Consider the following 144,179-nt stretch of genomic DNA (forward strand, 5'->3'; position numbering starts at 1 on the left):
TGCAGGACCCTGCCCCGGGGGCCTTGGCGTAGAAGACCTCGCCACACACACTCACACGCACATTCACACTCACACACACACACTCACAGGATTTAACTCCTTTTTTCCTCCTCCTACCCCGTTTCTCAGCCCTGGCCCGAGGCTTTGCTGGGGGGAAGGGGCTGGGGAGGCCTAAAAACCCAGCTCTACCCGTGTGCAGTTTTTAAACGTAATGCAGTGTGTTAAGTATCAATTGTGAACTTGATGTGTGATGAGAAGTGACGCTGACACTTCTTTAAACAGTGGAACCATTGAACAGGGACACAGCAGAGGATGTAAGCTTGGCCTTTGGGAAGTGTGTCCTGTCCAGATCCCTGAGCCAATCCCACAAATCTCTCAAATTGTCAGGAAGACATTGAAAATGATGATAAACACAACAGGAACAGTGCAAACGTATATAAATATATTTGGGGAGTGAGGGGTGGTGAGGATGTTCTGAATTTCAGCGTCCCATTGTCACTGCAAATCCCTGACGAGGGAAGACCACAGGGCTCAGGGCTCCAGGCTCAGGGCAGGAAGCTTGGCCGCCAGCTTGCTCCTCACAGACCGCTTCCCAGGCCCCTGAGGTCTGTTCTCTGCGGAGAGGGGGCCAGCTCGGCGCGCGGAGGGCTGCTTCATCTTTTCTCCTGGAAAGGACAGTCAAACTGTTTGGGTGCTATTTTAAAATATTTAACTAAATGTCCTCTAATTCCCAGCCTAGGAAGCAGGGTCGGGGCGGAAGGGGAGGGGGTCTTCTATGCCACCATCCCCCCAGGCCTCCCTGCCTTGCCTCGCACTGGAGACACAGTGGCGAGGACAGGGGCCTGAAGATGCTGGGCACCAAGGGATGTGCAGGTACCACCATCAGCTGCAACCAGGGAGGTGTCTGCCCTTTGCCCTGCTGTTCTGTGTTTATGGACAGCTTTCCATCAAGTCCTTGTCCGTCTGCAGACACGCAGGCCACACAGATTTCCGTCCAGGTGTCAGATGGGAAGTGGCAGCCACGAGAAGAGGGACTCTCTCCCCGTGCTCTTCAGGGACCAGGCTTGTCCCCCAAATGCTGCAGGTGCCTCCAGCCATGGGGGCTGCTGGGAGGCCTTGCCCCTTGAGTCCCAGCCCACAGCCAGCCAGGTAAGCAGGACCCAGCTGAGGCACAGAACAGGAGTCCATGGCTCTCCACTGTCCTGCAATTCGGGCCACCAGGCCAACCAGGTGACCGGACCGAGGGGGTTTCCAGAATGCAGGACTTTCAGGGCTGAATTCAAGAAAGTCCTGGGAAACTGGGACACGTAGGTCACCCTAGGGCCAACCTAGCCTCCAGCCACCCCAAATGTAACTCTCCAGAGATTTTGTTTCTCTTGGTCTCTCTTTGTGTGACTCTTTCTGGATCCCGGCGAACTCTACTGGGGCAAGAATATGCTTTTGATTCTTATAAGCCCAGAGCTGCTTATAAATTCCTAATTTGGGGCCAGCAGTTGCTCCAATTTAGCTCCTGGCACCAGGCCCGTTCAGCTCCTTGAAGTTCAAGGTTACTGCAGACAGAAGGACGAAGGAAGCCCTGTGCCTTCTGCCTGGGTTTTTGGCAAGTTCTCAGCGCTTCTTCTGAGAGCACCACACCTGGTCAGCTTCCACGAGAATGGTCGCCGCCTTTGTTTTCAGCCCCTTGGCTGATGCTCTCGGTGAAGTTGACATGCTTGGTTCAGGAGCACACGGTCCCCATTCAAGTTCAAGTTCAAGTTCAAGTTCAGCTGTTGACCGTCCCTCTCTCTGCTCTTCCTAGGAGGTCTGCTCCTTGCCTTATCTGGAAGGGAAATTCCTGTTGATGAAAGAACATGTTGTTGTGTAAATTTCTGAATCTTTTGTTTATTCCCAGTCAAAGGCTCTTGAAGTTAAAAGCCAGGATTTTGCCACCTGCACACTTTCCTTTGTGACCTGCCCCCGGGCAATGTGGGCCTCCTGACCAGCAGCCCAGTTCAAGCGTTTGGGGGTTAGAAGGAGCCCATCTGTTCATGTATCACAGGTCATCCTGCTGGCATGACACAGGGGGGTTCTGATCTGTCTGCCCCCGCGGCTAACTGGATGATTTCTGTGTCTTCTCCTCCCTGAAACAGATGAAATGCATTGATGTCCCCATTCCTCACCTTTCCTGTACCCCACCCTTTGCCATGACACTTTCAGGACCCCCCACTGTGGGCCTGGCATCCTGCCCCAGAGATTTCAGTCTCTGCCCCGTGACTTGCTTTTACCAATGGGATTTTAGCAAACGTGACAAAAGCAGAAGCTTGAAGAAACACTTGCATCTCTCCCTCACTCTCTTGCTCCTCAGCCTTTTCCACAAGAACATGCCCAGGACAGCCTGCCGGAGGGTGGGCCATGTGGACTAAAGCCAAGGTCACCAGTTGTCCCAGCTGTGTCCACCCTGGGTCTACCAACCTGCAGCCAACTGGCAGACATGTGGGTGAGCCCAGCCACAACCAGAAGAACCGTCTGGCAGAGCCCAGCCTACGTCACTGACCCCCAGACTCATAACCTGCTAAATCAATGCTAACAGTGTGACACTGAGGTTTGGTGAGGTTTTTGTTACGCAGCATCATCGCGGCAAGTGATGACAGATTCACTCCAACTCCAGCTGCCAGAGGAAGCTTTCAGTTTCTCTGAAGTCTCAGGACCCAACATGGTGCCGGGTATGGTTTGAGGCTGAAGGTAGAGATGGAAAGAGCCTGGGGCCGGGCAGACCAGAGTGTGGACCTCAGGCATGACTGTAGCAGGTTGGTTAACCCCTCTCTAGACTGGGGTCACTACTGATACTACTGCTCCTAAAATTCTAATAGCTACAATGTATCGTGCGGTTATGCCTCTGGAATAACGGTAAGAGCTTTACCGTTGGATTTTCACCACAACCCTGTCACGATATGTCTGTTTTTCAGAGGAAGAAACTGGGGCTCTATGTGGTGAATTGGATGGGCCAGGGGCACACAGCACATGCTATACTAAGTTTTCTTTTATGTGTGTTTTGCTTTGAGCAGCATATAGAATTGTCTATATAATATGACTCTACTAATCAAAAGTGTAGAAAAATAAGATTGAAAAAAAATATGACGATAGTTGCCACAGAGTGCAAGGGCTTTTTTTTTTTTTTTTTTAGTTTATTCATTCATTTATTAAACAAATGTTTTTTTTTGTTTTGGTTTGGTTTTTTTGTGGTACGCGGGCCTCTCACTGTTGTGGCCTCTCCCGCTGCAGAGCACAGGCTCCGGACGTGCAGGCTCCGGACGCGCAGGCTCAGAGGCCATGGCTCACGGGCCCAGCCGCTCCATGGCATGTGGGATCTTCCCGGACCGGGGCACGAACCTGTGTCCCCTGCATCGGCAGGCGGACTCTCAACCACTGCGTCACCAGGGAAGCCCAAACAAATGTTTTTTTAAACACCTGTTTCTTCTAGGCATTCTTTCAGGCGTTGGGTATGTGGCAATGAACAAATATATATATATATGTGTGTGTGTGTGTATATGCATACATGTGTTTATAATGTATGTATAGTGTTATATGTATAGTGCTGGGTGTAAATGCCCTCTAGAAACTCCCATGGGCAAATACTTAAAGGGATTTTTTAGATAAATAGCATAACTCCTTGACTCGATGAATGCAAAAGGCTGAGCTTTGTGTTCTATGCCAGGGTCCAGAGTTTCCAACATGAGCAAGCTTCATTGGCTGAGTACAAAGTCTTGATATATTTTTCTTTATTTTTGTATTAACTTAAAATGTTTAATAAATGTGTATTGTCTTTTTAATAAGACGTATCATTTTTCAACATTTCTCTTCACACGTACTTAACTGTGTATTCTATACCACGTGACCAATGACAGTACGTCCTTCATATTTTCTAATTGTAATCAATATAAGGCCATTTGGCTCAATCAACTGGAAGACTAGTTATTATGGATGACTTCCTCCTAAAAATATATAGAAATGCTGGTAAAATATGTATTAGTTAGGATAGGAAAGTTTGGGGTAACATATAGACCCCAAAATATAAAGTGGTTGAAACATAATACAAAGGGACTTCTGTTTCTTGGAGATCTTGCAGAGGACCAATACTGAGGACAACAAGAAGGCTGACGACACACCAAAAAAACATTTGTTTGAAGGCCCTGGAGAGGCAATCAAGCCTAAAAGGCCAAGGTCCTGCACTGGAACCTTGAACAAGCTTCATTTGCTGAGTATTAGGTCTTGAAATATTTTTCTTTATTTTTGTATTAAACTTAAAATGTTTAATAAATGTGTACTTTTCTACTCAGGGCACTTGGGAATCCTGGACAGAACAAGAGGCAAGGGGTCCAGGTTAGAGCTACCAGGGGATCAAGGAAACTAACAAAGACGCTGATAGGTTTATGGATCTGGAAAGACAAAAATGAGATTCTTGGGGCTGGCAGTGGGGCAAAGAACTAAGCCCAGCTCTCAGTCAATTTCCCCCTCAAAATATCTGAAGATTTCTGAAGCTGAACAAGATGAAAACTAGAAAGGTAAACACAGAGCCTGAAAAGTAAGTGAAGTTTTTTAATTTTCTCACTGTGCTGAGGACACAAGGACTAGAGTTCAGGACCTATCATGGGGCAAGAGCCCTGATGAACACACCTTAAAACCATGCTGTAGGAGCAGACATGAGCAGAGGTGTTCCAATCCTGCCACCCAGCCCTGAGTAGCAGTACTTGAATAGCATCCACTCAGTTCCTGATTGGATTAAGATGACTAACCCCCACCCCTACACACACAGTTTATCCACCCATCAGAGAAAAGGATGAACGATGCCCAGAATTCAATGAAAAATTACTAGGCATGCCAAGAAACAGGACCAAATGGCCAAATACCAGGGGGAAAGGGACGGGGAGCAGACAACATAAAACAGGTACAACAAATAGAAAGCAAATAGTAAAAGTGTAGCTATAAATCCAAATATATTAATCATTAGATTAAATGTAAATGGACTAAATACTCCAAATAAAACTAAAACTTCACATCAGATTTTTAAAACTTGATTATATTTTGGTTACAAGAGATCTACCTCAAAAACAAGCAAAAAATGGTGAAAGTAAAGGTTGGGGGAAAAAACTATGCCAGATAAGCACTAAACCAAAAGGAGAAAGAGACAAATCTATAATAATGTTAGAAGACATTAGCACATGGCTCTCAATAAAAATAGGAAAGCAATAAGGATATAAGTGTGAACAGCACAGTTAGTTTGAACTATACTACATCCAACAATGACAGAATACGCACTCTTTAAATGCACAAATATTTAATAAAATGAACCATATGCTGGGTCATAAAGCCAACCTCACAACTTTTAAGATTTACATCATTCAGAGGTGTCTTCTGACCACTGCAAAATTAATCTAGGAATTAATCACAAAAGTTGACTAGAAAATTCCCCTCTCTGCCCTGCTAGCCATCTCTGCACCCCCAAAACATGTCAGTTTCTTTCTAATTCATAGTCAAGTTTGAAAGAAGGAAAGAGGGCACTTCTTGAGCCAGAGATAAAGTAGGAACCACAAGCCAGAAGGATCATTCATGAGCCAACACCACAGAAGCCCAGGGAGGGGTCAAATGTAAATATGTGTCCTAAGGTCTAGGGGCTGGGTTTTAACGCTCATGGAAGAGAGGAAACACATCCCTGACATAGAAGAGGCAGAGGTGAACTGGGTACTCTGAATAAAGTCAGGTCCCTGGAAGACTGGCCCCTCCTTATAAGAAAGACTCAGAAAATACAAGTGCAATCTCAGGAGCAAAGTTTGACTCTGCTCAGAAAAGATGAGGGTGCATAAAAGATCCCATTAAAAATGGAAGCTCCAAAATATTGGCTCTCATCTGAAAGTAGATATGAGGACCAATGCTGCTTTAGTTAATGCTAGACCACCACACTGTAGGACACAAGTAAGTATCAGATAATAACCATGCTCTCTCACTGTGCTTTTCAGTGATTTTACACATTATGGACAAATGGAAAATGGGATAAATTGTGCCAGATTTTTTCCAGAATAAAACTTTTTTTGGAGAATAAAACAAAAACAAAACAAAACAAAACGGAAGCTCCAAACCCACCCCACCCAACCAGATGGACAGTTTTAATTTATACTTCCCATAAAGCAAGGACATCCCAAACCAAAAAGTTATTGCAAAATTTGTTTTTAGAGAAATGATCCCTTGGATCCAGACCAAAGCAAAGATAAAATCCTTCCCTGGAGGGCTTCCCTGGTGGCGGAGTGGTTGAGAGTCCGCCTGCCGATGCAGGGGACACGGGTTCGTGCCCCGATCCGGGAAGATCCCACATGCCGCAGAGCGGCTGGGCCCGTGAGCCATGGCCGCTGAGCCTGCGCGTCCGGAGCCTGTGCTCCGCAATGGGAGAGGCCACAACAGTGAGAGGCCCACGTACCGCAAAAAAAAAAAAAAAAAGAGAGGGGGACCCACTGCCACGTGGAGGTCCCAGACCTCAGCTCATCTACACTAAGGCAGGACGGGGGTCAGCACAGGACACCTGGGAGAGGGGGTCCCCTAGGACCCCTGAGCTCCTCCCCCGCATCTGGCAAGGACAAGGGTAACAGAGGAACCTGCCTGGGTAGGGCTAAGAGGCCACAGAGCACGGCTTATGGAGGTGGGGCCTGGAGCCGGGAGCCAGGAGGGCCATCTTGCAGGGAGGAGAGAGGAGAGCCCAGGAAGGAGGTGATGCTGGGAGGAGTGGAGAAGGCGGAACAGGGACGGGCGAGGGTGGAGCTCTGCAGGTCTGCAGGCAGAAGCGTCAAGCCCGGCCCCTTCCCGTCACCAATACTCCCGCGTCTGAGGTCCCCCTGGGGCGGGTGAGGGCTCCCCCAGGGCCCTCTTGGGCCATGCACAGTCCTAGGAGGGTGCCCGAGACCCAGGTTCAGGTCAGCTCAGGACAGGGTATTAGGAAGGGCGGTGTGGAGGACAAGGGCTGAGAAGGGGAGACCTACGTGTGGGAAGGATCAAGATGGGGAGGGGCTGGGGAGGTGCCTGACCACTGCCAGTCCCAAAGGGGCAGGAGGGTCTCAGCTCAGCCCACTAGGAGCTGTGTTCTGGCCGCGCCAGATAGAGCGGTGGGAGCACCTGACGGAGAGCCAGGCTGGCCCTCTCCCAGCCTTCCTTTCCCTGCAGGCACTGTGGGCGTGATCCTACATGGCCTGCAGGCCACCCGGCAGAGGTCGGGGCGGGGGGAGAGCCCGGAGACCAAGAAGCACATGTGAACACCTCTGGGGGCTCCTACGACCATCCTCGCCACATAACGGCACCTCCAGAACAAGGCTCCTGGTTGGCTGATCTGAGACCGCAGTCCTCCCATCCTTGGACGTCCTCTTATTAGGGTTATTGCTAGTCCCCAGGAGCTCCCTGGCCCAGGTGAGCGTTGAGCAAGAAGACAGTGGAGGGTCAAGCGGGCCATCCAGATTGGTGATGTGCATCTGCCAGGGTAGCCCTTGGAAAGGCTGGCTGAGACAGGTCCCCTGGGTGCAGTGCCTAGAGAGGCCACACGGGGGCAGCACAGGGCTGTGTTTCGGTGCCTTCTGCTCCCAGGGCAGCCAGCCTGGAATCCCAGAAGAGTGGGGAGGGGCTTGCCGCTCCCGGCCCAACCCCTTCGGCAGACACTTCCTCTGCGAAACACCTTGGGCTCGTAAGCAGCTTGCGGAAAGTGTCAAGTCTTCAAAAGGCGACAAAGAGAAGGGCAGATCTGAAAGGGCCCCTTGAAAGCCTCCAGGCCCCCACACTGCTCAGTAGCTGGGGAAACAGGCTCAGAGAAGTCAAGTCGCTGGCTCCGTTGTCATCCAGATCCCTAGCTCCCAGGTCAGTTCTCTCTCTAGGCACTCACGGCCTCCCTCTTGGGGACATCACTCCACGGCTGGGTATCTGAGGGTGGGGGAAGGAACAGCCTGTGTGCCCCCAGGATTCGCTGTCTGGGTGCAAGATGAAAACACACAAATGACTGCAGAGTCACGTAGAAAGTAATCAACACCACACGAGATGGGAGAGAGACTGAGGAGGGGAAGAGGCCTCAAGCAGGTCAGGAGGTGGGAGGCAGGAGGCAGGGTGGAATCCAGGAGGCCAGCATGGAGGAGGAGGTAACACTTGCCCTTGGCCCTGGGGTGGGATAAGAAGCTGGCTCAGTTGAACAGTGGGGAGGGTGGGCCCTCCTGGTGGTGCGTTGGCTTGAGCAAAGGCACGGAGGCAGAAAACGTGGAGCAGAAGCAAAGCGTGTGCTCTCTTAGGGGAAGTAGATTAGAGGCCAGAGAAGTTCGCCTGCATCCTGAGGTCTTGTGCAGGCTGCCTGGGTTGCTGCCTTTAGAACTGGAGGCTGGCCTGGCTGTGGAATTTTCCTGAATTCCGCTATGTTGAAAGTGTAGAAAACGGCAGTTCTGCAGATTATCTCACGTGGAGGCGGGAGTAAACAAAAGATCTCCATGGTGACCGTGGCCCCTCATTTGGGATGTCCAGCTGCCCCTCGGAGATGTGGAGGCCAGCCCTGAGGAGGGCAGCTGCCACTCCCCATTCCTCAACCACGGCTCCAATCCACAGCAGCAGCAGCAGCGGCTGGCCACGGGGGGCCACAGGGGGCCCCTGACTAACCTCAGAACTGGCAGGATGGGACCAGCCCGGGATTCCCGGGCTCTGAGAAAGCCTCAGACCGTGAGACGGAAGGGCCTCTGGAGCAGCCGGTCCCACCTGTTCAACCTCCCAAAAAGTCAGGGGCTCCTCCTGAGGGTCAGCACACACGCAGCTCAGCTTCCTCCCATCCAGGTGGACGCAGGACACAGAAGGGATGCAGTAAGAGGGCGGCAGAGGCCAGGATCAAGTCTCTGCCCAAGGGCCCCTGCAAAGCTGGGCACCGATGGGGTGCCGGGAGGTGGGGTGGGGTGCTGTCCGGGTCAGTTCTGCTGCTTCCACAAGAAAATGACCTTGAAGAGGCCACCTGGCCCTGACCTCGTCCCAGGTGCGTGTGTCGGCCTCCCAGCCCAGACTGTCCCGAAGGTACCGGCAGCCCCCGATTTCACCTGAGGTTCTGCCTCCTTAGAAACTCAGAGACTTCAGGGACTCAGAGGTGAGAAGTGCAGGTGAAGACTCGGGCCCTGGAGATCCACAGACCTGAGATCAAGGACTAACTGCTCCTTAGGGGCTGGGGGCCTGGGGCTTGTTGTTCGGCCCCTCTGAGCCTCAGTTCCCCCACCTGTACAATGACAGAACCAGAAGAAAGGTAGGACCTCTCCCCTAGGGTGGTGGTGAGGATCCAAGGCCACACTTGGAGCTGCACGGAGCCCGGGGCCTGGCACTCAGCACGTGCTCAGTAAACAGCACCCGTATCACTGCTCTCACCGCTTGTACCGTAGATGCCTCTCAGCCGGCCTCCCCACTGACAGATGCCTGCCTCCTCGTCCCCTAGGCACCCTTGCTGATGTTCAGGGCATGCTCAGTGCTCTCGGCCGTTCTGCAAAACGCCCTCCAGTCAATTCTGAGTTTATTACAGGTCAGTTTTGTTTGTTCCCAAGTCTTTCTTTTTTTTTTTTTTGCGGTACACAGGCCTCTCACCGCTGCGGCCTCTCCCGTTGTGGAGCACAGGCTCCGGCCGCGCAGGCCCAGCAGCCATGGCTCACGGGCCCAGCCGCTCCGCGGCATGTGGGATCCTCCCGGACCGGGGCACGAACCCGCGTCCCCTGCATTGGCAGGCGGACTCTCAACCACTGCGCCACCAGGGAAGCCCCCCAAGTCTTTCTTATGCCAGTTGTGCTTGATATTAGAAATGTGTGATTTAATAAATATAGAAACCAGCAGTTCTCAAACTGTTAAGAATGAAGGCTCCTTTACACTCTCAAAACTTATCGAAGATTTCCAAAGAGCTTTTGTTTATGTGGTTCACATCTATCAGTATTTACTATATTAGAAATTAAAGCGGAAAGATTTTCAAAGCCCATGAATGCACAAGCACATAGTCCATCAGGCACCAGAGTGGGCCTCAGCCGCTGGAAATGATCACGTGCACATCATGAGTAAATGAGGGGATAAAGGGCGAATGATGTCTCGGTATGATCATGCAGAGTCTTAGTTCTGGCTGGTGGATCTCCCCAAAGGGCCTCGAGGGTCGCCCGCATCCTTGGACCACACTTTGAGAACCACTGATGTAAACAAATGCAAAATATGAGTCAATTTCTAAAAACCAGGTCAGAAGTTTTGGAAAGTCGCAGCACACATGAGGGGAACAACCACATATACAATGAAAGACTGTTTTCAGAGGCTTCGCAAGGGCCTTCCAGTTCTCATGCCCCTTTAGAGGACCGAAACCGGAAACCAGTGCTGATTCATCGTGATGCGGTTTCAGCCAGAAAGATGACCCAAACCTCCAGTCTGCAGACTTATGTTTGGGTAAAAGGCTTTGGCCCTTTTATCAAAAGACAAATTAGTGTACTTTAAATATTTTAAGTAAAAATAAAAGGTTTAAGAAATGTATGTGTGGTTAAGTAGGATTTACAGATGCTCTGAGAATTCTGACCCAACCCAGCCCATCCTCCCCAGCGTGGACACCAGCTCCACGCCTCATCCTGGCTTCTGACCATTTGGCCTTTGGCCTCCCCGCCTCCTGCGTCACGCAGACTGGGCTCCACGAATACGTGGTGAAAGAACCAGTGAAAGAATCACTGAATGAGCAGACGACCAGCCCCCACCCACCCTAATGCCTGGCCCAGCGCCTTGTGCAAAGGAGATGTTCAGAAAACCCTTGCTAAAAAATTAAATTTTGACTCTTTGCAGACTTTCTAGCTGAGTGTGTCCCCTGGTGCCTTTGAGGCCCTCAGGAGGGGCTGAGCCCAGGGTCAGACCATCCACTTCTGATGTGACTCTGAAGCCCCCCGCTACAGCCAGCCCAAGGTCCTGTGAGGTCAGCCTGGTCCTGTGAGTGGGAGGCTTAGCCGGCCAGGGCAGGGAGGACGCCTCTGGCAGCAGGACTCTCAGCTGCGAGACCTTCTCGGCAAAACAAAGCCATGTTTATTTCCTGTTTTCCCTAGAAGCCCCAGTCACCACCTAGACCCCTGGATGGGCAGGTCTGCAGAAACCTCTGCCCCAGAAGACTCAGGAACTGCTGCCCCAACCTTAAGGGCATCTGAGATGGGAGCTGACAGGTGAAATGCAGACAGGCTGCTGGGGATGGGAGCCTGATGGGGGAGTGGGGAGATGTATGCTGTAGCACCGTGGTTAAAAGCATTGACTATGAAGTTAAAAGTGAAAAATCTGAGTTGACATTCTGCTCTTTCTGGGGATCGGAGCTGTGTGACCTCAGGCAGGTGTGTAGCCTCTCTGATCCTCACTTTATACTTTCGTGTACCATTGCCTCGTTAACTCCCAACACCCACTCATGAAGCCCATAGACCTGCAGATGTGGAAGGGACCCGCAGTGTCCCCAAGGTTATGGGGTGGACACAACCCAGGCCTTGAACCCAGCTCATCTGGCTCAAGGCCCAAGGCTCACCCTTTCCCCACACTGTCCTCCTGGGGGAGCCGAGTTTGATGGGTGCAAGTCAGACTGTCCCTTTTAGGGGAAGAATGGTGGAGAAAGATGGCTCATGACTCCAGGAGAAGATGCTGGAAGCCTCCCCATCTTGATTCCCTGGACCCAGCCTTTCTCTGCTCTGCGAGAAGGGAACTGTTCAGGGAGCTGAGGTGCTGGGTCCCCACTACCACCTCAACGTGAGGCCTTGGGAAAGTCGTGAGACTCAGAGAGGCCCAGGCTTCGGACTCACCTACTTCTAGACCTGACCGGGGCCTGATCTCAAAGGGGCTGCTCAGAGCATACAGAGCCGGGGGTGCACCAGAAAGCCCCAGGAGCCCCAGCGGCCTCCGTGCCCCCTGTGCCGCTGCACCCATGGGGTTCTCCACCGTGGGAGGGGAAGCCCCCTTCCTACTCTCCTCTGTGCCCCAGACTTGGAGCTGGGCACCCACAGAGCGGGGCGGTCACACGGGATGGACCATCCTACTCTTTGCTTCGCCCCAAGCGTGCGGGTAATGAGCACAGGTGCAGCTTGAGCGGGTCCTGGGCCCCCGGCAGGAAGACTCAGACACTCCCAGGTGGCGGCCGAGGGGGAACTGTTCTTCCTTGGGGGCCTGCTGCAGTCACTGAGATGCCACCACTTCCGCCCCTGTGGCGTCCTCGTCACCTGCAGGCTCTCAGGACAGCAACCTGCAGGCCTAAGAGACCCAGGACCGCCCAGCCTCCACCCTGCCACTCGGAACCTGAGCAGGGGCAGTTCTGCAAAGGATGGGAACCCAGAGGGGGAGGGGCGGGAGGGCTGGGGACAAGGGCCAGGCTGAAGGCGCGGGGCTTCGGGAGCAGGGACAGAGTCGAGGTCGTGGAGTCAAGGCCAGGTCGGGGGCCATCAGGCACGAGCACTGAAAGTGAGGCTGGCGGTTGCCTTCCAAAGGCATCCCTGGAGCATGGGACCATGAGGCCACTGGCCCCCGAGACTCTCTCAGGGGCCAGAAGCCATTCTAACCATATTTGTAGTTTTCACAAGCTGCTCCCTTGGGAGCATAACTCACTCAGAAACAGCTGAACTGGAGAAATTCGAAACTGCCCATGTGGCTTCTGTGGGTCTCCTGAGGGAGAAAGAACCCTATCCGGGCCTGGGGCCACCATGTGGCTCACTCCGGAGAAGCATACAAAAGGACAACGTGCCGTTCACCCAGTCCCCCTCACTCCAGTCACAGGGTCCTGCCTGGACAGGAAGATGCGCCATCTCAGAACAGACGTGTCGGGAAGCTCAGCCCTCTGCTAGGCACTCAGACCTGCATGGGCCCCTCAGGGCACAGCCACAAGGGACCGACCCGTGGGCACCCACTCCATCCTCTGACTGCCGACCAGCCTACTGGACCCACCCCGCTATTGCTGGCTGAATAACGGCTCCCAAAGATGTCTGCATTCTAATTCCTGGAACCTATAAATGTTACGTTATCTGGCAAAAGGGGCTTTGCAGATGTGACCTTGAGATGGGGAGATGATCCTGCATTAGCATCCTGTGGACCAGAGTCATGGCAAGGGTCCTTGCAAGAGGCCAGCGGGGGAGAAGCAGAGAAGGTGACAAGATGAAGGAAACAGTGTCAGAGAGAGTCTCAAGGTGGAGGAAAGGGCCACGAGCCAAGAAATGCAGGCGGCCTCTAGCAGCTGGAAAAGGCAAGGAAACGGATTCTCCCCAGAGCCTCCAGAAGGCGCCAGTCCTGCCCACCGACATCTTGACTTCAGCCCCGTGAGACTGAGCTTGGATCTCTGACCCCAGACCTGTGAGGTAATGACCTTGTGGTGTTAGTTTAAGCCACGCGGTCCGGTGTAACCTGCTGCAGCTTACATAGCTCCCCAGGCTGCTCTGCAGGCAGCCCTGCCAGGTGAAGCTCTGGGAAAGTGAGGTCTTCCTAGAGTCTCAACAGGATCTGCCCACAGGGTGAGGATTCTGCAGCAACAGAAAAATACCCGCCCACACACAAGGCGTCTCACTGCTGGACGAGGTCCAGGTTCCTCCAGCAGCACGTGGCCTTTGCTTCAATTCCCAAACAGAGTCATCTGGGGAGAGGTCATTCCAAGGGGAGGTTTCCACGAAGACAGAGATGATCCTCGTCAGAATGTTTCCCTGAGAGCTGGTTCCCGAGTCAGGGTGGGAGGTGGTCCCACAGCAGAGGGGGTTTTGGGCAGGCCCCGGGGGGGGGGGTTGTGCCATCAGCCCTCCAGACTCACCCGTCTGTCCCGACCCCCGTCTCCCACCGGCCGCTTCTCCTCCCAGGCACAGCATCTTCCTTGCTGAGTGAAGCCGCCCCGGCTTTGCCATCAAGAGCTGGGGTCCTCCTCATTTCCAGGCCTGGACTCGCCAGCCCCTCTTCCCCCAGCACACAACCATGGTGGGGGGGCAGTGCTGGGGAGACGCTCGCCCAGGGTGAGTCTTTACAGAATTCGGGGACCAACCCAGGCTCCCTGCTACCCCCAGGATGGCCCCGGCTTCCAGAGCCCCGAACTTGAGAGGACCTCATCTCTCAGGCTTGCCCTGGCTGCACGTGGGGGCCTTGAGTGTCCAGGGACAATGCCGTGCCCCCAGTGACACCAGGGGTCTCAAACTCGCAGCCCCCAGGGGCCAGGCAGGCCCCCGGAATGAGGGCAGCAGCCTGCTGGGAGCAGCAGGTCCTGCGGTCACCCAGCCATCAAATCTAAACGTCTGAGGACGACGTTAGGCCCGTCTGTGGGCAGGGCTGCACCTCGCCGCTCTGACTCACACCCCTGGCTGGCCTCACGTGGGAGGCCCTGGTAACGTCTGGCCTCTCCTGCCTGCTCTTCTCTCTCGCGCCGTCACCACGTGCGGCAGGTCCCCTGCGTACCGGGTGCACATCACACGCAGGTGAGACACAGAACTGCTCCCGTGGTTCATTCACGCACAGCGGACACGGCGGAAAACCTCCCACAAGTGCTCTGACGACCTATGAGGAGGGGCATGCACCCCCGGGTCCCGGTCACAGGGGTCCACATTTAATTATGTTCAACATTAATAAACGTACAGCATAACAGTGGTTCATTAACATACCTTACGCGACTAAGGGAGTACAATTTAATACAACCCGATGCACAGCTTTGGGGACACAAAGGAACTTCCAGACCGGGTCGTGAGAAATCCTCCATTTCGCTTTGGTTTGGGATGACAGGCTCGAGGACCACGGCTCGAAAGGGCAGCCGTGCTGTCACCAAGAGTGGGGCCTCGAGTGAGAGAGAGCAGAGGAAAGCAAAGGAACAGACAGACAGCCCTTTGGAGAAAGGCCCCTGGAGAAACCGGGTCTGCACGGCGCTGATCGCCACCAAGGGATCATCTATAAAAAGATTTGTATCATAAACCAAATAATATTGGAAATAAGACTTTCAGTAATACTTCTGTAAGAAGCAGAATTACGTTACATGTTGTTCACATGCACAGGGGTGTGTAAGAAAAGTCCTTGTAATTACAGTTGGAGCCGAAGAGCAAAAATCTGGGCTGAAAGTGACAAGCGAACTGAAAGAGAAATAAATGCATGAAGGGGTGTGTCCAGAGCGGGGAAAGCTGACCAGCAACAGAACTGAAGGGAACCCACTCAGAAACGCACACCCACACACCCACACACCCACGCACACCGCACCTGCGCTGCAGATAAATACACACACACATGCAAGTGACGTCCCCTACGGCACCTTGTGCTCAGGCCAGGTTTGCCTGCTGGCTGCTGCTCCGAGGGCCACCAGGAGAGAAATGGGGGCCTGTCCCTGAAAGCGGGTGTTCAGGTCCATGGCTCCTTCACAGCAGAAACAGCCCGGCCGTGCCATTCAGAGCCCTCCATACGCCTTCAAATGGGCCGAGCATCCCATCTCCAACGGCACTAGGGCTGGACAGCTCAGCAAATCCTCACTCCCACGACTGGCGGCTGGGCGTGTAGGCATTTGCACTCTCTGACTGATGTGCATCCGGGACCTCGACTTGGAGAGCTCTGATTCGCAGAAGCTTCCCTTGACAACCACGTGCAAAGCTTGGTTGGGGTCCCGCCTGGGGCTGCGTGCAAGGACTGTGTTCAATCTTTCCCATCACCTCCAAGTAACAGCAAGACCTTCAGCCCATCCAACAGTAAACCAGGCTGCCAAGTGGCCCAAAAGTTCTGTCAAGGACACAGCTCCCGGCATTCTCGTTCCAAATCAACGCACAGCATGTCTGGCCCAGGCATACCTCATGTGCTGTGCTTCCGAATCAGAAGAAAGCGTCCTGCAGTCCGTTGAGTGAGGAAGGACCTCTGGCCACACACGGCGGAGAACGTGATAACAAGTTCACTTGGGAGGAAAGGCAGAGCAACGGAGCCTGTCGCACCCAGAACTAAAACCTCAAACGGCTGCGGTTCTCTGAGGACCTCAGATGCACGGCGAGCGCCAAGATGCCCAGATTTTCCATCAGTTCCTTCGAGGTGCTCGGTCTGGCATTAACAGCAAAAATTTCCCTTCCGATTTTAAACTGAAGTTATATTCCAATTAGAAACTGAAAAAACCCTTGAGAAAACATCTAAAGGGGCAGCAAAGAAAGCTCCAGCCAGTGACATGTAGAAAGTGGTTTGTTTTAAATGCGTTCGTTTTCTGTTAGACATAAGTGAAGTCCACAGGCCAGTAGGGGAGGAGGTCCGAGACACGAATGTGCTACCAAACAGCGACTTGTGTCTTTTTTCTCGTCAACAGTGAAGTTAACAGGGCTTAAATCTGAAGAGATGGAAGGGCTGACTCTGGGGTAAAAGGGGAAAAAAAATGGGAGCCTCCATTCTCCGCCAAAATGAGGTTAGTGATCTAAACAGAGGGTTTCGAAGCTGAATGTATAGTGTACGTCTGGCCAGCCCCGGGGCGGGACCTCCACCCAGAACTGTCAAAGCCCAGACTCCACGCTTCCCTCCCGGCACCCAGCCCAGCGTCCGCTGGCCTCACCCCGGACCCCAGCCACGCTCGGGGCAGAGGGGACCCTTTCCCAAGTGGAATTTCCAACAGCCTCCATCCGAGGCTCGGTGAAGGGTCCATCGCCGGGCTGTTTAACATCACAAAGGAAATTCTGAACTGGTTTCCATAAACGTGGGCCTGGGGAGAGGTTTTCTCCAGGCTCTGAGCGAAAGGGTTCCCCACCAAGAGAGATTTTCAAAGCATGGAAATCATGGCAGCAGCAGGAACCCGGCCTCACGTCTTCTTCCACAGGAAGGCCTCGTCGGCGAGGACCTGCGCCAGCCGGGAGTTGAAAGGCCCGTAGAAGTCCCGCAGGAGCCTCTGTGTGACCGGCCACATGGGCCCCAGGTTCCGGTCCTCGGGACGCCGCGCGTTGGATGCGGGGCTCTTGGTCATCAAGGCCTCTTGTTTCTCACTTAAGGGCCCTGGAACACAAAGGAAAGAGCCAATGAGGCAGGAGGCAAAAGAAACTTTGAGAAAATCCCAGCCGTGCTTCCTGTTGAGACAGGAGTTTCCCGTAAGAATGTGTTTGGAGGTTCAAATTCTTTGGGTGGATCCATTTCTGAGTTGCTGAGGGTGGAAGGTGGAAATTCCAGGGTGAAAGAGCAGAGATTCTGGGGTCTGGTGTGTTACCCCACCCTTGGAAGCAAGGCTGGGGCTCTGGGGCGCAGTTTCATTTCCAACTGCCCGTAAACGGGAGCCAGCCTGTCCTTGGGTAACTGGGCGACCTGCCACACACAGTCCCTGCACGTAGCCTCTCCTGCTCACCAGCCACTGGAAGTCTGCCCCCACTGCTTCTACTTCAGGCTGATGCAAAGGGCCTCGTGATGGGGCCATATTTCACCCTGTGTGTCGTGCTGTGAAGTGGCCGTGGGGGGAGGGGAGAGGCCACCTGCCCAGAGACCCCCACTGGCTGAACCTCCACCTGCGGCAGGCACATCCATGGGGAGAGGCCGGGAACCAGCCAGCTGGTGCTGCCCCCTGAGGCTGCCACTTCCACCCTCAGCCCTCGGGACTGCAAACCTCTCACTGGCTTAACCCCCAGGACCACTGCTCAGGCCTCTGTGCCCCGGCCTCTCGCCATCAGTCTGAAGTCCTGAGCCCATGCACAGAAAAACTACGTCCCAGTGTCCTCGGGTTACGTGACAGGGAAGGAACAGAACTGGCCTTACTGTCCATCTTAGGGATTAAAGACAAGCTCATGCATGTGACAGAGTCTACAGGTGGCCAAATCAAAGACAAATGGTTCTAGGCCTTAAAAGGAAGAAGTAATCACACGTCATCACATTACAAGCTCTCCAAGACAAGGAAAAAGAAAATCAAATGACAAAAGGGTCCCGAGTCCCAGTGGCGGGCAAAGAGATTTCAGGAAAAGTTCAATTAACAAAATTCCCAGGCAAGCTCATGAGACAGGGCCACGGGGGGCATCTGGGGAGGAGCGTGCAGGACGCTCCAGCCTCTGCAGCGGTCCTGGGTGCCATCCACGGGGAAGCACTCTGCACCCGTGTACACGCCTCTACCAGCCGTCTCCGTGGCCGGCGACTTGACCTGATGCCACAAAGTGCCACTCGGGACTCTGGGGGATGGTCTCCTCTGGCTGGGGGCAGGTTCCCCTCCCCAGAGGCCCAGGAGCCCAAACCCAGCCACATGGCTCTGCCTCCGGAGGTTCCCAGCAAAGCTGAGACAAACATGGACCTGTCCATCCCCTCCCCCAGGCCCTGAGGCCTCTGCAAGACGGTCCCAGGCGCCCAGACACCCTGTCCATCCTCAAGGCGCAGCTCACACCCTCCCTTCCAGGATCGCTTCAGCGGCTGGGCCTCCAAGTCACGTGTACGGACCCACCGGGAGATCGCTAACCTCCCCCATGTCACTCTACCAGTTACTTGGTTATTCGAGTCTTGGCTTCCTCCTCTCCCTCCAGTGAGGGAGCTCCCAGATGAGAGGCCATCTCTTCCTCCCCAGAGACGGCTCCCCACACCATGCGCAAGGCCCCGTGTGCACGTGGTGCTCGACACACAGGTACTAACGGGTCTCCCGGCTCAGCCCACCCTGCTCGGCTCGGGTCTGCGTGGGACGCGGGGAGCGCCTCACAGAGCCGGTGTCCTCGGAGCTCGCGCCCTGCTCTGTGGGCCTCCAGTGCGACATTCATACCGAGGCTGAGAAACTGGAAGACCCTGTGCATGGTGTACTTGACGTTAGAGGCGTGGTCTTCCAGGCGGAGAACGAGGAGCTGTTCTTTCTTAAAGACCGCGAGCCAGTCCAGGAGGTACACGGCGTACAGCCCGACGTGCAGCCTCACCTAGGACCGAAGAAGGCAGGCGTTAGTTCAGGGGTAATTCCTCCGACACCGACGGCGCTTTTCCAGACGTATCACACACGTCATTATAAACCAACAGTGAAGAGCTGTCCCCGCGAACAACCGCCTTCAGAAGCTGGATTTTAAACGCCACGTGTTCTTGCTTCTCCACGCTGGGTTTGCTGCCCCCCGCACAAAGGATTCCCACCCTCAGGGTCCCATGTCATCCTCAGGTTAACCTTATAGGTAGCTCCACACCACTTCATAGTGAGGAGCGGGGAGAAGGGAGAAGCCAAGGTCACACCCACCGATGGTGCGAATGTTCTTTGCACATATCCCGGCTGCCTCAGCTCCTATGCCCAGCGCACCACAGCCGTGAGAAAAGACAAGCTCATGAATGTGACAGAGTCTACAGGTGGCCAAATCAAAGAAAAAGGGTTCTAGGCCTTAAAAGGAAAAAGTAATCACACTCCATCACATTACAAGCTCTCCAAGAAAAGGAAAAAGAAAATCAAATGACAAAGGGTCCCGAGGCAAATGCTCCAGCAACAAGCCCCGAGAGGGAACAGCCAAATGCCTGGCGCCACACGGACGTCCATGACCTTGGGTGTGTGAGCACACCCCAATATAAGCAGAGTTGTACGAAGCCATCCCTTTCCACCTATGCGTCGGGGTTCTCGTCCTCCTCCTGTGCCTTGTCTCATGCCAAACTGCAAGCATGTGTGGTGAAGCACGAACCTGACCACAGAGAGGTCTGGCCCTCGTCCTCAGCTCCCGGAAGGTGATCTCTAGGCCACCTGGAATGTCCTGCCTGGTAAGAGTATCTTGCTTGCCTGGGGGGGTCTGGCCACTGGACAGTCTAACAGTGTGAGTTACGATGGGGGCTTTAGGCCACGCAGTACCGGCCTGACCTCCAGGAGGGACTGGACAGTAAAGGTCGGCCAGGCAGTTAGTACGTGAGGAGCCTCAAGAAGTGCTTGGGGCACCGAAGGCTTGGGTGGGCTTCCCTGGATGGCAACGCTCTGCGTGTATCATCACATGCGCTTCTGCCCTTGGCTGAGCTTAGTCTGTGTCCCTCCCCTGCTGTAAACCGTAACCTCGAGTGTAACAGACATCAGCGTGCCCTGTGATTCCTTCGAGTGAATTACTGAACCCGACAGTGGTTTGGGGGACTGCACCCAACTGGCACATGGTGTCAGGAGGAAGAGCGGTCCTGGGGACCGCCCCCTCTAACTTCAAAGTGGGCTCTAAACTCTTGGCAAGGCTCCGAAAAAGAACAGGCCCTTCCCCTTCTGCTCTGAGGCCCCCCTTCTCCGGCACTCCCACCCCTGGCCCTGCCCACCACGTCCTCTGGGACCCCGTTCCATGTCCTGCCTCTGGCTCTCCCTCGCTGTGGTCTTCCCAGTTGCTTCTCATCTGCCCCCCTTCTCGTCTCTGTTCAGGCCACATCAGCGCCTGCCTGGCACTGTCACGGCCCCCTGACTGGCGCTCCCACCTCTAGTCTCTGAGCGTGAGCTTCCCACGCCAATGCCTGGCCTCGCCTGGCTCTCCGCATGGGGCAGGTCCTTGGTCTGACTGGACTCCCGGCCCAGCCCCTCCCAGTGCCCAGCCTCAGTTCCTGCAGCCGACACGTTCACATCCTACTTCCTCTCCTTCCCAGCTCGACCTTGAGCTCCTCCAGGGCGGGGACCAGCCTCTTCCATCATCCCAGCCGCGAGTGGCCTGCGCCCAGCCACTCACACTGAACGCGGTGGCAACAATAAGACGGTGAAACGCCTGACAAAATAGGTACAGACGCTAGTTTCATCTCTTCGCTAGTCTCTCTCCATTTCATTGTTTTTCTAATTGTGTGGGAGGTGGTGGAGGAAGAAAAACAGTTAGAGGGGAGAAACTGGCTCCAAAATCCATTAGCTGCCTACAGCCCTCAGGTTGTCACTACCTTAGACACCAGCTCAGGAAAAGATGTCAAGCTGGGCCAGAGCTAAAGAGAAAATGAGCACGTGCCAGCCTCGGAAATAAATACACGAGTCGCCTCCAACACAGACAAACCGCTATGAGAACGTCTCCTTGTTCAGTCATCAAGAGATTTTCGGTTCCTTGTCAGGCTCCCAGGCCGGCCCCTCCCAGGGAGGACCAGCCTGATGAGCTTCATATCTTCCAGGGAACCCGCCTTTGCTACTCAGAACCTTCTAGAAGGAAAGGAGCTGGGAGTTTGCGGCAGGATGAGGGTGTTTTAAAGTAGCTGCAGAGGTCCCTGCACCTGTCCACGGGTGACAGTATTTCCCTGAAAGCGTGTCTGTGTCTTCGTGGGGAGAGCCCCCTCCACTGGCCCAGGCCTCCAGCAACTGAGCCTTCCTGCCCAGGAGGGCTGGTCCGGCAGCGGAGGGGCCATTGGGGGCAGGCAGGGAACAAACCTGGGGGCTCTGCAGGGGAAGAGAGGTGGGGAAGCCTCCCCTGGCCCCCTGAGCACTCCATCCTCTGGCTCACTCCAACCCCCAGCCCCCTTACCAGTTAAGGGAAGCGCCGCTCACCTCGGGTGACGGTTTCCGGTGTGCGCAGCATCACTACTAACAAATCTAAGACAGGCCCACGCAACACTTTTTCCACACCCTTCCCCAGTATCGGCCAGACAATCAAAATGGAATGAACATAAAAAGGTTATTTAGGGGAAGCGCCCGATACATTTAAAATTTTAAAACACCAGAGCGGAGAGAAGCCTCTGAGGTTACCTGCTTCAGCCGGCTCTTGATGGAAAAACCAACCAAGGCCCAGGGAGTGCGGGGTCCTGCCTGCCCAGGGTCAGCGGAGAAGACCCTCCAGAGCCTGGTCCTGAAGCCAGGTACTTGCGCTTGGGGCCCGTCCCCCGCATGCTGGGAAAACAGCTGAGGAGCCAGTGCAGGGTCTCCCCTGACAGGCACACGCCAAACCTCTCTGGTCCCCATTAGGGATTTGGTTGGAACTCTCTACGCAGCCTCTCCACTAGTTTCACAAGCTCCCCATTCATTCATTCATTCATTCATTCATTCATTCTGCTAATAATCTAGTGCATCCTGCACGTCAGGTACCCTGCTAAGCAATGGAGAGATGTTGCTATGTAACAGACGTGGCCCCTGGCCACGTGGCGCTTGTAATCTAGTGGAAACAGAGCTAAAATGGTGAAGAAACAATGATCTATAATCGCCAGTTGTGACACATGCTGTGGGGAAACGAACAGTGTGGAGAGAGAGAGAACAGAAGGCCAGATGAAAGCAAGACCTGAAGCATGAGAGTCCTGCGAAAACCAGGAGAAGCGCATGCCGGGGAGGGGAGTGTGGAAGGCTCTGGAACCAGGCTTCTCCAAGCCAAGCGCACAACACACCCACCTGGAGGGCTGTTCAACAGACTGGACTGATGGGCCCACCCCCAAAGTTCCTGATTCTGGGGTCTGAGGCTCGACCTGAGAGTTTGCATTTCTGACAGGTTCCCGGGGTGGGGGCTGATTTTCTTGGTCCAGGGAGCGCACCTTGCAAAGCCCTGCTCTGAGGCACGAGGACCTAGCAGGAGAGAGCGTGGCCGGAGAGCAGCAGTGGACAGGGAGGCAGGGGAGGTGGCCTGGGGGAGGTGGACAGGTGGGCGGGGCGGGCTCGTGCGCTCAGGGGCCACAGGAAGGCAGGGAAGGTCTTAAGCGGGGTGGCGCCACGCTCCACGTACGTTTGAAAAAGATGGGCCTCCCTGCACTGTGGTTGAGCTGGGGTTCACAGCTGGAGGGAAATTCGCTTCTCTCATCCCAGAAATGAAGATTCAGCCCGAAGAGGAGGGTTTCCGACTGCTCTTGCCTGCCTGGCCCTTCCCACCGTGCAGGAGCTCTCCAGGGACCGAAGGGTCATGGCGATCCGCATTACATCACGGCCCCGCCATCCTGTCACTGATCTTGCCCTGGGGTCTCATTCTGACCAGAGATGCCTCCTCATCCTCAGCAAAACATGGAATTGAATGAAAAAGCACATGCCTCCCGCCGGTTCAAACCCTCCTTTTTAGGAGCCAGCTAGGGAAGGTGGAAGTGCCATGAGTCTCATCAAAGGCCATGGGACCTGGGATTAAACCCTGAGCCTGCCCATCACAAGCTACATGACTCTGGCTGGGAGAGTTAACCTCTGTGAGCCTCTGTGTTCTCATCTGTAAAAATGGGCTTGGATTTCAGGGAAACGGAGAGGACTGAACACGATGATGCCCTGCAAGGTACCCCTCGTCCTCTCTCTAGCAGGAAGGACAGAAGTTAATCACTGGGGACAACTCTAGACCCCGATCAGCCTGTAGACAGCACCAAAGGAGTCCACATGACAGACCTTGCTAAAACTAGCCCTTATTGACCACTGGCTCCCACAGACATCTGCCTTCCCACAATTTGCCACCCTAGGAAGTCAAAGTCCTTTTCCTTTGTCTTGTCACTTCTCTACATATTTATGGTTCTCTCGTTAAGACGCTATATAAGCCCGAGTTCTAACCACCCATCCGAGTTACTCATCACCGGGGCTCCCGTGTATATGTGCACGTGTGCATACGCACGTGTGCATACGTACGTGTTAATAAACTTCTGTTTACTTTTCTCTTGTTTATCTTCCGTCAGTCTAATTTACAGGGCCCCGGTCAACGAACCTGAGATGGGTAGAGGAAAAGGATTATCTTCTCGCCCCCTACATGCGAATGAACGACCACTCTCTAGAACAGCCTAGTAAGGCAGTGCTCTTACCCCATTGTATGATGAAGCAACTGAGTCTCAGAGAAGCTAAGACAACTGCCCAGAGTCAGCTGCCCGAGTGGACACTGAACCCACACCCCTCTCTGGCTCCAAAGGCCACTCCTACCCCACACCCCCAGCCAGATTCTGTGTTGATCCTTTGTGTGCTTCCTCCCTGCCAAGCTATAAATTCCAGCGGGACAGCCTGGAATCCTACCTACTGCGTCTGCGCATCCTGCCAGATAAGATGGCCTAGATAATGAGGAAGAGGAGGTGAACCCTCTTGACTTTGAACCCCACCGCACCTGGGGGTTCCCAAGCCTCCACCTCAAGCAGATCTCACCACATGGCACGCTCAGCGGAGCAAGGCTGTGAACCACGCTCCGGGGCGGGTGACATATTAGCTTCGCTGAAGAAGGCTTACCCACTGCGCCAAACCTGCTGAAAAGGCACTTAGGACAACCCCGGGTGCTGTGCAGCAGAAAACCATCCCTTAGCTAAACCGTGCTGAATTCACCATTAACAGCTTCTTTCGCTTTAAAAAAAAAAAAAAGGGCAAGAAACGTACAGCTATATTCCTGGAGGCGAACAAGAACAAAGAAAAAAGGGATCGATGGAAAATATGTTGCCATTAAGACCCTGTCGGAGAAGCACTGAAAGTCACCGGTGGGTAATTTTTTAAACCAACAAAACAATCCAGCATTGGAGAGAACGCTCTTAAGACAATCAGAGAGTTGGTCTGCCAACCCTAATTGCAGGGTGTGCTTTCGGAGCCTCACTAAATAGTAATCTTCCTAAATGCGCCCTCATTCTCTTGCAGAGGGAGGAGAGAGCATTGTAACTGGGAGATCGGCACGGGAGAAAGCAGGGAGCCAGCTGAGAGGGTCCATCAGCTTTTACAGTTTTTGCATCCACGAATATTTGTTTTGCATTAGCCACCGCTCAAAGGCACGGGGAGAGGCATTTGCACATTAAAATGCTTCTCTGGGGCTTCCCTGGTGGCGCAGTGGTTGAGAGTCTGCCTGCCGATGCAGGGGACACGGGTTCGTGCCCCGGTCCGGGAAGATCCCACATGCCGCGGAGCGGCTGGGCCCGTGAGCCATGGCCGCTGAGCCTGCGCGTCCGGAGCCTGTGCTCCGCAGCGGGAGAGGCCACAACAGTGAGAGGCCCACGTACTGCAAAAAAAAAAAAAAAAAAAAAAAAGCCTCTCTGTTGATATGCTAAAATCCCGATGCACAACGCCCTGGCATAATAACCGCCGAGCCCCCCCTCCGCGTACGCACAGGCATGGCGTTGTTAAGCGTGTTGTTGTAGACACAGGCGCGCAGTGAATAACCCAGCACGCAAGTTTCAAACAGCTGCAGGGCTTCTGTCACTTTTTCGTGGAAGTCATCTGCAGATTTATTCGAACTTGCAAAGTAGAGATAGTCTGAGTACAACCTGTGAATAAAACAAATGGGTATCTTTTACCACCGGGAATGTGAAATCTCGCCATTTGAGTGACAATGGAAATCTACAAGCGATTATATGACCTCATTTGGTTCATTAAAACACAACCATTCCTCTCGCCACACCCCCACCCTGGCAGAGAGCCACTTCCTACCACCCTGGACACCCTCACCCTTCCCAGGGCTACCCGCTCTCCTGGCCCCAGACAAGCCACCCGTAGTTTCTGTGGTTTCTTTCTTTTTTTTTTTTTTTTTTCCGGTTCTTTCTAGGCACCTCAGGCAGAGAGAGGTCGTGAAAATTTTACGTCCCCTCCGGTTCCTCTCTCCTCTGCCAGCAGCAGTAATAACGGAACAGCTGTGGCTCTCCCCGTATTACAATTCCGCGTGAAATTCCCAGCCCTTACCACAGGCTCTGAACGTTAAAACAAAAATTATGAAACGTATCTTTCTAGGTTGACAGGGACCTATTTTTTAACACAGTGTAAAAATACTCCCATGTACGCATGCAGAGGCCTGTAGGCCTACATGTGTGTCCACACACATGGATCTGTTCACACAAACCCCACCGCACGAATGTAAGTGTTTTCACGCAGGAGCAGACAGAGTCTCTCTTTGACCAAGCCGTTCTCAGGTTCCTCTGAACCTTCTTCCCAACTTGGCCTTGAGTTTTAGACTTCCTTGTGGGTCTCTGTATCCCCCAATTTCAACAAGAATCTTGCTAGGTCGGTTTAGCCAAAACCCCCCCTTACCCCTGCTGTTTCTTCTTAGCAACTTCCCATCCACCGACCCACATCCTCCTTGGCTATAAATTCCCACTCTTCCTTGTATTTGGAGTTGACCACAATCTCCTTCCCCTGCTGCAAGACCCGACCACAGTGGTCCCTACACCTATTGCTACAGCCCTGAATAAACTCTGCCTTACCATTCTTCAACACGAGTCAGAATAATTCTTTCTTTCTTTTCCACAAATCTTCTGGAAATATATTTTACTGGACTTTCAACATTACAGATAGATGCTTTCTTTTACCATGGGATAATTCTTTTCTTATATCAAATAAACAAAAAGTAAAACAAAACAAGTTACAACACTGTAATGAGCACAGCTTTGTTTCAACGTTTTTGGCCCCAATTTCCCCTGTGGTCTCAACTTTTGATCCCCAGGCCCGCTCTCTCTCCCGTACTCTAAGTCATAGCGGGGAGGCGGTGTCTAGCATTAAATTCGTCTGTAAAACAGGACTAGTAATTGTGCTTTCCTCCTGACGTATAAACAAGATAATCCATATAAATCCCAGGGGCGGGGCTTCCCTGGTGGCGCAGTGGTTGCGAGTCCGCCTGCCGATGCGGGGGACGCGGGTTCGTGCCCCCGTCTGGGAGGATCCCACATGCTGCGGAGCGGCTGGGCCCATGAGCCATGGCTGCTGAGCCTGCGCGTCTGGAGCCTGTGCTCCGCAACGGGAGAGGCCACAGTAGTGAGAGGCCGTGTACCGCAAAAAAAAAAAAAAAAATCCCAGGGGTGACCCTCGTTATCAGTTTCTTATATATCCTTCCAGAAATTTTCAGTGCACACTCAAATATGTATCTGCGTATTTTGTATTTTTTAAAAACATAGATGTATCAGGTCATATTGGATGGGATCAGTTAATAAATATATCTATTATTACGGCACTCCCCTAATTATTTGATTTGGGGGAATTTTGAACATCCGTAAAAGTAGATAAGGTAGTACATACACAGCAGCCCAATATAAACCTTATTCCATTGTCACCCAGTAATTTTTTTTCTTTTTTGGGGGGGGCCACACTATGTGGCCTGTGGGATGTCAGTTCCCTGACCAGAGATTGAACCCGGGCCACAGCAGTGAAAGCACCGAATCCTAACCACTAGACCACCAGGGAACTCCCCAGTCATTTTTTTTTTTTTTTTTTTTTTTTTTTTTTTGCGGTACGCGGGCCTCTCACTGTTGTGGCCTCTCCCGTTGCAAAGTACAGGCTCCAGACGCGCAGGCTCAGCGGCCATGGCTCACGGGCCCAGCTGCTCTGCGGCATGTGGGATCTTCCCGGACCAGGACACGAACCCGCATCCCCTGCATCGGCAGGCGGACTCTCAACCACTGCGCCACCAGGGAAGCCCCCCAGTCATTTTTTACATTAACAGAACTTCTGAGTTCTGTTGTGAGTTTCCTATGCCTTTTTCTCCTCTGTTTCTGCAGGCAGAAAGGGTAAGTCTTTTATCTTTTTTTGCTTTTCAAAAATCACCCCTTTGTTTCTGCCTTATGCCTTTTTCAGTGCACACCCTCTAGGGCCCCCCACTGCTCTACCCGACACCCTGTACTCACACTCAACCCCCAGCTGCCCAGAAACCAGGCTGATCCAGACTGGCTCCCTGCTCTGTGGTGTCATGTTTCTCTCTTTCTCAGCTCTATACTTTCTATTCTGCCAGCTTCTCCAACCTATCTTCTCTCTTTCCAGTGAAGGAAATGCAGCAAATTGTATTAGGTACCCACAGGCCTGGGGATTGTAGATGTGCACCGCTGACTGCACCCAGGGCTTCCATCGTGGCACTCCGCCAACCTCACGCCCGCAGAGACGGCAGTGCCTTTGGAGCACAGGTCAGCCGCAAGCACTCCTTCTCCAGCACCCCTCACCTCTCGCTACAGCTGCAGGCGTTTCCAAAGATTTCCTAACAAGAGCAGTGCTTCTCAGGGACCAGATTGTCCCCTCTGGCGTTGGGCACAGTGCCTTCTACACGGCCCCTTAGAGATCATCCACCGCCAGCGTCCACAGAGGACACCTCTGAGAAGTCTTGAGATGTTTGGGACCTGCCCACACATTGCCTAGAATCCGAACACACACTGGAGAGTGTTCGTACATCTCAGCCTGGTCAGCCAAACCTCCAAAATGACTTGCTTCAAGACTAGTCGTTAGAGATGCTCAGGTGAGTAGATCCTCCCCCAGATCCATGTTCACCCAAATACAGGACCCAGATGACACTAATTTGTCCCCCCATTACAAGTGTCCCCCCACATTGGCTGTGCTGTTTTCCCCCTTCAAAAACAGGACCTCCATCAAGACTGAAACACGGCACCTGTCACTGCAGGATCGGTCATAGTATAATCTAAAAGCTGATGGATAAACGCCAAAACCAGATTTGCATGGACCTCAAAGTGCAGTTGAGCTGTACGCAACTGGGCACCTTGTGGCAATGGGTCTGATGGAGGTTTCTTCTGGCTCACACATTTCCTATGAGTGCTGTCGATATGACAACTTTGTCCAAGAAAGACGCCTCTGAAACTGTCATCAAAATCTGTACCTAACTGGAAGTCCAAGTCCAGAGTTCTTACCAAGGACTCCCACACAGCTATCCAAATTCGTTGGCAGAATTGGAATTCTATCACGTAAACTGCCACTTAAAAACCCAACCCTCGGCTCAAGTTTTCCATGCTGAGTTTATTTTGTGGTAATAACATTTCTTGTAGGCGTGTGGCTCATAAATAAAACAAGAGCCTCTAAACCTGGCTGAATTTTAAACACATAGTAACTTCATGAAGAATAGTAACTTCATGAAGGATCTTTCCAATTCTTTAGAGATCAAGAAGTAATTCTAGGGTACAAACTGGGACGTGTTCAGTGGTCCAACCAGGCCAGCCCAGGCCCACCGGGGTGAGAATACTGATTGTCATCTGTTTGGGGTACAGTGAAACGAACTCAGGACCCCACCTTCTGTGAATCAGGTTCATGGCCAGGCCCACCTCCTCGGGAGGGTGAGGGGAGATTTCTCCTGCCCCTCAGTCCCCCAGGGACCCTGGATCTGCCCACAGGGTGGGTGGTGGGCTTCCTAGAGCCCACACACATGCTGAGATGCATGTCTGTAACAAGTCCTTCATGCCCTATTTGAGCAGGGACCTCTCCCCTCCCCCTCTCCCATTTGGATTCTATAGATTTCCCAAAAGATATGCCCAAGTCCTAACCTCCAGTACCTGCCAATGGGATCTTTTGGAAATAGGGTCTCTGCAGACCTAATTATGTTGAAGATCTCCAGATGAGATCATCCTGGATTTATGGTGGGCCCTAAATCCAAGCACTGGTGTCGCTATAAGAAGAGGCTTGGACAGGGACACATGGGGCGAAGGCATGTGAAGGCAGAGGCAGAGACTGAAGTGTTACCTACAAGCCAAGGGACGCCAGGATTGCGGAAGCCACAGGAAGCTGGGGACCCATGCAATGGATTCTCCCTCAGAGCTTCAGGAGGGACTAACCTTGCCAGTACCTTGATTTTGACCTCTGCCCTCCAGAACCATGAGAGAATACGTTTCTGTTGTTTTAAGCCACTAAATGTGTGATAATTTGTTACAAGAGCCCCTAAGAAACTAGTCCAGATTCTAAACCCAGACTCCTGAGGAGTCATTTTTGCCAGCCCTCTCTCCCACCCTAAGACCCTAGAAGAGTGACCTGTGTGTACAGGAGGACGATGGCCATGTGGCCAGCTCTTCCGCAGAGAAATACGAAGGAGGAAAAGCAAAACAGGACCCTTGTTTTCCCGGAGGGCACTACTGGGTCCTCCCGAAAAATCAGGCTGGTGCGTCATAAGAATGTCTTCAATAAACAATACTATGATTTCCCCACAACTACTCTCTAGAGAAAAAGAGTCAGATAATGACCTTGGATTAGTGCGAGCCACTTGGATGGGCTAAAACCATTCAGAAAACGTTGAGAAGGACAGCAAATGTATCATGAATAAGTATCCAAAGGGACCTCGAAACGCCAGAGTAGGCATGAAACGGAGGAGCACCCTATGGTCCTCGCCCCCCGTGTCCTCGCCCCCCGTGTCCTCCGCCTGCCTTTTGTCTGTGGAAAAACTGTAGCCGAAGAATAAGTTTAATCAGAGAAGTGAGAAAATGCAGAAACAAAGGAAAACAGTCCAACAGACTAAATAATACCAGTTTAGTCATAAAGCAAAGTCAAGGACCTTTAGTTCCTCCTCAAGGGCTACAGATCATATTCTGAGCCACATCCTGCGAGCTGTCTTATAGATACTGAAACCCTCACCAGGTGGAGGAAGTTAACTACATGGTGACCAGACTGTAGCCACGACAGAAGCTGCCACAATTCCAAGAACCGGCCTCAGGAAAATGGGAACAAACCGGCCCTGGAACTGAAGATTAACTGTACCTAAAACAATCGAGATGACGCTGGTCAGACCACCGATGACCAATTTCAAGATGACGGTCAGAGCTGACTGTGCTGTTTCTGCATGCAGCCCCCTCCCTCTGTCTATAGAAGCTCTTGTCCTCTGATTGTCGGGGGAGGGGGGAGTCGGCCTTTGGACAGGCGTCCGCCATCCTCCACCCCGCTGGTTGCCGGCATCCAAAATAAAGCAAACTTTCCCTTCCACCAACCTGGCCTCTTTATTATTGGCTTTCGAGCAGCGAGCAGCCAGACCCCCACTTTCGGTTACAGGCATACTCATGTAACAAGTGGAAATGTAAAGAAATAAGCCTAAGTGTCCACATTTGAGTCTTTAAAACCAACTGTACAATGAGGAAGTAGGGAAAAGAGGCCAACCTGGAAAATACACAAGGGGTTTAGTTGACATAGTATATAACGAATCCTCACAGAACTGCAGGGACACTGATGCAACTTCGGGATACATTAATAAAGGTATGGCATTGAGAATGCGGGAGGGTGTTGCTTCCTCCACCCTGGCAGGTCCCAGCCCCAAAGGACACTTGCCTTCAGTGCTGGCTGACAAACAGTAAGGGGGAAGGGGCTGTTCCATCTGGAGAAGCAGGACTCAGCCAGAAGGGTGCCAGCTTCAACAGCTAAAAGGGTATTCGGAGCTGGAAAAAGACAGGTCCCAGACTCCTGAAGGACTGACCCTAGGTAGAAGGGTCAGGAAGAAAGGCTGGTTTGATCCCGTCCAGCATGACGGGAGCAGCCCCAGCGGCAAAAGTCAAGGCTGGAGGGGCTGAGAGCTCCCTGGCTGGGTGAGGGCTAGCTGACCCTGATCCCTGCCCCCGGCCCTGAGTTTTAGTGCTGCCAACCCCCCTCCTTCGGGACCACCTCATCTTCTGACTCTCAAACCCTCCCAAACAGATGGGTGTTATATGTGGCCAGAACTGTTTCCAACAGCAATTCCAAGTATAAGTCCAAAGACATTCCAGGCCTCTGTGCTACGGTTATTCTGAAGGCCGCTGGGGTGGCCCTGGGACAGAAGGCCTGCTCACATGGTGAGGCACCTTTTCTGTGCAGGGCAGAGGTCCCAGGACCCCAGCACTGCTGGGAAGGGGAGTGCATGTGGCAGGGGCTCCCTCCACCTGGTGCCTCTGGAAGGGATCGCGTCTCTTCCCAAGGGAACAGAAGAGTGGCCATCAGTGAGCTTGCAGGTCTCAACACGTAAAATCTTGGTGGTTACCCAAGGTCACAGCTGAATGCACCCAACAGCGACAGGGCACTGCTCTGAGCCCAGGTGAGCAGAGATATGGGTGTATTGATCATCCGGAAAACAGGGGCAACCACTACTCCGTGGGCCCCTCCTCCAGCCAGGCTCACTCGAGTGCTGTACAGGTTCAGCTCCCAGAATCCTCTTGGTGTCCACCCGCCGCGTGCCTGCTCGTGGCTACTGAGGGCTGCCCTCCCCCGGCCCTGTGCTCGGCACTGCACGTGTATTCTCCTGCCCTGTTCATAGCCAGCCTTTGAGATGTGCCCTGTCGTTACCCGTCTTACAGAGCTTCCTAAGGTCATGCGGCCCAGGAAGCCTCAGGGCTGGCCCCAAACCAACCCAGGCCTGCCTGACCCCAACGCCCACTGACCCAACAGGACCTGGCCCAGCCTCATAGTTTAGGGATGTAGCCAAATCAGCAGCTGACTTGAGTGGGGCACTAGCCAGCTGATGCTCTGGGGGTTTTGTTTGTTTTTAAGATTTTATTGTTTTAGGTGCAGAGTGATCTGGGAGCAAGAGTCGGTTCTGTCACGGAACTACTCAGTAAGTTACAGGAGACTGAGGAGCAGTTGCACGTGTAATAGAGCAGCAAACCTTCAGGACGAACAGGAGCGGCACTGGCGTGACCAGGAAAAGCAGATGCGTTTACGGAGCACCGCACGGGCATCTAGAAACCACAGCAACAACAGACAGAGGTTCAGGTCCCTGTCACAGCTTCCGTCCTCACCTCCTGACCTTTCAGCACTTGGATAAGCTACCATTCCCTGGTCACTGCAAACAGCACATTCGATTTTACCCGTGTGGCTCTGAGAGGACAAGGTACACGCTGCTCGGCCTTCCCTCAAGGCAGGGCCCCTGCAGGTTCCGGCTCGCGCGTTACTTGCTCAGCGAGACCACCCCCTGCGGCGGGTTTCTCCTCCTTTTGTGATACTTTTGTTCATACCATGTTTAAATGGAGAGATAACCCACACACTGTAAAATTCACCCTTTTCAAGTGAACGACGGAGTGGTTTTTAGTAACTGCACAAACTTGTGCCATCACCAGTATCATCTAATTCCAGAACATTCCCGTCACCCCAAAGGGACTGATGGCTTTCACCTGCCGGTCCCCAGAGGGCCTGGCTCAGAAGTCGCTCGGATCCCCCAGCCCAAGAGGCCCCCAGAAGCTCGAGCCTCGGGGTAGGGTCCGCCCAGCCAAGTGCAGGCTGTCAGAGGCCTGGAGCTTCGCCGTCTCTCCTGGCCTCCGCTCACCCCTCGGCCGTCTCGGGAGCCGTGCTTGGAGGAAAGACCCGGGGCAGATGCTGAAGCTGTGGACGGCTGGGGGCGGCCACGGCTGCTGGATGGGCTCACCCCAGACCGTGCCCGCCGCAGCCTCCCTGTGCTCCCGGAGCACCTGCCGGCCAGCCGCATACGTGTGAAAGGTCACATTTCATCACCAGCAGCCCCGCGGCGTGGGCTCACTCACATCTTCTAATCCACCCCGCCATGAGAGCACAGTGTTGCATCACATACACGTGGTTACCAAAGTGACAGCCAGAACAGCCCGACATTACTCTCCATTTGCTGGCATCCATATCCAAATCACTGATTGATCACTTCCCGACCTCCGATACGGTGTCATCAATAATGATTATATTTATTTTTCCTACAGGAAAAAGCACCCTTTAATGTAGCTGGGAAGGAGGCCCTTTCGTCCACTGAATCACACACCGCGACCATCTCATCACGAGAAACACTGAAGCAGGACTGGCCAGAGCAGCTTATTTGGAGGAAATGTCTCGAGTCACCCAGGCTGTGCCTGTGGGTGACACTGATGAAGCTCATTTTCTGCCAGAGAAGAACATACAGGCTTGGGCCTAAAAAGGTCCAAAGGGATGCAAAGCTTCCGGTTCATGGGGGCTGCCTGGGCTAGGCCTTCTGCTCCCCTTGAGCACGAGAGGGGTTATGGGTCCCCGCCCCCGTTTCTCCCTGAGCATCCAATCACGGGGCCCTGGTGAACATCCACAGGTGGAGGCAACGCCAACATCCTCTCTACCTACGAGCCCGGTATGGCTCACAAAGCACTTTCACTTGATGCGCCCGTGATCCCGATACCAGGTGTCTCTACAGGTGAGGAAAGGCAGGCACACAGAGGATGGGTGGGGTACCCCTGGGTAAGGCAGCAGCGAAGCCAGACCTAGATCCCCAGGTGGCGGACCTCACTGCAGAGCGACGGCCACCACTCCCCAGGCTGGCCGGGCCGTGACCCGGGCCGCGTTCACTCATCAGCCCCATACTCTGGGTAGCAGAGGTGCCTGAACTTCATCTGGTGGCCCAGAGTCAGTGCTCCATGCCCACATCCCCTTCCAGTCTCTGCAGACTGTGGACAGCGCTCCTCAGCACACAGAAACCCCCTCTGCAGACCATCCATGTGGGAACACTCAGGTTTGCCAATGACTTTGTAAACACTTCCCCCAAACTAAACAGCGCTCCACACACAGGAGTTTTCAGCACGATGGTTTTTCTCCCACCAACAAGATGTGGTCCCTCCCCAGGCGGTCACGCCTGAACGGCTTTCAGAGAACAGGGCGCGTGGCCCCAGCCCGGGCCCGGCCCGTTCCCCCTGCCTGCCCTGGGCAGCTCACAGCGCAGCTCTATCAAAGTGACCTCACACCACTTCTAGGGCCCATACAAAGGTGTGTCAGTGACACCCAGACAGGCAGCTTCTGAGAAGCCAAATGCCTGAAATCACCAGGAAATTAACAAGCAGCTTAGGACGCTCTGCAACAGTCTTCCTCAAGGCCGCTGCCTTAGGATCCCTAACCCTCCAAGGTCTTAAAGCGGGAAGAGGGAAGAGAGCAGGACCTGGGTGGGGGGGGGGGACTGGAAATTGATCTGTGGCTGTTGTCACAACCTTTATACTCCAACGCCCCTACACCCCACAACTCCATCTCTTGCCCACAGGGGAGCTCTCCTAATCTCCCTTTGAGATAGTTTACATTAAAAATCAATCTGTCGGTGCTAAGGAACAGCCTGCTTTTTAATCCTCGTGCAAATCTGTTATCGAGAAAACATCTCACGGCCTTGGAGTGCCAGAACTCCTCTTCTGCCTGAGAACATGTCTCTGGCACTAAATCGGTGCTTCCAGAGACCTGGAGAAGTTGGGCTGTTTGGAGAAGGTTTTTGGTACCTATTGAGTCACAAGAGAAATTCTCGTCCGGAGTCAGAGGTCCACAGCAATTCAATCCCGCTTCAGTCCGGCTCAGCTCCCTCCTACGAGACCTGGTTATTGCCCTGGGTCAGCATCCTGATGTCACTGATATGGAGATACGTGAATGAGCGGAGTCCAGGCTTAGGTACCTACACAGACTGGCATCCTTACTGCTCAAGAATTGCGCAGAAGTGGGGAGCCATCCTGCTCGTGGCTGCAGTTCAGTCCCTTCACTGAAAAGACCTGCCCCACCCGAGGTTAAACCTCCCCAGGTCAGACACAGCCAGTGGCTGGTGGGTGGGAGATGCCTCGCGGAAGGGCCATCTCAGCTGCACAGCTCCCCGTGGGGTTGGCTGAGACCTCTGTTGTGACCCCTCCCTCTGTCAGTCCTGCCCTGTCGCCCCTCACAGCGGTTGTCCCGAAAGCACTCATAAACCTCCTGCACACAAAATGCTGTCTCAGAGTCTGCATCCCACTGATTGACCTACAATAGAGGTGGAAAGCTTGGATCCTCGGTCATACGGACATGGGATTGAATCCCAGTCTGGCCACTTATTAACCAGGTGACGGTGGATAGGTGACTTAACCCCAGTGAGCCCACACACCTCACCTGTGACGCATCATGACAGCCCTCTCACCTGCTTGCAAAGTTCAAAGGAGGCGATGCCTGAAAAGGGCTTAGCACAGAGCCAGGGTGGAGTAAGTGCTCAATTAATGCTAGGTTCCCACCCCTCCACTGGATGAAGATTCCAGGAGGGCAGACAGGAAGGACTTTGCTCTCCAATCTATGCAGTGCATCTAGCATATCAAGGGTGCTGAGTACATGAGTGCTCAGTTTGGTTATTGTTATTATTTGCCACTAATGTGGCCTAACAATAATAGCTAATAATTATATAATATTTACCATGTGCCCAGCACTGTTTGAACATGCTACACACATTAAGTCATTTAATTCTCACAACTCTAGAGGTAGGACTATTTTCCCCCATTTCACCGATGTGGACATGAGGCACAGAGAGGTTGAGTAACTTGCCCAAGGTCACACAGCCAGTGAGCGGCAGAGCTGGGGTTCAAATACAGACCATCTGGTCCCTGAGGCTGTCTCTCTACCACAGTGACCCTGGGTCCTTGTTCACCACCCACACATCCCACCAGCCACTCTGGAGATGGAGTGAAATTCATGAAAGGTTCAAGGTTCTAGTCCAAAGGTTCATGCCCACTCATTACTCTCTGAATGACCAACGGTACATAAATGGATGCATTTCATTTAGGGCTTCATTCCTTCCATTCCTAGTTTATCACCATAAGTAGAATAAGTATTTAACCAGCCCAGTGAGTTGTTAAAAGAAATCAGTTTATAAAAGCAGAGGAAGAAAACAACTCCTTAGGTTCCAAGGCTCAAAACATTTGGGTCAAAATCAAGTTCTACTCTTAATGGAGCTGAGCTCTCCTTCCCTTCTGACTTACCTTCATTAACCGTGAAAACCAAAGGCTCCTGAGGTGGTCATTTCCGTGCACTGTGGTAAGACTACACCCAGGATTAAGACCAAGATACAGAGACGGTAAAGTCCGTGACCCCATGGCGCAGGACCACTCTCCGAACGCCTTCTGAATGAACTACATTGGAGATAACCACCTCTGCATTAAGAGTCAGCCTCTATCAACCGTCTCACAAATGAAGAGATAGGAGGCCAGTGTGAGCACTGTTGAAAAGAAGTCTTTCCACTTAAGCACTGAACTAAATGAAGGAAAATCCTGCTTGTAATTGGTGGCTTCTTTTTAATTAACCGGGCCGATTTAACCTAGTTAATTCAAATTAATTAACTTGAATTTTAAAGTATCGTTATCTCTAACATAGAGAAACTTGCAACAGGAATTCCTGGCTGGCCCTTTTGGCCCTTAAGAACCATCCCATCCGCTTTCCACTATTCTCTCTTCCCCTCCAGAAAAATAAATGGACTTGCTGTTTACAACCTCCTCTGGAAACTTTAAAGTGATTGATTTGATTTTGCTTACAATTCCAACATTTTCAAACCCTCTGCCATGGATCAATTATAGAAATAAAGGCTAAATGTCAATCTAAAACTAGAAATAAAGGTTTCTCCCCACTCCTCTCCGAGCCTATCTGTAGGAGGAAAGAAAAATTTGGTCCAGTCCCACTGGCAGCAAGCAACTCAGGGAATCTCCCACTTGCAGAAGTGCAAGGTCATGGAATGGCTGAAGTGGCTAACGGCACAGGACCCAGTTAGACTAATAGGAACCTGGGTCCAAAGTGTTTGTTTCTTCAAGAGTGACCTAACCACCCAGGATTTCTGGTTGGGATGGGAAATACGCCAGTCATTTCAGACAGGCCATGAGTCACGGGGTTCAAAAAAGAAGGAATTCCTATTGCTACATACTTTTATAAATGTTTAAAAAGCAGTAAAACAGCTGCTACTGTCGGTAACCCACACAGAAAATACACACATGCACACACACTCCCCTACGCGTGTGCGGGCCCTGCCACCACACACGGTGCTACACTGGTACTTGCTCTTCTTCTGGCTCTAAGGGTGTGCTTTCCTGGAGGAACAGAGAGCAGCACGGGCAAAGGAGGTGTGCAAGGTAACTTCCTTTTTAAAAAATATATTTATTTACTTATTTCTTTGGCTGCGCCGGGTCTCAGTTGCGGCATGCGGGATCTTTTAGTTGCGGCACGTGGGATCTAGTTCCCTGACCAGCGATCGAACCCAGGCCCCCTGCACTGGGATCGTGGAGTCTTAGCCACTGGACCGCCAGGGAAGTCCCGGGAGGTAACTTCTAAGATGGTCCCCAAGAGCCTCACTTCTTGGTATTCACTCCCTGTAATCTCCTCCCCTTGACTATGGCCTGGACTTCGTGACTTGCTTCTCATCAAGAGAACGTGGCAAGGGTGATGGGCTGTCACTCTGGTGCTCAGATTACCAAAGGTGAAGGCTTCCAACTTGGCAGCAGCTCTCTCCTTTGCTGGCTCTGATGGAGCGAGCAACCTCCGATGTTGTTGAGGCCCAGTGGCAAGGTACTGAGGGCAGCCTCTAGCTGACAGCCAGTAAAGAACGGTGGCCCTCCTTCCAACAGCGCTTGAGGAACTGAATTCTGCTAACAACCACACGAGCTTGAAAGCAGATCCTTACCCAGCCAAGCCTTCGGGTGAGGCCCTGCCCTGGTGACACATTGACTGCAACCTTGGGAGAGACCCTGAAGTAGAGGACCCAGGAAAGCTGTGCCAGGTTCCGACCCACAGAAGATAGTGTGAGATAGTAAGTGTGGTGTTTTAAGCAGCCAAGTTCCTGGGTGATTTGTTACGCAGCAGTAGATGACAGATACAGTAGGCAACCCCACGACTGGGTCAGCTTCCTGATGAGGCTGTCACCATGGCAACCTGCCCTTCTCCTTGGTACCATCACATGCATCATGAGAGTCAATGTCTCGCTTTCCTGACCAAGTGCAGCTCCTGGAGGACAGGCACCTACACATGTCTGCTCAGCACCAAGCACGGTGCCCAGCATGTGACTGGGAATCGATGAACATTTTAACTGATGAACTCTTTCTGTTAAGTGAGCACCAGGAAGTTAAGAACCTTCAGTTCCTAGTATAAATAGAGTATTTGTTCCTTAAAAAAAAAAAAAAAAAAAGAGGAAACAAGAGGATGCCATCTTGGGCCCGAGAGCCTTCTAAAAGGGGGATTTGGGGCTGGGGTCTGAGAGGAGAGTCAGGCAGGTCCAGCTCCCCACTCAGTGTCTGAACCCAGGCAGCATGACGACCCCACCTATTAAAAGCTCTCCTTTATGGTGCGTGTGTCCTCAGGACTGCGGGGAGAAAGGGACACACTCAGGGAAGCTGGCCCCCCGCTCTCCAGGAGAACACGCGGTCCTTCCCTTTGTGCTCTCCATTCTCCCTACTCAGAATGCTCCTTCCCCTTGACCACCTTTCTACTCTGTTTGCTTGGCAAACTCTTACTCAGCCCTCAAAACCCCGCCTGGCCTCAGCTCCTCCAGAACAGCCTTTCTGGACCCTCGACTAGGAGCGCCTTCCCTCTTTGGTGCCACACTTCGCCCTCCCTCCCCACCCAGGCTGAACCACAGACGGTAACGACCACGGCCACGCCTGTGAGCGCCCCATCCCCAAGGCTCCCACCTCTGTGCCCAGGGAGTGACAGAGGCTGAAGTTTCAGCCTCTTGGCCCTCTGGAGTCAAGGCAGCGTGACCTTCCTCAGAAGGAGGAACAGGGAGATGTGACAGGAAGACACTGGGCGATCAGTGAGCACCCCCGAGAGAGAATGTTCCGGCCTCGTGAACTGCAGCAGGGGCGGCCAGGGGGCGGGGGGGTGGGGTATGGTGGCAGAGCAGCTGTGAAAACACCTCAGTGGGCAGCGTGGGGTCACTTAATCACCAGGCCTTTCAAGGCTGACGGTTATGTAATTGTGTCCACACAAGAATATGGCTGGTTTGTATCAAGTGTTCTCAAGCCGTGGGGGACCAGCCCACGCTCTGAGCAGAAGGGCCAAATTCCTGCCTCCCGAGGTATGGGAACTAGCAGGCAGGACGTGGCGAGCTGCTCCGAGGTCAGGGCTGCCTCATTAGCAGAGCAGATGGATTCCTGAGGCTGGAGGAGGTGCAGCATGGAGAGAGGCCCCATGGTGTGACACAAGAGGGCTGCAGGGGTGGAGACGGAGCAAGGGCCATCCAGCTCTCTGACCGGATGACTGTGGTGCCCGGGGGCCGTTCGGAGACGCCATGAGGGGGACAAGGAGGTAAATCAACAATTCGAAACGAAAGAAGCAAGATGTAAGACTGGATATTCACACAGCTGCACACCACACGTGCGCACGCACACACACACTACACTTATCTACAAAGATACGTACTTTGGAAGAAACTAAGCAAAATAAAAATGATGACTATCTCGGTGGGAGATTATAGGTGTTTTTTAAATTGTCATCATCGGCAAGGCTACGGGGCCAGGAATGTATGCCATCCAAGGAAGGAACTGGGGGGTATTGGTGTCCTAGGGCTGCTGTAACACTACCTCAAACTTGTGGCTTATTACAGCAGGAATTTATTCTCTCGCAGTTCTGAAAGCCAGAAGTCTGAAATCCAGGTGTCAGCAGGGCCGGTTCGCTCTGGGGCTTCCGAGGAGAATCTGTTCTGGGCCTGTGTCCCACTGCTGGGGCTGCCAGCCTCCCCGGGCAGCCTCGGCTTCTGGCAGAATCACTCCAACCTCTGCCTGCATCCTCATATGTGTCCTCCCTGTGTCTGCAGGTCTCGGTCCCTGTGTCTGCAGGTCTCGGTGTCCAAATGTTCTCTTCTCAAAAGGACACCAGCTCTTGGATTAGGGCCCACCCTCATCCAGTGTGACCTCATCTTAACGTGAGTCCGTCAGCAAAGACCCTATTTCCAAACAAGGTCACATTCAAATACATCTTTGTGGGCGAAGGTGTAATTTAAACCCATAACAAGAGGCATTTAGCTCAAAGGAAAATAAGACACAGGGCTGTGGCCGCCGTCTTCAATATCTGGCAGGCTCTCCCATTTAGAAGGATTAGACGTGGTCTGCGTAGGGAAGAAATGGGTCCGAAGTGTCGATGCTCCCAAGAGACAGACTTGGGCTCAAAACAGGAAGGATGCTCTTTCAGAGCTGTCTGAGCGGGACTGGCCATCCTGGGTGGGGAACTCCTGGACCATACTGGAACCTCTTATCTCTAGTGTAGGGGTACTGGCCGGGGTGGGAGCGGGGGCGGGTGGGGGGGGTAGGGGTGGACTAAATGATTTTAAAGTCCGGGCAGCCCTAAGACTCTGCCATCCACACAGGCGTCATCAGTGACCTCAGCATCACCCAGTGCCGGCCTGGCCACCCTCAGACAGCCCTCGGCTCAATACCATGCTAGCCTGGCCTCATCTGCACCGGGCACCTCCTGCCCTCTACAACAAAGCAGCTCTGTCTGTCGTTTTCTGCCTTTTGGTGTCTCAAGGAAAGGTGGAGCTTGCACATTCAGAGCCAACAGGATAAAGGCATCAATCAAGTCGGGAGACAAGGAATTCTAGGAGTTAAACCCTGCGGAGAACCTCAATATCCTCGATTCTAAGGGCATTTTTCATGGTCGGACATCACCCAAGGGGCATGTACCGAGGTCAGACCGGCCGAGGCTGAAGGCCCACAGGCCAGGGTCAAAATGGCTAACAAAAAAATCCTCGGTTTGTTTAGATGCAGTGAAGATTGCCCCAAGAATAATGTTTACATAAGAAATAGCAGTAACATTGCAAGTTAAGCTTGTTTATTTAAAAACAAAAAAAGCAGCAGCAGCAAAATCTTGTTTCTGATGAGAAGGAAGACTGCTCTTCAGAACTGCCTTTTCTTTTCCCAAAACGAAAAATCTACACTGCTCACCTCTCCACGGGGTCCCTGAGCATGACGATCAGTTTTGCGTCTGGCTGAAAGGCGTGGATGAAGTCCTGGGTCAGAAAGGGGGGCTCACCATCCGTGCTGTTGTCGTAGAAGAATGTCCAGGCATTGTTATCCCACATGGTGGAGGCGCTGGCCTCCCCTGCAAACGGAAAACGAGTGAGCAGTGCTGAGTTATGGGCTCCCACAGAGCAGTCCAAATTAGGGGCCAAACCCGGATGTGACACCTTCTTAAATAGGTGTTAGCGGGTGAGCTGGTCTGCCATGCTGGCAGACGGGACTCCGGGAGAAGGAGGCTGATGACCACCCTCTGCCGCTGTGTCACCCCCTCCCCTCCACGACCTCCATCTGTAGATCGAGGTGATCCACGCAACACGGAGCATCCCTCTTCCTCCCAGCTCCTTTCTCCAGGATGTGCCAAAAAACCTCTGCTAGCATCTGGCCTCCCAATTTCATGATGTTTAACTTGCTAACGGTGCATAGCTCCATGGCATTTTAAGGGCCCGCTGAGACTGTACTAGATGGTTCCCTTCAGAAAGTGTCAGGGATGAAGGAGAAGTTCGGGGATCCGAACTTCTGGATTAATAATTTTGCTCCTTGAAATTGCTGTGGCGGCCTTTTTCGCTGATCATTTACCTTTCTCCCTCTCAATGACAGTTATTGCTTCTGGCATTGTTTTTATCCTCATTTCTCATGAGGAAACTGCATGCAATCTGCATTAATCTTCCCTTGAAATCACAAGGGTCAGTCCCAGTGCACACTCTAAGACCAAACGAGAGGAAGGCTTTGCGGGAAGGCTCATGCGACCTCGGTCCTGCGTGTCCACCCACCCCGTCACCCTGCACACAGGTGGCATTCACTCAGTGCTGACTGCATGAACAGGAAGCTGGCTCTAGCCCCTGTTTGATCACAGTCTGTGTGAATGAAGCATGATAACGTTAAACACACATTCTAGGACAGGGGAGAGGCCAAGACACAGACATTTCAACATTTCTATCTCAGATAACTGAACCAATTCCCTGACTTTTTTTTTTTTCAGGACAGTCTTCATAGATTTAGAAAGAAAAACAAATCAATCAATTAATTATACATTCGATTTCCCAACATTGTACATGGGACTATATGATACATCTCCAAGTCACTTATTCAGTGAAAATCTGAGCCAAAAGACTGTCTCTTTGATCAGGGATGAGCACATCACAGTCATGCAGAGTGTTAGCAGGGCCTTATTTATTCTGTTGGATGTGCAATCATGTCCAGGTGAGCATTACTATTCTGATCTTTGTTTCTATTTTTTTAAGTGATAATACCATAGAATACAGAAAAAACAAGTCAATCAGAAGTCCTTTGAAAATTCTACTCACAATGAATAAGGAAACATTAGGACAAGGGAAGTATCTAAAACTAAGTTAGCACAAATTTTGTCAGTCCCATAAATGTACTGCTTCTATGCTTGTCCATCCACCCGTCCAGCTATCCATCCTTCCTTCATTCATCCTTCATCCATCCAGGCAGAAAGCTCTGATTTGGTGTCTAATATGTGCCCGGCACTATGCCTGGCATTGGGGATAGATGCCGGAAACAAGACAGACAATCCCCTTCCCTCTCAAACCTTACAATCTAGGGGAAGATCAATAATTCGATAAACAATCAGAGCCCCACATGAGCACTTTGACAGGGCAGAGCCGGGTGGCCATAAGAGCAGAGGCAGGGGCCTTTCTCTGCACTGGGGAAAGGTTCTCTGGTCTTTCCCCAGCCCAAAGAACCCAGCCACTTGAGTCCTTCATGACTCCAGCCATTAGCCCAGACCATTGCGAAAAGGTCCTCTCTGACCCATCGGCCAAGATGAAAAAAGACCAGTATGCTTCTACCAAGGATCTAACAAAAGAAGCTGAAGCAGAGTTAAATCACATTTCAGGGCTGGGAAGAGCCCAGAACTGATCTGGTTCAACAAGCCCATTTTACAGATGAGCAGACTGAGTTCACGAACACAAAGATCAACTTGTCACATGGCACAGAGCTGGCTGGTGGCACGATCAGAGCTGGATGCCAGCTTTCCATCTACCATAAAACTCAATAAACTCTGCTTCAGGTAAACATCAGAGCCGTAGATATAATCCTTAGTTTTCATTTCTAAATCCAGAAGTAAATAAAACTAGGAAACCAAACTAAAGCCTTCCTTTTTCAATCATTATCTTAGGCTCTATTTCCTGACCCTAGGATGCATATTTTTAGCTCTTTCCTAAGAACATGAGATTTTCCCAGAGGCATATGGTATGGGAGTCACAGTCAAATATTAATTAAGATTTGTAATTTGGGATGTTAGAACTCAAGGCTGCAAGAAAATAGCTAGTAGCCAGTTCACACTGGGTGAGAGAGTGTGATCTCATCTGGCTCCTAGGACTTGATTTCTTTGAGTTAAAAATAAATAAATAAATTGGGGCTTAGGCATGTAAGCCTGTCCCCCTGGATATGGGAGTCAAGTAAAGATCCATCTTTCAAATGGTTGATTACAATTCCTTTTAGTCACTAACAGAGTCACCGAATTTGGAGAATCAAAATATAACAGATTTAGGAGCATAAAAAAATAGATCACTGCCTCAGGTAATCAATTTAAGCAAAATATGTGATTCGATTTCTCCCTTTCAGAGGTGTAAGTGGATAAATGTCTTCTCCTAAGCTGAATCCAATAGAGAGAGTGAATAGATATGTTTTTTATAAAACACTCTTGTGAATTTTAAAAAAATGACTATTAATCAAACCACCTCACTTTGAATGTCTACAGGCATCAGCTCGACAAGGCCTAAGCTTTTTCAACAGCAATTAGTCACCCACGATGCAATAGGGTGGCGTCTATTTCAGGAGAGGCCACCTCCGTCTTTGCAGGGTCCCAGTGGCCAGGGAGTACAAAAGCCACAAGAATTAAACTGATGACTAACTGGTTCATTTTACATTCATGATCCCCCAACCAAACTTACTCAGGTGGGTGTATCATGAAAAGAAATCAAGCATGCAAGCTTAATTCAAGTAAAAGCAAAGAAATAGCAACTTTTCCAAAAAGCCAGTTCAGGTGTGCTTGAGTCTCCACAGAACTAGAGAGGCTACTAAACATTTCTGCTTTATTGAAGTTGCACGAGCACTATGAACATTTTACACGGCGGGGAGAGTGATGGTTAGCGGGGAAGTGTGTGCTCAGCAGCCACCGGCAGGCATCATGCGAATGCTCGCAGGTGCAGTGAAGCCCGGCCTGGCCCAAGCAGAAGCAGGGGGGCCCTCGTGGGAGTTACACGGAGGCCATACCGATAATGATTCTATTCATCTTGCTCTGTGCCTTTGCAGAGCTGGCCTGCAGTCCCTGATGAATCTGGTGTGCAGCCAGGTCAAAGAGGTCCAGATAATCTTCCACGGGATAGCGGTCCCGCAGACCATCTCTCAGGCGGACGATTCCTACAAGAACCAGGAAGCAGGAGTTAGGACAAAGCTGCCACGGCTGGGCTGATGGCTTCCGGGGAGTGACCACGGGGGGATGGAAAGGTCCAAGGGCCCAGCTGCAGCAGCCAAGGCTCAGCCCAAGGAGCTGCAAGAGAGGGTGGGGCGTCTGTGAATGGGCCATGATCTTTTAACCCACGTGCACTTCGAGGGGTGGAAGGCACCACCATCAAGCTGCACGGTAGCCACTGAAAGGCTGGCATGCCTGTTCAAGAACTATAATCGAGTCTACTTGGAGGAACAGAGAGTTTGGGGCTGGTTAACATGTGCACCAGGTGAGGCCCCCCCCCAGGGGCAGGGCAGCAGTGGTGTCAGGATACACACACTGGATCAAAAGAAAAGGCAGCCCATCGGAGCGGCAGCATCCTTTGAAGCTCAGATGAGTCTTCTTCACCAGGGCTGACCAGCACCTTCCTGAGGTTCTATACCATCAAGCAGTCTGTCCATCTGTCCGAACAATAAGGGGAATCGATGGTCCCCGGACGGACACCTGGCATTATTATTCTGGCATCAGCCACATGCAGCCTAAATTTTGCCCTTGCCTCAGAAGTGGGTACATTTCACTTGAAAATGTACTGACAACACACTGCCCTAAACCACAGCCACCAAGGTTAATGGAAAGTGGAGAGAGAGCATCCAGGGGCAAGACAGCAAGAGGTTCAAGGTGACACTGGAGCCCAGACTCCAGAGGCCCACATGCCCCCGTGCCTCTCTCTCCTCTGCCAGTGGGCACCTGGTTTTCACGGGGGAAAATGGTGAGCTGCGTAGGAGAGGCTGCTCTTCAGACGAGTAGAGAAACCCTGGCTCCCACAGCTGCCGCTGCCAAGCACAAAAGACACATTTACGCTTCTGTTCACTCCAGGAGGAACATCAAAGGGACTAAGTCAAACGTTTGTCGGGAAACACATTAAGAGTTGGTCTCAACTTAGGCTGTACTAAGGAGAACTTTCAAAATTCCCTTCCAAGCAGCCTAGGTCCTCTGCACGGAAACCACCCTCGAGGGCTTCCCGAACTTTGGCATTTGTCATCCCTTAGCTCCAGTGACCAAACGTCTCCTGGCAGAAGGGAAAAGGTTGAGGAGAGGAAACAGTGACCCAAGGGCGGACGGGTGGCTCGAGCAGAAAGCAGCCTGCATGCCAACCCCGTGGGAAAGGGGTGGGGTGCTGTGAGCAGGGTCTCCCAGAATTATCTCCCTGGGGCTTTCATTCTGACCCTGCGAAGCCGAAGGGTCAGGTCAGAGAAAAGAAGCCCGAAGCAGCTCAATGACAGGCTCAGGGCCCTGGGATGAACCAGCAGGAAGCGGAAACCCCGCTCATGCAGCCGTCTTTCTTTCTCCTGCCACCTCCGGGGGTGGGCGTGTGGGTGCCGGGCTCTAGCAGGAACAGCACGGAGCTGGGAGCTGGATGGACAGCGCCCGACAGACGTCCACCCGGCCAGCACTCACCGCTCCCAGGTGCTGCGTGTGCCCTTCCGAACAAGAAGAGCTGCTGATCCTGCCCCCTTTCCCTCGCCCTACACACCACTGGGGCTCCATGCATGCTCACCGGGTGGTCGGGAGCTGGGTGCTCGGTCCTGCTGGAGGTCTGCCTGGGGATCCCTAAACCAGAGAATTGTCTGATCTCTGCATCTCGGCATGTTTTCTCATCTCCCCGCCCTGCATCCCTCCTGGGAACTCGCACAGCCCTGCTCGGGTCAGTCTCAGGGCTCCCACGCCAACCCTGACCGTGACCCCAAACCTGACGGTGACCCCTGATCCCGACCCCGACGTGCACGTAAGGAGCGACTGGATGAAGGAGGCAGATGCACCGGGCTGGGTGAGAGACCCCCATGTGCACCCGCGCCACGGGGGCCGGGGACCGGGGACCGCGGACCGCACTGGCACGAACCGAAGCGCTTCCGGGTCCACCAGTGCGGCTCCTTGATGGCGGAGAATTTCACTTCCGGGTGCAGCCGGAGGCGGTCGTAGAGGTCGGTGGTGCCGCACTTGGGCTGCCCGATGATGTAGAAGTGCGGCAGGCAGCGGAGGCGGAAGTGCTTGCCGTGCACGTGGGACAGGTGGCCCCAGAAGGCCTTGCGCAGGGCGTCGAAGGTGGAGCGGAAGCGCTTGGAGTACAGCACGTAGGAGTTGGTCAGGTAGGGGTCGGTGGTGTTCCTCCCCGTGAACTCCTCGTACCAACAGGGGCTCTTACTGTTGGGGAGGAATTTGTGCGGAATGACTGAAAACATCTGCAAAATCAAAAGACAAAAAGGGGGAGAGACGCACCGAGGGGAAAGCATTAGCACAAGCACATTCCGTCCACAGGATGATCCTGTCCTGAGACTTGTTACAGCGTTCACATTGGAAGTATTATTGGATGATGACTAAATACTAAAACAAAGCAAAACTTGGTAAACAGCCAATGACCAGGCTTTTCCTTAACCCCAAATAAAAATAAAATTTGGAGAGAATGAAAATAAAAGTTCAATCAGAATCCATTCTACCATGATTTATCTTGCGCACACACACGCACACGCACACACACACACGCACACACACACAGCAATCTAACTAAATTAAAGAGTTGGAACTTTTGACTATGTAGCTGGATATTTAAGTGGCCGTTAGAGGCAAACCCTGTGATTAGGACAGACTAGAAACAAGATGACGGTAATTTACAAAAGCAACTTTAACTGCCAGGGCCACATTTCAAGCAAAAAGTCCCGGAAAGGAATTACTACGAGGCGCGTCCTTCAACATTGCTTGCTGAGCCACTCAGTACAGAATTCCCTTCTCTGGGCTAACAGCGTGGACACAGACCCCCCAGTGAACTCTCATCCATAAGCCTGTCAAATTACCATTGCTACACTTGAGAAATTTGGGGTCATTTTCTTCCCAGAGGTGGTGACAGGAAAGGAAGCAGATATTTAAAAAAAAATCAGTCCAAAGAGATGAGCACCAGGCTACTCACGTGCAATTCCTGCTTCTTGAGATCTTCCACGTCTGGGAGCTGTCTGGTTGTGAACTCAATCCTGGCCGTGATGCTGTTGATAATTAATTTAATGCTTGGATAGTCCTTCACGTACGAAATATTATTTACAGAGGGTTGGTGATGATGCTCTTTTGTGTCACTCGGATTTTCACCATCCATCAAGCTGGGATTGCTGGGGAGGGCTCCGTAGTGGAAAGGCGATGAGATCAGAAGCTCTTGGTGGACCCCAGAAAGGATGTAAGAAGCCATCACCAACGTCATTATTATCAATCCAAAAACGAGGCTGCATCGCTTCCCCTTCTTGAAGCGCAAAAACCCACTCCAGCTCTCGTTCCCTTCAGCCCTCACTTCGAGAACGGCAAGTAAGTTCATCTGCTTACCGTCCACTCGAAACACAATTTTGTTTTCTCCTTTGCACGTGGGGCACTCCTGGCGACTGTGACGGGGGCCTCCTCGGCAGCTGACCTGCTGTGTGCGTGCTTCGTCGGGCAACAGCTGGATGCAGCAATTAATGCAGTGCCTCATCGTAATGCCCTTGGGCTGCTGGCCCGCCGAGCCATGGGCGAGCCTCCAGGGAGTCCAGATGCCTGCAAGTCGTGCTGGAAAACTTTAAGGACGTCTCGTGATCACATACGATGGTTGAAAGGCACAAGCAACAGAAACAAATATAAAAATGATCAGGCGCTAAAACACCAGAGAATGAGGAAGCATGTTCTTTGGTTCGACTCTGAAAGACAACACGAATGATCTCCGACTGTCATGGTCTGTAAGAGCCACTGCAATCCTGGAAAAAGCCACAAGGTCGGGAGCAATTCTTCCTGTCCTTCAGGTTTTTCCCATGGCACCAAATGAAGTGGAGGAGTTCTCACTGGAGAACATGGGAACACCCAAGGGATTAGAAGATCTCATGGCCTCAATGAAGGATGGATTGGCGCACCATCCACACAGAGTCCATGAAGATTTCTTCTTTTACAGCCTGTGTTCCTTTGGAATGTTTCCTCTTCAAAATCTTTAAGATGTCACATTACCTAAACAACAAAGAAAAGAGGTTTTATTACATTATGTGATGATAGCAGTAACCCTGGGACCATCTTCCGAGGAGAGATGTTCATGCTTCTTTTCCACTTCTCAATTTTAGCCAAGCCGACTGGGCCACAAGCAAGTTACAGAGAATTATACAGGATAAAGGGAGAGGTTTCGGGTCTTTGGTGCTTGGCTTTGGAGTTCAGTCTCTGCCTCCAAATGTGGCCCCAACACCAGCACCATATTAAACACCTCCTACTTGGCACAACCCACATACTCTGTTATGCCTTTGCCTTGACACACCTAAGTGACTGGATCCCCCTATCCCAGGACTTGCAGTCATTCTCAGGTTCATGCACAGTCAGTGACTATGAATTTGAGGGATGATTTCAAATATCAGTGCTGTTAAGTCAACAAAAAATCCAAGAAGGAGAATGTTTAGGGTGGGAGCAGGCAGAGAAAATGGTTTTTACTCTCCCAGTAGCACCGACAGTCTCTTAACCTAGAGCTAACATTTATTACTAGTTTAGGATGCAAAAGTTAATGAAAATTTAGAAACACCGAAATGATTCTCTCCTTCAGTAGAATGTATCATATTAAAAATTTTTTTCTGACTTTAAGTAATTAAGCAATTAAATCCAACGTGCAGTATTCCCCTGAGCAACAGAACACTTTAGACCCTGAAACAATTTTTCACTCTCGTCATCCTGGGGGAAACATGATTCTTCAAAATCCATTAATAGAATCCTGCGGTTATAAACTGTATTGTTGCCCAAATGACACTTCTTTGTGGATGTTGTAAAAAGAGCAAAAAAGGAGACCTACTTAGTTTCCAGCAGTGGTATAGCAATGCTCTAACTAGCTAGCTATGTGACCTTGAGCCAGCCACATAACCTCTCTGAGCTCTGGTTTCCTCACCAGTCAAATTAGGATAAAAAGTACCTCCCTTTCAAGCGTGTAACAAGTACTATATCAGCTAATGCTTGTGAAGACTTTGCATAATGCCTACACGTATTTAGCATCCGATAAAAGGTAGATGACATGAATAATGATAGCATCATCCCTTCCCTTGGACCGAAAGGCCCATGTTTTGTCAAAACACAATGACCAAGAAATAGCCAAGCAGTTTCCTAAAATATCTTCCACAAAATGTCCTGAGTGTTGTCGATAGGTCTTCAGTGCTTAAATTACCTGGAGAAAAGGTGAGATGGACCAAACTACACAGACTTCTTTAGAGTAGGACTTTTCACCGGAGAAGAATATAATACACAACGTTTCCAAAACATAATGGGCCAAAGAACTCTCACTGCCGTCTCAAGGAAGCAGTTTGAGGAATGCTAGTGAGCAAAGGCTGAGATACGGGTCACAGCAGTTCTGAGAAGTGGGTCAGAGCAGTTCTGAGAAGCGCAGAGGAGCAGGGCCTGTGGGAGGGTTCAGCCCGGAACCAGGCCAGTGCCTCGGGCCGCCACCCGCTCATCCCACAGAGCAGTGGGAGGACGTGCCAGGAGCCTCAAGGCTCAAACCTCTGCCCCCAACTTGTTCAACCACCCCTGACCCATCACTGGGTACAAACAATTCTCCCCAACGGGAGAAACAACAGGGCAAGCTCCCCTACTTGGAAACCCCCTCACTAGGCCAAGAAAACATTTTTCACACGCCCAAAACAAGGCCAAGTGGGGTTAAAATGAGGCTCCCACCAGCATCGCAGAGGGGAGCCAGTCACACCCTTCTGTCTCTCTGGCTACAGGAGGCCTAATGCAATTTTTTTCCAAACATGGTCTTTGAAGCTCCAAGACAAGAATGTACAAAATCTGGACCCAACAGGATGGGCAAAACATTCCTCGACAAGAACAAAGGTTTCCTTTGACAAGCAAAATAAACAAATGGACCTGAGTAGGCAGAGACGCGGACAGTCTCAACCGAGAGGCCTGGGACGTGGTGAGCCAGAGGATTTGTCCCCTGGGCAGGCTGCACCCTCCAGCCAGACCTCCCACTCCACGTCTCACTTTTTTTTTTTTTTGCGGTACGCGGGCCTCTCACTGCTGTGGCCTCTCCCGTTGCGGAGCACAGGCTCCGGACGCGCAGGCTCAGCGGCCATGGCCCACGGGCCCAGCCGCTCCGCGGCATGCGGGATCTTCCCGGACCGGGGCACGAACCCATGTCCCCTGCATCGCCAGGCGGACTCTCAACCACTGTGCCACCAGGGAAGCCCCGACGTCTCACTTTTAAAATGTAAAACGGGGAGCAGAGAACTGGGGAGACAATTCCAGATGCCTTAAGGGCCTCAAAGAAACATTCTCCTATAATTCATTCATTCCTCCCTTCTGTGATTCACCAGATCCCCTCTGAAGGCAGACTGTGCACTGGGCACTGCCCGAGATGCAAGTCCAGGTGTGCAGGCCTGAAACCAGGATGTGATGGGGGGTGTGATGTCGTAAAAAATACGTATTTGGTCTTTGTCCCCTGTTCCTGGCGCAGAGCTTCTAAAACCCTTGGAACTTCCTGAGTGACAGGGGTGACAGGGACAACACCTTTTGTTATTCATAACAAGCCCCTTTCAACCACACCTCAGTTTATGCTTGTGAGGTGACTATTGCTGGGGCCCCCATTCAGGATGGGGCTGGTAGCCAGAAAGACCAAACCTTGATTAGAAGCTTGGAACTTTCAGCCTTGCCTCTCCAACCTCCAGGAAAAGGAGAAGCACTGGAGATTGAGTTAATCACCAATGGCCAAAGATTTAATCACTTGTGCCTACACAATGGAACCTCCATAAAACCCACTAAGTGACAGGATTCCGAGAGCTTTCTAGTTGGTGAGCTCATGGCAGTGCTGGGCGGGTGGTGCAGCCAGAGAGGGCATGGAAGGTCCAAGACCCTCCCCGCAGACTGCCCCGTGCATCTCCTCCATCTGGCTGTTCTTGTATTATCTCCTTTGTAATAGTCAGTAAGGCACTTTCCTGAGTTCTGTGCATCATTTTGGCAAATTATGGAACCTGAGGAGGGGGCTGTGGGAACCTCTGAATTTGCAGCCAATTAGGACAGAAGCGTAGGTAGCCTGGGGACCCAAGACTTGTGACTGGGGCCTGAAGTGGGGGCAGTCTCAGAGGACTGAGCCCTTGACCCGTGAAGTCTGTGCTAATTACAGGGAGTTACTGTAAGAATTCAACTGAATTGTAGGACACCCAGCTGGTGTCTGAAGAGTTGGAGATTTTGTTGGTGTGGGAAAAAACCCCGGGGGGGTGCTCTCTTGGAGGAAAAAAATGTAAAACTATCTTACACTTACAAATTCCATCAAAACATATGGCCAGCGTATAGTGTGTCAAATACTTGATTGAAAACAACAGCCAGGGCTTCCCTGGTGGCGCGGCGGTTGAGAATCCGCCTGCCAATGCAGAAGACACGGGTTCGAGCCCTGGTCTGGGAAGATCCCACATGCCACAGAGCAACTAAGCCCGTGCACCACAACTACTGAGCCTGCGCTCTAGAGCCCACGAGCCACAACTACCGAAGCCCGCGCACCTAGAGACCGTGCTCCGCAACAAGAGAAGCCACTGAAATGAGAAGCCCGCGCTCTTCAGCAAGGACCCGACACAGCCAAGAAAAAAAATAAATATTAAATAAATAAATAAATATAAAAACAACAGCCATATAACCAGGTGAATACGTTGCTGTGAGCCTTTGTAAGTGCAGGACCTGGAGCTTGGAGGCTTCCAGGCCACCCTTGTCAGCCTCGACAGCAATGGTGCAGGAGTGACCATGACACAGGGAGGGCTTTTCTCCACCTGGAGTTTATATTCCACCAGGAGTTAGGGGCTGCAGGGCAACAGACAATAAAAAGTCACAAATGAATAACACCATCTCAGATGCTAGTAAAGGGTAGGAAGAAAATATAAAGGGAGAAAACAAGGAAACCCTTGAACAGGAGCTCTGAATGCCACACCAGGGCTGGATAATTCTTTGTTGTCAGGGGCTGTTCTGTACACTGTAGGATGTTTAGCAGCATCCCTGGGCTCCATCCCCTGAGAGAGCTGATGCCTTAGAGGAAGGGGAGATAGAGTAGAGAGGATGGCCAGGGAAGACCTAACTCGGGAGGGGACTTCTGAATGATGAGAAGGAAGCCAGCCACGTGGAGATCAGGGAAGTAAAGACCCCATGAAGAAGAGAAGCAGGAGATCAAAGCCCATGGGGACCACCAGGAGAGCAGACCGCTGGGCTATGCGGCAGGTGTGGGCGGGGGAAACAGATGGGAGAAAAGGCAGGGACAAGACTCTGGAAGGCCTGGAAGGCTGGGTCAGGGCTAGGATTTGTCCAAACACAAAGGGTATTTGTATTTGCCCAAATACATAGATGCACACTATGTATGGTTTCAAAAAGATCTTTTAAAATAAATATAACTATGAACTAACATAACTCGGTGAAGAAAAATCAAATTCATGTGACTGGATTGAAAGGAAAATGGATTGCTGCTTTGTTCCTGGATTGGCCTTTTCCATATGCCACAAATTATCCCAAGAACAGTCATTCCGAAACCTAACACTCAGGTTATTCTTTCTTAAGAAATAAGCAATGGGTATCACTGCACTTTACCTGTCTGGAATGTCCACATTTTGGTGCCAGTGGATTCAGATGAGACAGGACCCTTGGCGCTCCCATTCAGGTATTAAACCAGAGTTCTCAGGTATACATTTCAGTGAGATTGCTCCCCAGCCTGGGCTCAGCACTGTGCCCTGTGGACGCAGGCTGTAATTGTGGGAACCTAGTACCACTGTAAGAGATCACATAACTGGTCCCAAAATAGAAAGCGTTCAATTACCCAGCCCTGGCTAGAATGGCCCCTATTAACCTATGCACCCCGAGCATCATTAGCAAGCCGTTTATAACAAAATTGTAATCGAGAGACCCAGATATACCACTTCAGATTAAGTAATTGAATGCCCCCTCAGTGTAAGATCGATAAAGGGCATCCAATTTCACCCTAGGAAAAACTTGTTAAATTATTGTAGCTCTAAGCTGATATGGCAGAAGAAAGACGTACAAAACTTCCAAAGAAATCTGGATGAATTTAAATAAATAGCTTCATTTAGGGAGAACATTTACATCTGCCCTCTGGGAGTAAAGAGGAAAAAAATAGCTAATTACGTTATTTTACTTTAATGTTTTAAAGGAAAAAAATTGATGGGTCTTAATTAACCTTTACTAAAACACAAAGCCTTTTTCTCATTAGTATGTCTAACTGCTGACACTTCTCTTTGGGCTATGCGTATGGAAATAAGTTTTTTTCAAGGAATATTAATCAACAAGTGGCAAAAGGAACACCTTTCACATTTAGAGTTTGTCACTGGGACTGAGACGAAAGCTAACAAGACTGGAGGGTTCTGGACAAACAACAGATGATCAGCTTCAATCTCATACCTGGATTTTATGCCTTTGACCACATCACAGTCAGTGAACAGCATAAAGCTACATTCCTCAATTAACACTCATTGGCCGACAGCCCAGTGGGAAGAACACAGTCAGCAGTCACGTGGGCCAGGATGCTAAAGTTGTGTCCACCTAGTGACTGCAGACAAGTCCCTGAAGTGATCTGGGCCTCTGTATTCTCAAAAGTAACAGATCACGTACAGCGTTGGAGCCTGGTGCTCATGCAGGGTTACCCGGCTTTGACCTTGAGCAAGTCACTAAACCTCTCTCCTCCCGTTTCCTTGGATGGAAACTGGGAATAACCTTAGGGTCTATATCGTAGCACTGCTGTGAGCATTACATGAAACAATTCATGTCAAGTGCGTAGAAGTGTCTGGCTCACAGCAAGTGCTAAATTAATGTTAGTTATTATTATATATACATAGTCCTGGTCCACAATAAGTATTGGATAAGTAGCAGTTCATTACTGTTTATGGCAGATTGCATTTTGGTTCCAGTTTCTTATCCCTCCCTATATTCACCACCTTCGCCACATAACTGACATTGCAGTTCTTCCAATCAAAGGAGTGGAATGCATTTCTCCAGCCTTTGGCTTGGGTTTGGAAGCTGCTTTGGCCAACAGAATGAGGCACCAGTGATAGCAGGCCAGTCCCAAGCCCAGGCCTTACGAGGGGTCGAGTGTGTCCGCCTACCCTCTGCACCTTGACCATCGCTGTGGGAAGAACATGGCGGCTTGGCCAGGAGGATGAGAGACACATGGACCAGAGCCGCCTGGCTGAGCCCAACCTGGAACAGCCAATACCCTACTGACCCCCAGCCAATCTCCACAGACATATGAGAAATAATAAACGGTTTCTGTTTTAAGTCACCGAGTCTTGTTTTGTTATGTGATAAATGTTAACTGAAGTCAGATCCCACGGAGAGGACTGGGGTTGGCTGCATGAACACAGCCGGAAGGGGGCTAGTGCACCACAGCTAGCCAGGAGGGAGTCCGGGAAAACTTCTGGAGCTGCCAAAGAGGCACGAGACCATTGTTTCAGGGTGTGTGAGGAGAGGGGATCCAGAGCACCGCCTAAACGAGCTCCAGAGACGGGCGCGAGCCGCGGCTATCAGCGCGGACCCCAGAGACAGGCATGAGATGCTAAGGCTGCTGCTGCCGCCGCCAAGAAACCTGTGTGCGAGCGCAGGTCACTATCCCCACCTCTCCTTCCGGGAGCCTGTGCAGCCCGCCACTGCCAGGGTCCCGGGATCCAGGGACAACTTCCCCGGGAGAACGCACGGTGCGCCTCAGGCTGGTGCAACGTCACGCCGACCTCTGCCGCCGCAGGCTCGCCCCGCATCCATACCCCTCCCTCCCCCCGGCCTGAGTGAGCCAGAGCCCCCGAATCAGCTGCTCCTTTAACCCTGTCCTGTCTGAGTGGGGAACAGACGCCCTCAGGCGACCTACATGCAGAGGCGAAGCCAAATCCAAAGCTGACCCCGGGAGCTGTGCGAGCAAACAACAGAAAGGGAAATCTCTCCCAGCAGCCTCAGGAGCAGCGATTAAATCTCCACAATCAACTTGATGTACCCTGCATCTGTGGAATGCCTGAATAGACAACGAATCATTCCAAAATTGAGGTGGTGGACTTTGGGAGCAACTGTAGACTTGGGGTTTACTTTCTGCACCTAATTTGTTTCTGGTTTTATGTTGATCTTAGTTTAGTATTTAGAGTTTATTATCATTGGTAGATTTGTTTACTGATTTGGTTGCTCTCTTCCTTTTTTTTATATATAGATATATATTTTTTCTTCCTTTTCTCTTTTTGTGAGTGTGTATGTGTATGCTTCTCTTCTTTGTGTGATTTTGTCTGTATAGCTTTGCTATAACCATTTGTCCGAGGGTTCTGTCTGTCCTTTTTTTTTTTTTTTTTTTTTGAATATAATTTTTAGCACTTGTTATCATTGGTGGATTTGTTTTTTGGTTTGGTTGCTGTCATCTTTCTTTCTTTTTTTATTTCTAATTTTTTTATTTTTAATTATTTTTTATTTTAATAACTTTATTTTCTCTTCCTTCCTTCCTTCCCTTATTTCTTTTTTTTTCTGCCTTTTCTTCTGAGCCGTGTGGCTGACAGGGTCTTGGTGCCCCAGCCAGGTGTCAGGCCTCTGCCTCTGACGTGGGAGAGCCGAGTTCAGGATATTGGTCGACCAGAGACCTCCCGGCTCCACATAATATCAAACGGCAAAACCTCTCCCAGAGATCTCCATCTCAACGATAAGACCCAGCTCCACTCAATGACCAGCAAGCTACAGTGCTGGACACCCCATGTCAAACAACTAGCAAGACAGGAACACAACCCCACCCATTAGCAGAGAGACTGCCTAAAATCATAATGAGGTCACAGACACCCCAGATCACACCACTGGATGCAGTCCTGCCCACCGAAAAGACAATATCCAGCCTCATCCACCAGAACACAGGCACCAGTCCCCTCCACCAGGAAGCCTACACAACCCACTGAACCAACCTTAGCCACTGGGGGCAGACACTGACAACAATGGGAACTACAAACCTGCAGCCTGAGAAAAGGAGACCCGAAACTTAGTAAGTTAAGCAAAATGAGAAGACAGAGAAACACACAGCAGATGAAGGAGCAAGGTAAAAACCCACCAGACCAAACAAATGAAGAGGAAATAGGCAGTCTACCTGAAAAAGAATTCATAGTAATGATAGTAAAGAAGATCCAAAATCTTGGAAATAGAATGGAGAAAATACCAGAAACGTTTAACAAGGACCTAGAAGAACTAAAGAGCAAACAAACAATGACGAACAACACAATAAATGAAATTAAAAATTCTCTAGGAGGAATCAAGAGCAGAATAACTGAGGCAGAAGAACGGATAAGTGACCTGGAAGATAAAATAGTGGAAATAACTACTGCAGAGCAGAATAAAGAAAAAAGAATGAAAAGAATTGAGGACAGTCTCAGAGACGTCTGGGACAACACTAAACACACCAACATTCAAATTATAGGGGGTCCCAGGAGAAGAAGGGAAAAAAAAAAAGGGACTGAGAAAATATTTGAAGAGCTTATAGTTGAAAACTTCCCTAATCCCTAATATGGGAAAGGAAATAGTCAATAAAGTCCAGGAAGTGCAGAGTCCCAGACAGGATAAATCCAAGGAGAAACATGCCAAGACACATATTAATCAAACTATCAAAAATTAAATACAAAGAAAAAATATTAAAAGCAGCAAGGGAACAACAACAAATAACATACAAGGGAATCCCCATAAGGTTAACAGCTGATCTTTCAACAGAAACTCTACAAGCCAGAAGGGAGTGTCAGGACACATTTAAAGTGATGAAAGGGAAAAATCTATAACCAAGATTACTCTACCCAGCAAGGATCTCATGCAGATTTGATGGAGAAATTAAAACCTTTACAGACAAGAAAAAGCTAAGAGAATTCAGCACCACCAAACCAGGTTTACAACAAATGCTAAAGGAACTTCTCTAGACAGGAAACACAAAAGAAGGAAAAGACCTACAATAACAAACACAAAACAATTCAGAAAATGGTAATAGGAAATAAATATCGATAACTACCTTAAATATAAATGGATTAAATGCTCCAACCAAAAGCCATAGACTGGCTGAATGGATACAAAAACAAGACCCATATATATATGCTATCTACTAGAGACCCACTTCAGACCTAGGGACACATACAGACTGAAAGCAAGGGGATGGAAAAAGATATTCCATGCAAATGGAAATCAAAAGAAAGCTGGAGTAGCAATTCTCACATCAGACAAAATAGACTTCAAAATAAAGACCATTACAAGAGACAAAAGAAGGACACCACATAATCATTAAGGGATCAATCTAAGAAGAAGATATAACAGTTGTAAATATTTATGCACCCAACATAGGAGCACCTCAATACATAAGGCAAATGCTAACAACCATAAAAGGGGAAATCGACAGTAACACAATCATAGTAGGGGACTTTAACACTCCACTTTCACCAATAGACAGATCATCCAAAATGAAAATAAATAAGGAAACACAAGTTTTAAATGATACATTAAACAAGATGGACTTAACTGATATTTATAGGACATTCCATCCAAAAACAACAGAATACACTTTCTTCTCAAGTGCTCATGGAACATTCTCGAGGATAGACCTTGGATAGATAGATAGATCTTGGGTCACAAATCAAGCCTTGGTAAATTTAAGAAAACTGAAATTGTATCAAGTATCTTTTCCAACCACAACACTATGAGACTAGATATCAATTACAGGAAAAATGTAGAAAATACAAACACATGGAGGCTAAACAATATGCTACTAAATAACCGAGAGACCACTGAAGAAATCAAAGAGTAAATAAAAAAATACCTAAAAACAAATGACAATGAAAACATGATGACCCAAAACCTATGGGATGCAGCAAAAGCAGTTCTAAGAGGGAAGTTTATAGCAGTACAATCCTACCTCAAGAAACAAGAAAGGTCACTAAAAAACAACCTAAACTTACACCTAAAGCAATTAGAGAAAGAAGAACAAAAAACCCCAAAGTAAGCAGAAGGAAAAAATCATAAAGATCAGATCAGAAATAAATGAAAAAGAAATGAAGGAAACAATAGCAAAGATCAATAAAACTAAAAGCCAGTTCTTTGAGAACATAAACAAAATTGATAAACCATTAGCCAGACTCATCAAAAAAAAAAAAGGGAGAAGACTCAAATCAACAGAATTAGAAAGGAAACAGGAGAAGTAACAGCTGGCACTGAAGAAATACAAAGGATCATGAGAGATTACTACAAGCAACTATATACCAATAAAATGGACAACCTGGAAGAAATGGACACATTCTTAGAAAAGCACAACCTTCCCAGACTGGACCAGGAAGAAATAGAAAATATAAACAGACCAATCACAAGCACTGAAATTGAAACTGTGATTAAAAATCTTCCAACAAACAAAAGCCCAGGACCAGATGGCTTCACAGGTGAATTCTATCAAACATTTAGAGAAAAGTTAAACCTATCCTTCTCAAACTCTTCCAAAATATAGCAGAGGGAGGAATACTCCCAAACTCATTCTATGAGGCCACCATCACCCTGATACCAAAACCAGACAAAGATGTCACAAAGAAGGAAAACTACAGACCAATATCACTGATGAACATAGATGTAAAAATCCTCAACAAAATACTAGCAAACAGAATCCAACAGCACATTAATAGGTTCATACACCATGATCAAGTGGGGTTTATCCCAGGAATGCAAGGATTCTTCAATATATTCAAATCAATCAATGTGATAAACCATATTAACACATTGAAGGAGAAAAACCATATGATCATCTCAATAGATGCAGAGAAAACTTTCGATAAAATTCAACACCCAATTATGATAAAAAAAAACTCTCCAGAAAGTAGACATAGAGGGAACTTACCTCAACATAATAAAGGCCATATATGACAAACCCACAGCCAACATCTTTCTCAATGGTGAAAAACTGAAACCATTTCCTCCAAGATCAGGAACAAGACAAGGCTGTCCACTCTCACCACTGTTATTCAACATAGTTTGGGAAGTTTTAGCCACAGCAATCAGAGAAGAAAAAGAAATAAAAGGAATCCAAATCAGAAAAGAAGAAGTAATGCTGTCACTGTTTGCAGATGACATGATACTATACATAGAGAATCCTAAAGATGCTACCAGAAAACTACTAGAGCTAATTAATGAATTTGGTAAAGTAGCAGGATACAAAATTAATGCACAGAAATCTCTGGCATTCCTATACACAACAATGAAAAATCTGAAAGAGAAATTAAGGAAACACTCCCATTTACCATTGCAACAAAAAGAATAAAATACCTAGGAATAAACCTACCTAAGGAGACAAAAGACCTATATGCAGAAAACTATAAGACACTGATGAAAGAAATTAAAGTTGATACAAACAGATGGAGAGATATACCATCTTCTTGGATTGGAAGAATCAACATTGTGAAAATGACTCTACTACCCAAAGCAATCTACCAATTCAATGCAATCCCTATCAAACTACCAACAGCGTTTTTCACAGAACTAGAACAAAAATTTCACAATTTGTGTGGAAACACAAAAGACCTCGAATAGCCAAAGCAATCTTGAGAAAGAAAAACAGAGCTGGAGGAATCAAGCTCCTGGACTTCAGACTATACTACAAAGCTACAGTAATCAAGACAGTATGGTACTGGCACAAAAACAGAAATATAGATCAATGGAACAGGATAGAAAGCCCAGAGATAAGCCCATGCATGTATGGTCACCTCATCTTTGATAAAGGAGGTGAGAATATACAACAGAGAAAAGACAACCTCTTCAATAAGTTGTGCTGGGAAAACCAGACAGTTACATGTAAAAGAATGAAATTAGAACACTCCCTAACACCATACACAAAAATAAACTCAAAATGGATTAAAGACCCAAGTGTAAGGCCAGACATTATAAAACTCTTAGAGGAAAACATAGGCAGAACACTCTATGACATAAATCACAGCAAGATCCTTTTTGACTCTCCTCCTAGAGAAATGGAAATAAAAATGAAAATAAACAAATGGGACCTAATGAAACTTAAAAGCTTTTGAATAGCAAAGGAAAACATAAACAAGACAAAAAGACAACCCTCAGAATGGGAGAAAATAGTTGCAAATGAAGCAACTGACAAAGGATTAATCTCTAAAATATACAAGCAGCTCATGCAGCTCAATATCAAAAAAACAAACAAACCAATCCAAAAATGCGCAGAAGACCTAAATAGACATTTCTCCAAAGAAGATATACAGGTTACCAACTAACACATGAAAGAATGCTCAACATCACTAATCATTAGAGAAATGCAAATCAAAACTACAATGAGGTATCACCTCCCACGAGTAAGAATGGCCATCATCAAAAAATCTACAAACAATGAATGCTGGAGAGGGTGTGGAGAAAAGGGAACCCCCTTGCACTGTTGGTGGGAATGTAAATTGATACAGCCACTATGGAGAATAGTATGTAGGTTCCTTAAAAAACTAAAAATAGAACTACCATACGACCCAGCAATCCCACAACTGGGTATATACCCTGAGAAAACCATAATTCAAAAAGAGTCATGTACCACAACGTTCATTGCAGCTCTATTTACAATAGGCAGGACATGGAAGCAACCTAAGTGTCCATCGACAGATTAATGGGTAAAGAAGATGTGGCACATATATACAATGGAATATTACTCAGCCATAAAAAGAAATGAAACTGAGTTATTTGTAGTGAGGTGGATGGACCTAGAGTCTGTCATACAGAGTGAAGTTAAGTCAGAAAGAGAAAAACAAATACCATGTGCTAACACATATATATATGGAACCTAAAAAAAAAAAAAAAAAAAAAGGTTCTATTGGACCTAGGGGCAGGACAGGAATAAAGACACAGACGTAGAGAATGGACTTGAGGACATGGGGAGGGGGAGGGGACGCTGGGAGACAAAGTGAGAGAGTGGCATGGACATATATACACTACCAAATGTAAAACAGATAGCTAGTAGGAAGCAGCCACATAGCACAGGGAGATCAGCTCGGTGCTTTGTGACCACCTAGAGGGGAGGGATAGGGAAGGAGGGAGGGAGATGCAAGAGGGAGGGGCTATGGGGATATATGTATATGTACAGCTGATTCACTTTGTTATACAGCAGAAACTAACACACTATTGTAAAGCAATTATACTCTAATAAAGATGTTAAAAAAACTTACTAAAAAAAGAAAAGAAAAAAATGTAGGGAGATTTGGTTAATCTTTAAGATGTTACTGGATAATGTAGGACTGATAGTGGGTGGTTATTTTCTGTTCCTATTAAGGGAAGAACAAGTGTAAATAAGCTTTATTATCAACCAAAATGATTAAATTTAAAAGAATCTCTTAACTCAAAAAAAAAAGTTAACTGATACACTCTTCTACAGGTTACAAACAATAGGTGTTACTAAATTAAGCTGGTATAATTATACATTTAAGAGTTCCAAAAAGTGTCTTTATCTGAGTAAAGTGAGCAATTCAGGTCAAAGCAATTCATCCAAAAACCCAGTGAATCAACTGAATCAAGGCTGTGGCCTTGAAGACTGCTTTGGCTAACACCAAAAGCAGATATGCCAAAATAATGCTGGAAACCCAGATGGCAGCTGTTCCCAAATCAAGACAAAACTACCCAAATGTCACACATCAGGTTATTTTCTGGCAAAATGTGTATTTAAAAGAACCACAGCTGTTATGTTTTAGTTATCAGATGACTGACCACATTTTCCCCAGTCCCTGATGAAGAACCTTCCTCCCTGCCTATTTTTAGAGTCACTATAATTTCCTCCTTGCTGCTCTCCTTGAGCAAGCCCTTCCTGCATCCTGTGCTCATGGTTTCCTTGCCAGATTTCGTCTTTCCTGATGACTAAGACACCTTCTGCATGCTTTGTCTAAAACAGGGATTCTCAAACTGTGACCTGCAGGATCTTCCTGGCTCACTCAAAATGTGTGTCATACAAAACAAAGGCAGTTTTTTTAAAGTTATTTTTAAAGCATACTTGACTCGACATTAAGTTCATCATCAACAGTTTGTGAGTAATGACCACTTCACATGATTTACAGTCTAGAAAACACATTCTAAACTATTATTTCATTACATAAAATATATCTTTAAGAAACAGGCATTTTCTCTGAGACCAAATCTCCACAAATATGCAGCCAGCTCCCCCTCTGCATCTGGCCTAGGGAAACAAATGATTTGCAACTTGGTAGAAAGTTGGGACGTAGCAAAAACATTCTCTGAGCAGTCATAACAAAGCCTTACAGGAGTCAGACTGCCAAAGGTCTCAGGCAGACTTGCATTTCAATCCGACTCAAGTCTGTGCCAGCTTTATGATCTCAGGTAACTAACTTCACCATTCCGTGACTTTACATCCTCATCTGTAAAATGGGAATAAAACTATCTCCTCCCAGCATGGATGTGAAGAGGAAATGAGATAATATGCAGAAAATGCTTAACCCGGCATCTAGCACACACCAAGCCACAATAAATGATATGTATTCTTTGTATTATTACAGGAGAGGCCCTCAGACCTTCATTCCAGGCTACCTGCTTTCAGTGTATATATAGTTCTAGCACAGATGTCTGATTTTCCTGTCTGCAACTAATCTGAAGTAATGAGTGAGAAGAGGCAGGTGGCAGTTACAGGCAGGCACACAGGTGCAGGAGTAACAGTCAAGTTTTAGAGTAGAAACAAGATGTTACAAAGCAGAGCTGACTGGGATCATTCAGGTGCCTCAATAACCAGGGTGGGGAGCCCTGGAGAGCCTGGGACAGCTATGGGTGTACCCTGGGAAAAGCTTGCCCCCCTCACAGCGATCATCTGTCTCCGACAAGGCAGCGCGCCACGGGGTGTGGCCCCTGAGCTGAGATTCCCAAGCGTGGTCCCCATCCAGACCTGACATTCACCTGGATGGTAACCGTGGACAAGTCACTGCATCTCTGAAACTGTATGTAAAATATGGAGTCGGGACTACCTCTTTCAGCCTAACACTCCTGAGTGGGTGATTTGCAATTAACTCCTTCCTAATAAAAACCCAGTATCATCATCTATTATGTCTTCGGGCTGCTAAGAAGCCAACAATTTTGCAGCAAGCACTGAAAAGCTGGTGCAGTACTTGCCTTATGCTAGGCAAGAAAGCTGGACAATTAACCCCCAAACACGCAGTGCACTCTCCTTATTAGTAGCCCACACCGGTGAGCACACGTTTATCAAGCACCCACGGTGTGCGGGGCACCGTGTTTGTTGAGGCGACAAATATGAAGAATGCACAACCCAGGTCCTCTGTTAACATTCCATTTAACTCCAGAACAAAGGCTCCAAAGGCTCCAGAAAAAAGCCCACATTCAGAATCAGACCCTTTTCAAGGGCAGCCCCAAAGCCCACCAGCCCCTGAGCATCTGCAGAGCTGGGAAACCAGCGCTGGTTCAAAATGTACCCTAACAGTGGGGCTGCCTCATTGACCCACGGGATATCCGACAGCTGAAGGCGGGAGGGCAAATGGGATCCTTTTAATATCCTCTGGGATGGCTCACTCTCCCATAGGGTAACCTGCTCCAGCACCCTCGTGCAACCGCCAGGTGTATGGATGACACCCAGCCACTGCCCCAGTCTCTCTAAAATGCACAGAACGACCAGCGGCAGGGTGAACAAGAGGCTGCCACTGTGTTCACTTTGCACGGTCACCCAGCAATCTCAATGGGCACAAGATTCTAAAGGTCTTTGTGACACGACCGACAATTTTCTTTTTCTGAAAGCAAATGGGAGGAGAAACTGTTTCTAACCACTCATTTTATTATTTCCAGTAGTAACTGTAATGTAAATTGGTGCTGGATTTAGGTACTTGATTTTCCACTCAAGCCTGTACACCTACAGCGGTGGTTTTCCATTAGAGTAGAACCTACTTGAGACAAGCTTGCTAGGTTGCTGTGAAACCCACCCACCTACACGGCTCTCGGCAAGAAAGCAAGGACAGTCCTATAACGTAAAGCATGTCAAGGAAGCAATGTGCAGTCTGTTTGAAGACATTTGAAATTAGAAATGAAATATCACTCTCTGTGCAGACGAGGATGTATACTTTGAAACATGGTCCCAGCTTAGGGTTTTAAGTGACTCCAGGGATGGTGAAAAGAGAAGGTGACAAATGTTGATCCAGCCCCTGCCATGCACAGAGCACCACGCAAGGTCCTTTCCTGATGGCAACCCTCTGAGGTCAGCACTGCGACCCCCAAGTTAAATGCAGGAAACTGAGGCACCACAGGGCTAAAAACGTCCCCGGAATCCCATGGCCAGCCAGTGGCAGAACCAAACTCCAACCACAGGTCTGTTTGGCTGCAAAGCCTATGACCTTTCCCCACACCACACCATTATGTAAGATGGCAGCTCCGGGAGAAACCTGCTCAGAACTCGAGGCTCAAAGGGCAGCAAGGTCAGCTTTCACCCAGCCCACCGGCCACCCTGTCTCCCAGGCGAGGAGGTGTGGTTGGAGTTGGGGACTGTCCGATTGGACTGTCAGCTCTACAAGGACAGGGTCAGTGATGCTCAACCTGAAATCAAATCAGTGTAGGTACTAGATTTCCTTGTACATCAACCATGCCTGGCACGGGGGCGGGTGCTCCCTGAATAGTTCTTTAATTAATGAGTGAAGGAGCACACTCTTGGCAGAAATCCAGGACAGGGCTCCTGCCACTTAGTGACAACAATAAAAGTGACATGAACTACATTTATTGAAGGCCTTCTGGTGTCCAGACACCAGGCTGGGATTTAGATGCATAATCCTGTCTACACTTCATGATAATCTAAAGGAAAGCCCAGTTCGTACTCCCATTTTACAGATGAATTTAATGCTATACACCTCCTCCCCCACCCCCACCATGACTCAGAGTATAGGACAGAGAGCGGGCCTGTGGATCAAAAGGCCTGGGTGGACCACCTGCCACACCTACTAACCAGCCATGTGACCATAAGCAAACCCCAGCACCACTTAGACGCTCATCCTCTTTTTCTCAAAGTACGACACATCATCACAGAGTCCAGTGATCTCAGGAACACAGGGATCTGATGAATTCTCTTACTATTCTTTTTGCACACTTTCAAGGACTCAAACATCTGCAACAAAAAAACCTTAACTACTGGGGGGAAAGTCACACATTTTCAGACTAGTGTGTCCTTTTGGCTCTTGTGCAACTAAACCACAAAGATGAGAGGTAGATTTTAGCTGCCTTCCAACAATTCTTCCTTAACAAATAGGAAAATGAACGAAAAGGAGAAGTGGCTCCAAGTATACTGCAGAGACTAAGTATTAGGGCCAAAAGGAGCAAGGGGCTCTGTGCCCCCCCTCACTTGGGTGCCCAGAACCCTCTCACCTGCTTTGATGTGACTTCAGGAAGAGTGAAAAGACTGCCAACCATCAGAAGATGACCAAGCCAAATGTCCTTCAGGACAGGCGGAGGAGAGAGGTCTTGCCCAGACACAGAGCTCTGTTCAAAACCAACGGCGAATAATGATTTTGCAGCTGTACAATGGACCTACAATGAATACATTAGAGGCGGCACAATTGAATGGGGAGCAGCTGCATACTCCCCACCAGATGGCCTTGCTGATCTGAATAGTTTTAAACATTGTTTTATTTCCAAAGAAAAGCAAAATAAGAATCTGGTTAACCCTTGAACAAGAAGAACTAACTGCCTGAAAACACTTCTTTGGAATTTATGTCTTTTGGATGGAAAAAGTGAGCCATCTGACTGAATAGCAGTGTGCCCTGGAGGGTTTTAGAACAAGGTGAGGGTAAAATGGGATTTCTCCAGAACATCCACTGTCTACCCACAGACAGGTCTAGCTCTTACGAGGTGTGGCAAGAGGCAAGGACAGCACCGACACCAGCTTGGGTGTGTAGACCCCAGGGTTGTGGGGAGGTGAGTGCCAGCCCCCCAGGCTGTGCAGAGGTACCCCAGGAGCTGCAGGAAGCTACAAGACAGTTTGAAGCTTCCATCTTTAAAATATTTAAGCATTTGAAACATTGTTCTTAAATTGTTATCCTCAGATACATAACTAAGTGATACGAAATCTGTACAATGTTGCAGATTGCTTCGGTGTCTGTAAGCTGCTTGCGGGCAGCCTAGGGCACTCCAGTGAGAATTTATTATCTTCTGCCTCCAGGGTCTCCTGGAGGTGAGTTTGAGAGGCACTGATATAGGGCCGGGGCGGGGGTTGGCGGGGAGAACTAACAAGAACTGAACACTTGTTCCACGGCAGGCACTATGCTGCCTCTCATCTACCCCGACTTTGAGGCGATGCTAAAAGTAGATGCAATTGCTCCATCTTGCAGGTAAGAAAACTGAGGTTCCGGGCAGCAAAGTGGCTTGTCCTAAATCACACAGCAAGTAAGTGGCAGATCTGGATTTAAACACAAGCTGAGGGACTTCCCTGGTGGCACAGTGGTTAAGAATCTGCCAGCCAATGCAGGGGACACGGGTTCGAGCCCTGGTCCGGGAAGATCCCACATGCCGCGGAGCAACTAAGCCTGTGCGCCACAACTACTGAGCCTGCGCGCCTAGAGCCCATGCTCTGCAACAAAAGAAGCTACCACAATGAGAAGCCCACGCACTGCAAGGAAGAGTAGCCCCCCTTGCCACCACTAGAGAAAGCCCACGCGCAGCAACAAAGACCCAACACAGCCAAAAATAAATAAATAAATTTATTTAGAAAAAAAACACACGCTGAAGCCCCAACTGCCCCTCCCCGCAGGGAGGGGGGGACCCACATGCACATTACAGTTTCCAGTCACCTTGCTTCCCACTTTACTTACATAGTGTATTACTCTTATAACCACGAAGATGAGAAAGATGAAACAATGATAATACATGCTGACAAACAGGAGTGGCAAATAGAAAATGGGCTGGTCTGTGCTTTGTGACCACCTAGAAGGGTGGGATAGGGAGGGTGGGAGAGAGAAGCAAGAGGAAGGGGTTATGGGGATCTATGTATATGTATAGCTGATTCACTTTGTTATAAGCAGAAACTAACACAACAATGTAAAGCAATTATAGTCCAATAGAAATGTTAAAAAAAAAAAAAAGCTAAAGAAAAGAAAATGGTCTGGGCCAAGCTCCCCAGGACACGAGTTCCCACCTCTAAACCTCAGTTTCCTCATCTGTTGAAAATGGGTGCATTCTTGCCTCTCTCTGCAGATCAGGTGGCACAAGGGATGGCAAGGAGGCTGCGGGGCTACACGAGGCAAGGTGCCATGGCACGGAAGGGGCTATGCAAACTGCCAGATGGGAAGGTACATCCAAGCCCCACTGTATCCCCTCACTTCTCAAGTTATCTCTGCATTAATATCCCCCCCCACCGGATATACTATAACGCTCGACTGTTGTAAAAAAAAATCCAGTTCCCATTGAACTAAGAATGACATGCCTGGGAGTGAGTCCAGGAGGGACATCTCCCTTGCCCTCTCTGCCACAGCCATGGAAATCCTGGAGCCGACCACAGAATTCCCCAGAGTGGGCATCCATGTTTATAAACAGGCACATTCCAAAGAGCACCAAGGGACAACACGCAAAAAGGACAGTGGGACCGGGACCCTAGATGACCATTTCTCATGACTGACTCTTTGCTGAGGCCAAATGAGCCTCTAAATCTTCTGACGCAGGATCCTGCTTCACACGGCTACCCAGGGTGGGAATGCGCACGTTGCCCCCATGGAAAGAGAAGCGTGGTGGTGGGGACCAAAGATGAAAGTCCCAACCCTAGAAGTATGTGAACACACACACACACACACACACACACACACACCTGCCCATCTGGTTGCTGTGTGCCCTTGTGCAGACCACGTTACACTTCTGTGCCTCAGTTTGCTCATCTGTCGAATGGAGACAATGTGGTGCTACCTACCGCCAGGGAGCTGTGAGTATCAAACGGGATGGCCCGTGCAAAATGCCTCTACAGTGCTGCCAACACCAACCCTCAACCCTAAACTCCATAAACAGCAACCAACCCCCACCACCTCCCCCATTTCTCTTCCTGCTGTCCCTCCCATCTCTGCAGACAGGATCTCAGCCCCGCAGTACGGACTCGCACCCGGGGTGCAAAGACCCAGCCAAGCCTGGATGCAAAATAGGAAGAAGGAAAGTTGCAAAGGCTGTGTGTCAGCAATGTCTGATCGAGACTGACTGAAATAGGCCCTGTCCTGCAGTGACACGGCGACAAACACACTGGTCCTACCAGGACACCCGGAGCCAAGAACTAGATTTTGGATGCAAGGAAAGACCCACAGAAAAAAATAATTTAAAAAATGGTTCTTTTAGCGAATATTTTATAACTATAAATGGAACATAACCTTTAAAAAAAAAGTAAATGGCAACCAAAATATATGCAGTCGTACGAGTTAAAATAATTGCAAAATAAAACTTCTTAGTATTCAATAAATAAATCATTTAAAATGGTAGTTTCAATCATATGACCCAGCAATCCCACTACTAGGCATATACCCTGAGAAAACCATAATTCAAAAAGAGACATGTACCAAAATGTTCATTGCAGCTCTACTCACAATAGCCTGGAGATGGAAACAACCTAAGTGTCCATCATCGGATGAATGGATAAAGAAGATGTGGCACATATATACAATGGAATATTACTCTGCCATAAAAAGAAACGAAACTGAGCTATTTGTAATGAGGTGGATAGACCTAGAGTCTGTCATACAGAGTGAAGTAAGTCAGAAAGAGAAAAACAAATACCGTATGCTAACACATATATATGGAATTTAAAAAAAAATGTCATGAAGAACCTAGGGGTAAAACAGGAATAAAGACACAGACCTACTTGAGAATGGACTTGAGGATATGGGGAGGGGGAAGGGTAAGCTGTGACAAAGCGAAAGAGAGGCATGGACATGTATACAGTACCAAACGTAAGGTAGATAGATAGTGGGAAGCAGCCGCATAGCACAGGGAGATCAGCTCGGTGCTTTGTGATCGCCTGGAGGGGTGGGATAGGGAGGGTGGGAGGGAGGGAGATGCAAGAGGGAAGGGATGGGGGAACAGATGTATATGTATTACTGATTCACTTTGTTATAAAGCAGAAACTAATAAAAATAAAAATAAAAATAAATAAAAAATAAAAAAAAATAAAATGGTAGTTTCCAACTCTCCTTCTAATAACTTCCTTGACACTTTTAGAAAAGAGACCCAGTTTCTAATAACCCCACTCAAATCTGAAATCCAGATTCCCAACCTCTGTAAAATAAATAGATCGAGCAAGTATTTATTGACAGACGTATCACCCAAGACGCTAAACACACATCAGTCTGTCGAAAAGGAGTTCTTTCCTCTTCTCCGTTAAGTAGAGGCGCTCAAAGTGTTTGGTGGGGTATGATTTCTTTCAAAAAACATCTCTCCAAGTTTTGATACTTGAAGCTGGAGAGGCGGACATTCAATAAACATTATAACAAAGGCATGATCTCCAAGAAGAACCATGTTTCCCTGGAGTCCGCTAAAATGCTGCTTCAACGGAGCCCTCCGCAGCTGCCCTGCTGACGGAGAGGACTAGCCTCCTTCTGCAACGAGGTAACACAGAGTGGGGACAGGAGAGCAAGCAGTACTCGGTATAAACGCAGACAGCTGGGCTGCACGAGCTGCCCTGCGAACTCCGTGCTACGTAAACAAGTGACCTCTTGGAATTAACCACGGAAGAGTGGAATCTTTTCCATAAAGATCTGGAAAGCGTTCAGGCCTCATTCTGAAGGCTGGGACTTGTTTGCAGAGAGCAGACTTCTTCCTGGGCTAAAAAAAGTCTCAAATTTTTAAAAACGGCCAAAAAAAAAAAAATCCCCGTAGCTGACTTTCTGGCAAGAACTGCTCTGGTTGGTTCAGATAAATATTTGGCCAAAGCACATAGATGTTCAGACCTAGAGTCAGCTCAGAGTCAATAAGAACTTCTCCCGACACAATCCTAGTGCCTGCGTGATGACACGCCCATCCTTCCCAGGCCCAGCAGAGGCCATGGAGCCGCCAAACGAGCACTGGACGTGGAGTCCACGGGGACACATGGCGAGCAGAGCAGAAACACGCCTGACTCGATGGCTCTTACACTGCAAGGTCCTGAAACAGCTGCCCAGCTAGGTGACCTTGGGCCGGCCGCCTAACCTGCAGGCCACCTCAACTCCGAGCCCCAGTCAGCTGCCTCGCTGTGAATGGGGACATTCACCACCCAAGGAAAGAAGCGGGACTGTGCCCCGCACGGGTGCTGCCTCTGCTCGTCTGGCTATTGTTATCCCACCGCCTCTGTTTCTGTCTGTCTCCATCTGCATCCCCCAGCCTCCCTGGATGGCCACCATCACCGCCAACACTGGTCTGCTTGACCTATGAACGCCCGCTCCCCCTTCCGATGTCAGCCAAGCTCCCCCCTCCCCAGCCCCCAGACCAAGTCAGCCCCTGCCCTCAACTGCCAAACCCCTTCTACTTCTCATCTTCATGTGTGCTTACTGGGCTGACATCTGCCTTGACCACTGGACTATAAGCTCCATGAAGGCAAGAATGTCTCTTCTGTTGACTTTTATAAATATTTCCTAAAAAAGGAAATTAGAAAGGCAGGCAGGAAGCAGGCAACGCTTACACAAGTATAGCACACTCATAGACAGAGAATTCCCGATGATGGGAAGGGGCGGGGGTCATGTTTAAAATAGGACTTTAGGGGCTTGCCTGGTGGCGCAGTGGTTGAGAGTCCGCCTGCCGATGCAGGGGACACGGGGTCGTGCCCCGGTCCGGGAAGATCCCACATGCCGCGGAGCGGCTGGGCCCGTGAGCCATGGCCGCTGAGCCTGCACGTCCGGAGCCTGTGCTCCGCAACGGGAGAGGCCCGCATACCACAAAAAAAAAAGAAAAAAAAAATCAAAAATAGGACTTTAAATTCTGCAGGTTTTTGAAGTCTGCCTCTCTAGAATTAGTCCCTATGGCACTGAAAACCCATTTCCTGGTATCTCTCGGGCCTGCAGCTGGCACTGGTTTCCATGGTGGGACGGTCTGGTGGGCTGGCCCCGGGCTCTGACACCCACAGAGCTGCCTCCACCCGCCCCCGGTTCTGCTAGAACAGAAGCAAGGGCCTCCAAGGGCCCGGGACTGGATCTCACTCCCCTCAACCACAAGTGTACCTCCCTGCCTTTGTAAATTAGCTTTCCTCCTCAAGAAAACATCAAAATGATATGTCTTAGCAAATTACATGATGCTTATCTGTGGCCGGAGTTTTTGTGTTTTTTCCTCTTTTTTTTTTCCATTTTGTTTTGTTTTTACTCATTTTCAGTTCTTACAACCCCTTCGGGCAAATTTCTGAACGCGCTCAGTCTACCCAGCTTCTCAGCACCTGCCACAAAACCCTAGGACTGAGCTCAGAACAAAAGGAAAAAAAAAAAAATTCCCTCCTCCTTTTGGATCATTTTCATTCCTTTCCTGTAAAGGAAATCTGGAAATGTTTCAAAAACATCAAGTATTCAGAATCGACTAAAAATCCAAATTACCTTTCTCCCTTCTTTCCTTCTCTTTTTCTTCTTCTTTTTTTTTTTTGGTCTCCTAGGGTACTTTCCCCCCCCCATCTATATTTAAAAGAGATAAAAATACCAATTACTATGTAATTAAATGAGTTCTTCCATTTAATTAACTTGAAGGATTTACTGGTTTTTATGGGTGGGAGAAACCAGATTTTTAGGTTAAAATAATTATTCATGGCATTACAGAGTTCCAGGGCTGGAAAAGTTTAAGTGTCAACCAGTTCTGTTCCAGCAGGTTAGGATGGGCAGGGGGAAACGGATGCTTCTGGAGCCTCTTTAGTGAACCCTCAATAGGTCTGTCACTGCTTCTGCCTCTGTTTCCAGCCCTCACCCACTCCTCCTCCTATGAAATTGGCTGCAAGAAACAAGTTTACGTTCTCACAAAGCAATTTGGGCTGACTTTTTTTTTCTGAATGTTCTTACCCTGGGGTTATTTTCACTTTCTGATGACAAAACAGTTTATGACATTGCTGGACCGTCTTTGCTTAACTCAGTTCTTCTGAGGTTTTCACACCCTTTTTTGCAGTTGTAAAACCTTGAGCAGAAACGAATGATTATGAACAGACTCCAAAGATGCTTTCCCCTATGAATGGCCAGTAGCATTCACTTTACAATGGGAAGGAGATGGAGGCATTTCAACTTGGGGAGGAGGGGGCGCCCCTACCTGGACTGCCAATCACCTCCCTCCCCGAGGGGTGGGCCAACACAGTGGCAGCTCCTTCTCAGGGCTGCCTCTCCCGGGTCCCCTTTTGGTCCCCTCACAGCTTTCTGGGACCAGGCAGGGCCTTTTGGTGACAGCAGGATTGTGTGAGCACGTACCAGGGGTTCGACCTCCTCTTGCCCCATTCATCCCCACTCTCACTGAGATCTGACCCAAAAGGTGCCTTGTAACCAGAGGAGAGAAGCTGTTTGCACATCCCACAGTAACTGGCTGGGCTTCTCAAAGCATCAGTGGGTATGCAGACCCCACTCCCTAGTGATGTGTCAACAGCACCCCACACGTCACATTCTGCACTTATTCCGGGGGTACGATCATGTGTCGGGACTCTTGCAAGCAGCATACTTGAAGTCTCTTTAAAATCCTCTTTGGGGATCTCACAGCAGAAATTAGGGGAAACATTTCAAAGGTAGTGTGAAGCTCTTAGATATTTATCTTCTTTGGATATTTTCTGGCCGGTAATTTACATTCACATCATTCAGTGAAACCACTGGCATCTTCACCCTTGTCCTGACCCATCTGTTCAGTCATCAGTGCTGGGCCTTGAGGAGGGATGAGGGAAAGGGCAGACTTCCATCCTGCCCTCTGAGACCTGCAATCCAGTTAGGCATAGAAGCCCCCAGAACAGAACCTCAGAACCAAAGCCAGGCACCGGAGAGATCATCTTTTTTAAAAGTCTTCATTTCCCAGGTAAGGAAAGGTCAGTGAACCTGCCCCAAATCAAGCTGACTTTCAACAAACAGGGCATTTGGAGGAGGTTATGTGTTGGGCAATTAAACTTATAACTGGAAGCCTAATCCATCAACTACTTTGGGCAAACACAGTTAGAAATATAAGGTAATATCGTTTCCCCAAGTAGAGCTGGGTTTTCAAATTTCATTAAAGGTTGTGTCCAAACAGTAAAATGAAAATGACGTGTTGAGGCAATTATCCGGTTACTTAACATCAAAACTCCCAGAACCTTTGCCTCAATTTAGTAAAATAACTGACGCAAAAAAGTGAGCATATGGCTAATTCCAGGAAGAGCTGCCTCCAGTCCTCACCTTCTCTGGGGGTCACAGGCAGAGCCAAGGGGGTGGTGGAGACTCATCGCCACTCGTGAGCAGTTCCTGGGGAGCAGGGTGGTGGCTACGAGCACGGGGGGCATCCCAGTGGCCAGGGTCCTCATCCTGGCTCCACGGCCCGACCCCAAGCCCACTCCAGTTCCCCATCTGATAAAACAGGATGATGATGATAATGTCTGGTCTAACAGAATTGTGGGAAGGACTGCGACGATCCATGGGTAGCACTGAGCAAGACGCCTGGTACCCCGTAGGTGCTCGCTATTATACTCCTATTGCCACCTGCTTTTAGGGTTTGTGTCTAGTGAACATGTCGGTACGTCTTTGGTCTGGTCTGTGTCACTCAGTTGCATGTTTCATGCTGGCCTCTTCTAGGATGCCAGCTCGCTGAAAGGTATCAGAAACGAGTTACTTTGCTGTCTGTTGCAACAACTGATCCTTCATATTCTAATCCAGAAAAAGAAGATCAAAGCACATACATTTATTTTAATGTCTTCTAAGCCTGTTGAAAAAGAATTGCTACGCTCTTATTAAAAATACTGCTTTCATATCACCTGCCTGGATAGCCCTACTCTTAAATACAAAAAAAAAAAAAAAAAAAAAAAAAGCAGAAAGAGGAAACAGTTCTTCTTTTAAAAAGACCTTATCTTGTGAATAACTGCAAACATTCCCAAGAAACATAAATTGCATTTAATAAGAAACATAAATTCCATTTTAATAAGAAACATAAATTCAAATAATAAAAACAGGATCATTTTTATTTTAAATGTTAGGTCTGATGGTGTTTGGGGCCCCAAGCCCACAAAGATGGCACAGCAAGGAGATGATAATGCAAACTAGGAAGAAAGTGTCTGAACAGGTCTGAACACGTCCCTCTCTGGGCTAAGCCGCGGGCAGATGTGAGTGGGACACGACCAGTCGGGGTGGGGACTCTGCCTCTCAGTGGTGAGAAGATGTCCCTTGTCCCTGCATCCAGCTCAGCATCATGCCCCACAGGCCCCTCCCATGGAGGCAGTGAGTTTGAAATTCGGGCTCCCCGGGGCGAAGGTGCGAACTCCCCAAACCAACACCTCACTTGCTTCCCCACATCCCATAGTTCTCCTGCATACATGGAGAACTGGGTTCAGCCGAATTCTGCAAGTTTAGCTTTAGCACAAATCAAGGCCACACAAACCATACATACAGCCAAGAAATGCAACAGTCTTGTGAAGTTCAAGTTCAGCTCTGCCGTTTTCAGACACCATCTGTGGTGCAGAGGGTGTGACCTTGCAGGAGTCACGAGGGCTGGTCCTCGGGGAGTTGGGCGGGGCAGTCTCTGGCAAGTTGAAGGGTGCCCCACCTCACACTGTGATGGAAGGAGAAACGCAAACAAGCAGAGTGCAGGACCTGTGGCCGGGGGAAGGCTGAGAGGGCGGGGGAGCTGGGTATTTCCCCAGAGACCAACAGGACCGCAGGACTCATGAGTTTACGGCTTCAGGTTGTAGAAATTTGCGTCACTGACGTTGAACACGTGAGGCACAGCACAGGACCAGTACACCAAGACCAGCGTCCTGGCACGAGCTCCCACCAAGGCACACCTGAGCACAGAGGCCAGCCTGAGGCCCTCCCCAGCCCACCAGCTCATCCCTGCCTAAACAGACCGCATCCTCCCTTCTGAAGGGCACAGATTTCTCTCTCTCGGTCTTGACTTTGACATTTCCTGTTTCCCTAGGGTCCAATCAACCAGGATTTATGCATTAGGTCACATTAAGTGTGGGCTATAACACTCGTGAAGAAGTCACCCCAAGATGGGCGTTCCCCCGCATCTAAGCTCCGGCTGTACCTCCGTCAGCCGTTCGACTCTGGCCACATGGCCCCACCTGTTTCCGGGGACCACATGAAGATACTGATGTCACCCAGGGTACTGGCAGAGCACATGGCAGACCACGGTGGAGGGAGGGCTTGGTAGAAAGGAGAGGTCTGTACAGACAGGGAGAGTTCTCTTTTCTCTGCATAAAAGTTATGGTGTCATCAAATAAACAGTTTTTAAAAGAGAAGAAGACCCTGCACTTGGAGTTTTAGACTAAACACAAGGTAGATCCAAAGTTCCTAACCACCTCCACATCCCGCGCCCATCCACTGAGGTACACTCCAATCCCCTGACCCCTAAAGACCTTTTTTTTTTTTTTTTTTTTTTTTGCGGTACGCGGGCCTCTCACTGTTGCAGCCTCCCCCGTTGCGGAGCACAGGCTCCGGACGTGCAGGCTCAGTGGCCATGGCTCACGGGCCCAGCCGCTCCGCGGCATGTGGGATCTCCCCGGACCCGGGCACGAACCGGTGTCCCCTGCATCGGTAGGCGGACTCTCCACCACTGCGCCACCAGGGAAGCCTCCCTAAAGACCATATTTGACCCTCAGATAAAGACAGTACACTCCAAGTTAACCCAGTCAACAAAGGTCATTCAGCCCCTACTATGTGCCGGGCCCCAGTGTAGAGCCAGGGACATAGCAGTGAACTGAACAAGGCCATGCCCAGTGGAGCCTGCAGGCCAGCAGTAGAAGCGTCCAGAATCCCACAAAGAAGACAAATGTCAGATGGGCTGAGTGCCACGGGCGAATACGAGCCGCTGACAGAATAACATGCTCAGCTCTGCATCGCCACCCGCCACACTTCCACAGGACTCCCTCCGGGAACTCCCACTGTCCCCCAGAGATGGGGGTGGGGCGAGGAGGGAGGCAGAAAGGAAATCTGATTCACTTTCTGGACCACATTTCTGTAGCTTAGAGTTTGGAGGGGCTCTCCATCCCGTTGGAGTAGAGATTTAGGTTAAATTTAATTTAAAAGTCAAGGCCAAATTCTTAGCTTGGCTGGTGGCTGGTCATGGCCCATCCATGCGTGACCACATTGCAGATGGGCTCATTCGTGTGCTAAGACTTTCTTCCTAGCAAGGAGCGTCAGAGCAGATGCTCACTTCTAAAGCCACCACCAGAGAGAAGTGGCTGGAAGGACAGAGCCCCAGGACAGCCCCCCTCTCGCTGGACAAGGCACCCTTGAGGCCAGGTGTGTCATCAGCCCGAAACCCCGCACCCAGGTGAGCGAAACAGTGGGGGGACAGGAGGGGCGGCACTCATCTTCTCCTGTTCCCTGGTCCTCTGGCTCAAAGCCCAGGAAGGACAGGGAGACCCCCAGAGCAGCGGTGCCCAAGAAAGAGAACATGAGCCTCACACCCAAGTGTAAATGTTCCATATGAAGTTCATTTCCATATATTTTATTCAACCCAATATATCCAAAATATTATCATTTCAACGTGTATACAGTACAACAGTTATTAATGATGTAGTTTACACGATTTTTTAACATCTTTATTGGAGTATAATTGCTTGACAATGGTGTGTTAGTTTCTGCTGTAGAACAAAGTGAATCAGCTATACATATACATATATCCCCATATCTCCTCCCTCTTGCGTCTCCCTCCCTCCCACCCTCCCTATCCCACCCCTCTAGATGGACACAAAGCACCGAGCTGATCTCCCTGTGCTATGCGGCTTACATTATTTCTTTTCATGCTAAGTCTTCAAAATCCAGTGTGTACTTTCTTTTTTTATTTATCTATCTGTTTATTTATTTATTTATTTATGGCTGCGTTGGGTCTTCGTTGCCGCACACGGGCTTTCTCTAGTTGCAGCGAGTGAGGGCTACTCTTCGTCGCGGTGTGCAGGCTTCTCATTGTGGTGGCTTCAGTAGTTGTGGCATGCCGGCTCAGTAGTTGGGGCTTGTGGGCTCTAGAGCACAGGCTCGATAGTTGTGGCGCATGGGCTTAGTTGCTCTGCGGCATGTGGGAACTTCCCGGACCAGGGCTTGAACCCATCTTCCCTGCATTGGCAGGTGGATTCTTAACCACTGTGCCACCAGGGAAGTCCTGTACTTTCTACTTACAGCACATCTCAACTTGGATGCTAAATTTTCATTGGAAGTACTTGATCTGTATATAGATTTTATAAAACTTACAGTTGAAAATGGAGAGGTACATGCCCAAGATGCTCCAAACATTCTTAAAAGTTTTCCAGTAACTGAACTGCGTATATGTTTTTAAATGTAAATTAACTAAAAGTAAACACAATTCACAATTTCGGTTCCTCAGTGGAACCGAAACTAGTCACATTTCAAGTGCTCATTGGCCACGTGTGGCTCATGTTACCAGCCCAGGCAGCACGGATACAGAGTAGCGCTCCACTGTCCCAGAAATTTCTACTGCTCAAGACAAGAGCTTCTTGAGGGTGAGGTCTGTTTCTTACTTCCTTCATTCCTCTCCTTACCTGGACTCCCAACTAAAGGCACTGGGAAATCGCCGTTTCCCAAAATTGATGTAAGACTCCTAGGGTACTAGATAAAACACAGCTTCCGCAAGAGGGAGGAGACATGGGGATATATGTATATGTATAGCTGGTTCACTCTGTTATACAGCAGAAACTAACACACCATTGTAAAGCAATTATACTCCAATAAAGATGTTAAAAAAAAAAAAAAAACCAAAAAACACAGCTTCCACCCCTGCCCCCGATCTTCAGAATCTACTGCAGGCAGGGGGAGGTAGGTGGGCAATCACCCCAGGTGACTTTTAAGCCTCAAGCCAATGGCCACAGATTTTCCTTCTTTCCAATACTCCCTTATCCAGCCACGGCCATTGTGTGAGTCGGGAATCTGACGGAGCCAGGACAGCCCACACACCTTGGAACTCAGCCAGGGCTGGCCCTGCACTCAGGGACAGAGTCTTTTCTCCTTGACTTTTTTCCTGTGCATATCAGGGACACCAACGTACCTATGCCCAAAGCTCTTGTCAACACACAGGGACGCTCAGGAAATGCCAGCTGCCTCTTCTCACTGCTCTGGACCCCCAGTCAGCCTAAACATCAGCCGTGGGGGAAGGAAAAGCTCTTTCCCCACCTTGAACATGGGGTGGGAAAATCTGGCCAGTCAGTCTCCACAAAAGGAGGGAGTGTGCAGAACCAGTTGGTTCTGGGACTGGATTGATGTGCAAATAAAATCTTTCTGCGTGGTGGTAGCCCCTTCCCCCTTCCCCCGCTCCAGAAGGGAGGAACCCCAGGCCAGCCACTTTCATCTCAAGGATCAGCCTGGAGGCTCTACTTCAATGCAAGCAGACACACCAAAGGGCAGTGACTAAATGCTGGATTCTGGGCTCTTCCCAGACACCAACAAATCCCCATTCCCAGGTTCAGGCACGAAGACTGGCTCCAAGTGAAACGTGACCATGGGGTGCAGAATCCCAGTAGGGATGGACATCTCTCTGGGGCATCATAGGGTTCTCTACTCAGTTCCCAGTTTATCCATTCACTGCAAACCTGAGGAATAGTCAGCAGTTATCCCCAGGGGTTTTTTGGAGCGGGGAGCAGGGGGTAAACGGGAGTCAGTCTCACGGCATGTTTTTTCCAGGCTCTTATTTCATTTTTCAGGAGACTCACACACTGCTGGTGGGAATCGTATTTGATACAATAGCTTGGAAAACTAGCCACATCTACTGACGCTGGGCACACTGATTCCCAAAGACCAGCAATTCTACTCCTAGGTATGTGCCCAACAGAAACGATCCCAATGCTGATCAAAGGCATGTACTAGAATTAGGATGCTCAGAGCCCCCGCTGTAAGGCCAAACTAAAGCCACAAGCAATACCAGGAAAGAATCTCACAAACGTAGTACTGAGTGCAAGAAACTAGACACAAAAGAGAACATTCCACATAGTTCCGTTTATATAAAGTACAAAGAACAGGCGAAACCAGCAGAAGCCGTGGGGATCAGGATGGTGATCTCCCCTGACTGGGGGCTTCTGGGGTGCTGTTGACACACTTGACCGAGGTGCCGGTTGCACCGGTGAGTTCTGTTTATGCAAATGCATCGAGCTGTAAGCATTTGGTAGGTGCTCTCTAATTAGGTCTGTTACACACCATGGGGGAAAAAAGTTCATAAAGAAAAGAAAGTTAGAATGGGCAGTGGTAGGTTTCTGCCCCATAAGAAACCAAGAAAGAAGCAAAGGGCACGCAGGCAATTTGACGCGGGCGTGAAAGCGCCCATGCAATCCAGCTCTCTGGCCTTGCAAAGGGCAATGTCCTCCCATCAGATCGACCCCCTTTTCCTTTCAGAGGCACCAAACCAAAGTCACCTCTGCTCATAACCACTCAGGGCTGATTTTAGGACCCAGCTCACAGTCCAGAGGATAATGACTTCCAGTTCCCAGGTTCAAAGGGTTTCCAGGGTCTTAAAGGGCTCCCTCCAGGGTGGACTGGGCAAGGAGGCCGACAAGCCCCGGTCCTCCCGGGCCACGTCACGTGGCCAGCTCAGCTTGGCAGCCACCTGCAGGCCGGGCACACCCCGGCAGGCGTGAGGTCTGAAGTGCGGGCTTAAGAGGGCTGGCTCTCATGTATTCTTTTTGCCACTTTCCATAGAAGAAGTTCTGGGGCAGAAGCTGCTAGATCAACAGCAAACCCGAGCTTTCCTGCTGGGCCCCCAGGGAAAGGAACTCACTCTTTGATCCTGGGTTGAGTTGGAATCAATCTAGTGCCCAGGAACCAGAAGCCCACCACATTCTCAACTTTTTTTTTTTTTTTTTTAGCTGCACTGTGCGGCTGTGGGATCTTAGTTCCCTGACCAGGGGTCGAACCCGTGTCCCGTGCAGTGGAAGCATGGAGCCCTAACCACTGGACCGCCAGGGAAGTCCCCACATTCTGAACCTTGAAGAGAGAGAACCCCAAGGCCTGGCACCTCCCTGGGATGCATGTGCCTCGAGCTCACCACAACCACCCCTGTCACTCACCTGACATCACAGACTCTGCCCCTCCAGGAGGCCTTCTAGGACCTTCCCTCCCTCCCCTCCGGGCTCAGAGCTTCCTTAGTGCCCCAGTCTCCTCCAAGTTTCCTCCGTCATTCCCTGGAACTCTCTGACGCCTCCCTGGTCACGCTGGCTCAATGCACCAACAGGCACGCTCACATATCACCCCTGCCCCCATCGTCTCCCCCTGGCACTCATCACAGTTGAAATTAAATAATCATTTGACTCAGTTTTTGTACCTCGTCCACCCAATAGAACCCAAGCTCCATGAGTGCAGGGACTGGGCATGTCTTAGTCACCACCGGCTCCCAGCAGCCGATGTTTATTTCCTTGTCTGTGTTCATCTGTGGGTTAAGGCTCAGAGAGGGGACACCAAGGCATTCCCAACACTTGGCTGTCCATCAATGTTCTTTGTCCCTCTCCTTGACATCTCCTGTAGAAAGAGTGGTGTGCAGCCGTGGGGCAAGTCTTAGAATTAAATCTCAGCCCAGCCACTGCCAGCTGGTTGACCCTGGGCAAGTTACCAAACCTCTCTGAGCTTTATCTACCCCTCAGGGCTGGAGGGGAGACCGACTTAGGTTAATAACTGACCACAGTGTCTCAAACATGATAGTATTATTTTCTTGTATCTTTATAGTTTCCTTCCATTTGAGGCCATTGTCCAAGAAGGCCAACTCGCAGGCCGGAACAGGGATCCAGCACCCGATTCATTCATTCATTAACAGGGTCCACTCAGTGCAGCTGGCCTAGGCACGGGACACAGTGGGTGGACACCACAGACAAGATCCCAGCCGCTTCGGCGTTTGTGAGGTTTTGCAGAGGGGAGAGGTTGTTTGCATATTCATCTTTTCATGTCTCTCTCTCTCTCTCTCTCTCTCTCTCTTTTGGTTTATGCATCAAGATTTCTTCCCCGATAGCTTTAAACCCAACATATTATTTAAATTATATAAGACTCCCGCACCAGGTAATAAAAATATTATAGGTTTTTTCCCCATTATTTTTCTTTTCAAAATAAAAACAGTGATTGCAGATGTCTTCACAGGGAAAATAAATAAAACCAGCTTTCGTTTGCACACCAAGGTACTATAACTTGTCATTTCCTGAGAAAGTTAAGTGCTGGCTGAGTGTAGCCTTGAAAGGGAGGACCTGAATCCGGACACCCAGGTACCACAGACAGTCCTGGGCTCAGCAAGGGCAGCTATGGCCTCCAGAACCACCCGATTCCCGACCAGCAATCTCTCCCCAGCCAGGAGATGTATAAAAGACGGTTTCTTTCTTTCTTCAAGCATCACAGCCCCATTCAGACCCATCAGCTTGCGACAATGAAAGGAGAGCACAGCGTCCCGGCTCCCTTTGAGCTCACACCCCCAGTGACCTCTGTACAAACTGAGAACAAAAGGCGGGGAATCCAGTGGCAGTCCACAGTAACTCCCCCGAGACGTGCCTCTGAAGAGCTTTCCTTAGGGATTCTGAGCAGAGCAGCCACCAAGCTCCTCCCCCAATAAAAAATAACTTTAATCCTCATTCAAGATCACCGGTTCCAATTTAAAACCTGCAAGTCCCGGCTCTCCTCTGCTGGAACCTCCCCTCTCTTTGGCAGGCAGCCCTGGATGCTACTTTCCGCTTCTCCACCGGCTTCTAAGAGAAAAGAGGCACCCGCTGAGCCTGTACAAGTCCCAGCTCAACACGCGGGAGAGAACAAAGACTTAACACAAAGAAGAACCGGGCCTTCCAAGCCCTGAAGCCACTTGCTCCAGAGGAGGGATGCTTCAGGAGCTGGAGTCTGTTTCCTCGCCAAGATGCGCTGTCCGCCCCCTCCCACCCCCCGACTTTGCACACTGGCTCTCTCCAGGGTTGGGAAAGGACGAGGTGACCTACAGTGGTCCTGAGATCCTGGACCTCTCCACTCAGCTGGGAAGGCAGAGCCCAAGCAGTGGACACCAGAGATGAAAGCCAAGATAGGATGGAGCTGGCCCTCTAGGGACCGAGGCACAGGGTTACAAACAGAAAAACACATTAACCATTGCGAGGTGCTGGATTTTGTCAGCCTTTAATATTCTGCAGTGAAAAATCACTGGCTTTATACACACACACACACACACACATGCACACACACAAAATCTAGAAGGGTTTTGTATTCTTCTGCAAGCTGAGCTGTCAGACAGTAGGAATTTTGGTCCTTGTACCTGTCCATTCTGAAGAGTCTAAAGGTGGGTTTTTCCAGATTCCTGATGCATGGAACCTGAGAAAGCCATATAAAATCCCACCAGCAGACGAGGACAATCCCTCCGTGAACCGACTCAGCTCAGCAAATCTCTCCTAAGCATGTACAGGGGTCAAGAACCCTGCCAGAGCCCGCAGAGCACACCTGGGTGACGTGGCCACAGCCCAGTCCCCCTGATGCTTACAACCTACTGTTCACACAAGTTGCTACAGGTCCAGGTGGTCTAGGATGAGCATGATACAAGGTGCCCAGGGACAGCTCCAAGGGCTGAAACCCATGCAGTCACACAGGGCCCAGTGCCCAGAAGGACCCCGCACTTAGTTTAATGCTCTACTGTCCCCATTTTGAAGTTCTTAATAATTTTTTCATGAGGGGTTTGCATTTTCATGTTGTACTAAGGCCTGCAAATTATAGAGCCAGTTCTGGAGATACCGAAAGAGGAATACAGTCAGGTTTAAACGGAGAGAGAAATCATATCCAGAGAGCTTCTCTTATTCCTGGTACATGTAACAGCTAAAGTACAAATGAATACTTGGAAATGGCATTACACCCTGGGTTTAATCCCATCATTGGTTTAAGTAGAGACCTTTCCAGGGTCATTGCAGAATCAGAATCTTCCATACTATACCAGGAGTGAAATTAGCAAAATCAGTTTCCATGAGCCTGTTTATCATAACTCTGGTCTATAACAGCATCTTTTCTAATGCAGCTCGGCCTGACGATTTTAAAACTACGGGGACCTTTCATTTATCAAGCTAATGTGATTACAAAGCCATCCCAGAGTCTAGCCATCTCAGAGGCACTCAAGTGGAGGCCCCGCCTGTGAAATTTACAACCTGAAGCTTACGCTCTTCCAGCCCCTTTAAATGGGAAAATCTTTACCTTAGTTGAGGGATGAACTCATTCCACAATCTGAAAAAAAAAAATTAAGCCCTTCCACAAGCGCTCTGCTGTTAGTTTTTACAACTCGTCTGCAGACAACGAGGTTTAAATACCATTTACCAACAAGCTTCAATTTAACCTTCCTTTGCGGAGGATGCAAAATCAACTACGTATCTGCTGATAACGTCCTCACATCACGTTCTGGTGGCATCTCACAATTAATGCAGTCCATGAGGCTGACCGTAAGCAGCTTCACACAACACCTTCTGGTTATTACAAGCATCACTCTGACCCAGAGCTGAACGTAGGGGGTTCAGACACAGCACAATGCATGGGGATTTTGCATCTTTAAGAAATCAGTTTGTAGATGGTTTAATTAATACACCAGAGCATAATTCAATTGGAATTGAGGTTCCCATCAAACCAAATTAGGCAGCAGAAATCTTCCCAACCTTAAAAGTCCCTACAAGGGACAGGGTAGAAATTTCACTCAGCTCTTTGGAGTGTTTCTTCCTCTACTGATATAACTGTTTTCACCAGTAAAACCAACTGCACTCAAAGACAGAAGGGACACGACATCTTCTCAGCCAAGCCCCTCGTGTTGCAGGTGAGGAAAGAGGCTCAGAGAAGCCAAGTAAGCAGCCCCAGGACATAGAGCAGTCAGTGAGAACTGGGACCAGAGATGCAATGGCCTGAAAAAATGAGGGCAGCCCTACAAGGTAAGAGCCAGCAACCTCTAAAGTCAGACTGCCTGGGTTCAAGTCTCAATACTATCATTCATAAGCTACCAAAACCTGGGCAGCGTGACCCTCTCTAGCCTCAGTTTTCACATCTGTAAAATGGGGGTGTGAATCATGTCTGTTTCAAAGGTTGCTGAGGGTAAATGGAATAATGTAAAGTCTAGGACATACTAAGTACCGAAATGTGGGTTACTATTATCACAACTCAAGTTTCTCAATTCCCTGTCCTGTGTTCTATTTCACCAAACTGTTCTTTATATTATAGGTTCTTTACCTCTGAGAATCTCCCAGATCTAGGGAAGAAGGCTATCTGTGTGCACACCCCAGGGATGAGGCACCTACAAAGCACCATGTGGGCACACGGAGACATGAAATACATAAACTGTGGGTCTTCCAGAATTTGTTTTGATCTGATCAAAACTAATTTTAACTGATGGCCAGTTGGAAGGAATCCAAAAACAATCTAAGAGATAAATGACAACTCTGAAGTTCATGAAATTCTAAAATGCTTCCAAAGTGCTGTGGGTCCCTAGGTTTAATAAAATTAGGTGGCAGCAGAATAAGGTCTGCAGCTTAGTGATGGTATTGTACCCATGTCAATTTCCTGGTTTTGATCATGTTCTATGGTTATGTAAGATGTTATCATTGGGGGAAGCTGGTTGAAGAGTACGTAGAAACTCTGTATTATTTTTGCAACTTCTTGTGAGTCTAAAATTATTTCAAAATAAAAAGCAAAAATAAAATGAGGCAGAATCTGGGATCGCCAAAAGATTAAGGGGACTCTTGGCAAGTCTTCAACATGTCAAAACATCTGGGGGTAGCCATGGAAGGGAGGAAAAACCTCCACGTGAGAGCATACAGCAGGAAGTCAAGTCCTGAGGGAGGGATGGGACTCGGTCAAGGCCAGGGGAAGAAAGCAATGCTCAAGGCAGGGGCCACACCAGCACGGAAGTTTGTTACGCCCTGGTCCCCCCTCCAAAGGGTTCCCTCTCCCCGAAGTGGGCTGTCTGGAGCTGTCACCGAAATCAAGTGAACAGCCACATGCTCACCTTTGGGATTTCACAGACTATTTCAGTCTTGTTTTTATGAGTGTGGTTTCAGCTGCCCACCCAAGACTTCCCCCGTCAAGCATGTGCTTACATAAAAATAACTTCTGTTCTCAAACCCTAAGTGAGAGGACAAGGAGGATGGGGGTTTTCTTTGCTTCTCACTAGCCCTGCTTTTTGAAACTGCAGCAGCTGTGGGCCAGCCAGCATGCGACAAGTGTTCTTCACCCAGAGATGAGACCAGTCAGAAAGCGAAGCTGTAAAGGAAAATTCGGGGGATGTAGAACAGAAAACAACGGGCATCAACCCAAGGGTGCTATAAACCAAGTCCTCTGACCAGCTCTCCCAAGCCTACCTGATCCCATCCCATCAACTTATCCCCTCCTCGGATCTGGGCATTGGCTGTTCCCTCTGCCTGGGTTGCTCTTCCCGAGCTGCAGACAGTGGTGCTTTCTTGTCATTCAAGAATCAGCTTAGATATCACCTTTCTGGAAAGGCCTTCTCCGATCACCCAGACAGTCACTTCCCATCCCATAGCACTTACTATTGTCTGTTCTCTGATATTCGTGAACTCATCCATGAGAATATACACTCTGTGAGTGCAGGGACCCTGTCCGTCTAATTACTGCTGGATTCCCAGCTCCTAGGACAGCATTGGGCACACAGTAGGTCCTCAATCACTGGAGGGTGGCTCTTAAAGGGGGTGCAGAGCCTGAGTCAGAAGAGTTGAAGATGAAGGGTCAGGCTCTCAAATGGTCTTCGTTAACGAAGTTGAAAGATCAGGGGCAAGTCATTTCACCCCCGCAGGTCTCAGTTTCTCCAGCTGGAAAAGGGGGGTGAGCAGGACAGGAAAACAACCCAGACGACCGGTAAGACCCTTGCGGTTTCCGCACTGTGGGTCGAGGTTTTCAATCAATCGATGTATTCTTGCCTTTCCTCCTTTCATCCATTTGTCCATCCATCCAATCATTCTTTCCCATGGGCTGGGTCCTGGGGATATAACCTTGAGTGAGACACACCTCCTCTCCTAAAGGGACAAATAACTTTCTAGTGGCAGAGAGGGAAAGGAGGTAATTCCTGCACTGACCAGCTAAGGGCCAAGGAGACTCCTGGGTCTCTGGCTGGGCCATTCATGCAGTGAAGGAAACCAGAGCTAAAATCCCACAGACGCTGCAGTGATGGAACATGTATGTTAGTTACATCCAGGGAATCTGATCAAGAAACCCAAAGAGAGTCACCGTTGAGGACAGACTGCGGACAGAAGAGGCTCACTCCTGAGATCTCTGCAGATTATCTGTCCCCCATCTGTGCCATGGAAGGACTGGAAATCCTCCTCACGAGAACAATTACAATCACTGCTACGTTCCATCTTAACTAAAGAGCTTAACACACGCACCCACGTACGAACGTGAGCACATGTGAGCACACAGGAGCACACACACACAGATGCCCTGGGCCAACCCCTCAAGAACTCATGTAGGACTGGAGCATGCATATGTCTTTCGAAACGCCCCATAGGAGTTCTGATGTGGCACCCTGGATTTCGAGTCAACGAGCCTCCTGCCAAGTTTCCTTCTGATCACAGTTGTAGAGGTCAGTGATAACAGCGTGAAATGTATCCAGGAGGATCTCAGCAGGTGAGCTTTCCTAAGCACCGAGAACACTGCAGTCACAAAACAAAAGCTAGGGGGCTTCCCTGGTGGCGCAGTGGTTGAGAATCTGTCTGCTAATGCAGGGGACACGGGTTCGAGCCCTGGTCTGGGAGGATCCCACGTGCCGCGGAGCAACTGGGCCCGTGAGCCACAACTACTGAGCCTGCGCGTCTGGAGCCTGTGCTCCGCAACAAGAGAGGCCGCGATAGTGAGAGGCCCGCGCACCGCGATGAAGAGTGGTCCCCGCTTGCCACAACTAGAGAAAGCCCTCGCACAGAAACGAAGACCCAACACAGCAAAAATAAAATAAATAAATAATAAACTCCTACCCCCAACATCTTCTTTAAAAAAAAAAAAAAAAAAGCTAGTCTGTGGGGGGGCGGGGTGTGATGAATCGGGCAATTGGGATTGACATGTATACACTGTGTATAAAATCGATGACTAATAAGGACCTGCTGTATAAAAAAATAAATAATATAAAATTCAAAAAAAAAAAAAAAGAGAGACAACCAAGAGCTAGAGCGAGGCTGAAGGATAAGGTCCAGACAACAGACTGGTGGTTGTTGGGGGGCAGGGAAGGCTGAGGGGAGGGGAAATGAGTGAAGGTGGTCAACAGGTACAAACTTCCAGTTATAAGATACATAAGTTCTGGGGAATCTAATGTACAGCATGGTGACTATAGTTAACAATACTGTATTGTGTTTTTGAAAGTTGCTGAGAGTAAATCTTAAAAGTTCTCATCACAAGAAAAAAAATTGCAACTACGTGAGGGGATGGATGTCAGCTAAGCCTATCGTGGTGATCATTTTGCAATATAAACACATATCAAATCATTATGTTGTACACTTTAATACAATGTTATATGTCAATTATATCTCAATAAAACTAGAAAAAAAAAGGAAAAAACAAAAGCTAGTCTGGGGATTCAGCTCAGCACCCCGGGATGCACCCCCAGCCCTCGCAACACACCCACCCGGGAGAGCTGCCCGCAGGTCCCGCACATTTCCTTCCTTGCTGCGGTCCAGCCTAACTCTTTAAAAAACAACTTCATAATGTACCCTGGAGTCACAATCACAGCCCCTTGTTTATGGGCTTGGCCAGATCAGATAAAATTTCATTCTCTGAATTGGTTCCTAATTTAATTACTCTCCGGATAAGCGCTGGCCTCCCGTAGCTGCAGGGGAAGGACTCAGGAGGCACTGGCGCCAGGAGCCACGAGCTGCAGTTCTCGTTTGGCAGCTGGTGGAGGATGAGTTGTTCTGGGGCCTTTGCAGATCAAAGGGGATTAGAATAGTGGGCTTGGGCCAGGCGGTCACCGTCTGTCCACCCAACCAGCCTGTGTTTATTGTCCCCAGCCAATCAAGAGGGTGACCTGTGGTTTTACTAAGCGCTCAGGGAAAACGTTCAGGGTAACTGGACTGACTCTGAAAACCCAGATTCAGTCCTGACTCTGTGTGGCCTCTCTGGGCTTCGGTTTCCCCATCTACAAAATGGGGCTAGACTATGTTTCCCTGAAGCCCTTTCCAAGCTCTAAAATTCAGACAGTTCAGGTGGGGATCAGAACCTCATCTGAGAATCAAGCCTTCTCTAGGGCCAGGGAAAAAGCATATAAAAAAGTAAATGAGGGGCTTCCCTGGTGGCGCAGTGGTTGAGAGTCTGCCTGCCGATGCAGGGGACACCGGTTCGTGCCCCGGTCCGGGAAGATCCCACATGCCGCGGAGCGGCTGGGCCCGTGAGCCATGGCCGCTGAGCCTGCGCGTCCGGAGCCTGTGCTCCGCAACGGGAGAGGCCACAACAGTGAGAGGCCCGCGTACCACAAAAAAAAAAAAAAAAAAAAAAAGGACAGGTTGAATGGGCAAAAAAGTCTGTTGCATGATTTGGGAGATTGGGATTGACATATATACACTAATATGTATACAATAGATAACTAATAAGAATCTGCTGTATAAAAAAATAAAAGAAATAAAATTCAAATTAAAAAAATCAGATGAGAACTTCGTAAAATAAATATATATACACATAAATACACACACACACACACACGTCTCCCTAAACAATCCTATACCTTCATAACTGATCCAAAGGTACATAAACCCCCACACACACAGAAAAAAAGAAACTGCTGACTTAAAAGTGGGCAGGCCTGCATTTTTCTATTGATTTGCTTCACTTTTAACAGCCAAAAGCAAATTTATTTTCTACCATATAAATGGCAACTGAGGTTTCATCTACTTTCCAATACATCATTTTTCTTCTCTGAGCCAAATTGTGAACAATGCAAAAGATCCATGGATTTTCGGCTGTCGACCCATGGGCAAAAGATTTTTTTTTTTTCCTGGAAGCTATTTCCAATAAAGAGGCCACATTTGTTAAGGTCACTCTTCCCTTTTGTGTATCTTTCCATATCTAATTTCTCACAGAAACTGCTACAGAGCAGGTATAAACAGCGTTTCAACGTTAGGGCAACACAGATATCAGGCTGATCCCACTTTCATTAATCGGAGCCTTCTTTCATCCTCTCATTTAGTGCTGCTGATAACTTTCTTAGCCAAGTTCAACATGTCCTAAAAGCAGCTATTTCCTCTGACTTTCAAAATAGTGCGCTTGGATTACTGGCCTGAAGTGGGGTTGGATGGGGCCTTCCTGGAACTATTATCTTTATAGAGAATTGTGACAGAATAAGGGAAGGTCCCACCAGTGAAGGTCAGGCTACAGATGACCAAAGAAAAGGCAATCGTGAGCTTCCCACGGTTCAAGAACACCCAGGTACACAGGAAGATGGTCCTCCCTAAGGACGCACCATCTCTAAGCCCAGACGGTGTTTCTTTCAGACAAGAAATACTGATGGGTCAAAGCAAGAGGCAGGGCCTCCCTGGTGGCGCAGTGGTTGAGAGTCCGCCTGCCGATGCAGGGGATACGGGTTCGTGCCCCGGTCTGGGAGGATCCCATATGCCGCGGAGCGGCTGGGCCCGTGAGCCATGGCCGCTGGGCCTGCGCATCCGGAGCCTGTGCTCCGCAACGGGAGAGGCCACAACAGTGAGAGGCCCGCATACCGCAAAAAGAAAAAAAAAAAAAAAAAAAAAAAGCAAGAGGCAAACAGGGGAAGTTTAGTGCTTAATGCTGGATGGTACACAGGCAGCGTGGGCCTACAACTCAGCTCTCCACGCCCCTCCCCTCAGACCACCACCCTGCTTTACTTCCTCCCCGGGGTGGGGTTCAGCATCCTGGGACCCCAAGCAGAAAGATGCTTGAAACTCCTATAGCCAGGACACCATGCCCTTTGCAAGACAGAGGAGGAGTCCTGCTACCCCCAAACCGAGTCCCAGTCCTAAGGCAACAGTGCCCAGTGGGAGAGGAGGTGTTGGTCCCACCAGAGAGAAGGGCCCTGGGCTGGCTGGGATGCCAGACAAAGGAGGTCCTGGTAGCAGGCAAACAGAGGCCAGAGCTGGGGTCCCCGGCCCTGCCAAGACCCCCCTGGGTCCCCACTCATTTGTCCTTCACGCTGTGATGATAGGGAGGTTTCCAGGCAGGGGATGAGCCTGGATTCAGGGCTGGCTTATGGACTAGGTTGGCCCTCTCCAACAGACCAGACATCCCCCCACTCTGTTATGTGTTGAGACTCTGGAGAGAGGCTTTCCATTGAGGGCTGCCAACAGGGAGTTTCGAGAATAAACCCACCGACCCAACACACACACACACACACACACACACACAGTGCCAGGCGCAGAGGCCCTGGCCCAGCCCGACTGCAGCCCCCAATCTCTCATTCCAAAGAAGAGGGCAGAGACCAAATAAGTGGTGATATCCTGCCTCCAGCAAATGTCTGACAAATCTGCACTTTTCTTCATGGAAAATTAAAAAGCTAAACGGCCCCAAGAATCTGATGGAGGAGGACATCCTCCAGGGGCCCTCAGACTTCATCCTTGAACCAGAAACGAGATGGCGGAAAGAACACCCATCCCCGCCTTCTTCTCACATCTTCCTACAGCAACAGAAATTCTGAAATCAGGTGTCTGGTGACATGACCCAGAGATGAGCCAGCTGCGGCCAACTCCCACCTGGATGTCTAGGAAACTGAGGACAGAGAAGCCAGCCGGTCCCACGGGACCTGGGCCAAAACTTCGCCCTGCCCGGGGTGGTTGCAACTTAACAGACAGCGTGATCATAAGTGTCTGTCGGGAAACCCAACTACTTGGCCCAATTCCCCGGGGCAACTCTGCTTTCTTGTAATCCTGGAGATCCCTTACGTGCACAAAGCAAATACGGTTCTGTGTGTGTACATTTGGAAGACTTTATATAAACAGGTTCATGAATCAGAGGCAGTAATCCTCTGTAGACCAATAGTCTGATTTTTGGTTTGGAAATTATGGTCCCTATAAATACACGCCAGGACATACTTTATATTTTTAATGCAAATATTTACATTCCAAACAAAGGAGCATGGAACTTAAAGACAAGCTATTTATACTGGCCATAAGAAACACTGACGGCCTCCACATTTCTATCCTGAGTAAATGGCTCCTGCTTCTATTTCTGAAATACCAAGCAAAATTCCATAACGTTTATCCCCAAGACTCTCAAGACACGAAAAACTGTGGTCACTACCTGTTAATAGCCCAAAAATCTAGTGTCAGGAAATCCAAGGTTATTACATTAGGCTCTTGACTCCTTCAGAAATTTAGTGACAAGCATTAACTCTCCTGCACCATGCTGCCAAATTGGGGATACTTTTCTGTCTTCTGGGGGCACACCCAGGGGCCCACATGAAATCCATCACAGCCCTTTCTCCAGGACTAGCTGGCTTTTGATGCATTAATTCAACACATGACAGTCTCTCGTGACTGAGTGGGCCCCCAGACAGCCTCCTCACCCTTGAGAGGCTTGCTGGGCCTGGGTGAGTGGACCACACCCAGGAAAACTAGAAAGAACGTGGTATAAAGTAGGTTGAGTTCAATAGCGTAGAATTGCAGACGCTCAGAGGAGGATGGTAACACCTGGATGGGAGGATATGGAGAGATGGTAAGAATTACTGGCAAAGCTTCCCGAAGGTGGTGATGGGAGTGGGGGCAGGGGGCTGATGAAGGTTCAGGCCATGCAAAGAGGGGGCTGGATCCACAGCTCCCCTCTGGGATGAACCAGGAGGGAGAACCAAGAGGAGGCAGAAAAGGCTCTCCCACTCAGGCTACCAGGCTGTCAGCCAGCCAGTGGCTCCGCGGGCACCCCCCCTTGTAAATTACATGTGTATTACAAAGGCTAATCATTATCTCAATCTGGCTAATCACTGCCATGCTCTGCAGATAACAAGGCCTGGTTAACAGGCTCACTTCCTAATCGCAATGTCCCCCTCAATATCCTTATCAAGTGCATATCTAATGCTGCCCTTATCAGCTTATGTCTAATAGGTGCCACGTGCCAGCCCCAAACCCCTGCCCCCACCCCCCGTGGGTCAGGCCCTGGGCTAAGTACTTATTATTTGCTGTGTGTGGAGGTGGGGTGGGGGATGGGGGGTATCTTCTTGCCCACTCCTGATGTTTCCTTCCTCGTGGAGAGAGCGCCACCTGTGTACCACCACTTGTGTCTACACCTGGTGGTGTCCATCCACCCCTATCCCAGGAGTGTGCGAGGAGGAACTAGACATAGGTAGCCTGGCCTTGCCTCTTCCCACACAGAGCAGGCACTGCCCCCTGCTGGCTGCGCTGTGGAGGAAGGGGGCCGCCCCAGGGGGAGGCTGCCGCTTTCCCACTCGACCCAGGGGAGGTCAGCCGGCCTAACTGCCCACTCCTCACTTGAGGATTGCGATGCCCACGTGCCCACCGGTCCAATCACATTCTACTATGTCTACTTCAGTCAGGAACAAACCTTGCATTTTTACCTCTACCCATCTCTCTCCTCCCCTCTCTCTCAGTAGGTTCAGAACTTGGCCAGGAAAGAGGGATTCAGTTTGGGGAGCTCCCTTGAACCCTAACTTGTACTACTGGTACTCAAACTACACTACAAGGACAAGGTAGAGATTATTAACCCCACTTTACAGATGAGGAAACCGAGGCACAAGGAGATTAAACCACTTGCCCGGGGTCATGATCAAACGCAGGTCAACGTGGTGCCCAGGCTCACCCCACCACCTCCAAGGGACTATACAGGATTCAACACCCAGGCTAAAAGAACATCCGCATGATGGGCACCAAACGTTTGGTTGATTGGAAAATGAAGGTGCTGGCCGAACTTACTTCATCCAGCCCGAGTCAGTTAGCATGTGTCACAAAGGGCAGACAGAGCTGCCCAGACCCCTTTCAACAAGGGGTGAGAAAATAACACACCTTCACAGACCTCTCAGACTCTGAAATGCACCTTCTAACATCACAGCAAATGTGCCATGGGCCCTGGCCCTTGGGGCAGCTCCTACAAGGGCACCGCAGAGTGGGACACAACTTCCCCCAAGATCCAGGGCTGCCCCGAGAGGGATAGAATGGCCAACTCTCAGGCCCTTTCCCCCTCAGAGGCCACTCCACTATGTTTTCGACCACAGGGAGCATAAAGGGCCAGCAAGCACATACTCCATTTCAAGAGAAGACGTGAAACCACCAGGTTCCCGCATATCACTGGAAAAAACAATTGTGCCTGCCGTGTAATCTAATTATTTGCCCATGTTGGGGTATTTTCCAGGCACCTGGGTAACTTGGCCGCCTGTTTCAATATTTTTATCACAAACACAATTCTGGAAAGTGTCCAGGTTTCCATTATAATGATACTCTCTGCTTTTGAGGATCTGCCAGCCTCACTTTCTTCAGAGACCTGAAAGGTCTGGACCAGGACAATCTCTAGAAATGTAGCATAGGTGTCAGGGAGAGCCTTCCCCGGCAAAAAGCCCCCCCCACACACACACACACCTGCTCAGGACTCTCTGAAGCTTACAGTGGTGCTCAAGATGTAACATTCAAAAGCCAGCCACCCCAGCACCATTTCCTGGTCTGCCCTGGGCTTAAGCACATCTCATGGGAGCACAGCCAAACTGACCTACAGCCTGTCCACAGCGTTCCGCTGGAAGCATCCCAGAGGGCAACTGTGGATCCAGCCCCCTCTTGGCACAGATGAAGAATAGCCCAGAGAGGTGAAGCCACCAGCCTGACTAGAACCCGATGTGTCCTGGGGCTCCTGGCCTTACGGGGTGTCAGAGAAGCCCTCTGAGGTAAAATATGCTAGAATTCCTCCCCCCCACACACACCAAGAAATATACACATCTACATAAAAAACTGTACGTGCAGTTTCAGAGAGAGCAGAGATGTCCCCCGTCCCTGGTTATGAGCTCTAGAGCTAAAGAATACCACAAAAGCCGATGTTTCTTAAGCACTTACTGTATGCCAGGCACCACTCTAAGTACCTGGCAGGTATGGTCATGTATAGGACCCCAGCTCTCAGGCCAGGGGTGACGTCGCCCCAGACCACTCCAATGTCAGAGTCGCTAACCCAGGCTCCTGCGCACTCTGGGCAGCACTGTGTAACTCTGACTTGCGCAAGTTCTGCTTCGCCCACTACTCTGAGCGCAGCCTCTCAGCTCCCACGCACCTGGCCCTGGGCCTGCACCTGGAAGAAGGCGTAAATGCTGCATGTAGCTGCTGCTGATGAAAGAGACTGCTCGCGTTTCCTGTACATCCGTTTCGAAATCAGCAGAGACTGGGAACCTGCTTTCTTTTGCCACCTCCCCACCCCTTACCACTTGCTGATTCACACCCGCCTTCCCCTTCTAGAGCCAGGATTGTTTTTCTCAACCTCCAGCCTCATCTCCCTCCTTCCTCCACTGCCATTCCGTGCTCCTCGCTCCTGCACATCCGGATGGCTGAAAGCTTCTTCCCTGTGATCTCCAAGAGCCTCCCTGCCCTCTGATTGAGACAAAGGAGGACACCTGTCTGACCTGGCTGGCACAGGGCCAGCTGGGAATCAGTAGGGGCCCAGCAAATGACAGCTGTTATGACCAAATGTCTTCCTCCCCAACCCCTGTACTTAAAAAATATATATATTCTGTATTGGCCCAAATCCACACAAAACCTTTACTTTTCTTCCTAGATATGGAGACTGGATACTCAGTAGATAACTGCCACCTCTATGCTTCACTTCATGCTGTGAAGACACGGGTCTACACATAAATCATCTCGTCCCAGTGCTTCATTTTAAAGGATGAGCGTCACAGGAAGGAAATCAGACCCCAGCACTTGAGAACAATAACGAAAGACCGTGTGCAAGTCCAAACAGTCTCCCAGTACGTCGTTAGCTAAGTGAGAAGACAGGCTCTGGATTCACAGCAAAGCAACACAGTTCTGGCGGAACTCAGTCAACATCACCTGAGCATCCCGACTTTCAGGTGGATGCACTGTTCTCACCAGTGGCTGAAAGTGTCGCTTCTAAATCACGTGCTGCTGAAGAGATGCCCAGTGACAGAGTGCTCACACAGTGACACTCCCAGGCCAGCTACGTTTCAAAATAGTTTCTGTTTTTAGAATTTAAGGAAACTCCTTTCTCACACAAATGTGTCCCAAATGACACCTGGCAATCCAGGGCCTGCTGAGACCTGGGGACCAGGACAGGGTCTGGATACAGGGACAGGAAGCAAGAACTCCCCACCACAGCGAATGTCCATTCATCTAGGAGTTTCCAAGAGGCTCCAGCCCAGCAGAGTGGGATGAAAGAGCCGGCCCAGGAGCTGGAGAATCAGAGACCTGGGCTGACTTGCCACTTCTGGGCTGTGTGACTTCAGACCCACTGCTCCGAGCCTCAATTTCCACATAAGTAAAAGGAGACTCCTCCTGTACAACCCACCTCTCTCTTTCCTTGCCTCACTGTCCTGCCCACCTTTGAACGCAGCTCGCTGTTCAGTTGTCCATCAGGTACAGGCATTTTTTCCTGCTCCCTTCCTACAAGGGCTGGGACTCTGTCTTATCATGGTGTACTATTTGATAATGAAATTATATGAAAAGTTTTAGGCAGGGTGTCTCTTTCCACATGACAAGAATTCATCGCTTTGCAAAGCAGAAATAGAGACACAGATGTAGAGAACAAATGTATGCACACCAAGGGGGGAGGGGTGGTGGTGGTGGTATGAACTGGGAGATTGCGATTGACATATATACACTAATATGTATAAAATAGATAACTAATAAGAACCTGCTGTACAAGTAAATAAATAAATAAAATTTTTAAAAAAAGAATTCATCAAATAGCTATCGAATGGATGCATGACACACAGCACCTGAAACAGCCGGGCACATGGCCACAGGCACATCGGGCTCCCGTCAATTCTCAGTCCCTCGGCCTCGGGGAGATGCGATCCCCATGCCCTGTCAGGTGTCACATGTCTCTGACAGTGGGATGCCCTCCCCAGTACACAGACACAGGGCCAGATGTCAAGCTTCAGACCTCCTGGCAGAGTACTCACCCCACCCCCTACTTGTAGTACTGGAGCCCACACTTAAATGTCCAGGCTCGAGAATTCTCTTGAAAAGTAACAAGACCTGTCAAGTCGATTTTTTTTTTTTCCCCAACTGTCTGGAGCTGAGCCAAAGCTGCCCTCCTTAGGTAGGGCATGTGCTCACCTGCCCAGGGCATCCCCAGAGTGTCTCCCGTCTCCCCATCCCCTAGAGCTAGCCCGGATGCAGATGCTAGCCATGCCATCGGCAGATGCTAGGCAGATGCTAGCCAGGCCACCTCCAGCCAGGCCCTAGGTGGCCTTGGACAACCACAGTCTAATCACAACCCAGCCCTAACCTAAAGCTTCTGCTAGCACAGGTTCCAAGAGCCTGGGGCTCCCGCGGCCCAGCTGGTTGACTTGGAGTTTCTTTCCTGCTCTTTCTCCAGACACCAAATAAGCAGAGTCCACTTCCCAACCTCTCCCAAACTTTCCTGTAAACATAGCCTCTTCCAGATGCGGGGATTAATCTTCTCTCCTTCAGGCCAGCGGAAAATCAAATTCCTCACCTCTTCTGGCCAGGGGCAGCAGCAACAGAGGAGAAGAAAGGTGCAGACACAGAGGCCTCACGGCAGCCACTGTGACAGTGCTGGGATGCCTGGCCATCTAACCATCAAAGAAAAGCAAGGCTCACGTGGGATCCACTATGGACAGACCCGCCTCTCCACCTCCCACACACAATATCCTGGATGAATTAACCCTGCTCACTGCAGTCATACAATACCCAGAGAGAAAAAACACAAAAACATTATTGAGTTTCCCTCAGAGAGCCCTAGAAATGGTTCTCCCGGGGAGCTGGACCTGGGAGGGAAGAAGAGCTCTGCAGCTCCACTTCTGGCTCAACTACGCACCTATGCACTGAGAGAGAGAGACCACGGCAAGCTGCTTCACCTTGCTGGCTCAGTTTCCGCATGCAGCAGGAGGCAAGGAAAACATTTTCCCGCCAATCTTTCAGGAGTATTAGAGACAAAAACGTATTTGATTAAAAACTACCTAATAAAAAGGCATTTTTATGCCCATGCTATTTTGAACAAAATCATATATGATTTGCACCTCAAGACAACCTGATTCAACGTACAGTTGGTAAAATTAATAAGTGCCACGTTCTAGAAGGAAGGGTTCCTGATTTTGCACCATTTGGAAGCGGGGCGGGAGTAGGAAAGCTGGGCATGGAAAATGGTGTGCGAGGTTCTAGAGGAACTTGGGGCAAATCTCCAGGCCTCAGTTTCCACCTGGGCGTCTCAGCGGGTGCACGTGCCCCCGGGCTGCTTTCTGCTCCAACATCGGCTGGCTGCCCTCTTAGGAACTGCAGCTGATAAAGAGGAGCTGGGGCCCTGCGAAGCCCTCGGCTCAGCCTCCAGAACAGCGCGCCACATCCCTTGCCGGGGCGTCCTGCGGCTTCCTGGACATACAACTTCATTCCCCAGAACTCCGTGCCATCAACTCACCCTGCATGAATGCAGCGAAGGGCCTCGGGGAACCGGAAAATGGGGGCCGGAGGAGCGAGTCTCAGCCCCAGCCTTTGCCGCCTCCTTCTCGAACCTCCCTGCTCGAGGCGCGGACGTCCAGCTGCTACAGCCGGCACCCGAGCCCCAGCCTTCAGTCCACACCCGCCGCTCCAGCCCCGCGGGCCGACCCCGGGCTCTGGGCGGACGGGCAACGTGGGCACCAGGACCGCGACGGGGCGGTCAAGCAGCCGCGCCCAGGACCCTGGAGGCTCCAAATCCTAAACACACACGCACACACAAGCGCGCGCGCCGGCCAATCCGTTCGCCCGGAGGAGTCGGAAGGCGCTTCCACAGCTCTTCATTCATTCCCCCAAAGGCGAGGTTCCCTTCTCCCGGGCGCCTCCATCCCAAGATCCTAGGGGGCTCCAAGGGGGCCAACTGCGCCACGAGCCGCCCGCCATCCGCCCACGGCCGCCGAGTCCTCTCCACCCGCACACACAACCCAACAGACTCGGGCTCCATCACGATCGGCAGCGTCGCCCCCGCGCAGGGGCCGTTGCCACCCCGGCTCCCCACAGCTTCGTCACCCCGCAGCCCCACCGCCCGGCCGCCCCGCCGCGCCACTCGGCTCAGACCTGCAGCGCTCGGCTCGCCGCGCCCAGGCCGGCCGGGAACGCCGCCGCCGCCGCCGCCACCGCAGCCGGGAAGCGCTGGCTACTCCGGAGTCACACCGCCTCCTGAGCTGCGGCGGGGCGCTGGGAGGGGGCAGGGGGCAGGGGGCGGGGAGGAAGGAAGAGGGAGCGGGGGCCAAAAGTTCAGGCCGCCCCGGGCCTCGCCGCGCCCCCGTCTCCTCCCAGGCCCGCCCCCGCGGTCCCCCTCCCGGAACCCGGTCCCACAGGCTTCGGCGCCTGGGACCCCCCCGCAAAGCCTCCCCTCCCTGTGCGGCCGCAGGACTGGAGCCGGGGCGAGGAGGCGGTTCTGAACCGGAGTCCGGGAAAGAGTGGCAGATGCACACCTACCTGCCCCGGGCCGCGCCTGGAAACTTCCCAGAAGTGCGCCGGGAAGCGGAGCGCAAGGCTGGGGAATCCCCACCCCCACCCCCATCCCCACCCAAAGCGCGCTCTTAAGGAGAAAGCACCGATCTGTCGGTCCGTCGGTCCTCCGCCTGCAGCGCGCCGCCCCGATTCCGACTCCTGGGGTCGTTCTCCTGGACAGCCACCCCGTGCGTGCCCCGTGGCGTGCGCCCCTCGCCGGCCTCCGGCTGTCCGCAGCGCCACCACCCCGCCGCCGAGTCCCCCGTCCCCGAGCTCCGACCGCATTTTCCCGAGCCGGGGAGGGGGGCGTGCGACCCTTCCCGCGGGGTCCCCAGCGCGCGGGGCGCCCAGAGCGCTTCCAGAACCGGCGGCGAGGGGACGCCCTCGGCTGGGGGCCGCGGTTGCCTCGGGGAGACAAGGCCGAGGGTCGCGGGGCCCAAACCTGCCTCGGCTCCGCGCGCTCGCAAGTTCATTGTCTGCCTGGGCCGTCGCCGCCGCCGCCGCTGCTGCCGCCGCGCCGGGAGCGCCGCGGGGAGTGAGGCTGCGCGCAGCCTCCGCCAGCCCGGACTCCCTACGCCCAGCCCGGGCCGCCCCCGGCGCTGCCCGGCCAGAACGCGGAGGGGCGCCGGAGCCCGGAGCCAGACACCCACCCGCCGCTCGTCGCCGCCCCCGCCGCCGCGCCTGGCACCCAACTTGTACCTGAGAAGCCCGAGTCCAGCCCGGGAGCCTCTTCGGCTCCGGGTCCGCGGGAGCGCGCCCAGCCCCGCGCCTCGAGCCCCTCATCCAGGGCGCGTCAACCTGACTCCCCGAGCGCAGGGAGGAAAAGTTTGGGAGTGACGTGCGGATGGCGAATGAAACATCCGAAAAGAACCCTCCCCCCCCGCCCCATGTCGCGCTGACACACATCAGCTCGAGTCTGGAATGTGAGAAAAAGGCGTGTGCGCGGAGCGGTGGGTTTGGTTCCCGCCCCCTCTCCTTCCAAGTAAACACGGCTTGTGCGATGCGGTGATTCCAAATAGAAAGCAAACCGAAACCCCTAAAGTCTGCCAATGACACCCTGCCAGGGACATTTTTAACGAACTTGGCGGTCTGGAGCCAGCCCATACGTTGATATTCAAGGCCACGGCGCTGGTGGGTTCCACGCCCTCTGTTGTATTTTTGCATCCCGAGAAGGCTCTCCCCGGCTCTTTGGCCCAGCCTGTTTGCTTCCACGGTGAGCGAAGGCTCAGCGGGACCCCGATCCCGGCGGGCCGCAGTGGCCCAGGGGGCGGCAGCTCCAGGAAACCACCTGGGCTGCCCGAGGTCAAGGAAGCAGCACCAGTGGTCCACTCCCGGGCTCTTGACTGAAGATACCGTCAGTTAAAGAAAAGACACTTTGAATTCTGGAAGACTCGACTCAAGCCCGGCCTCTCAGGAAACAGGTCCAAGGGACAGAAAAAAAAAATCCTTGTCCTCAGTCTCACAGCCTTTTGCCTGCCCGTGTCCCCATGGCTACAGTCCAGCATCTTGTCCTCAAAACAACAAAGCAACCAAGAGTGGAGCTAAAATGCTCCATAAGTGTCGAGCGCTGGCCCACCGCTGAGGGATGCGTCCTGAGGGTGCCCTTTCCCCCTTTCCTCTCTTTGTGGAAATACGTGACTTTTATTGCTTGAGGCTTCATTTCACCCCCCCACCCCAGAAACTATAACCCAGCCTGAGGTCATAAACTTCTGCTCAGCATCCATGGCAACTAATGCAGAGGTCACAATCAGAGGATTATAACTGCAGATGGAAAGCTGGGATGAGATGGGAATTCTTCAAAACGGTATCTTGTTTTCCTGCAAATAATGCCTCTTACATAAAATTTACGAAGAAAGATTAATGCAGCAAAGAGACCAGCCTTAGAATCTCAGACTAGATTGCTTTTTCCATATAGTCTCCACTTGGTGGTTTTTGTTCATTATTATTTTTTTTAACAAAAAGCTTTTTCTGAAAATACAATGAGCTGCTTTTTGCAGGGTTCGCAATTCCCAATAGATGATGATGCCATTTTTCAAGGTCTTACCCACGTTGTGGCTTTGGGGCTTATTTATTAGTTCCCAAGAAAAGCCTGCCTTTCAGTAAGGTTTATATACTCAAGTAATTGCCTCGGGGGACACAGTGAAGGGTGCTGTTAAAGAAGGTTGGTTGTGCATGCTTCTGCAAGGAAGGCCCTGGGCCAGGCAGCTGTCAGACCAGAGTGTGCAGTGGGTTTAAACAAACACAGGGAAGGTTCTATGGAAACACAGAGGAGGAAATCCCCTCCTGTAAGCATGTGTGGAACCTTATTCCACAGCCACACATACCTCGTCTTTCCTCTCCTCCCTCCAAGTAAACACACCACTCCGTTGTGGAGACAGCACAGGGCCCACCCAGATCCCTTTCAGATTCAGGTGTCAGAAATCTCAGTTGACTCAGAACAAACTGTTTTTAAGTAAAATCACGGTGCCGCTTTGATATGAATTCCACCAGGGACTTTCTAAAGGTATTTATATATGTGCCTGAGATTAACTGGATGGCAATTTTTCCCCTCAACATTAATTTCAAAAAAATCATCCAAGAATTGCCCTTGAGTCTTTTATTCTGGAGAGTTGAGAGAATACCCAAAGGCCAGACGTGTGAGTGAGTGGGTGGGTGAGTAGATGGATGGGTAACTGTGAGAGAGGCTGGTGCCAACATGACATTGGCACCTAATGGGTAAAAAAAATACAAGTAATTTAAGAAAACAAATATCCCCTCACCATATGCACACGTAGGCCTCCATAATTCTGGAATTAACTCGTCTGGCTTCAACCCATACTGCTGACACCAACGAGCTGAGTGACCTTGGGCAAGTCACTTCTTTCTTTGCCTCAGTCTGGGGCCTATAATAGCCCCTACAAGCAGTAAATTGAATTATTGACCTGATGGGGGTATTATGCTTCAACATCTTTATCACAGCCTCATAGCACATGGAATGTGCTTCCCCATCCCTTGACTTTGGACTTGGTCATATGTCTTGCTTTAGACAAAGATTTTGAAAAATGTGACTGAGTCAGAGGCTTGACGTGTGTTGCAGGGCTGGGCTTGCTCTCCTCTGCTTTGGATCCATAATGAGAAGAACACATCCTGAGAAGCTGCCGCCTCTTCCAGCAAGACTCCAGAATAAACACACGTGGAGCACACCTGAACTCAACTTGCAGCCTGGAGCCAAGTGACCCAGCCTGGATTCAGAACTGCCTCAGCTACCTACAAACATGTGAACAAGGGGGACATGCTTGTTGCAAGCTATTGAATGTTGGAAATTTTGTTACACAGCATTATTGTGGAAGTGGCTGACTGATACATTCCCTCAGTGGGCTGGTGTGAAGACTAATGATACAGTGTTTGAAAAACATTAAGCATAATTCTTAGGACCTAGTAAGAGCTCAGAAATATTAGTTATTATTAGTAATCAATATTACTGAAAGTGGTTTTGCATATAATAGTCACATAAGAACTGTTATTGAACTGGTTAATTGAATTAATGGATAAGTATTACTTGAGTAAAGATTCTATGAGAATGCAAGCACATCAGAAAATTGGAAGACCAGGGACCTGCCATGATCCCCGAATTACATTCATTCATTCATTCATTCGTTCAGCAGACACTCCCTGAACCTCTGCTGTGCCACACACTGGAGTGAATGTTGGAGCCACTAAGAAGATTAAGTCTCCAAACCCTCCTAAGGATGGAGACCTACAGATCCCCACCATGTGACAAACACTGCTAAGTACTTCCCCGTGCTACATCATTTGACCTTCAAAACAGCCTTGTGAGCCAATATTATTTAATCCCCATTTTTCAGGTGAGGAGACTGAGGCTCAGGGAAAAAAACAACATAGGAAAAGACCAAAGCCCACTCCTATACCTTTAGTGTGCACTCGTGCCAGTGAATTCAAGTTCATGGTGGGCACACCCATCAGGTAAGCGCAGTGAGAATAAAGAAGTAAACACAGCTGTGTCAATCTCCAGGCGTCTTATGTACAACTTGCTTAAGAAATACTGAAGCTTGGGGGACCCAAGTTCTGCTTCTGCCTTCAGCTGTCTGTAAGCCCTTGAGCCCCTCTCTGACCCTCAGTTTCCCCACCTGGAGGGGAGAAGGACCTTGAAAGCTGCAGCTGTGGCATCTTCTAAAGCTGTTGATTCAAGAGGCATTGCTGTTGGAAGTTCATTTTAAAGGGATTAAGGGATGGGAATCCCAGTGCAAGGAACTGGCCCAGTAATTTGAAAGTGGGGACAGCAGACCACTTAAGGGCAAAGGAGATAAGGTCGGGCCGTGAGCACTGCTCATTACAAGCCCCAACTCAACAGCCGCAGCCTTGCCTTTGGTCATTCCACCATGTGAGCATTGGGACCAGAGCATTTGGGGTCTTCCAAGAAACTTCTGTCAGAATGGAATGCCCCTCTTAGATGTCAGAGGACTTCGTTTTCAGCTAACGCCTTAATTTTCAGTTAACACTTTAGCAGAGACTGGGATGAAGTTCAATTCACGTTCAGCTTATTCCCCAACTCGAGGTTGTTTCCAAGGGGACGGCATTGGGGGGTGGGGACTGCCAGAGTCAGAGCTTCTGTGCTGGGAAGGGCCGCACCTGAGGGCCATGGGGCCCCTGGGGATCAGTGCACAGGCTCTCCAATTTGTTTCATTGGACCTGGCTTCAGATCTCTGCCACCAGCAACGACCTGCTTCCAGCCCTGTGACTTTGACGAATGTAGACTACTCAGTAACCTGAAGTGCATTTCAATTTCATAAATTTAAAAATACTGTGGTTAGACAGATCCCTTCTGCAGTAATGCATCCATTAAGTGCACTTGAAGCCAATTTTGGTATGCTAATCCATCACAAATCAACGTGAAATTTAGGTTCTTGTGAAAATTTCCTACGCTCGATCCAAAACCTCAACCAGATTTAGGATAATAACAAATTCCTTAAAGCTGCAGACTTCAACGCTGTATTGAAACTTCAGTGAAGAAAGCAATGGGGCCAGTTCTAAACAAATGTCGGAATGGGTGTGTTTACACGAGCGCTGCCTGTTCTAACGGGGTCCCCCCACCCCGGGGGTCAGTTCACTTACTCTAAAGATGCTGCCACAACTGGAAGGTTTTAGAACTCTCTTTTGAGTTCCCTCCAGGGAAATCTGTAAGCCCTCTGAGGGCAAGAATAGGGTCGGGTAAGTCTCTGTATTCCCAGCCCCTAACTCAGAGCCTGGCACAACGGACACATCCAGTGAATGACCCAGTTGGAATTTCCTGGCTTGATTAGTGACTTGTCCACCAAATTATTTTCTAAAATCAAATGCCTTCCCCACCAGTGAAGACTGGGGATCCAAAAAGCACAGGCAGAAACCTCCGAAGGAAAATCAGATGAAGATGCTGAGTGGTTTGAGTGGGGACAGCAGCATCACCCCTTTCTCCTCCACGAGGGAGCGGATGGCCAGTAACTGGCGATAAAAAGAACTTACAGGTGATGAAAGAGACATAATGTCCTTGTTATCACCACCTAAGTCTGTTGCTACCAACTGTTGCTGGGCATCGCCTATTAACTGGATGTTTTTAGCTGCATAATAGACATTTCGCCAATAAGATAAAGTTTACAGCTCGTAGCATTTTCACTTACTCGCTTCTGTCATAAAATCTCCAACCCACCCAACAGCAAAAATGAGCTGTTGACTTAGTAAATTTAGAGCAGCATTGCCTGCCCTAGCTGTGAAATACCTGAGCCTTCTAAACACGTTTCATTTTCCTGGCTGAGCATTGAATGCAGTCACATGTTACAAAGCCCTGCTTGGGAGGATGAGGGGAATGACACACCCACACGCAGAGGCTCCAAGCAGCTGTTGGTGATTTGCACCCCTTTCCTGCCCAGCTTTGCTGCTGGGTTCAACCCAGACCTGCTTCACCCCTCACAACCCCTGGCTCTCTGCATGTCCCCACCACACACCTGCCCAGGTGCCTGAGGCAGAGGCCCCAGGGTCATCCTTAGCTCTTGGCTCTTTTACCCCCAGCTCCCATTAGCCACCGTCATCTTCTCAACCCTGCCGATCTTAGAAGCCTGGGATGTTTTTAAAATGCAGATTCCTGGACCTCAGTACCAGAGATTCCATTTCAGTGGGTCTGGGGTGAGGCCCCAGGATCTGAAACTCTGGGGGTGGTATCTGGGGATCTGTATGTCTAACAACCCTCCCCCACTCCGTACCCACTGAAGTCTGAGAACCACTAGTTTGGACACATCTCGCCTCTCCCTTGGGTCTGTTGCAGTAGCCTTTAGCTACACTCTCTGCTTCCTTTCCTTGACCTCCACTAACTGGTTCTTTCTACACGCATAGCCAGCATCTTTCCAACACACAAATCTGAGCATGTCAGCCCCCATAATAAAACACCTGTAATACCTCCACTGCACCCAAAGGTGAGTCCAGTCCACATTGCCAGGCAGGGTCCAAGGCCCTGCAGCTGTGCCTCTGTCTCCCTTCCCAGTTCTCACACACCCATCAGCACCTTTCCCACTGCTTCCCAAAGTGGCTCAGGGACAACAGATATGGTCGTTCTGAGATGAGTGCTGGGACAATGGCATCATGAAACATTCCCAGGGGCTATCTGCTCTTGGATGGAGGGTTAACTAGAGAAAAGTTGCTTCCTTAGAAGTTTCTTTGATGACATTAAAACCCAGTGTGAGTGTGGCCCCTTCTCCTCCCCAGGCCTTACATCCCTGCCCATGACATGAGGGTGGAACTGGATTGTCTCTTGGGACCAAGCCCTCTCCAAAGTGTCATTAGAATCTTGATTACCCATCATGAGAAGTGACAGAAAGTGCTCTCTTCAGTCTCTGCATCAGTCTTCTATAGCTGCGTAACAAATTACCCCAAACCCAGTGTCTTAAAACAACACCTACTGACTACATCGCTGTTCTGTGGGTCAGATGTCTGGTGGGTTCTCTGCTTCAGGTCTCACCATAATAAAATCAAGGGGACAGCAAGCCTGGGTTCTTATCTGCAGGTCCTGCAGAGAAAGTGCTTCCAAGCCCATTCAGGTTGTTAGCAGGATTCATTTCTTTGTGGTTACTGAGACCCTCACTTCCTTGCTCGGTGTTGGCTTGGGTTTGGTCTCTACTCTCAGAGGCCACCCTCATTTCTCCTCACGTGGCCTCCTCCACCTGTGAAACGGCAACAGCATTTCAAGTCCTTCTTGCTCTTGGGACCCCTTTGTCTTCTATTCTGCCTCTTCAGGGCTTCTGTGTTTACACTGAGCCCACCAAGGAGAATCCAAGATATTCGTAATGCAGGATAATCTCCTTATCTTAAGGTCGACTGATTAGTAACCTTAACTACATCGGCAAGGTCCCTTTTGCCATGGAACCTACACATTCATAGGCATAGCACTGGGAGCAAAGGTGATGGGGGTCATTTAAAATTCAGCCTGCCACACATCAGTGTCAGGAAATCCAAAAGGCTAGCGGCTCTTGCCCGCGTCACTTCTTCAGGGAACATTTCCCGAGTGGGTCCAGGGACACCACTCATGAGCTCCCAGAACAGCAGCCCTGCCCTCTAGAGGCTCACAATCTAAAAGGACACAGACAGGGAGAACCAAGTGTCAAGCCTGTGCCAGTGCTGGGGCAGGGGCCCGGGGTGGGGGCGGGGGGGACAGCTTTCTCATGCACTCAATAAGAAGCTGGCCTGCATAAGCGTCCCCAACTCCCAGTCATCCAGGGTGCTCTCAGATTTTGCTTTATCTGGAACAGTGATTCACTTACCACGTTCTTTCAATATGCTCACATAGAAGCAATTTACATACTGAAATATATACAGATGAAGCTGTAAGGTGGCTGGGAGTTGCTTCAGTAACGGGATGTGGGAAGAGTGTGGGGCACAGAGAAATGGCACTGGCCATGGGCTGATGACGGTTGGAGCTGGAAGGTGGGGTGTTGGGCACCCATCTCTATTTCTGGTCTGTTTTCAGAAAGCCCCACAGTAAAAAGAGTTAAAAAAATATACTTATAAAAGACGAGTTATTTCCTTATGAATGGAAAAACCACTATCATTCACCATAAAAATTTGTCAAAAATTAAATATAATTAAAAAAAAGAGACACAAAGTGGTTAAATTCCAGCCAGGTACTGAGAGGTGTTTTCTCCCTGTTAATACCCCCCGTTAGGAAAATTAGCAAGTGTCAGAGTTTAAGGACTAGGACCCAGTGAGCTTTCTCACTGGGAGAGTTTTTAAGAGGACTTAACAATTTTCTTTAAATCCTTCTGATATAACTTTCCCAGTAAGCATCTCCATTATATTTAATGCCTGATCCATGTATCCCCAAAGGTCCCCTGTGGTCTGGACAAGCTCTTGAGGCCCCTCTGGACCCTGCGGTGTCCCAGACTGTGACTGTGTGTGTGCAGAGAGGGGGTGTGGACGGGGAGGGGTCAGAGGGTGGAGAGGAACAGCCCAGGCCACCAGGGAGAGTCCCCTTAGGTGAAGAAACCTTGGGCTCTGAGTTTGCGCTCCTCTGACCTTGGCACCTGAACCTCTTCTCCAAATCTCACTCCCCTCCCCACTCAAGACTCAAGACCCAAAGCATTCCTCATACCCTGACCCCGACTGCAAGGTGGCCCTGGGAAAGAGCCTGGGGGTCTCCACACCTTAAATGAATGTCTAATGAAGGCCATTCTCCCATCCCCAGGTCTCAGAGGAGACTGCAGGTAGCTTTTTTTTATCTCCTAAGTCTCAGGCATCCTGAACATTTGAGGAGGTTGAGATGGGAGGTACTCAGCCAAGGCATGACTTGAAGGCCTGACCCATGAGCTGCATCAGTGGAACTAAGAAAAGGCTGGCATCACGGCAAGTGCATCCATCCAGAATTGAGCTGTGGGCCCTTCTGGTCAACCGTGAGGTAGGCCTGATGACTTCCTGTCACTTTGCAGTGACCTGGTCTCCAACCCACCCCAGTTTTCCAAAGACACGGGAAGAGAGAGGAGATGTGCCAACTGCCTGGCTATACCATGGCCACAGGGGAGGGAAGGGGAGAGAGTAGGACCAGTCCCTCCCCGGGAATACAGGGTGCTCTCCCGGCCTCACGGCTGCACAGAGACAGGGGGAGAGGAGGTTTCTTGCACACCTGCCTGTTGCCAGGCACTCTGCTGGGGACCGTGCCCATTCCTTCCAGCCGAGACACTGTTGAGGAGACGAGAGGTGGGCAATGGGGAAGGGTGGGGTCTGGGGCACTGTGGAGCACACACACCCATCCAAGGAGACAGCTGGGTCTCAGCTCCTGCTAGATAGGGCATGGGAGCCAGAAATCTGAGTTTTATTGTGAAATAGCACAATTTTAAAAGTAATCTTGGATTGGCAACTAAATCAGAGAAAAAAAATTATATGGCACAGTGGGAACCAACCCATTCAGATTGCAGGAGAGGTGTCCACAGGCTACCACTTCCGTAGCTCTGTACCAATGGCTCCTGACACTTCAGCAAGCTGTTTCTGTGAAGGTCTGGGAGGAGCTAAGAGGTTATCATCCCATTTCACAAGTCAGAAAACTGAGGCTCAGATAGTTGCCCAAAGGCACACAGCTTTGCAAATAGCAGAGCAGGAGATGGGGTGGGGCCCATTGCCCCTTGAATCAGTGCTCTGTTCGGGGTACGCCCCCCAACCCAGAAATGGACCAGATGTCACCTGAGAGTCCCATCCAGAAGGTTAGCTCTGAAAAGGCTGGAGCACTCAGTCAGGGGTCTCCTCCAGGAACCTCAGGGGCCATCAGTCACCTCACTCCCGATTTGCATACTGACACACCAGTGGCCAATGACTGTAAGCATTCTCAGATGACAATGCTACGATTACAACCTCAGAGCAGTTTGTCATTTCTCGTGTGGTCCCTTTTTTTGCCTGGCCAAGCCAGCCTGTATCATGGCAGTTGTGATGTATCTGGCCTCTGGTTGGCCCGCAGGAGGGAGAATTCTGGGAGGAAGGAGTCAAGAAGTGAGAAGGGTCTGGACCCAGAGACCCGTGTGCGCTGCAGCGTATGCAGGCCTGTGGTCCCTCTTTCCTGAGCCGTGAGGACCCACTGTCTTTGCGCCCAGGTGAGGGAGGAACTCTTTTTCCACAGGTGCCCACTGGGGGCTGCGTCGGAGATAAGCCGCCTTCTCCATCCACTGATCTCCCCGCGAGGCTGGGTCTCTGTGAGTCCTGGGTGTCCTGTCATGGGGCTCCCCTGAAACCAGCCTCATGCTGGGCTTCCCTCCTGCTTCACAGGGGCCCAGGACCCCCGAAGTCCACCCCTTCGATGCTCACCTCAAAAGGAGCTGAGGGGTGCGCCTCCCCCTTCAGGAACCAGGATGCAGACATTTGTACAATGTATCTTGTCAGCCAAACGAAGTCATCCTTCCTCAGGCCGTGATCAGGGCCTACAGCTGCTGGTCTGTCGGGGTCGGTGTAAAAACAATTATTTCCTCTTTCAATTCAGCCGGAGAGCTAAGCTGATATTTCAGGAGTCAAGGAGTCAAATATTCATAGAAACGACTGCATGATTCTTATTTGGAATATTAATTATGTGAAGGGAACAACAGAACCAGTTTTTGTCTTTTTTTTCCTGTTAAGCCCCAGTGAAGGAGCTGTCCCCAGACTCTGCTGGGGACACAAATAAACAAGGTCCCACAAGCAGCTGCCTGACCTCAGTCAGGACTTGCCCCTGGTAGAGGCCACGGTAAAAATAGCACCAAAAAAAAAAAAAAATCATACCTAGAGTACCTCTAGGGCTTTACAATTTACAGACACTTTTGCATTCGTCCAGTCCTTTGGGCCCCTGTACCTAACTCTTAAAGATCCATGTGAGACATATTAATGCACCATTTTATAAAGAAGCAGTAGTCTCAGAAAGAGAAAGGGTCTTGCCCAAGGACTCAGCTGAGAAGTCCTAACTGTAAAGGAAGGATTCAATCCAAGGCCAATGCTTTCCCTACTAAACCCTCTTCACTCAGCAGAAAAATCTCAGCCTCATCGCGGCCCTGAGGAAAGTACATTATTATATCCATTTTGTACATAAGGAAACTGTAACTGAGAGAGCTTCACCTTGGGCCTTTTCCCAAACCCCCTGTAACATTCACCCACCCATCCTTTCACCCTAAGGAGGTTCCTGGCACCCTAGGACCCTGACCCATTTTTCCCGGGATAAGGGACCCACAAGGGTGATGGCATTGAAGGGTGTTTTAGTTCTGTTGCTTTTCCAGCTCAGTATTTAAAAAATATCAACACACCAGAACCACAGAACACAAGGTTTTCTGCACCCTGGTTAATTTCCTGCTGACTCAACCAGGCTGGGAAAGAGACAATCGTGGTAACTTCTCTGGCCATGTGTGAAAAATATTTATTGTTGAATAGTCCTCTGTTTAATAAAAGGCGGTCAGGCCTCTCTACAGGGCAGAGAAGCTCCCACAAGTGTGGCTGTCCTTCCCAAGCCTGTCACTTTCATGCGGGAGGATTCAGGTGGAGCTGCTTTCTCTCTAATTCTAGCAGGGTTTTCATCTTCTCTCTGCAGAGGCCGGGTGCAGCCACAATTTACAGAAGCCAGAGCAGAAGTTCTGGTTCCTATTTTCACCCCAATATGCTTTTCCTCGGTGAACCTGGCAAATAAATGACCTGACCCCTCTGCACCTCCGTTTACCCATCTGCGAAATGGCTAGAATAAAATGCAGGTATTGATGGATTTGTAAAAAGCCTACCTCTGATTCATCTTCAAATAACCTCCATGTTCAGGGCCAGGGGGCTCCTCCCTGGAGGCTGAACGTGGCTCTATGTTGACTTGAAAAGAGCCTTTGAAATGCCAGAGAAAACGGCAAAGGACATCAGGGCACATGAAGGCTACCTCTCCTATTCAATAATGCTCGAGGCTTTTGATGACGCTTATGTGAGTAGCTCCTGTCTGCAGAGGACCGGGTGAGATAGCCAGTTTCAGAGGGGAGCCCTTTACAGTATATTGGATTCCAAATCCCAAAGACCAAAGACGGGGGGTTAATCATGTTTCAATTACCTCAACAGTTGCAAAGACTGATATCGAGGTGATGTGTCCCGGCCATCCTCTGTGTTAAAGGTGTACTTCCATATGCCATAATTACCATCTCGATTTTTGTCCCCCAACCCCTCCCGGCCCGCCCCGGGATCGGATGTCTTCAGCCTGGGAATTGATCACCAGCTTCAGAACTTCAGCAGCTGAGATGACGCGTGGTGCTTTTTAATCTGCACCCCCAACCTTTGTTCTTCCAGGACTGGCTGGTTTCCCTGTCTCCTCCAAGCACGCCCAGCAGGGGTCTGTGGATGGAGGGCGGGTGACAGGCGGTGCTTGGTGTGGGACCCGGGAGATGGGCAGGACGGCTGTGCTCTGTGCATTGATTGCTCTTTAGCCCAGGCCTCTCTCCCAAGCTCTGTATGTCCCGTGGCCGGGGCAGAGGTACCAGACTTCATCTTCTGGTGCCCAGCTGCCCCAGCCTCCCTGGGAGCCTCAGGGTATGGCAGTCCCCCAGGCGAGGAGGCTGGGAATTGCCTTCCCCATTTCCCACGGGTCTCTTGATTCTGCTTGTTGATGGCTCAAGGCGCTGTCTCCTCCTCCCGCCTCACTGCCATGGGCCCGCCTCAGGCCTCCACTCCCCTTGCCCAGATCCCTGCCTCCCAGTGGGTCTCCTTGCCTCCACCCCGCCCCAAGCCCCCACCTTCCTTGATCTCCTGACCACAGGAGCCCCGATCTACTCTCAGTCTCGAGCACTGTTCTTCTCGTGCCTGGGTCCTCCCTCCACCTGAGGCGCTCTCCCCACCCACACCCTCTGCATGGCTTCCCCCATTTCCCAGCCCTCCCTGCAGTTCGATGGGATCACATGAGCTCTGGCCAGGGGACTGCCAGTAGGATGATGCATGTCATTTCCAGTTGAAGCACAGAAGAGCAGGTGGGAACTCTCCCCGTGCTGTCTGGGGAGGGGGTGGACCCCGCAGGCCAAAGCAGCCTCCATCACTGAGTCACCATAAGGTGGACACCTGATGTCCAGTCTCTCAACATACAGGGCCTGCGTGTGAACAAGAAACAAATCGTATGTGTCAGCCCCCTGAGACGTAGGTGTTGCAGTGACTGTAGCAGAGACCTCACCCACCCAGATTCACGGCCTGGGGACCTCCCTTCCCTCTTCCACACACTCTAGAAGCCAGTGCAACTCAGGTCCCCAACCTGTGCTTCTACAGTGTCCTGTGATTTATCCAAAGGGAGGAACTTTGTCATTACCATCAGTGTGGTCCCTGTCACCATCACCATCACCATCGCCATCATCATCATCGTTCGTCATTTCTTGATGACTGTCTACATGCTGTACGCACACACCACATCTCATCCAATCCTCATGATCAAGTATATACTATGTCTTCTTCCCATTTTGCAGATCAGGAAACTGAGGCTCAGAGAGGTTACGTGGCTTGTTTACTTGCCCAGGTGCCAAGGGACGGTCTGTCCAAGCCCACAGCTGGACCCCTTCCTTATCCACTTCTCTATGCCCGGCACTCAGCACGGATTCCAGCACACAGTGGGTGCTCGCTGAAGTTTGTCGAATGAATTCATGAATGATGCTTCCTCTCTGGCCTTCCTTTTATGTAGTAGACCTCAGGGGAGAGGTGGGGCTGCCCCCTGGTGCTGGGACAAGTGGCAAGTTATGCCCAGAAAGATCCCCACCATGCCCTCTCCCTCCAGGGCAGCTCACACCAAACATTTTCTCTCAGCTCAGTTTGCAGAAGACTTTCGTGTGTGATGGAGTCCGGTTTTTTGTTTTGTTCTGTTTTGATTTTGAAAGGAAAATGTGAAAGGATGGGATGGACACAGTTCTCAACACTTGCTTCTACTCTGACACTGGGATTCAGAGGCCTTGGCCCCTCCAGTCTTAGAATAGCCCCCTGGCCACCACCCCCAAATTTGCACAGCCCTCCCCATGTGTAAAGCACTTTTCAAGCATCTGACGTCATTTGATTCTGAGATACAGACTTATTATCCCCATTCCCTAGATGAGAACACTGAGACCCAGAGATGTTGGGCAATTACCCCTACCCAGCCAGCTCCTGAGAAGCCCACCTGCAGTTTGAGCTCAGGTCCCTCTGGCATCAGAGGCCACATGATCTCCCAGCCCCACGTTGCCTCTGCTCTGGGGGGCAGAGGAGGATTGCTGGGCTGGGCCCTGAGGCCAGTTGTCAGGACCACTGGGAGGAGGGGAGAGACAGGAGCTTGCAGGCAGCCATGGTAGCCTGTCTCTGGTGTCACACTTAGCACAAGGGAGCCATTATGCTGATTGTCTTCCTTCCTGGGCAAAAAGAAAATCGAACCCAAGGTAACAAGTGAGAAGACTGTTTGAAAGACCCCAGGGAGGCCAGTTCCTGGAGGGGGCTTGGAGGCTGGGAGAAGAGCTGCCAGGTGAACAGACAGTTTGGATTTTGTGCTTTAATGGCTGGCTGTGTGATGCCAGGCTCCGGGAGAAGAGAGAGGCTCAGTGCTGGCCAGCGGGCAGGGACATCTTACAGCGACTGTGCCCAGCTGCCCAGTCGCTTGGCCTCCAGGAATCAGCTGAAAGTCGGTGTTTGTCTCTTTCCACCAGCCTGGCCTGATTTGAGACCCACTGAGACAGCCAATTAGATTTTAATTCACTCCCCATGATTGGCTCGTGGTCTGTCCGGGGCATGAGATAATCCACAACCAAAGGCCATCTAAAGAGACAGAAGAAGAAAGGTCCCTCTTCTTCCTTGGGACAATGGGATGCCCAGAGCAGCTGTGACTGTGTCGCTTCCAGCCTGAGGACGAATCCATCATGCAGGATTGGGTGGAGCTGATGGGATCGGGGGAAATGAGGTCAGAGCCCTGACATCCTATCTAGCGCGTGCCCTGCTCTGGACTTCTGGGTTGTTAGATGACAGATGTCCTTACAGTTGAAACCAGTTTGAATTGGGGCCTCTTATTCCTTAGAGCAAAATCATCCTAAATGGATACGCCAGGAGTCTGGGTCTTATCCTGGAGGCAATAGAGAACAGGTGGAAAATCTGGTGGTAGATGGATGGGTGGGGGACTGATGTGTTAACACAGGGGTCCCCAACCCCCGGGCCACAAACGGGTACCGGTCCGCGGCCTGTTAGGAACCGGGCCACACAGCAGGAGGTGAGCGGCGGGTGAGCAAGCGAAGCTTCATCTGTATTCACAGCCGCTCCCCATCGCCGGCATTACCGCCTGAACACTCTGCCTGCCCCACCCCGTCCGTGGAAAAATTGTCTTCCACGAAACCCGTCCCTGGTGCCAAAAAGTTTGGGGACCACTGTGTTAACAGACGGACAGATAGCCACTGCCTGGTCAAAAAGCAAGAGGCTGCCCTAAAGGATACAGGCTCTTGCAAAGGGGGCTTCGGGAGTTAGGAGCAGGAAGGACTGGCATCTGGTAGGAGCTAGAAGCCACCAGTCCACGCCACACCCCACCTGGGAAAGAACCTTCACCAGCCATGGGAAGTTCACCCATCCTGCCCCTGGGATTGTGCCACAGCCTAGAAGGTCATCAGACATCCAACGTGATAGGGCACCCACCCGCCAGAGGCACAATGCCCATCACCTCTCCGCCCACAGAGACAGCGCTGTGCATGCCGTGTCAACACGCGGTCACAGGAGAGCATCTTTAATTGAAAACACGACCACATAATCACAGCCATCACCTCCTAATTCCCTTTACCATTAAACAACAGGAGAACCTCAGATCAGAAGCCCGGGAAGCGCCAGTGTGGGGTCTTCAGAGACGAGAATGGATCAAATTAGGACATTTGATCTTGTGTGTGCTACTCTGATGAGTCACTCAGCCTGAGACAGTCACCTGCTCTATCCTAAATGTTCATTAAATGTTTGGTGAATTGACCACAGGATGCTCAGGGCATTCACCAGATGTTTGTGTGGAGTTAACCCCAAATCTCTTGGAAGTCTTTGCTGGGGAGTCACGTGGAATCACACACCCCTGGGTTTATATCATGGCTCTGCCATTTCCTGACTGGGTGACCACGAGGCCATCACTTTACTTCTCTGCACCTCGGTTTCCCCAAACACTTTTTTTGCAAGGTTTAGATCCTCTTCAGGTAGAGGGGAGGGCCATGGCTTCTTGGAGGAACTGAAGGCGGAGGATTAAATTGGGGTGGAGGGAGGGAGGATGTGAGGGGAAGAACAAAGCTGGAGGAGGGGACTTGCTGGCTTATAATTAGAAATGAACATTTTTCTATTCTCAGCCTCCTAAAATTTTATTCTCTACCATAGATTCACTATTACACCTTTGAGTTCAGCTTAAATAGATTGTTTTGAAAATGTGTTCCATGTTGGCCCAGCTGAGCTGCAGCCCTCCTGAATCCACATCATCACAACCTGGAAAAGGTGGTGCTCCAATGGACCCCCAAGGCTTCAGCACACTTGTGCTCAGCTGGCCATAGAGAGAGCCTGCCTGCCCATTTACCTCTGACTGCAAACCTTTAAGGCTCATAGGTCCCTATCTCCTTTCTGAAAAGTGTTCGTGGGTTCATTTTTCCATCAGCTTTCAAATCTGCCACAGCATCTCCAGGACCGCAGCCTATGCAGCCATCATTATAGATTACAAATGAACCCAAGGTATGGGACTTTCACACACTTGTGGTTGGGAAAGCCTGGGGGTACAGACATTACAATGGTTCCAATGGAAACAGAATCTTCCTATTCAAGAAGTCCATGCAAAAGATGCCTTTGTTCTAGAACATTGTCTACATTTCTCCCTCTGACCTGATTGCCCTATAGTTTCCCTTACCCTGTTGTATGTAAATGGTGGTCTGAGATCACTGTCCCTACTCACGTATGAAAAATCTTCCCATTCCATTGATTGCCATCATTGGTGTCTCCCCTTCCACCATAATTCCTGCAGACGTAAGAACAGAACGTGATGTGAACACAGAAAAATGAGCGGGGAGAGGGATAGAGAGAGAAGAATCCAACAATAAACCTTTGTTCCCCCCCCTCCCCCCGCCACACACAGCCTCCACCCTGGGGAGGGCCTGGCCAGAGCTGGACAAGATGTCGGGGACCTCACCAAGCAGGCAGGACACCAACGCTTGTGACAGCAGGGAAACTGAGAGAGAGGCCAAGCCCTGGGACTGGGCCTGCACCTCAGAGGGGAGGGAAGATGCCACCAACCCCTCCGGAGGTGCTCCTGGGAGGATGCCAGGTCCGTGGGCTCTGGGGGGCTTCTAGGACATACCATCTAGTGGATGGTTAAGAGTCTCATATCCCATCTCAGGCCCTGGGAAGTCTGGTCGGAAGGCTCAGGACAAAGCAGTGACTCGTGTTCCTGATAACATGAAGATCACTCACAGTGCCACTGGGTAGTGTTTTCTAGGCCTAACTACCTGCCCCCTGGAAGGTGACATGGAGATGGATGGTCAGAAAAAGCCATATAGATGTCAGTGTCTTTTTTTTTTTTGCGGTACGTGGGCATCTCACTGCCGTGGCCTCTCCCGCCGCGGAGCACAGGCTCCGGATGCACAGGCCCAGCGGCCATGGCTCACGGGCCCAGCCGCTCCGCGGCATGTGGGATCCTCCCAGACCGGGGCACGAACCCGTGTCCCCTGCATCAGCAGGCGGACTCTCAACCACTGCTCCACCAGGGAAGCCCGATGTCAGTGTCTTTTTAAAGACTGTATGTAAAGAATGCAGACAGGGGCTTCTGATGAAGATGGAAGTAGAACGTTCCCCTCTGGTTTTGAAAGTACCAGAAATGAATAGCTCCTGAAGCTCCAAGAATGCTCTGCTGGGTCATATTGATCATCTTCGGGGCCAGAAATTGTTTTGCAGTTGTTCCTGATTGAAAGGTTTTCTATTAATTCCCACTGGCAGGCAGAATAAGAAAATCGAGTACCTAACTGCCTTTGAAATAATTACACCCCCAAATGTAATATCTTAACCAACGCATCATGCAATCGATGTTTTGCTGAACTAGAGAGGTTTGGGAGGCAATGGAAGGTCAGCCCTGGATGGGGGGAGGGGAGTGCTAAGGCACTGGGTGATGGGGTTAATGCAGGTCACCTGCAGCTTGAGTCCTGGCTTCCGTCTGCAAAGCTGGTGGCTCCCACTAGGACATTAGAGACACAGAAGCAGGGGTCCTTTGCTGGCGGCAGCTGTCGGGTAAAGGAGAAAGCATTAAACTAGGAGTCAGAGACATGAGCTGGACCAGCCACCATCCTGACCCAGCAACCTGGGGGAAACTAGTCAACCCCCATGTTTCTGTCTCCTCTTCTGCAAAATGAGATCGACCGAGACCAACCTCAGGGCGGGTTGTGAAAATCCCTTGCGATAACTCACCAATGTAGGTGGAAACGTTTTGTCATCTACAATTCACCCATCCATTTATTTTTAAAATGTTTATCTAGCCCCTGCTCTAGAACAGCACTGTTCTAGGTAGTAAGGTGACAGCCATGAATAAAGTAGACCAAATCCCTGCCTTCAGGAAGATTAGCTCTAGGGAGGTGGCTAAGATTCGGTAGCATGCTAGTGACATGTGTAAGGAGAAAAAACCAATCAGGGAAGGAAGAAGTAACGGGTTGGGCAGAGAGAAATTGGCAACAGCGAGTATAGACGATATTCTCCAGGAGCATAACTGTGAAAGGAAGGAGCAGAATGGAGTGGGAGACGGAGGGGAAGTGGGGTACAAGAGGAGTTTTGGTTTACAGGGAGAAGCACAGCATGGCACGATGTTGATGAGGGTGAACCCATAGAGAAAGGAAGCCTTGATGTGGGAGGAGGGGAAATTGCTAGAGCAGTGTCTTTAGAGCAAGAGAGATAAGATGGGTGCCTGATGGCCGGACACAGACGTGGTCCATCCACATTGCAAGGAGAGAAGACAAAGATTGTGAAGGCAAAGAAGCAGGTGGGTGCGGAGCTTGTGGACAGTCTCCTAGGTTGCTCTAATTTTTTCTTTGAAGCAAGTGCATGGCCATCAGCAGAGAGAGGCGATGGGGCTGTGATCTGCCCCCTCAGACCATGCGCTGAGCACTTCCAGGGTTTCCTAAGGACGGAGAGGGCTTGCTTCTCAGACAGCGATCCTGACTCCCTTCCCAGTACACCTAGGGATGTAAAGGATGCCACGTGTTTTGCAACTTCTCAACCGAGTCACAGGGGTGAGGACAACTTCCTGCCAACACTATTTCCTCCATCCCAGGTCGCACACTGGAGCACAGCGTAGCATAGCTGCACCCTTCTTTCTTCTTCTGGCAGGAACCCTGCTCGCACTGCTAATTCGATCACCTTTAGCACATCACTTTCAGAGCATTGGTGTGGAATATTTTAAGTGACGGTTCTAATTGCCTCTAGCTCAGCACCCTGAATACTAAAAAAAATAAAAAGCCCTAATGGTCATACGTTCCACAGAGAATTTGAAAAAAGAATAGAAAATGAGATAGCACTTTTTAATAACCACTCCATGTTATCCTAAGGACACCTTCCATTTGAAATTTCCCTTCAGCCTGAAGACTAGGAGGTGGAGGCTCCGGAAGCGGGTTGGGCCAGGCCTGGAGGGAGGCCTTTGGCTTCTGAGATTCCAGCTCAGGCTTGTCTTCAGATAAGAGACTTGGCTCCAATCCACGCTTGATAAAATGAACACCCTTTTGTAAGGATGCTTCAGGGCTGAGAGCTGGAGGACCGCAGAGGAAGATCCATTTTCCACTATGCTCAGCACTGGCAGCTTCAGAAACAGCCCCCGGAACGGACATCAGCCCAGGGCACCGGCTGGAGAGGCCCAGGCTCGGGCAGGAGGTCCCGCCCTCCCCTGTCTCAGACCCCAGGCCCAGCCGAGAAAGAGACTGCGGGGGACACACCTCTTCCCATGACTAGCACCACTGGTGAGGCGAGGGTCCTTCAACAGCGGGCCTGTGCCAGCATCAGCGAGCATGGCCCAGGGCAAGGGCATGGAAGTCCTTTGGGACACACCTGGCAGGACAGGATGCGGCCAGGTGCTGACCAAGGTCTGAGCGAACACGGCCGCCCAAACGCAGCCAGCCTCGATACCAGCAAGTGTCCCCTGATGTCTCCCTACCCTTCGTCCCTATTTTGGCCCTTTGGCAGCTTTAGGCACCAGTGGTCACCCTCCTCCTGGAAGTCCCCTCTCTCCCTCTCTGCCTGGTTCTGCTCCAGCAGCTTGGGACCTTCCCTGTCTTACGGCTCCTCCCCAACCTGCTTTTTAAAAGATTTCTCCTGCAGCCCCTTCTCTGCTCTCTGTGCGATTCCAGCCACCCTCCTGATCCTCATTTATTCAGTCAACAAATATCTGGGCACCCAGTGTGTGCCAGGCTGACAGAGGCGACCAGACACCCGCATGACATTTTCATGGGGGAGGCCGATAGTGAGAAAGAACACATGTGGATCAGGAAAGCTCCAGTCTCCAAAGTCTAAACTCTTTCCCCAGTTCTCCTCAAGTGGAGAATCGGGGACAGAATGTCAGGATCCCAGGGCCCCAGCCTCGCTCAGCTCTGAGACCCTGAGCGAGACACGTAGCCTCTGTGGGCCTCAGTTTCCCCATCTGTAGGATGGCAAAGTTGGACTATGATCTAGTCTCTAGATCAGCCCTGTCCAGCAGAATTTTCTGTGATGATAGGTACATCCTATCCAGCTCTGCCGTCCTATCCAGCTGTCACTAGTCACATGGGAGTATGGAACACTGAGGAACTGAAATTTTAATTTTATTTAACTTTTATCCATTTGAATCAGCACGTGTGGCTAGCAGCTGCTGTAAGGAACAGCACAGCCCTCGCTGCCTTGACCTTCATCAATAATTTTGTGAAAGTTTTAGCCAATATCTCAAAAAAGTTACCTACAAATTCTCTGAGTTGATGGGCAAAATAAAGAAACAGGACCATCAGAGGTGAAAATAATTCTGACTTTCAAATACCTTGTTTCTCCTTCCCAAGGCAAAGCCCCCGCCCCCAGGTGAGACCCGGAGGAGAACCCTCGCCCTCATCTAGGCCCATGCTTCTCCACACCGGCTGTGCGTTCAGATCCGCTGGCAGAGATTTTTTACAAGCGTGAATAACCGAGTCCCACTTCAAACAAATTACGTCAGAATCTCTGGGCCTGGGGCTGGGCATTGGTCATGTTTTTAAAGCTCCCTGGTGGGGAATTCCGAGGCAGTCCAGTGGTTAGGACTCCACGCTTTCACTGCAGAGGGTGTGGGTTCAATCCCTGGTCAGGGGTGATGTGTGGCCACTGTCTGGTCCCACAGCCCCGCTGAATGGATGGGGACACTGAGGTCGAGAGGAGAGAGCCCTCTGTCCAGGTCACACTGCGAGTTCACCTCAGAGCCTGAGCTGGACCCCAGCTCCCCAAGCTGCCCGGGCCAGGCAGGGCTTGATGCAGGGCTGGTGGCACCAGACACAGGGACCAGCATGCAGGACCCACAAAGAGGGCCGACCTCCCGAATCCTCCCAGTGGCCGAGCCGTGGCTCCAGGTGGGATCCTGTCCTCCCATGTCCTCTTAATTCCCCATCAGTGGGGTGAGTCCACCAGAGCACCCTGACACTCTAAAGCCACCTGCCTTCCCCACTGGAGTACATCATTAAGACTGGGCCCACGAAGTTGAGAAAGATGACTCTCCCGTTGTCACGTTGTAAAATAAGGAATTTTCTGCTCCCGAGGAAACAGATTCACACCTAAGCTCATTCCAGACGCAGAGGGACCCTGCATCACACTGCTCCCCACCAGCTTTGCCTGAAGGGAGGGAGGAAGGCGAGGCTGGGGTGGGAGGTGGGGAAGAGAGGAAGCAGTGTAGGCCGGAGCAAGGTCCCCTTCAAGCCGTAGGATGGTCCCCAGTGCAGGGCCGGTTCTGCTCAGTCTCCTGGACCCCTGGGCAGGGCCCACTCCCTCCGAGCCACTTGGTCGGGATGAGGATTCTTAGCCAACTTGGGCGCCCAGGTTCCCTTCTGGAGCAGAGAACCAGCCACCTCTCCACCTGACTCAGGGCTTCCTCGGCCTGGGAGCCTCGTCCCCTACTTGAACCCTTCGGCACACCTGCTGACACAGCAGTGGGCTCGCACCCAGCTCCTGGCCTGTGCGTGTTTCTTTTGCTAGTTTTGTTTATTTCCTGGCCTGGCCTGGTGACCCAGCCACGGCAGACCTGGGCTCAAATCTTGGCTTCCCTACTTCATAGCTGTGTCACATCCTATCTGAGCTTCGACTTCCTCATCTATAAAATGGAACCTGCCTCCTGGGTGGCAGGAGAGGAAAGGGCTAGGTAGGCACAGTCCTAGGCACACGGGAGAGCTCCACAAGTGTCGGTGGCGTTCCCTGCTCCCCCTGCCCCTTGCCACCTGCTAATCGTCAGCTTCCCCAGAACGTGGGTCCAGGTCTTATTTTTCTTTGTTTTTTCCACGAGCATTGCTCAGTGGCTGGTGAAGGGCTCGGGGCGCGGGCATTCTGCAAACACGTGTTCAGTGCATTAAAAACAGCCAGAAGGCGAGAACATAGGATGGACACCCCTCCCAGCTTCTCCCCCAGGAATCAGAATTTACAACCGTGGTCCCCTCACTGATAAAGCTGACAAACAGTGCATCTTGCAGCCATTTCCTCGGTTACACACACACACACACACACACACACACACACACACACGGCATCAAGCACATCCTCTTCAAACAATAGGAGGAAATGAGTCGGGACTGGAACATTGGCGGAAGAGCGCGGAATCATTCAGAAGCCTTGCGTTTAAGATGCTGCTGGTGTGAAGAGGCGGTAGCCCTGGAGCGGGCTGGCTTGACAGCGAAGAAAAAACAGGATATGGTGTGTGTGTGTGTGTGTGTGTGTGTGTCTGTGGGCCACCTGTGGGATGATCTCCATTCGTGGATGCAGATGGAACAAAGGCCATGGTAGCCTGGGGTGCTTTCTGACCCCCAGGAGTTCTCCAGGCAGCAGGGGCTCCCCCAAGGACAGGAAGACAGAGTCCAGCTGAGATAGAAGACGCTGGGAATTCTGTAGAAGACACCAGACGCCCAGGACTTAAGAATATTCTCCCAGGAAAGCTGGTTTCCATTTCTCTCACAGAGGAGCCTGGCATTTGGATATGGTCTCTGATGGGGAAAAAAAGATACAAGGTTTGGGAACTGTTGATTAGTAGAGAAAATCCTGGGATGGTGAATCCTAATCCTTGCCCTGCTATTGCCTTGGTTAAGAGCAAAACCTGCACAGAGAGCTTGGAAAGGGAGTTTATTTTAAGGGTCTTCAGAATTCAGGAATTCAAAGTTTCTGTGTCTCTCTCTGTGTCTGTCTGCATCTCTCTATCTCTGTGCTCTCTAACTCTATCTGTCTCTGTCTCTCTTCCCTGGACCCCATGGTCTCCCTCCTCTCCAGGCTTCTCTTTTCTCTCTTTTTCCATCTGCCACAGTACATGTGATCTGGCAGTTTTAATGGCCACGACACACCGACTAGCCTCTGAGTTGCTTGGTCTAGTCCTTCAGTTAGTAAATATCCACAAGGTGCCTACCGTTTGCCAGGTGCTGTGAAGTGCCAGGACACAGGACGAGCAGGGCAGATTGACCCTCATGAGCTGACACTGTCAATCCATTTCTCTAGGGAAATAATTTGATTGGTCAGTGGCCTTGGGTCACTGTCATCCCCGTCCAATCAGCTACAGCAAGAAGTCACATGACACCAAAACGACTCAGCTCCTATAGACTACATTTCCCAGGCTGCCTTGCCATGGGTGTGCCCGTGTGTCCCCATTACTGCCTTCCCATCAGAGGGATGTGAGAAGAGGGATGTGCACCCTCCCAAGCCTGGCCTTCAAAGGTTTCCATGCTCCATGTGTCCCCCACGCTCTTTCCTCTTCCAGCCCACTGGAATGGAGACGACCCCCAGTGAGACCACAGATGTGGTTGAAGATGATATTGAAGGTGACCGAGGCACAGGATAGAAGGAGTCAGGATGGAGTCATCACTGGGAAGATTGCTGCTGGGGTATTTGCATAGATTGTTCCAGGACCAGGAACAAACTGTAACTGTGTTGAACCCATGAACTTTGGGGGTTGTTTGCTATAGGAGTAGCATGATCTAACACAATGGGTTCTCAACTTTGTCTTGAGACTAAAATCACATATGGCGCTTATTTGACATCCAGATGCTTCAACTCTACCTGTATGTGCTGGTTCAGTAGATCAGGTGTGTGACCTGGGTGCGCACATTGTGAAAAAGCATCTGAGGTGATTCTGATACAAACTCTGCTTACAATCCACTAGCATCTAGACAGAATTTACAGATTTTTATGGAAAATGAGACCCGGAAAGGTCATAGAGCTAGTCAGACTTTGGTCTCCTAATGCTTAATTGGGTCTGTGACAGATGTCCCCACATCCACAAGTTCCTTGTAACGTTCATAAACCTCCAATGCCACTGTTGGGACATTAGCAGAGATGTCTCTTTGTTGATCGGGATTGAATGCAACTGAGTTGTGTAAATATATTTTGAGAAAACTGTTACCTTATTTGGGGTCAAAACAGTCTGTTTATTTGCTTACGTCTTTTCCACTTCCAATGCCCTAGCCCACCTTTGAGACAGCCAAGATCCCCTTCTCTGTAGGGCAGTGCCTGGGTGTTTGCCTGCCTGGTTGGCACCTCTTTTTCACTTATTCGGTGCTCAGGAACCACACACACACAGACCACACACAATACACCCCCCCACACACCACATACACACCACACAGGTACACACAAACCACACTACACACACACCACACCACACACATACACACAAACCACATACACGCAAACCATACCCCACACACACACATTCTTACATTAGTCCAGCCTGGTTGGAGAATGTGCATCAACTAAATCAAATATCCTAGGTCAGTGAGATTCACCCTCAGATGTGAAGTTTTAAAATTTCAATCACTTTGGTCAAAAACCTCGATTAAAATTTTTATATGCTTCTTAGATTCTGACATCAGTAGATGGCTACAGTTTTCTTGGTGATTTAAGATTATCATATGAGCATGAGTTCATACAGAGAGGCCTGCTTCATCTATTGTGCCTCTGCAGGAGTCTTTTCTCTGGTCCTCCGGCTGCCGTCCAACGGCATCAGGCTGGCAGATGCACTTCTGCTCCAACCTGGGCCTCCCTGGAAGCCCAGGGGCAGAGCGGAGAGCCTCAGAGTGAAGAGCCTGGCTCCTCAGAGCCTCCCTCCCTCCCATCTGCATGCCCAGCTCAGACCTCAGGTTTGTTCTAGACCCGGGTTTGCTCAAAGTCTGATTTCCAGGTTGGTGGAGTATTAAAACACTTACACGCAGTCCATTAACTTACCCTGGTGATAGGCTAACTAGTATTGGTTATACACTAACTTGACCTTGGAGTATACTAACTAGTCCTACTAACACTAACTTAACCTGGTTATACATTAACTAGACCTGATTGTACACTAACTTCCCTGGTTGAAAACTAACTAGTCCTAGTTGAACTCTAACTTGCTCTGGTTGACATGCACCTTTGTGCATTCTGTCTCTCATGTCCGTCTCCCAAATCAACCCTTAGCTGTGGGATCTGAGCAGACCTCAACCACCTGGGAGTTGGCCCTTCCCACCTCCACACTGGCTCAGCACCCAGTGGGTCCTGCCACCTAGTAGGTGTCTCCTAACACTCATGAACACAGCTCCAGGTCCAGCCCAGGGCAAATACTGCCAGACTCTATGTTAACATTTCTGAAAATAACAATCCTAGCTGCAAGCCAGTGAATGCTTAAGAAGCAACCGCCACCTCTGGGAACATTATCCTAGTGAGGGGATTTGGATTCATTAGATTTCAGCATTTACTAAGGGGAAAAGACTTACCTTCAAGGGCTCTGAAGAAAATTCCATTCCATATTCTAAAGTCACAGCCTAGATTTTTAATTTCCTAATGGATTTATAACAGAAGAAAAATTACCTCTTAATATGGTATTATTGCCAGATGCCAAATCTATTCCCATTTTGAGTTTGGTTGTATGGCCTCTTAGCTACCGAGCCCTGGTCTTCCTTTGGCCTCTGAGCTGTGTGCTTTCACAGAAAGCTTCTTCCCCAGAGTGAGCTAATCAGGCAGTGCATGTGCCCTAGACCTCCTGCCAAGGTCCCTGAGGGTGCCTCTCCATCACTCACACACACAGCCAGCAAGTGCCCTGGATGGCAGTAGATGCCAGCCATCAGGGGTTTAGATCCTCTGGAAAGAGACTGAGACCTCCTTGTCCCCCCTCTGGTGAAGGATAAAGAACCAGAGGGAGGCCCATAGGCAGCCTTGGAGGGTGAATTGGATGCAAAGCCCAGAACAGACTTCAAAGCTCTTCTCCACCACTTTTCATCACCCAGTGTTTGCTGGGCATCGTGGCCTGGTCTTACTGGGCACAGGGTCTAGCCCTGCCTCCCAGCCCCAGGCCCCTCGTGGTGGTGGACAGGGAAGGAGCAGTGGAGAGAGAGTGCTTACCCAGTGCCTTCTCTACGGCCAACACTGTGCCAAGTGCTTTCAGATGCCATCGATTCTTGTAAGAATGGAATTTGTTCAGCTGTACCTCCAGAGCCATACAACTGGAGAGAAGATTCCCACAAAGAAAGGGGTATAGCGTTCTGAGCAGACCCAAACATAAACACACACTGTATCTTCCTCTCTAAAATATATTGTGTACAATTCAGAGAGGTGCAGAGGTCACCATAAGGCTTGTGTATTAGCCCGCTCAGGCTGCCATAACAAAATACCACGCCCCGGGGAGCTTAAACATCTGCTGACAGGGTTGGTTTCTGGTGAGAACTCTTCCTAACTGCTGAGGGTCACCATCTCTCTGCATCCTCACATGGCAGAGAGGGAGCCATCTCTCTGGTGTCCCTTCTTATAAGGGCACTAATCCCATCGTGTGGGCCCCACCCTCATGAAGTCATCTGACCCTGATTACCTCTCAAAGGCTCTGTCTCCAAATATCACCACAGGGAATAAGGCTTCAGCATAGGAATTGGGAGGGACACAAACATTCAGTCCATAATAGCTGGCAAGTAGCAGAACCCAGACCATGCTCCACATTTCCCACTGTGATAGCTCAGTAGTCCTGGGGGAGACCAAAGTTGGCCCCCATCTCAGAGAATCCCCTAACCCTTACTCTTGCCCCTATCCAGGCAAGCACAAAACCTCTCTGCTGCTGCTTTCCACAGGTCCTATTTCTAGAAATTTTCATTTTGCTCCCATTCTAAAGGATTTGAGCCTTCCCATGCCAGAGCTGGTCACCTGGTCGTCAAGCCCTTGGATCTGGGACCCCAAAAAAGGTGAACCGCAAGCACCCCAGCGACCACCCACCTGGAGGCTGAGAGCATTCTTGCCCTACTCTTCTGCCAGGTGGCCCTTCTTGATTGCCAGGGAGCACACACACAGCCCTGTCACCAGCCTACCAGCCTTCCCTGGGGCCCTGACGGTGAAGCCTGAGGCTCCCTGGCCCCAGGGACTCTGTGTCCTCAGCCAGGCTATCAGAGCTTTCTCTCAGGTAAGTGACCAAGCTGGTAGTGAGCAAGTGAGTCAGGGCCAGGCTGCCTCACCTTTCCCTGAGCCTCACCCCAGGAGACCTATACAGCAGCACAGCTGCCTGCAGAGATAAACATTAAGCCTTTGAATGATGTATCCAATCTGCACAGTGTATATTAGCAGACCACAGAGGGCACCTCCCTGGGGGCAAACATCACCCTACCCTACCCCACCCCGCTGCTCCAGCCCTGGAATGATGGCTATATAGCCACCATTCTGTGCCCTCACCTGGCAGGGCTCTGGTGTCTGTGGATTTATCAGCAGCTTTGGCCAGAAGTAGTTTGGGGCACTCCGGGGCTCCCTGACACCTGGATGCCAGGCTCGACACTGGCCCCCCGCAAGGGCCAGGAGGAAAGGCACTGCAGGGCCAGCCTCAGCACCACAGCCGGGGGTGGGAGCAGTAGGCAAGGCCTGGGGTCCTGGCTTCCCTGAAAGGTCTGGCTGGGAGGGAGGAGCAGGCCTTCAGCTCCCAGGTTTGTGAAGGCACAAAACCTAGAGGGACACTTCTCTCACCCCACTTTTCCCAAGCAGCCCCTTGGGGCACCCCCTGTGTTTCACCACATCCCACACCCCGCCTCCCACCGCTGTGTGACCCTGGATCAGTCACATCCCCTTCTGTGCATCCGCATCAGTAAATTGAGGGCAGGGATTAGACTCTCTCCAAGGGTTTTCCAGCACAAACCTTCCAAACATCCAACCCGCGGGGCCCAGCACGTGTGAGAACACAGGCACTCCCTCCTCTGCTTCTACACGTTAATATTCTGCATAGATTTCCCAACAATTATCTTCCCTTTTAAACCTCGGCACTTGAGCGATTTTTATCTTCACTCCCAAGTCACTCCCGAGGGGGGACACAGTCGGGATGGCCTCCTGGAGATGAGTCACATTCCATGCCCTCTCCCAGCGGGTCGTGGTCCATCCCCACCACTCCCAGCAGAGCCGACTCCCGCCAACACGGCCCATGTATAATTGATGAGCCCCATTCTCTCCGCGTGGAGCCCTGGGACGCCCACGGCCATAATGCAGGATGTTAAAAGCTTCCTGGGAAGGCTTGCTCCCGTTTCCAAGAGGGGTAATTAATGTAATAAAGGGGTTTCCAATTATGATTCTTGCTGCAACTTTGATTTCCCCTGCAAATCCTCTTGAGATGTTTCCAGAAGCACCCAGGCCTTTAGTCTCTGTTTCCTCGAAGGAGTTCCGTCCACTCACATCTGTTCCTTTCATCATTAAAAAAAAGAGGCCGGTGCCGCTGGGGTCCAGGCCTTTGTGCCAGGGCACAAGAAGTTAAGGGGACAGCCGTCACTGAGGAGAAGACTGCAGACTGCACTCGAGGACCCTGCCTGCGTTCTCTCGGGCACCAGGCCACCACTTCTCAACCGCTACTCCCTGCTTTTCAACAGTCGTTCTTGCTCTCCAAGGGAGGACCTGTTTGTAACTAGATTTCCTGATTCCAAGGGTTCCAGAGGGGCAGCGGGGCTGACCCTCACTGTCCGGGAGCTTGGCCCGGAACACAGACCTTAACCCAGTGCCGGCAGCATCCTGGGCCTCCCAGCAGCCTTGAGAAGCAGGTTGTCAGCCCCGCTGCAGTTTACAGGTGTGCCCTCTGAACCCAGAGAGGTTAGGGACCCTGCCTGGTGTCCCAGGCATGCGCAGGAATGGCAGGACCTGGGCTCAAGCTCCCCTGATGCTGTTCCCTTCACCTGCCCCAAAGCCGCCAAGCTCTGTGAGCAGACCCACGCCGTGCTGAGCACCTCCTTTCCCTGCAGGACACTTGAGAGAGGTGGCCGCTCTCTCCTCACTTCCGGGGCGGAAGCTGGGGGGGGCTTTGGAGGGCATCCTCCCTGGAAGTAGAAGGATGGAGAAAAGGAGGGCTTGACAGCTTCACGCACACATGCCTGCGCACGCATGCACACACACAATAGCCCTAGGTTTGAGATGCACAGGGACCTCAGAATCCTAGACTAGCCTGCTGGGGTCGGAGAGACATTTAAGGGACTTTGGAAAACAGCTCTGCTGTGAGGCAGGCCAGGCCCGGGCAGGGCTGGCCACAGGCAGTGGGGAAGACCTAAGGGTTGCCAAGACATTGATCAGGCTCCAGCCAAGAAGGTGGCAACTCAGGGAAGCGTCCAGGATAGGGCTAAAACCAGGAGCGCTGAGCAGGGAAAATGAGGCAGCCACCCCGGAATGCAGAGCATACTGTCACCTTAGGGTGTGACTCTGTGTGCAGTTTCCCAGGGCCCGTGGCCAGCACATCAGAAGCCAGGCCAGTTAATGCTCTCCCAGCTGCTGCCCCGCTGTCTGGGGGCATGCTGATGCTGCTGCAGGGCCCGAGTGGACCAGCGTCAGGAGGGCAGGGGACCAGCAGGGAGAAAGCACCCCTCCCTCTCTGCCTTCCCCTCTTTGGCTTCCCAGTTTCCCTTTCACGCCTCTTCACGCCTCTCCCAGCCGCCCTGTGCTCCCTGGGTTTCAGATCACCAGCAGAAATTCTCTGTGCCCTTTAGTCCCTGGAGGACTGAAATGAACCCTTAAAATGGGAAATAAGGAGAAGAAGAGATGGGAGCCTGGAAGTCATGAGCAAAGGAAGGAGAAGATAAGGATGGAAGCATAATAGCTCAGAAAATTAACTGAGGAAAGACTCTTTTGAAGTAACACCATTGGTAGCTTTTTACTCAGCACCTTGGGACTTCCCTGCAGACCCTCGGGCAGAAGCCATCCCTTTCTTTTTTCTGCTGTTACTTTGCCAGATCTCTCCAGAGTCACTGATATTTCTAATTAGCCTCGAGCTCAAACTTGGAAGCTCCTAGATATTAAACATTAACATGAGCACATGCACTTTTCTCAAAGCAAGAACCAGCTAAAACCGAGAATTTGAAATTCAGCTGCTGTGTGATCATTCCTCCTGCCCCATGTGGTTCCAGGGGTTGACGTTTCCATTCATTCACTGCATAGATGTTGATGGCACGCTCACTACATCCCTGGCTTGGTCTTGAAGGTAATGGCACCATTTAAACTTGCTGGAATATTTTTACATATTTTTAACATTAGTAAACTTCCCCAACCACCAGTCAGGTTAATTCCACCATTTGTCATCTCAGAAGAAAGAGCAAAAGCTTTGTTCCAATAAGAATTACCTGGACAGGGCTCCCCTGGTGGCACAGTGGTTAAGAAGCTGCCTGCCAATGCAGGGACACGGGTTCGAGCCCTGGGCTGGGAAGATCCCACATGCCGCGGAGCAACTAAGCCCGTGCGCCACAACTACTGAAGCTCGTACTCCACAACAAGAGAAGCCACTGCCAGCCTGCGCACAGCAACGAAAAGTAGCCCCCACTCGCCACCGCTAGAGAAAACCAGCGCGCAGCAACGAAGACCCAACGCAGCCAAAAATAAATAAATTTATTTAAAAAAAAAGAATTGCCTGCACGGAGCCAGGCTGGGAAGAAAGAGGATGGGGCAGTGGTACCTGCAGTTATCTGGGCAGGGGCAGGGGTGGTGGGAGGACAAAGTGGTGACCCTCCCCAGCCAGTAGCCCAGCAGGCCTGCCAAGACTGTTGGAGTCGTGAGGGCCCAGGCATGGGGCACCAGGTGTCCCAGGGAGGATCTGGCTGCTAGGGCAGGTGGGCACTGAGTGCCTTACCCTCCAGGTAGCCAAGTGGGGAGCTTTTCTGGGAGAGGAGAGACTGCCTCTCCCCACACCTGGGCATCTCCTAGGCCCAATCACAGGGAAAGTCAAGTTCTAAGGCAGGCACTTACCTTCAACCAGAACTTCATAATCTCAGCAGTATAGGCAGACCTCGACATTGCCTATTCGGTTCCAGACCACCACAATAAAACAAATATTGCAAAAAAGATATCACGTAAATTTTTTTGGTTTCCTACTGCATACAGAAGTTATGTTTACACTATACTGTATTGTATTAAGTGTGCAATAGCAATATGTCTTAAAAAACCCAACGAATGCATCTTAATTTAAAAATATTTTATTGCTAAAAAATGCCAACTGTCATCTGAACCTTCAGAAATTCTTCATCTTTTTGCTGGTGGAGGGTCTGAAATATTGCGAGAATTACAAAAATGTGACACAGAGACACAAAGTGAGCAAATGCCGTTGGAAAAATGGCACCAATAGACTTGCTTGACGCACGGTTGCCACAAACCTTCAGTTTATAAAAAGCACAATATCTGCGGAGCACAATAAAACGCGGTCTGCCTGCGATCACTTTTTAACGCCCTTTTGTAAATTGATGACTGCAAAAAAACATTTTTATTCTACTCCTGGGCTTTAAAAGCAAAATAAAGAAAGCACATATTTGACAAATACTGTTTCGCGAAAAGTAAAGCAAGATGGCAGAACTTGAAGAAGAATCACAAGGAGACAGGAAGGGTCCTGGACCAGGAATCGGGGCCTGGCCTCTGCCCTCAGCTCTGCTTCCAACCAGCCAGGGAACCGTAACGACCTCATTCCAGTTTTAGATTCTTCTTTTGCATTTGCTTACATGTAAGTCATACAATTCACTGAGCCCCTTACTCGACGTGTAGCCAGTTCTGACAACTGAGGCTCCAGCTGTGACTGAGACCCAGTCCCTGCCTCCTGTCTTCCCCCCTCCCGCCCCCCGCCCCGTGCTGGTCATAGCGCTGGGTTCTACCTGCTACCGTGGAGGGCACACGTGCTGGGACAGCAGCCTTGAGGACGGCACCCACAGCTGTCCCGGACCACAGAGAGACTGGGACAGATGAAGCTGGACGCCCTGAGGCCAGAGATGGGATCCCTGTGGATTCCAAATGCAAAATGACAAGAAGGTGATGTCTGATCTCAGGGCAGTGACGATGGAGAAGAGAGTGCAGGGCTAGACATGTAACCGAATTCGCCGGGCCTCGGTTTCCCCATCAGCGCTGTGGGGTAACTCTGTCTGCCAAGCCCTGACCAGGACAGCCAGCTGAAGGACAGTGAAGATCAAAGACGAGAAGTGATCTGATACCATTTGATTCCAATTATACATGGTACCTAGAATAGTCAAATTCATAGAGTCAGAAAGTACAGATGTCAGGGGGCCCGGGGATGGGGGCAGGTGGGGAGGGGGAATGGGGAGTTGGTGTTTAAAGGGGACAGAGTTTCAGTTTAGGAAGGTGAAAAATTCAGGAAATGGGTGATGGTGAGGGTTGCACAACAATGCGAATGTACTTAGTGCCACTGAACCGTCCAGTTAAATATGGTTAAAATAAGATGTTTTATATTATGTGACTTTTACCACAATAAAAAAGCATTAAAAAAAAAAAAGAACTGATTTGAAAGCTATCAAGTAGCTTGATAGCTCGACACTTGATACTCAACATTGGCCCAGCAGTGTCGAGCCCCATGAGGGAGTGAAGATAAAACCCTGACTCTGCGTAGAAGAACAGAATTTTGTTTGTTTCACCTTCGCGTATAAAGCCTATTTTATAAAGCTCTTTAAGGAGTCAAAAGCTCTGACTAAATTTAGGCAGAAGAGAAAGGCAGGTGGCCAGCCTCCTAAAGAGATCAGTTGTTGGTGATTGCAAGGTAAAAGGGAGAAAACGTAGAAAAAGTAAGAAAAGGGGCAGTCATAGGCTCTCTTTCGTAATTTTTTAGGAAAACGGTCTCTTGTTATGACCTTGTTGTTCACTTGCTGATTTACCAGCCAAGCCCAGGGAGGCCAGAGCCCTGGGGGGCACCCCAGAGCCAGCGTAGAGGGCTACAGTGACCCCCACAAAAGGTGGGGGTCCCTGCTGCCAGAGGATCCAAACAGATGGCTGCTGCTGACCACGGCTTTTAGCCCAGCATCCCAGGGCATTCCTGTGGCCCCGAATGGTTCCTGTGGCCATCAGGAGACAGCCTGTGCCCAAAGCTGGGTTTTGACTGAGCACCAACAGTTGATAACTAGAGTATTTGAGAAAGTACCTGCTTGATCCTATACATTTGTAATAATTTAACTTCTGTCCTAAATTGTCAGTTACTTTCTTTGCTTACAGTAGCTGGAGATTCCTTTTTAATTTTTGTTTTAGCAGAGGAGTGTTCTGTTATTTTCCATATATCAAACTTACTGAATCTTATCTGGAAGAAATTAACAGGTTTTTAAGTCTTAGAGACACATACTTACAAGGTGTAGGTAAATATTAGAACAAGACGTTGTCATTGCATATTTTAAAAGCTCCTCCAAAGCATCAGCCAAATGATGCAGACACCCAAGTACATCAACACATTCTGACCCATCTGAAGAGGGCTGCATGAAGCAAACTGGCAACAAGTGTCACTTGGACACTGCTAGGAAATGAAGAAACATGGACCTGCCCAGTTAATTCCAAATGCTGTCACTGTTTTGATGACACATCTCAGGGGAGGAGATTTTTCTCCCTCTCAGTGTGCAAATCATCCCATTAGTCCTATCAAACTCCCTGGGACAAGGTAGTAAGAGCTTCTGCAATTTAAACAGCTGGATGGCTGGGGAGTCTCCCCAGAGACTTTGGGTCAGTTGGAAGCAGGGTTTGGATGCTGGGTGATGTCTGCAGGGGCTGTCTCCTTAACAGGTTTGGCTTGTGTCCTGCCGTCCGCAAGGAACCCAGCAGATGGGCCCGTGGGCTCACCCGCCAGTGGAGTCTGGTCACTGCTCAAATCCATATCCTGGGCCCTGGACCAAGGAGGACCCAGGCTACTCACACTGCGTCCACATTTCCATCCCAGGGGATGCGGCACACCCCGGCTGCACACCATTGACTGGAGGCACCACCCCTCATCTGCTTCCACTCCACACACCAGCCTCTCTGTGCTGAGGCTGCTGGGAACCTGGACTCTTTTTTTTTTTTTTGTGGTACGTGGGCCTCTCACCACTGTGGCCTCTCCCGTTGCGGAGCACAGGCTCCGGACGCGCAGGCTCAGTGGCCATGGCTCACGGGCCCATCCGCTCCACGGCATGTGGGATCTTCCCGGTTCCCGGACCGGGGCACGAACCCGTGTCCCCTGCATCGGCAGGCGGACTCTCAACCACTGCGCCACCAGGGAAGCCCTGGACTCTGTTTTGAAAGAGAAAAAAACCCCAGTCTGTCTCCCCTTCTAGATCATGACCCTTCAAGGGGAGGTCTCCCTCACAACCTGAAGCCCATCAACTTGAATAGAGGTCAGCTATTTGCTTTATAAACTTTGGTCCAGCCAGCCAGCTAATAACGTAAGTTTCCAAAAGTCTTTCAACTCTTACACTTGATTTCCTGTACCTAACAGTTAAACAGATGTGTGTTGGGCATCTGCAATGTGCCAGGCCCAATGCTGGGTCACGGATACCCAAATGAATGATTCATGGTATCTTCCCTCAAGGAGTCAGAGTTTAGAGGAAAAGACAGGAGGTGAACTGACTATTTCAAAGTGATGCTCTGCTCAACCATCTCCTTCTCACTTTTCAAGCCCCAACTTCAAGGCCACCCCTTCAAAAGGTCTTTCTTCCCTTAGCACCTGATTCAATGCAGGCTTCCTTACTCTATCAAAGCACCTATCATCAACGGCTATAATTTTTACTTATTTGATTTTCACTTATTTATTATTTGTCTCCCCACTAAAATATAAACACGAAAGCAAGAACATTGTCTATTCAATTGTCCATTTTAATCCTAGTATCCAGCACCTAGTACTTACTCAATAAATACTTCTTAAATGAAGGAACGTATAGTGGTATCTCTGACCACTGTGTCACAGCTTGTGGCCCCTCCTGCCTTGGCACTCCTGGGACCGTTTCTGTGCTGTTTTGGTTTTTCCTCCAATATATCTTATAATTTCATTCATTTATTTTGTTTATTGCCTGCCTCCTCCTATGAGAATATATATTCTGTAAGAACGGTGCTTTTGCCTGTTTTGTTTACTATTGTTTCCTTGCATCTAGAACAGTATCTATAGTACACACTCAATACATGTTTTTTCAGTGAATGAATGTCACTGCTATGTGGGAGTTAACGGAGGGTAATTTAGTCCATATGGGCAGGGGGTGGTCACAGAAGGCTTCCTGCAGGACACGACATCTCAAATCAGTCTTAAGTCTTAATGAATTAACTCACCAAAATGGACTCCAGAGGAAATAGAAAACCCGAGCAGTTCTATGACCACTAAGTAAATTGTATTCACTGAAAAACTGCTAGGCCCGGATGGTTTTATAGGAGAATTCTACCAAACTTCTAATCTTATTTAAACTCTTCCAGAGACTAGAAAAGGAGAAACCATTTTGTGAAGCTAGAATAACCTTGAAAATAAAACCAGGGGAGGACGGTATGAGAAGGCAAATCACTGGCTAACACTTCTCACAAGTTTACATGCAAAAGTCCTAACAGGATATTAACAATCCAAATCTATCAAAGTCTGTAAAATAATAATGCGCAATCATCAAGTTGGGTTTATCCTAGGAATGTAAAGATAGTTTACTAACAAATTATTGCAATATAGCAAATTTCACTATATTAAGAGATTAAAGAAAAATTATATCATAATCTCACTGAGAACAGAAAAAGGCATTAGATAAAATTTAACACTCATTCATGACAAAAATTCTTAGCAATCTAGAAAAAGACAATAATTTAGTTTAACCTGATAGAATAAATTTAAAAATCTATATAAACATCACATTTGACAGTAAAGCATTTAAAAACATTCCTTTTAAAATGATGAATGAGACAAGTCTATGATCACTGTTTTTATTCAACAGAAAAATTTGACTATAAGAGTAAAGGATTGACTTGGATAAATGGTGCTGGGAAAATTGATTATGGAAAAAAATGGATCCCTGACTCAGATTATATGGAAACAAACATAAATAATAAGAGGAAAAATAGAAGAAGTTGACTAAATTAAAAAAAAAAAACTTCTATTAACTTCTGTTAAGTTTCTGTTAAAACTTCTGTTAAGATACCATAAACAGAAAAATGCAAACCACAAACAGGGAAAAGATATTTGCTATCTATACCCAAAAAAGATTATTATCCAGAATGTATTTTTTAAATTCCTCAAAACATTTTAAAAAACTATTAGAGGAAGAAAATGAAAGATGAACAGAAGTTACCAACGGGCATTTCACAGAAGGGGAACATAACAATCCACTTACAATCAGGGAATGCCAAATCAAAACCACAATGGGATTTCATTTCATACCCATTTGTTGTCAAAATCTTTAAAATGTGTCATTAGAAAGTTCAGGCAACCTTGTAGACTGGAGGGAATTTTCTTTATATACCACTGATGAGCCTATAAACTGTCTCAATAATTTAGCAAATTATTTGGCAATACCTAAGAAAGCTGAAAATGTGCTTGCCCTGTGATTTGTAATTCCACATCTGTAGGATGCCCTTGAAGAGCTCTTGCCCATGTGCCCAAGCAGATGTGTTTATAGTGTTCATGGCAATAAGGTTTGTAATAACAAACAGGAAAAAAAAAGAAAGAAACCTAAATGTCCTTCAACAAAAGAATGGATGTGAACACACGTATGTGCATGCACATGCTAGAATATTGTACAGTCCTGAAAATGAATGAACTAAGGCTACATGCATCAGCATGAAACATCTCAAAAACGTGATATAGGGCACAAATTGCAAGCTATGGGAGAATACAGAGAGAATGACATTTACATGAAGTTTTAAAACATTCTAAGCAACAATGCATATTACTTAGGGATGCATACATACATTCATGGTAACCGTATAAAGATCTTTATAGAAATGATGAAACAGTGAATTCGGAATGGTGGTTACCTGGGAGAAGAGAGGAAGAGAGCTAGGATTAGGACGGGGTAGAGAGGGCCTTGACTGTGTTGACTTACTTCATTTCTTAAGCTTGGTAGGATATTCTTTATAACCCTTGGACACAGATGTTTTATGTTAAAATTGAGGGGAAAAGGTATGAGCATCAGATGAAGAAGGAAGGAAGGGTATTCTAGGAGGAAAGAAAGGCATGAGCCAAGACGCTGAGGGCTAGTGGAGCAGAAAGAGCGGGGAAACCACGAGAAACGTGGTGTTTAAAGCACACGTGGAGAGGGGATGTTTAAAGTCAAGGCTGCAGATGCTGCGGGAAGGACAGACCATGTGGTAATCATGAGTGCCAGGCTAAGGGAGGCAGGAAATGATCCTGAAAGCTACAGGGAATTATTTAAGGGTATTAAGTGGGTGAGTGATTCTGTCCTCTGAGCATTTTGGAAAGGCCATTCTCAGGGCAGCGTGGAGGATGGACTGGAAGGGGATGGAGTGGAGGAGGGGGGCGTTCTGGCCGAAGGGGACCTGGTCGGAAGCTGGCGAATGGTCTAGACCAGAAGCGAGGGGGACTCCGGGCTAGAGGCAGTGGCAGCGGGGAGAGAGAAGCTGTCTACGTTCTAAGTTTCCAATGCACATTTCAAAAGATTTCTAATGCTCCTGGTGCGCCCACGTGGACATGACTGCTCAGTATGCGGCTGTGTTAAAGTTCAAAACACAAAGGCTCCAGCCTTCCCATGTGTCACTGGAGACAGCTTAGAGTGGCAGGTTCCAATGAGCCTGGCTGAGCCCTGCTGGCCTCCGACGCCGTAATTATATGTTGATTGGTATTTGGAACGGTCGGTGCGAGCTGCCCACGTTGTCAGGTCATTGCTGGTTCTGAGTGATGGCCTCTCTGTTCCATTTCTTCCTAATGAGTGCACACACTTGAGCACTTAACAGAGACCAGTGGCTTCCCAGCACGAATGGCCTTCCAGCAGAACAAAGCACTCTAAGGAATTAGTGATTTCTGGCTCTTATTAACTGGGCTGACAACTCTGGACAAGGAAATTTGAAATTTTGAGTTACTTCCAGGTCCGCTCAATTATAATATTAGAGTAATTGCCAAACAAAGTCACAGAATCCCAGATATTTAGCATCAAGCCCATGGAGAAAGCAAAACCCACACCCTGTAATTCAATAGAAGGATTTAATATAGAGAACTAGTTACAAAGGGGCAGAGAGAACAAAGAGGATGGTGAGTCTCCCCGGAGATTAGCTGCAACAGGCAGCTGCTACCAACCCTAGAGGAGAGACGAAGGGGAAGGAGAGTGTTCCAGAGCCCAGGAGGGGGCACCAGAGAGGGAAGGGCTGTCCAGTAGAATCGGGGCTACAGCAAGATGGAGCCGCTGCGGGCAAGGAGAGGGCCCCTGAGGCAGAGGGCGAGTGGGAACTAGAAATACCCTGGCTTCTCCTTGCCTCCGTCCCTCCAATCTGCTGCCAGCATCTGCCAATGGCTGGACATAACCAGAAGCCAATGGCAAGCAAGCCTAGAAAATGTATTTTCCCCCAGGGGCCTGTGATAGATAGCCGGGCAGGGGAAAACGGAAGTGGATGTTAGGGCAAACAGGCCAATGGCTGGAACAGGAGGCAATATTGAGTCAAGACCCATATGCTGAAAGGAGGGAGCCATGCAAAGACCAGGGGAAGAGAATTCCTACTAAAGGAATACAGAGTGGGCAGGGCAGGGATGGCTGCATTGGCCTCCTTGTCCTTGTCCAGGCTTGTCACCGGCACTGGTCATCTGGTTGACCCCCCTCATAATTCCCTTTTGCCCAATTGCCCCTTTCCACTCAAGCCTGCCTCTTTGATGCTTTCCAGCAGAGCGAAGTGTTTCCCTTCAGAGAGCTGGGGGGACGCGATGCAGGTGGGGTCTGCTGGGCAGGCCGGTTATACTCCTATGTCTGAGCAAATTCCATGATTCTAATTCTACTTCTCTCTCTATACTGACTTTTCACTCTGTGCCAGGAACTGTGCAAAAACCTCAAGTACATTACATCATTTGTTTCTTACATCAGCCCCGTGATGGGGGCTTTGTTCCCCCATTTAATAGATGAGGAAGGAGAGGAAGTCACTTGCTCAAAGTTACGCCATCAGTGGCAGAGCGGATTCCATCCACTCGTTCAATTTGCAAATATTTAATGAATGTCTATCAAAGGCCGGATGGTGGGATTTTAAATGGTGAACAAAACAAGCATAGAATATATAGTGTAATAGGGAAAACAGATATTAAACAAATAACTGCACAATCACTAGGTAGTTGTGCTTGTGATACGTTTGCTGATGAAATTATTTATGCCAATAAAAAGCATAATATAGTCCAGAACCCTGCTCATGTATTTCTCAAATATAATAATTGATTCCTTTGTTTTCTGTTTTTTGAATTTCTGCTCTTATATTTATCATTTTCTCCTCCTTTTATATTTTTAGGTCTACTTTTTCTAGATACTTGACTTGAACACTGAACTTATTTATAGCTAAGGCTATAAATTTCCCTCTGAGTGCTGTTTTTGCTACACCCCGCAAATTGTGATATATTGTTCTTTTACTCTTGTTCAGTTCTAAATATTTTGTCACTTCATGGTGATTTCCTCAGTAATGCATGTGTTATTCAGCAGACCATTTTAAAATTTCCAAACATACCTCTATCTTTTTACTGTTGATTTTACTGTTGATGGATAGCATTTTTTAACAATGAAGTATTTTTTAATTAAAATATGTACTTTTTTAGATATAATACTATTGCACACTTAATAGACTACAGTATAGTATAAACGTAACTTTTATATGCATTGGGAAACAAAAAACTTCATGTGACTCGCCTTGTTGTCTATTGGGGTGGTCTGGAACCAAACCCTCAGTATCTCTGAGGTCTGCTTATGGTAGCTTTCAAATCTCAATTTCTCACCCTAGAACTTTTTTCTTTTTTTAATTTTTGATGACCCTATTTTTTTATTTCTACAGTTTCTAATAGTTGCTTTTACATATTCACTAGCCTTTTATTTTTGCTTATTTTTTGCATATTACTTTTAAAGTTTTTGTCAGACTCATCTGTAAAATTTTTCATTTGTAATGATTTAATATTCTGGCTACTGAAATCGTTGACTGCAATTCTTAACATCAGATATCTTCATGACTTTTAGGTTTTATTTATTTACTTTTTAAATTTTATTTTGCACACTCATTTTGACTCAGTGGTTTCTCATTTTCTCTTTTATTTCTCCGTGGTTTTCTGTCTCCACTTCTTTCCTCTGTCCAGGGTTCCAAGCTGCTCCCAGTCAGCCTTCCCGGTTCCCAGTGTAGGATCACATTTTCTGATGGACGTCAAGAGTCCCCACCCCATATGATGCCTCCGGGTCATCACAGATCCAGTCACAGCACCACGGGGGCCTTGGTTCAGGTCCTGGTCATAGACTGACCCCTCGTGCTCTCTCTGGCCTGCTCCCCCAGCTTTCCACACGCCTTGGCCCCAGATGGAGGTCACCATGTGCTGGTATCAGCTTCCTTCACAGGTGCCCAGAGGCCTATCTTCACCTGGGTGTGGTCAGTCCCCCTTCTCACATGGATCACTTTCCATCTAAACTCCAAACTTCCAGACCCAGCAAGCCTGCGCAGTCACTGGTTTGTATTTCTGTTCTCCTTTGGTCTTTGGAGCGATTTACCTTAGTTTTGAGCCTGGATATGTTTTTTGATTTCTTACAATAGTCTGCTATTGCAGCAGAAGTAAAGCCTTCAGGGTATTTGAAACAAAATCCTACTGTGCCTTTTCTTTTGAAGTCCTTTTCTTTTGTTAAGCATGTTAAATAAAACAATAATACTAATAATAAACTCTTATAAGTGAGGGAGGGTGACTTCACAGTATGAAAACATTTACCAGAAAAGTGAGGCTCCCTCTCACCCCAGATCCCCAGTCCCCCTCTGCAGAGGTAACACCCATCAGGAGAGTTTTATGTCCCTTTAGAAACATCACTCACACATCGATACAACACCAGCCTCTTTTGTGAATCTTCTCCTTTTCAGACTCCAACCTAGATTTTCTCTGAGTGTAGAGAGATGTCTGGAGCCACTCAAAACCAACAACGAGAACCCAACTCTTGCAAAGGCAGTTCTAGAAATGCAGTTTTAAGGTTACTTCTGTTTTGAAGTTTAAAAACAGAAAGAAAGACCAACAGAGAGTTGTTCAACAGGAGAGCTTTGAGAATTTAGCTTCTATAACCTTGAAATGCAGCAAAAGGCAGAGGCCCCAGGTCCAACTTGGACAGAGATTCATTATCCTGCTTTGCTCAACTCAGAGGTCTCCAGTAGTTCTTGGACCTTGTGAAGGACACACTGGGCCCGCCTTAGGTGGGCCATCAGGTTGCCAGGCCCTGTCCTGGGTATTTTCAGATGTCATCTCAGTTAATCACCAGAACATACATCATCTTAGAGAAAAGGGGGAAAACCTTGGGGCAGTTACACTCTAGGGCTCAGGGCCATGCAGGCAGTAAGTGATGGGAGAGGAATGCAAGCTGGAGGCGTGGGCAACAAAATCGGTGCATTTCCATCCCACTGCATTGTTCTGACAGTGTAGGGCCAAATTCACCACGGAGCCTGGTGAGGGCACTTTACGTCTCCACCATCCGCACAGAGTGACAGATCACTCTGGCCACCTAGTGAAAGGGTCCTCTGCGTCATCCATGTGTGCAGAGCTGGAGAGCATTTGTCCACAGGTCCAGGTCCAAGATGAGCCATCGCACAGCTCTAGTTAAGAAGCCGCAGAGAGGCAAGGGTGCTCAGGGGAATGGCTGCATTATGCCACATAGTGCCTCTTTGGCTTAGAAATGCCAAAGAGAGGAAACATAGTAGCTGAATTCGTCCATTTTCCATAGATGCTCCTCTTGGTTCATTTTCCCCCATTGTAAACAATGCTGCAGTGAACATCCTCACACATGCTTCCTTTCTTTGAAAGTTTTTCTAGGGTTTATGTATCCAGAAGAGGATTGCTGGGTGCATGGGTTAGGAGCAGAGTTTTCTAGACACTGCCAGCCAGCTTTCCAAACCAGTTGTACCAATTTATTCTTCCACCAGTACAGTGTATGCTCGCTATTTTCTCACATCCTTGCTTATGTGAAACTACCTGACTTTAACATTTTTGCCCATCTGATGGATGAAAAACAGCATTTTATTTAATTTGCATATTCCCAATTATTAAACGAGGATGTTTTTTAATATACTTTTGGCCTTTGGTATTTCTTCTGTGAATTTTCTGTACCTACCCTTTGCCCGCTGTTTTTCCACTTTTCTTGGATTTTCAGGATTTCTTCATATAATTTGAAGTGCATTCTGTTTAGTATTTTGAAAACATTTTCTCCCATACAGCTGCTTGTCTTAACCTTGTTATTGGTGGCTTTTGCCATGCAAAAGTTTTTATTTTAATGTAATCATAATTTGTAAATAAATCTTTTTCACTTATGGTTTATGTCTAAGTAATCATTCCCTATCCCAAGGGTACAACATTATTCTTAAGAGCTATGTTTTCAGAGGTTCACTAGTGTATTCTAGAAATTTAGAAGTTCTAATAGCTAGACCAGGGTTGGCAAACTTTTTCTGTAAAGGGCCAGATGGTAAATATTGTAGGCTTTATTGGTCTCCAGTCTCTTGTAACTACTCAACTCCCACTGTAGCCTGAAAGCAGCACTAGACAATAGGTAAATGAATGGGACGTCTGTGTTTCAATAAAACACTATTTACAAAAGCAGGTGGCAAGCCAGATTTGGCCCAGGGACATAGCTCACCCCTGATCTAGACCATCTAATTCAAGGGTTGGAAAGTTAGCAATTCCGTATGGTCTTTGTAGGTACCCTACCAAATTTATGTAAGTTTAGGCAATTGTATTTGGAATTACATATGAGAATAGTTATATATGAGACAGACCTGGTTTTATTTCTGAGCCAAAAAAACCCATCTTTCTTTTGTGCTTGACACTGATTCTGGACAGGTGAGTAGGCTAAGTCATGCGCTAATAAAACCAAAGTTGAAGTTAAATGGCTTTAGACCAGATACTAGCACACTGCCATCAGTTCAGTGATTGTCTAGGAAAAGTGTGCTGGGGTTCAGACAGGCTGCATAGTTTACAGGGCCCAGTGCAAAATGAAAACACAGAGCCCCTTGTTCAAAAATTAAGACTTTGGGGCTTCCCTGGTGGCACCGTGGTTGAGAGTCCGCCTGCCGATGCAGGGGACACGGGTTCGTGCCCCGGTCTGGGAAGATCCCACATGCTGTGGAGCGGCTGGACCCGTGAGCCATGGCCGTTGAGCCTGCGCGTCGGAACCTGTGCTCTGCAACGGGAGAGGCCACAGCAGTGAGAGGCCCGCGTACCGCAAAAAAAAAAGAAAAAAAATTAAGACTTTTAAGATCGTGAGAGCTGGACATGAAGCCAAGCATGAGACCCTTCTAAGCAAAAGATGCTGTGCCCACCCATGAAGCCAGCCCTGCTTGGATCACCTGGGGTAGGGGTGGGGGGCTGGTTGAGGCATTGGGTGTCAACCTTTACCACACACCTTGTAGAAATGGTTCAAAGTCCATGCCGACTGCCTGGCGTATTATTACCAGCATCGATTTAATCTAAGGATTGGGAGGGTTGGAGACCACTTAGTACCACTGAGTAGTCTCATAAAGCGTGCTGCATGCTTGTTTTAAGTTTTAATATATACGTTTCTGAAACTTTTAATTTTCCCATTTGGCTTTTGGCTGTTTGCGGATTTTGCCTCCGCTGAAATCTGAGGCCCTGAGGTTATCTATTTAAAGCTACCGTCCGAGTTTTGCAGGAAAGGGAGTGTCCAGTGTGGAAGTTTACAGAGGAGAGTTTAAAGAGAAATCTCAGCTCTGCTGCAGCCGTCTTTGGAAAGAAAGACACATACCATCCTTGGAAAAAAACCTCTGGGGGCTGGAAAGTAAGTGGTTTCTGCTTCTGAGGTTTGTTCTGAAACCCAGAAGGAAATAAATAGCATCACTCCAAAAACACTTCTGCTTGGATGTCTGATCTCAGCCCGGCAGCCACAGCAAGGCAGGTCAGCCCACCCACCCACCCTTTGTGGGGGCCTGTCGTGGGCTCAGGGTTATTTGTAGCCCTTTGGGGCTGGAGTGACTGTAAAACCAACCAGTGCAACTCCCTCAAATTACAGTAGAGGCCCAGAGAGGGTAAGTGACTTGCCTAAGGGTACACAGCAAATGAGTTGCAGAGCAGAGGGCTGGACCCAGGCCCCTGCCTCCCCGTCCTCACTCTGCTCTTTCCGCTGCCCTGCTCTGCCCCTGGGGCCCCTCAACTTGAAATGATCGTCTGCTGCAGCAGGTCGTCTTTTTGTGGGGAGCCAAGGCAATGGTCACTGGGCTGCTGGACCACTCTTTTTTTAAAAATATTTATTTATTTATTATATATTTATTTATTTTGGCTGCACCAGGTCTTAGTTTGGACCTCTTCATTGTGGCATGTGGGATCTTTAGTTGCAGCATACATACGGGATCTAGCTCCCCGACCAGGGATGCAACCCGGGCCTCCTGCTCTGGGAGCATGGAGTCTTACCCACTGGACCGCCAGGGAAGTCCCTGGACCCCTCTTTACCCCTGCCATTGATGTGCTCTAAGAAGGCCCCCTGAAGAACACGGAGGGCTGGGGGTGGAGGGGTTGGAGAAACCCTT

General features: G+C 49.8%; 1 protein-coding gene across 6 annotated transcripts; it reads right to left on the minus strand.

Annotated features, from left to right (window-relative positions):
• Positions 1-420: 420 nt before the first annotated feature.
• On the minus strand, positions 421-99,959 carry CHST15 (carbohydrate sulfotransferase 15). 6 transcript variants are annotated; one of them, XR_014295321.1, is made up of 9 exons: positions 99,858-99,959; positions 47,475-48,523; positions 46,413-46,752; positions 44,338-44,484; positions 41,023-41,179; positions 24,825-24,981; positions 18,680-18,827; positions 15,257-16,953; positions 421-1,834 (listed from the first exon to the last, which is right to left on the minus strand). XR_014295321.1 is itself a non-coding variant. In XM_082636093.1 (8 exons), exons 2-8 carry the CDS (start codon positions 48,018-48,020, stop codon positions 16,763-16,765), a joined length of 1,686 nt encoding a protein of 561 aa, XP_082492219.1. In that variant the 5' UTR covers positions 48,021-48,523; positions 99,858-99,959; the 3' UTR covers positions 14,025-16,762. The 6 variants fall into 6 exon arrangements, 4 of the variants coding, with proteins under 4 accessions (XP_082492219.1, XP_082492217.1, XP_082492218.1 ...); XR_014295322.1 differs by lacking the exon at positions 421-1,834 and adding an exon at positions 1,954-2,120; XM_082636093.1 differs by lacking the exon at positions 421-1,834 and having other exon boundaries at positions 14,025-16,953.
• Between the last annotated feature and the right edge of the window lie 44,220 nt (positions 99,960-144,179).

The sequence above is a fragment of the Mesoplodon mirus genome (genome assembly GCF_964341445.2).
Source record: "Mesoplodon mirus genome assembly, chromosome: 2".
In the NCBI taxonomy this organism is placed as follows: Eukaryota; Metazoa; Chordata; class Mammalia; order Artiodactyla; family Ziphiidae; genus Mesoplodon; species Mesoplodon mirus.

Excerpts from the sequence above, each read along its gene's own strand:
- CHST15 (XM_082636091.1), bottom strand. The coding sequence starts at position 48,020 with ATGAGGCACTGCATTAATTGCTGCATCCAGCTGTTGCCCGACGAAGCA. Across the intron at positions 44,485-46,412 it reads GTGGACCCGGAAGCGCTTCG|GAATCGTCCGCCTGAGAGAT; the intron begins GTTCGTGCCAGT and ends TGGTTCTTGTAG. Across the intron at positions 24,982-41,022 it reads CTCAGGGACCCCGTGGAGAG|GTTGTACTCAGACTATCTCT; the intron begins GTGAGCAGTGTA and ends TTTTATTCACAG.